We start from the raw sequence: 144,179 nt of genomic DNA on the forward strand, positions 1-144,179 counted from the left end.
CTAATGCAGTGCAGAATTAAGCAGGCATCTCTGCTTTAGCTTGGGTTTGAAGTATGTTACTAGGTGTAACTCTAGTATGCGAAAAGATGCCTCTGGTCTAAAGACTCACCTTACCTAAAAATTTCTCTTCAAGTTAGACAGAAGCACAGCATGACATAAAATCATGTCTAAATGAATTTAGTATTTATTTGTAACTTTTAAATTGGTACTATTTACAATAAGTCTTGGAGTACAGATCACATTCAGTAATTAAGCTCTGGCAGTACCGAAGTTAGATTACTAACTTATTTGCAAATTACATTTTTAAGTCATAAAAAAGGAAAGAAAAATGACTGTAAAATAAATGTTTATCTTTAGTTATAAGTATCACAGGACAAGTTTGCAGAGTGCTGTAAAATCCAGTCAAGGAATGCTCCCCGGAAAGCATCCTGCTATGTGTGCCTGGAGTGGTGAGATGAAGAATGTTTCAGAAACACAAGCAATGGAATTCCATGTTAAGTATGGAAAGTTTAGCAGTTCAGTTATTCACAATAACCTTTCTTATACAAGCCCAATGCTAATTAATGGTCCCATTCTTCTTCTCTTTCATTGACACCCTCTTCTTCCTCTGGGAATGCTGAGTCGTTCTGACTTTTCAGATGTTTAACCCCTGCAAATACAAAGATTGTATTTAAAGACACATTTATTGAAATCAGACTGACTGTTTAAATCAAAAATCCCACAAAACAATGGAAAGGTTTTTTTTTAAGTGACCTCATTGGTGCTGTCTTTCATAACCTTTCCATTCATACAAGCATTACATATTAGACTTTTTGTGATAGAACAGTATTTTCTTCTATTCCAGGATTCCTGACAGCACTCCTGGATTGGACTAGCAATATCACACTCCCTCAAGTTAAGTACCTGAAAAGCTAAAATAATGGCAGATGGCCATCAGAATTTAGAACGTCTGTCTAATTGCGAGCTCTGAAACGCATCTCTTGGAGAAGAGATGCAGTGCAGACACAGGGCCCAAATCTTTGTACACTTGGTCTCAGCCGCTCCTGATCCCTCTCCTAAATGAATTCACCTTTTGTGTAAATTAATTAGAAGATTGTACAGGTTACTCATCCCTTGCAACATCCATAAAACTGGAAAGTAACTACTCTGGGAACTGCATTTTGCCATTGCTACAAATGTGTCACTTCCAGGCAAGTCAATAGGAGTTTTGCAAAGGACTTTTGGATGCTATGTCCATCCTAGCACATGTTCATTTGGTGTAAGGAGCTCCTGGCCCTCAAAGACTGAGTATGGGCTTTGGAGGCCATGATGGTGGAACTGGAGGAGCTAAGGGAGGCAGAGAGGTTATGTTGATGAGGCTTTCTGGGACACTGTAGAATTGTCCCACCTCCAGTCAGACAACCCCTGTGCTGTTGAGGAGGATGAAAGGCCCAGGGAAGCAGAGCAGTCAACAGGAGCAGAGAGAAACCTTTCCATATTTGGGACCCTCCTTCCAGATGGTGTTAGGGTATCCTCTCGCACTGAGGTTACCTCTCTGGGGGAGGGAACTCCAGTCACTAGGAAAAGGCAGATGTTAGTAATGGGAGATTTGATCATTACAAACATAGATAGCTGGGTTTGTGATGACCAGGAGAACCATATGGTGATTTGCCTGCCTGGTGCGAAGGTTGAGGATTCCTCAAGGCATCTGGATAGACACATGTGTCGTGCTGGGGAGGAGCCGGTGGTTGTGGTACATGTAGGTACCAATGACATAGAGAAGGGTAGGATAGACATCCTGGAGGCCAAAGTTAGGCTGTTAGGGAAGAGACTGAAATCCAGGACCTCTCTGGTGGCATTCTCAGAAATGCTCCCAGTTCCACGCTCAGGGCCATTGTTTTAGTCAAAGGGGGAAAATGTGACCTCAAATTTCATGCCTATTATTCATGTCTGAAATTACTCCTGGTCCAAAACAAACATAAAAGACCTCTATGACCAGGTCTCAGCACCACCTCCACAGCCCACAATGTGTAGTCACTAAATGTCTGGGCCTGTATTTAGTTTCTGACTAACTCACTTGCCAGGCAGACATGTAACCAATAATCAAAGCTGACATGACTGGCAGGGATTCAAAAAATAAAATGTTTGCTTAAACAAAATTTTCTTCAGCAGTTGTTCCAAGAGCACAAATGTGTTTTTCCGCACAAGTCATGCATACTTTCATTTGCCACCTCAGCCTCCCAAAATAACCATGTCTGATTTGTACCCATCCCATTATTATAAGCCTTAGGCCTTGTCTACACTTGCAGCAGCATGTAGGAGATGTGTAGCTATACACTGGACTGCATAGCTTCAGGTGGCAGTGAAAGGAGCTGATAGGGGCAAGGCAGCAAGGTGTTACACTGCTAAAAATAGCACTGCAGATGCGGGAGGCACTGCTTGGGCATGTAGGGTATATACCCTAAGGTTCTGGTGTGTCTGTACACTACTTGGCTAAGCACTGCCTCAGTCTATGCTGCTATTTATAACCCATGCAGGGTCTGTACTCCACACACCATCATAAGTATAGATATAGCCTTAGAGGCCAAGATTTTCTGAAAAGCTCACAAGATTTTCCTCAATTTTTTGGCACCCAAGCTTGAGACACCTAAAAGGGGCCACTTTTCAGAAAGTGTTAAAGACCTGCCCTCTGAAAATCAATGGTTCAAGCTGGACACTCAAAAATGGAAATGTCCCCCTCCCACAAAAAACAGAACAAAACCAAAAAAAGCCCCCAAATGCCTAGTCACTTCTGAAAATCTTGGCTATTGTCATATAAAAACTTGATGGAACATAATGAACGTTATCAAAGGGATGTATTAAGCCTATAACAGGCTCAGATCAATATTTGTGTCACAATGGAAAAGCTTCATACTGAGACCCTTTGATAATAGGAGGTGCAGAAAGGCTAGCTCCAGTGCTTTACCCTTAATCTGTTACTGCTTCTGTTCCAAGATGGGACTTGATTTCCCTTTCATAGCATGTGGCAATCCAGAGTGTGCCCCGTCACACGTGCCAGAGATACCAAAGTGAAAGAGAGCAGCTCACAGAAATCTAGTAGTATTGTCAGTGCCAGAGAGCTGGTTGGAAAGTTTCTGAAGGAATGTTTTTTCCCCAAGGGAAAATTCTGATTTGTCAGAAGCAAAATGTTCTGCAGTAACATGTCAGTTTCAATGAAAGTTTTGTTTAAAAGGAAAACTTATTTTTTTTTAATGTTTTCATAAGGTCAGATTGGAACATTTAGATTTTTTTTTCAAAATGACTTTTCATTTCAATCTTATTTTATATTGCATACTAGAATATATATATATTTTTAAAAAAATCAAAATCAGAATGAAATGGTTCGCTATTATCAAAACAAATGTTTCAATTGACCCCAAATGATTTTTTCCCCAGAAGTTCATTTGGCAGGAAACTTAATTTTTTACTTTTGTTCTGTTTCATAACAGAAAATGTTTGGACATTGTGGTATTCCCTGAGAAATGAAACATCCAGTTCCTGCCATCAACAACGGCAGACAATGTCATGGTAATTCTCTTAGCATGTGGTACTGTATGAAACCAGCCAGTTCTAGTCTATTACTACACTAGAATTGTTGTTTTTCTGAAGCGTAAGGGTTAAATTGTATGGATTGCATGAAGAGCAGGCAATTACAGTCCATGGCACTTATTCGGTTTCAATAACCTAATGTGTTCTATGAGAAACGCAGGTTAGGCAATTTGCCATCTTAAAAAACATGAGGACAGATACTTGTCACACTTCCACTGATAGAAATCTGGAGTAACTTTATTAATTTCAGTGGACTATGCCGGGCATACCTGAGCTCAGAATCTAGCCCATGGTTCTGAACCTGAGGCTACGTCTTCACTACCCGCCTTATCGGCGGGTAGCAATCAATTGCTCGGGGATTGATATATCGCGTCTCATCTAGACGCGATATATCGATCTCCAAACGCACTTATATCGATTCCGGAACTCCACCAAACCGAACAGAGTTGCAGAGTCGACAGGAGTAGCTGCAAACATCGATCCCGCACCGTGAGGACGGTGAGTAATTCGATCTTAGATACTTCGACTTCAGCTACGTTATTCACGTAGCTGAAGTTGCATATCTGAGATCGATTTTCCCCCGTAGTGTAGACTAGCCCTGATAGTCATGTACACTCAATCCTGTATAGGTAAACATTCAGATTTCACAGGCACCCTTAATTCTGGCATTTCCTAATTTTTTTAGTGATTGACTTTGCAATCTAAATGTTTTTAATGTAATTTTTGAGGGTAATTTCCTATTTTTTTTTAAAAAGCCAGAAAAAAATAAATATAATGTGGCATCAAATTAACCACCTACGTTCATCAGCAGCGTTGGAACTATTAGATCTACCACATCGACCTCTGTCACTTGAGCTCAAATAGTTACCAATAGCAATAATATGTTCTTGTCCTCTGTGTGGACCATCACTGGAGATAGATGGGACACAAAATTTGGCAGTGAGTTACACAGATATTTGCTGACAATTGAGGAAGGGTGAGACTCAGAAGTCTTGAGTTCAGTTGCAGGCTCTGGCATGGAGTGTTCTCTAATGTCCTCTGCCTGTTCCTTCCAAGTTTGATCCCTTCTGCTTCATCCATTCCAGCCTGTCCCTGTCCTGCCTCTTCCCCACCTGACTCCTAGCCCCAGTCCCATTCTCCTTATCTACCCAGTCCCAATCTCCGCTCTTTAGGCTTCTCATCCCAGTCTCCTTGCACAGCCAGTCCTAGTTTCCTTCTCCAAGCTCCCCATCTGAGTTCCACTCTCTCCTCAGTCCCAGTCTCCATGCCTGGGCATTCCAGTCTCCCTGCCCAACCAGGCCCAGCCTCCCTTCCTGGTTCCCACTTCTCCCCACCAACTCCCCATCACAGTTTCTCTCTTGCCCCACACCAGTCCCAGTCTCACCAGACCCTCCTCTTGTAATACATAGCAACTGTGAGGTGATAGCACATGCTCAGTGGAATCTCTGAAGATATTAACTATTAAACTGTAAAATGTCTCTACTGAGCATGTGCAAAAAGATTTTTTCAAAGAGATTATAAATTGGCCAAGTGTGGGCTTTATTTCACAGGAAAAGCAAAAGGCATACCCCTGACACAAAGGCCACCCCCTTGTCAAATTTCAAGCCCTTGCACTAACACATGGATTCAAACAGCCTCCCAAAAAGAAGAATTTTCTAGCCTTGCAAAACAATACATTTACTCCCAGCATCATTCTAAGAAACAGCTGAACCTTTTTAGTTGAATTTTTTCCAAAATGATCAGCTTGAGGCAGACACCTGACATGAAAAAAAAAAAAGTTAAAGTTTGGCAAAGTTGTAAACAACTTAAAACAGGGTCTTGTAAGGAGTGTCAGGCAACCTCAATAGGCAGTGCTACCAGCCCTGTCTCTAATATTGTCAATCAGTTCTCCATACTGTGTTGTCATCTTTCCTGTTACTTTCAAGAATTACAGCACCCAAATCACTGGCAAACAGTTATTCAGACTTAAATCAAGCAGGCAAATTATGGGACTCTTCACTGGCTTAGCAGCATCATAGCCCTTCTAAAAGTGCCCAAAATTAACCCAACTCCTTCAACGCAGTTCTGCTTTATCTAGCATGTTTTAAACCACTTGCATCAGACTGCGTAACTGTGAAAAGTGAAAAAAAAAACAATATTTTGGGTGCCCACATACAACAAGGACAATTGCTTTAGGTAATGCCTTTAAAGAAGAGAAATACTTGTGTTCTACTTCCCCACAAATGTAGATTTATGAGCATTCAACTCAAACCAATGTGATGGCTCTGCAAATTAATCTCTTGTTGTTTCTCACTGGAGATGCTATATATTGCACATTTGCTGTACCTGTTTAATGAACACAAAATAAAAAGATCAAACAGAAATTGCTAGGAGGTAGAATGGTTAGTACTGCAGGTTGGGTTTTTTTTTAGGAGATGAAACAAGAGCTACGCCTAAAGGGGAGGACACAGGACATAAGACCAGTATGATGTAGTTCCGTGGAATGAAATTTTGGTAAGAGTGAAGTTTATTTTTTAGGATGCAATTACAAAGTGGGAGTTACACTATTGAGTGAGCATTGCACACTGAACTTTGTGTCTCATGTAAACTTGTGTTTTTCATAAGGAAACAATCAGTGGTAAGTACAGATCTCCCCGACCTACAGCCCACCATCACCTTTGTCACAAGACTCATTATATTACACAATAAGCTCCAAACTATTGCACTGCAGTTTTCCAAAATGAAGGCAGGCCCATATGATCAGTGGTCTTACAGAATGTGTCACCTAGCTACACAGTAAAACAAATTAGAGTGCAACCATGTGCAGATGGCGAAACATGTGATAACATCTAACCATGTTTAATAAACAGCTGCTTTCCTCTTCCATGCCCCAAGTTATACTCTAGGCACTGGGTGTCAAGTTTTCTTGCTGCAATACAGAAACAACCAGTGTCCAGCAGCTAACTGGCCCACTGCTTACTCACAACAATTCTGACACTGGCAAAAGTAGGCAAAAGTCCTACTGACATTGTCAGCATTAACTTACATGAACGATCCAGATATTGTTGGGAAATGTTTGGGACTATTGCACCCCCATAAATGTTTACAAATGTTTAAAGAAACAAATTCACTTAACTGGGACTTTTTGCTTTCATGTTGTTGTGTATTCTCAGACGTGAAAGCTTTTGTTGTTGTTGTTCAGCCTTGATGGAGGTTGCATGACTTCCTTACTGTCCTAGGATGCTTCTAAAGCACCACATGGTGGAGCCGCTTAATCCACCAGGACAAAATTCTAGCTTTTCCACCTATCTGCAGTGAACAACCGTGACTGCAAAAATGCAGGAAGTCACAAAGCTGTGCCTACACTAGATCGCTAAGATTTCCCAGCATTCTCCATAGCAGCAGCAATGGTACAAAATATTATGACAAGGCCAAAGAGATACTATAACAGACAGTCATTCAGAGGCTATGGGAAGAGGCCTTTAAAGCCTTACCAAATTCACTTTCTAGGGCTTTTTAGATTATGTGGTTTGAACTACCTGACTCAGCAATAAGACAGCGATAAGCAGATAATAAAATAATATCCTACATCGCCAGAGATAATGGACTTTAAGTTTTCTGAACTAGTTGGGCCAATCTCTGAGTTGTGCCCATAGCTGTACCCAGTATCCTTTTATTTAGAAGTATCTAAATTGTTTACTAAACAATCATCCATCCGGTGATACTAGGGTAAAAGTTTTGTAACCTTGGTCACCATCATAGTCTTCACAACCGATTCCACAGCTGTGTTAATTAAGTAGAAAACAAAACTGGAAAGACAAAACTAAATTCTTCTTATCCTCTCTCATTCTGATCCTAATGCATGTTACATTAGCAATGTACTCCGTACCCTCTGCCCTTTTTTAATAGTAAGAAAGAGGTACCAGAGCAGCTGCTGTTCAGGGGTTATCTATATCCATCAAAACAAGAGTTTACCAAGGTCAAACCACAAATATAGACTCTAAAATATCACTCAGAAAAAAACAATACAATATTAACGTAATGGGCAAAATTCTAGGCAGCAGATGTTGCTCTGTACATGTGAGAGTGCTAAGATCAACATATACAGTTTTAGATTTCATAATAATAATTGTAACGGGATATGTCTGAGTGCTGATCCATAAATGAGTCTCCCTTGCCCCCAAATATCTGTTTTTTCAGACTGTAAATAATCCTGTGAGTTCATCTTTACACTCATGCTCTCGATCAGTTCTGCTTATATTCTGCCCTAAGGTTATTTTGCTTTCACAATATGCTCTGCCCTGAGCCACTTCTCATTTTGCTTCACCACTCTCACTCTTTGCTCTGTTGACACTCTGCCCTGAGGTTGCTCGCTCAGAGGATGTTCTGTTCTGCTTCTACTCTGGCTGCCCTAAGGTCACTCTGTTCACACTCTTCTTGCTCCATTACATTTGCTCTGTTCATTTGCTGGTCCGCAGTCCCTGTGCTCAGGTTTTAAATTCTACTCTGAAACGTCATTTCTTGTAGGTGGTTTTGCTCTTCTACCATCAGTTCTACAGCACTATCACTCATAATGCCATTCTGATTTCCCTTGCCCCTTATTTATCTCCTGCTTCCCCAGCCCAACAATCAGTTGGTGCCTTTAGGCTGCTGTGCTTTAAAATTACTTTGCTCAAAGTCATTCTCTAGCCCACGCCAAAAGAAAGACTGCATAAGTGCTGCTTTTTATTTTACCTTAGCCTTCCGTTTTTCTTGTCTTGCTTTCTTAACCCTATCAGGCCAAGAAGTGTTTTAATTAAAGGCTCAGATTTCACTGCAGTTAATTTAATCCAATTAATGCTGATGAAAAAAGCCTGAATGCCAAACCATTTGCAGCAGGCGTGCACTAATACACTTTGAACTGGTAATGCATTTTAGATGAAATCACTGCCTCAAAGCATATTTGAAGCAGTGAAGCAACTTTATGACATTTCCATGGTCACATCATAAAATCTGCGATGGTTAACCAACAGCTTGACTTTTGCTTTTATCCACCTGATCAAAGAACTAGATTAGAAGGTTAATCAGTAGCACAAGATGTGAAATTACCAAATGTTACTGTAATTACATCTGTTCTTAAAATTGGAGATAAGATCTGGGACTGATTTAATAGTGTGAGCCTGAATTAACATTGTGTACCCTGCCTCCTCCCCAGTCCCCACCCACAAAGCCCAAGACATGTTTGGATTACACTGTGGCACATTAGAAATATAATGGCTATTTGCAAAACTCAGATTTAGATCTGTTTTGAACACCCTAGTGTATAGAGCAGTGTTTGGATACAAAGTTTTGGGTCTAGGCCCATCTCTATGAGAAACACGCAGGCCAAGATTTTCAGAAAAGACTACTGATTTGAATCCCCAACATGAGACATTTTGAAGTGGCCAAATTTTCAGAGGGCAGATGCTCAGTCCTGTGAAAAATCAGGTTTCTTTAAATTGTTTCTAGTTGGACATTCAAAAATGGAGGTACCCCCCAAATCACTTTTGAATATGTTAGTTCATTTATTTTTGACAAAAAACAATGGTTATTTGAGGCAAATGGAGCACACATGTCACAATTCATTAATGCCTTTGAAGGATGTGGAATTCATTTTCTTATTTTACTTTGCTTAAAAAAATGGTCCCATGTCTCCACAGCTGAGGTTTGCTCTGACCCCTAAAATCAAATAGCTTACAATTAAGGCAGGCACTTCCGTACAGCACAGTGAACAATACGGGAAGAAAACTAAGGCACACACAGGTTAAATGACTTGGTCCAATGTCACATAGGACTAGGTGGAGCCTCAGCTCTGAGCATGAGGTGGTGTGTAGCTGTGCCATGTCAAGGGGGACACTGAAAGAGAGTCACAACTCCTTGCTTCCGCTCTTGAAAATAACTTTTCTCCACGTGGAAACAATGTGCTGCTTGCAATGAGGCTACTCCCCTGGCATGTCCTGCCACTTTTCTCCCCAACCTTCTGTGCCCAGGGTTGTAATCCAAGACAGTTCTGCATGGACACCCAAAGACTGTTGGAATTACATCCCTTTGTTCCACTACATGATTTCACAGGACACAACTGATGCCAGTAGTACAATAGAATTTCTAGTGTTCCAAAAGGAATTAGATTTCTAGTATCTGAATAGAAGACACTTCTGTTTTATGGAAAATAATTCAGAGATAGAAAAACAAGTGTTCTAGAAATATCATCTTGATCTTTTTGATTTTCAGTGTTTTAGTACATCTTCAGAGGGCTAGTTACCAATATGGTCAAAGAATATACACACACACACACACAAATCAAGTCCCTTATTAGCAATAAATTCAGTTGTATAGATCATTATATTGGCTGGAGCATGCTCATTCACATGGTGCCACTTTGTGTCTCAGAAGTGGAGGGTTTTGTATGTGTGTGTGCATGTGTTTTTTAAAAACAGTTTATAAAAGCAAATTAAAATAGGTACCACATGGCCAAGGAATGAGTCTTGAGATCACAGTGGACACCAAGTGCCTCATAGTGGTGATGTACTTGGTCTCTGGGTTCACTCCACCCCTCTGAATACCTGTCTAGAGAAAGAACGGGCCAGGTCCTCCGCTGCCATAAATTGGCATCACGCTACTGACTTCAGTGAAACTATGCCAATTTACACCAGCTAAGGATCTGGCTCCTCATGCCTTGCCAAAGATTTGTATCCCACACTTCTACCCCACAAGTACCAGGCAGTATCCACAAAAAGGAGAACACAGATGGTTTACATTGGGAGAGGAGGGGAGGGACGGGCGGGAGCACTGCAACACCCAAATGCCAACGTGGCACATCCCTCATTCATCTCAGAAAGGCCCAGCAACAGAAACTCCCACAAAAGTCCCATTACATTCTTCGTCTTCATTTTGCAGTGCCTAGTCTAACTCCCATAAAAGTCAAAAGAAAAAGTCAAAAGTCATTGGCATCAATGTCAATGAGAAATTGGATAAGGCTTTAGCTATCTAAAAGTCTATTGTGCATCTTGAAGCACCCTACCTGGAACAAACGGTGCTTGGTGCTGAAATGGTGTATCTTTCCGCCTTGGTTTCATAAGCTGATCATCTGCCTCAGTTACTCTCTGCTGCTGTATGGTGCCTGAGGAGTGGTGATTACCATTACATTTAATAGAATCTGCCTGTTCACTGCCTGCAGATGTAACAGATTTAAAAACATAGTAATAAAAACAAAAACCTAAGCACTCCTGTTATGAAAGAAATTACTTTTTCCTCGGTTATGTGTATATACACAATAAAAGTGACAAACCTTCAGGACTTGACAAAATGTCTCAACCTAAGTATTTCAAAATGGCTGATTTTTGCTGCCTTCCCTGAATCCCCTTATAGGCCTGATTTTCAGAGGGTCAGTGTGCTGCACTTTCTGAAAATTGGGCCCCTTTGTGGTGTTTGAGGTAGAGCACTGAGAAATTAATGGTCCCAAAAGCACTTGCGCCTTTGGGAAATGTTGCCATCTCTATACAAAGATCTGTTCTGAACCCTTAATGCACAACCTGCATGGATATTTAAACAAAATTATATTGGAAAATGAAAAATATCAGAAATAGTTGGGTTTTATTAAAGGCTGTGAAAGTTGACTTAGGGCTTGATCTGCTAAGAGCTCCACATACCCACAATGCCCTCCTACTTTAATGAGTGAACTGCACTGGGAGTTCCTGTAGGATCAGACCATTAGTTCCCTTATTTGTATTTTTTAACTGTTTTCTATTCATGAGATGACACCTGAAGCAGCATGTCAGGCTGTTTACATGCTCAGCTTTTAGACCCAAGCATATATTAACCCAGCAGCAAACTCAGTCTCTTAGGTCTCTGTCGTGCCTGGCATCAGATGAGGGGGAACAATGCTGAGGGCTGCTAAACTTGATGCTTTGAAAGCTGTGATCCAGCAAGTTGAGAGGAGCGGGTGCTGCAGAGTGGTGGGGGCCTGCAGGAACTGTACCCAGCATAGGGCAGGAGACACTGAGCCTCTCACTAGGAGAGATAGTGCTTTCTTATAATCATCAAGTGCATTTCTGGGCTATGGTCAGGACCAAGTCCCTCACAGCTTCCCTTGTTTTCAGGTTCTACTAAGTGCACCTCTTAGGCACACATGAATGAGCCATTACTCCGGATTGGCAGGAGGAGTGACTGAAACTCCTAAAAAATGGTGGCTAAGCATAGCAGCGCTGTCACTGGACTGTGCTCAAGCATCTCTGCCCTGGCTACACCTTCTTAGGTACAGAGATTAGTCACATTGCTCAGCCTGCTGCACATTTCTGTACACCAGGCCCAATTGTGCAAGGTGTTAAACACCTTCCTCTGTTGTTGACGTCAGTGAAAGTTGATGGCACTCAGCATTTTACAGGATCAGGCCCACTAAATACAAGCCTCCTTTCACAGGCACAAAGCATGTGGCAAGCATGCTCCTTCTCCACATTTTTCAGCAGCTCAGCAGCCTGTAGGCTCCAGCTCTTGCTGCTAAACTATCTTCCATTCTCCCTGCTCCAGTAAGAATTCAGGAAGAGATAATGTGTGGATTACTGCCTTCAGCTACCTGGTGGTTCAGTTCATTTCCACTACTCCGCTAAAGGTCAGCAAGCATATACGGGCAGATGCTCAGCTGGTGTATATTGGCATAGCTCCATTGAACTCAGCTTCAGTGAAATCAATAGACCTATGACAGTGACACCAGACAAGATGCTGTCCCATAATGTCAATGCTACTGGCCAAACAGTTGGCACTGTTTAGTTTAATTTTTCAGAGCGTGGAACATTTTCAGCATGATGTACATCATTGAATTATTTTTTAAACAAAGATTCACATGTTCTGTATAGAAATGTAAAACATACATGATGTGCAAAGAAGTCCCAGTTTCACATTTCAATAAAATCCCTATAACACATTGGAAATCATTTTAATTCCACACACATACAATTCATAATAGTTCCATATACTTTTCTGCTCTTCCAAATATTTTACATACATACATACTCTGTAGGCTATATTGCACTGTATATATTGGCCAGGTTCTACATAACGTAGATGCCAAATATGCATTATTGTACTTAATTTTTTTCATATGACAAAGATTTAAGAAGCACAACTCTCATCTCATTATGGTTCACGGAAAATGTTTAGCTAATTTCCCACACACCACAGTGGAAAAATATACCCTAAGCCCTTTAACCTTATTAATCAAAACTCCTCTGACTAAACAGTTTAAGTTTTATCCTAGCTATATTAAGTCCTTAAATAGTTTAAGATGTACTGAAGAAAGAGATCCAGGCAGTTGTAAAACAGTAAATCAGGCAGCAAGAAGGGAAGTGATAGAGTTTCCCAAGTGCCTATTTTGGGCTTTCTTCTTTTCCCTTTGCATAAGTGACTTGCAATCTGTATCAAGGGGTTGTTCTGCAAGGTTTATTCATTTTCACTTAATTGCCTTGTTCAGGCAAACGGCCACTGCAGTCAGAGCTCAGTTGAGGGAAGCATAGTTAATGGGAGATTGACACAGTGCTGAGTGCCAGGTTATAACTGGGTGACTGTGCAGGTGTGTAGGGAGGACGCTAAAGGAAATTCCCCTTGTGCCCTCCCTTCCATCTCTGAGTACAAGGATGACTTGAGTCTACTGCCACTGCTAGCATTTGATGTCTCACAGGTTGTGTGCTTATGCCCCTACTCACTTTTTGTGCGAGGCAGAGTTGGCCCCATTCAGGGGAAGCACACATGGGCCCTTCTTCAAGGCAGGCACAGCAGATGTGCTCCCCAGATGCTCCTGAAGGCAGCATATCTGTCTAAAGCACAATGCTTCTAGGAGCTCTCCTAGATGCAGGGCAAATATCACATCATCTCCTACCCTCTGCTCTATGGTGGTATCACAATTGAACCCTAAATAAGATATATCCCTCCTGCTAGCTTTGGCCCGCTGAATCATTGGGAGTTTTGCCTGAGAAAGAACAAAGTAATAATCAAGAACTTCAGGTTTTGGTCCATGATGCAGACCTTACTTATGCCACCCTTACTCAAGTGAGTCAGTGGTCTGCCTGAATACAACCAGGGTTCTTACACTGTTTAAAATACAGGGCTTGAGCCAGTTCCTATGGAGGTCAATGGGAGTTTTGTCATTTTCTTCACTGGAAAGAGGATGAAGCCTATACAATACTTGATTTTAAATTTTCAGTTACAATTAGAAATCGATTTCAAACAGCAGCAGTTTACTCACAATAATTGTGTGTAAAATATCAAAGACAATGCTAACAATGCATCGGGCCCCAAATTTAGAGTTAAAAGGCACAACTGTGTGGTTTGTTGACATACAAAACCTTCATTATGGTCATTCTGATTTAAAGTAACTAAGGAAATGCAAACTTAAGGCTCATTTCTTAACAGGTGTTGGAGTGCCTACAGATTACAGCACGCACTATGGATTCCGTGGTATTATCACCAACCAGATTTTACAACAATGGATAAGGAAAAAGTGCCAGCTTTAAACATGTTAATGTTTTAGTGCATTTTAATTCAGTGACAAAAAATGTACGGTTAGTATAATATGGGGTGGTTGTTCCCTAGCTCTACACAGGCGCATGGGGAGGAAATGAAGGCATGCAAGCAAAAGAAATTATTCAGTAACACAATCTAATCTTTCTATAGCGTTCACGATTGTGTCATATACAAAAACAAATAAAACGAACTACTGGCAAACATGACGGTTTTATGTGGGTCACAGCTGGAGTAGCATCTCTAGAATATCATCACCATACCCAGCAGAGCACCATAACCATCACAAATGGTCATTCAGCAATCATGCAACAGGAATGAACTCATTTGCTAAATGCCTGTTAAGTGTCACCAAACTGCCCACTTAGCTCCTGTTAAGTCTTAAATTACAAAAATCAGGCTTAATCCTCCCCACACTAAAATCAATATGCCCCTCGTCACTGCTGCCATAACCAGCACTATAAGTGGCCAATAAATGCACATTACACGTGTTTGACTGTTATTCATTTTATTAGCTCAAGTTGCACTTTCCATTCCCTTTCCCCTCCCTGCATTTAAATGTTTCTTTAAGCAGCATTAGTGTGATACAATTAGCACAAAGCAGCAGCCTCAACACAAAAATGCTGTTGTAAATCCTCCACAGATCGAATAAAGCATGTACTAGAGATTGAGGTCAGTTTACCTTGTTACTGACTAGTATACATCTCTCACTGACAGTCTCTAAAAGTGTAAACAGTTAAGGCTTTCATAGCTCCAAGCAACTCTTACTAGTATGTAAACATCTCATTTTGCTGATTCCCTAACACCCTCACTAGCCTTCCCAGTGCACAAGTCAGCCAGTCTTTAGACGTCAGATAATAAGCAGAAGCCCCTGCAGTCAGCAAAATAGATGTTTCAGCTTATAATAGTCTCCACTTGCCTTCAATTTAGCCTACTGAAAGCAAGACCCATTTCTCAACTGATCTTTCGTAGGAGGGTTCTCGGGCTACTATTCCAACAACTTCAACTAGATCTTGCACATAATGATAGTGTCTCATATATGTGCAAAGCTCATCTCTTTACTCTCCACAGGCACTGGCTTGAGGGGTCGGCAGTAGAGGTTGGATGTCTGCATTTGCATGTGAGTTGGAGTTTTCTGGCTGACATTTTGTCATCTCAGTTACCGATAAACACATAATAGCTGGCAGCTAGTGCGCTTAAATTAAATCAGTAGAGACAGCTTCTCAAAGGTGCTGTGCCCACAGGGATGCTGAAAATCATGCTAAGCACATAAGCAGAATTGCACCTATGAGCTGAGATTTCTAAGACCAATTGTTCACTTTGTGACTTGTTAACATTTAAGAATAAGAAAATCAAGGGACTAAATCCACAGAGGGAACATAGGGCTTGTCCACCCAGCAAGCCAGGGGTGTGACTGTACAGTGCCCTAGCCTGCTGCATACTAACTGGCCATCTAGCTTCTGCTACAGACCTTTTAGTGCAGGATTCAGTTAATACATGGCAGGCTAAGGTACTATACATTTACATCCTGGTTACCGCACACTATCTGACCATGCAGACAAGCCTTTCAGTTCGGCATTTCAATGTTTAACTTTAGGTATCCTGTTGCCCAGTGAAATCCTCTGCCATTCGTTAGGTACCCAGGCTCCCTACGCACTGCCTGGGGCATAAATGGAATTCAATAAAGCCAGCACACTTAGGGAGCACCTAAGCTAGCCACTAAGCTCCACCTCTCAAAGGAAGTTCAGTGCCTAACTCCAGAAGGAGGGAAGTATTTATCTCCACTTCGGGCTGACAGCTGGGAAACCTCTCCTTCTGTTCAAGTTTTGGATTATGCAGCTAATCCTTTCTGAATCTACCCAAGGTCTTTTAAAGACAAGACTATTTACAATCCCGTATAGAGCTAGCTGTCAGTCTCACGACTGTCAAAAAAACCCACCATAAAGTATTTGTCCAGGGGGTTTCATCATACGTTTTTTAGATTCCTTGTGCATTTCTGGATGTAAACGTTGAATATGTGACTGGGCCAGTAACAGGGCTCCTTTCTCCGCCCTTGGAACCACTTCCACCAGATGCTTCTGAGTTTGTAAGCACCAGTGTGTTATTTATTAAGTCCAGTTCCCCAGTACAGCCGTGTGCAGCAATATATAATCGGAAGCAAACTTCCCCCTTAGCCCCCTCAACAGGGAGGGAGAAGGCAAGAGCTCACCAGTCTAGAGTCTTCCATCACACCTGGACTCCTTGTCAGTCCTGTTTTGTTTCTCTGCCCCTTCCTGCTGGGGCACAGCCTTGCTTTTCACAACAGGAACCCCCATGGCACCACTGCTGGGAGCCTCTCTTGGTTTCTCTGAGGCCCAGCTCTCTGGCAAGGAGCTGCTAGGTGGTAAGCCCCGCCACTGCCTCTCCTTTCTTCAGTCCTCTCTGGCCCTTGGTTCCAGCTCTCCCATATAGAGCTAGCGGGACTCACCTTCTGCTGCTGCTCCTCCTACCTTCCGCCCTCTGGCTTGGGGACACCAGCCAGCAAACCCCTCTTGCTACTGTCCTGCCTTCAGACCTTTTCCAGGAACCACTTTCTCTCTCTGGCCATACTCACCTCCTGCTCTTCCTGACTGACCCAGTGGGCTCTGACTCGCATCTTTTATAGCCCCCCTTGCCCTCTTAATTGACCCCATTGGGAGCATCTGGACTGGCGCAGGAGAGCTGAGCCAGTTTCTTTTAATGGGCCAGCCACCCTGTTACAGGGTCTCTCTCCTGATAGCTATGTTTGCACTCAGGCAAATCTTTTATTCTCAGGGAGACAAATATTGTGTAGATTTTCACCCCATGCAACCCCACTAGCTTCAATAAGGTTACACTGGAGGCAGAATTTGGCCCAGGCTATGTAGGAAAAGGAAAGACTGGGAATATGGAGGAGTTTAAATTTTACGCTAAAACTATTAACAACTATTCTGCAGAGGGACAGTTTTTGCACTGATTTACATGCTGAGAAACTCTGGTGAAGTTGCAGAGATGGACTTACACTGCAAAGTCCAGATCCAAATTCAAACTCTCTCTAAATTAAAGACTACTTATAAACTGAGGTTTGGTTCAGCTCATTAAATGGGGCAGTTGTTAAGTTCTGATCTGGATCAGAATCCGGATCCAAATTTCGCCAAACATTTTGGCTGGGGCCCTTTGCTATACAGATGTTTTGCTGAAACATACAATGTGCTGAATGCCCACTGGAGTCCCATTGACTTCAATGGGGTCACATGGCTGTAATTCAGTGCAGAATTATTTAAGAGCTCTGAATGCGAAATCTTTGTTTCATTCTGAAGTGAAAAAAAAACTCAAATGTTCCCCTAATTCTAATAATAACAGACTTTGTATAAAAATAACACTAGGTGTCTATTCTTTTGCTCTCCCCATGGAGGTGACATCTGTTGCAATGCACAACACTGTTAGTGTACCGTATCAGACGGGGCATCTGGATTTTACAAGTGCACACAGTGCACATAAAAAATGATATGGCAGTCCAAGGACTCCGTTTTGTGTGGCTGCACAGAGCTCCACTTTTCCAGGGACTTCATACCACATGCAAAAACTGGCCCAACAATCCATGTGTCCTTCTCAATTCTAGAGCTGGTCAGGAACTGGAATTTCCATTCTACAGGATAGTCAGAAAAAACCCTTCTATTCGAGAATGAAAACAAAATTTTAAAATTCCCTGTGAAATCAAAATTAAAAAAAAAAGTCAGTTCAGGACCACTGAAGTGTTCAGTTTTGATAGTATCAAAACATTTCATTTCAATGTTATGTTGACTCATTACATTTAGACTTCTATAAAATGTATGGTATATGTTACATATAATACAGGGGTGGCCAAACCACAGCTCACGAGCCTTTTACAGTATAGTGTGGCTCGCGGAGCCCCCCCCACCACCATTATCCAACTACTAGACTTGGAGGGGTGGGGGGAGCTTGGGTCTTCTGCCCTACAGTAAGGTGGTGGGGCTAGGGGCTTCTGCCCTGCGGGAATGGGAGGCTCGTGGCTTCTACCCTGCAAGGCATGCCTGGTCGGGGCTCTCAAACTTCTGAAAATTATCATACATGGCTCAGAAGGTCAGTAAGTTTGGCCACGTCTGACATAATATATTAAAATTAATACTTTAATATAAACATCAAAATGAAATTAACTGAAGGGATTTGACCTTTTCCTGCTGAAATTGTCACAGTCCCACAAAACATTGCGCTTTATGTATAACTTGCATTTTTAATGGAAAACTGTTCCACTGAAATTTTTTTTGATGAGCTCTTCTCAATCCCCCTTTGGCGGACAAATCTGATTCCAGTGTCTGTGGGTCACAGTACAGCTGGAATTCCCCAACTGCTGTCCTCTGCTTGAAAAGTTGCACTGTGACGCTACCATCTCACTTCCTGGCATATGCCAGAGACTGAAACCTCAAACAGGGGAGGTAAAGAACTGGCACATCTTGAGTTCAGAAAGTATTTGACAGGAAGGCAAGAGGCAGCTGAGGACTGAGGAGAAGGACAAAGAGAGAGATACATGGAGGCAGAGAATAATCGAAGATGAGACCCATTCTTCCTGAATTCAGCAGGAGTAGTCAGAAAGCACTTTGGTAAGGTGGACTTTTTAAACCCAAAGTGGCACCAAAATCTTTCCTAGAAAAATTCAAATATGTGTTCAGTCAATAAGCTAACTGCTTTCACCTTCTGCAAATCCCATGCACGGAGAGTTTCAGATTAATTGATCCAGTTTACTTGTCAAAAATCTGAATTGTATGTGCTTATCTGTTAAATTTGCTGCTCAGTCCTTCACTGAGCAAGGATGATTATCTTCATTATAATGTTCCTATCAAGGATGTGATGGCAATGGAGAAACACCATTCTTGGTCCTCACACAATCAGACATTGATAAATCAGTAACGGGAGGATGCACTCTTTTCTACACACATAACAAATGAGGCAATCAATGTGGCAATTAGAAACAAAATTGATGGGCCAGCTTGCAAATATATCTGCAGTTAAACGATCCACATTACACCTGTGGTTTGGGTGGTCTTCAAGTAGCAGGCGAATGCCATTTTCTTTACAATATACCTACTCTAATTGTATTTTTTGTACCTAAGCAGAAATCTGTCAGGAAGAGCAAGTCTTTTCATTTTCACCACTTACTTGTCTGGGGTTTGTTGAGATCATCTAAACAGCTGGGATCCATTTCAAAAGAGTCTGACTCCAGATGAACATATGCCTGAATGTTTCTCCTCTCCTCTCTGTAACTAGTATTCTACTTAACCAAACCACAGTTTACAACTCGATTTAACCAGGTCTACCGAACTATTCTAGGTACTCTAGGTTATCATTACAAGGACAAAGCCAGCCATCATGGTTTTATTAACCTTTCAGTACAGAGGATAAGGATTTCTTCGTGCTAAGTGCTAACACATCCTGGATTTGCATTAGAGAAATCCTAATCACTGTCAGCTAAAGATGCTGCATCACCCAGCTACTGACTGACGTATGCCTACAATGCAAAGAAAGAGCACGTTCTTAACTTGGGTTAGCTATGACACACTAGCTAACTGGGGTTAAAATCACAGTGAAGATACAGGAACCTGGGGTTAACTCAAGCTGATAACCTGAATTGCTGCATCTTCACTACTATTTAAACCTATGTTAACTAAGAGGGTTTCCTATGTGGGATAATTTAGTTGGGGATTGGTGCTGCTTTGAGCAAGGGTTTGGACTAGATGACCTCCTGAGGTCCCTTCCAACCCTGATATTCTGTGATTCTATGTCAGGATCCTGGGCAAAGGTAGGCAGGACTAGTGGTAGGCTCTGAAGGCAGGGGTCAGAGTCAATGTCAGGGTTAAACAGTCAAGCTGAGGGTCAAGTTGGAGTCAAGAATCAGGCTGAAGGTCAATACCAGGTACCTGGAGCTGTGTTGGGGTCCTGAGGGTCCACTGGGAGTTAGAATCCTAGTCAGAGTCTCTGAGTCAATTTCAGAAGCACAGCAATCATGACAGCTAAATAGGAATCCACACTGTTGCCTGGCCACTTCCTGTTATGCCCCATGGTTATATTTAGGATCAAGGAGCCAATCAGGGATCACAAAGGCAATTGTCAGTCAGATATCTTGAGGTGGAATTTCCCATGGTGGACAGGCTCTGAGGTCACTATGGTCACAGGGAACAGACAAGTTACAGCTGCTGCTGGCTGGGGATGTCGGTTGCTTGATAGCCCTATAGGCCCGCGTTCAAGTCCTGCTAATCCTTACAATGGTCTCATGTTAAGAACACACCTTTTTGTGAGTGTGTGTGGAGCTGCTGCTCTTATATAAGGCTGTGGGTCTGGTGGCAGAAACGGGAGGTCATCCTCCATTTCGAAAGGCAGAATTCCAGACAGCAGGGGGCATAACAGACTATATTAGTGGCTGCACTATCTCCATCTGTGTGAACATGTTTAAATACAAACAATGTAATTGTTTAATGCAAGCTCCTCATGTCTTAACCAGGCCTGAGATCATTCATATTTATAAGGAAGTTGCTGTATTTAAAGTTAAATTGCAAATCTTTTTGCCTGTCTTGCTAGGTAGTAATTTCCTCCATCACCAGTAATAAAGGTTCTGTAGGCCAAATTGAACTCTCCCTAACACCTGCGCAATCCTATTGTCTTCAGATGAGTTCCTCAGAGACACCTCTGCAACCCCATTGTTTTCAAATTCAGTCCTCATTACAGGCAGGTACAGTCCTATTGCCTAACAGATTCTCATATGAATGATCATTGGATATACTGATCATGTTCAGTAACATAAAAATCTTAGAAACAGCATTGAAAGGCTATGCTGTGTACGCATCAGGTTTGAATTATCCTGACTGCCTGAAAGCATGGAGTCAAATCTCAGACAGGCCAAGCCTTCAACCCCATGACATAGATAAATTGGGTATTATAGCACTTACTAGTGGATGTGAGGGAGGGGAAAGCAAGCAATATCCTGCTTCCCATGAAAATTGAAAACCTCATGATATTTTTTCTTTTTTAAAACAGCAGCAGTTAGCCACAATAGCCTTGACTAAAATTTTCCCTTCCTGTCAGCTCAGCACCCCCATTTGTGTGCCAAATGGCCTCTTTGCTGCTGCCCTCCTTGCCAGTGTTAGATTTATTTATGTACACAATTTGTGATGGTGTCATAAACAGATAGCTAAGGGTTAATGTCTCTTTCACCTGAAGCACCTGACCAGAGGACCAATCAGGAAACCGGATTTTTTCAACTTTGGGTGGAGGGAATTTTGTGTCTGAGTCTTTTGTCTGTCTGCCTGCTTTCTCTGAGCTTTGGAGAAGTAGTTTTACTTTCTAATCTTCTGTTTCTAAGTGTAAGGACAAAGAGATCAGATAGTAAGTTATATGGTTTCTTTTCTTTGGTATTTGCATGAATATAAGTGCTGGAGTGCTTTGATTTGTATTCTTTTTGAATAAGGCTGTTTATTCATATTTCTTTTAAGCAATTAACCCTGTATTTTGTCACCTTAATACAGAGAGACCATTTGTATGTATTTTTTCTTTCTTTTTTATATAAAGCTTTCTTTTAAGACCTGTTGGAGTTTTCTTTTCTGGGAAATTTCAGGGAAATTGAGTCTGTACTCACCAGGGAATTGGTGGGAGGAAGAAATCAGGGGGAGATCTGTGTGTGTTGGATTTGCTAGCCTGATTTTGCATTCCCTCTGGATGAAGAGGAAAGTGCTTTTGTTTCCAGGACTGGGAACGGAGAGGGGGAGTCACTCTGTTTGGATTCACAGAGCTTGTGTCTGTGTATCTCTCCAGGAGCACCTGGAGGGGGGGAAGGGAAAAAGGATTATTTCCCTTTGTTGTGAGACTCAAGGGATTTGGGTCTTGGGGTCCCCAGGGAAGGTTTTTCAGGGGGACCAGAGTGCCCCAAAACACTCTAATTTTTTGGGTGGTGGCAGCAAGTACCAGGTCCAAGCTGGTAGCTAAGCTTGGAGGTTTTCATGCTAACCCCCATATTTTGGACGCTAAGGTCCAAATCTGGGACTAAGGTTATGATAGATGGGCTTTGGTATCCTTCAGAGTGAGGTGCTATTATTATTATTAATGATGATAATGAGTATATCAGAAAAGGAAGGCTCAATTGTGAGTCCAAACAGGGAAATAGGATACAAGGAACTTCCTCCTTATTTGCTGCAGAGAGGCTGGCCACAATCTGAGACTTAGAACTCCCTCAATAGACAAGCTAGTGTCCTGTGGGAACAAAGCTTCTCAAAAGGATAGAGATGAGGCAGTCCAGTGACTGGCTGGCCACAGGGGGAGCTTACTCTAGCAAAACAGTAATCTACGAAGCTTCTGTGATTCCCTGATGAGCTTCTGCGCAGAAAATTCCATATATCCCCATCTGCATGGCTTCCTGCTACAGATTTAAAGAAACAGTACAGATTATCCTTACACACAGAATGCTTCTAAACTCCACAAGAGCTCTTTTTAAGGGATACCGCTTCCCAAAGCTTCCCTGAGGCTAGTGTGGTTCTGCACCAAGGCTTTGTATAAGTATCATGAGTCTTGGAATATATATCACATAAGAAACAAGCCTCCCATCATCTGTGTAAAAATACTTTCTGTTTCCATGATGATTCACCTGCCCAGCTGTGAAAACTGGGTTTATGTTCTCTTTTAGAGCTCTGCAGAGGCCAAGTAGCCCAGAAACCCTGTCAGGTGGGAACCAGAGCTGCCCAGGAAGCTGCAAAGCCAATCAGCCAGAGACCCAGCCAGACCAGGGAGCCCACTATCTTCCACGTAAGCTGCCAGGGACCTAGGCAGCACTGGGAGCTGCAAATCCCAGGGAGGTGGAAAGCACAGTAGCCCAAGGACCAGGCCAGCCTGCCAGTTGGGCTGTCTGGGAGCCCACAAAGCGAGGGAGTTGGGAGGCCCTGCTGCCTGGCAGGCAGGCAGGTGTGTACCTGTCTGGCTTCTGCTGAGAGTTTTGATGGAATAGGCATGTTCCCGTGGAATGCTTTGATTTTGTCAAGTCAGCATTTTAACCAGCCCTATTTTCTTCCTCCTATATTTACAGAGTTAGCAATTGAAGTGTTTACCTAAATTTAGCTAGGGCACAGGACCACTTTGCTATAAGATACAGGTGTTCCAGAAGTGTACTAAGAAAGTAAAATTAATGCATACTTCAATTAAATGAAAATATATCAAACAAAAACATGCTGGGTTGGTGCTATTGTTTTAATATCAGTGGTTTCACTTACCTGAAACAGACATCCAAGTCAATTTTTCTTAAAGCCTATCACCTTACTATTCAAGCATCAGAAAATACCATAGCTACAAAGTGTTTGAACTGCACTGGATACAGCCAGGTCCCACTCTACTGTACAGATTGAGCAGGCAAGTTGCCAAGGGCAGCAAACCATTAGGGGGCACAAAATCTTTAATGACTCTTTATAGTGTGGGTGACTGAATGCTGTGAGAGACATACATTTTCCACTTGGCCTAAGGTAGCAAAATACCCTACATCCAGCACTCAGAACAACAAGAATTTAATTGTGGAAGCACATTATTTGGCACTTACATTAATAGCCAGAGCCTGAAAGAAACCACTGTGGATTACATTGAATTTTTCAGGTAAAAACAAATAGTAACCTGTGTGAGCAAATACCACTTTACTAGTTTTCTCTGCAAAGCACAAAAACAAAAATTCAGTGCACTTGCACCTAGGTTTTTCAGACCCTGAACATATTGGTATGAGAACTATGCTATCTGCAGCTGGGTTTGAACTCTGTTATACTTAACAAGGTTCTAACTAGAAATGAGCTTGACCCATATCCCAGGATCCAAATATCCCTAGGACCTGGGGAAATAGTTATCTGTAAATGATTAGTAATTGCTGTCAAACTAGACAAGACAATGTTGAGGTATCAGACAAAGCAGTTCTGTAATCTTTAAAATCACTTCTCTCTTTTCTGTTATAACCCTTCTTTTCTATACCTTAAAATAGTTATTATGATTCCTTTACAAATTGAATTTAGTAACTGATCAGAAATAATAATAATAAAAACCACGTAAGAGCCACTAGGGGGAGCATTAGTGCCAAAAAACATTTTGGTAACTTAAGCATTCCATGTTTATACTTCAGCTTTTCATATTCATAACAATTAACCATAGGCCGGTCTCCACCCCAGAGGGCTTCAGACGTGGTGTCAGAGAGAAGGGAAATGGTTAGGGTGCTGACCTGGCATCTGGGAAACCCAGATTTAAGTCCCTGCTGTACTACAGACTTCCTGTGTGAACGTGAACAAGTTACGTAGGGTAGGCCTACATTACCGCTTAAATCAATCTAATTTACATTACTCATAGGTGTGAAAAATACCACACTCCCCCCGAGCAACACAAGTTACAGCAACCTAAGCGCTGTCCACACCACACTCTCATGCCAACATAGCTTCTGCCTCTTGCTGAGGTAGAGTAATTATGCTGACAGGAGACACTCTCCCATTGGCATAGATCATCTTCACCAGATGTGCTGCAGATGCCCCAGTGTAACTCTTCTAGTGTAGACCTGCCCAAAGTTTGTCAATGCATCGGTCCCCCATCTGTAAAGTGGGGATAATTCTGCCCTCTTTCACAGAGGTGGTGTGATGATAAATACTAGGGCTAGCTGGAAAACAACATTTCTGTTTTGCAAAAAATGTACAAGTTTCAAAACGTGGTTTTGTTCTAGTGCAGAATGAAAACGATGCTTTTCAAAAAAGTTCAGAGTGAGACAGAGACACCTCCTAGAAGAGCCTGATGGTGAGGGCTGGGCTCTTGGAGGCCCAGGTTCAAGTCCCTGGTATGCCTGATTCACAGCAGGGACTTAAACCTAGCTCTCACCCATCCCTGATGAGTGCTCTAATCCCAAAACTATTGGTTAATCTGAGAGGTGTCTCAATTCCAGTCTGGACTGTTGAAATCAATACATTTCCTTAGAACATTTAGGTTTTCACTAAACTGCATTTTTCAGCAGAAAGAGGTTTTATTGACGTTTCCAACCAGCTCTAATAAATATATTACAATGATTATGAGGCTCAGATCCAAGTACCTTAGAGACAGTTAGGTGTCTCATATAGTCAAGAAGTTGCTATTCTTATCAATTGGAATAACCCTGGTGAAACCTTCTCATATCAATTGCACAGGGTCCTGTATCTTGGCCTTGGGCTAGATTTCACCTCTTTAGCCTCAGCACTCCGCTTGCATAGATTTCTTCCTGTGCCCACAGTACCTAGCAAAGGTGAATATTAGAGGTGAGTGAAGTATTCACAGCAAACAATCTAGCCTCTTTTTCTGCTTCTGGATAATTATGAGTTCACAACTTCCTTGAAATTAGTCATTACCCAACTTTCTGAAAAAAATATTTACTCAGCTGCTTGATCAGAAACAGGTCACTTTCAATATTCATTGTCAAGCTGCACTGGTTCATCGTGACTGGCCATATAATTCACATGGTATTCTGATGTTTCACTGGGAAAAACCACAGGCATTTAGACTCTCTCAGGAAAAAAGGGGCAGGTTAGAGAATTGTAGATGATAAATAGGATTAGGGAAATTTAGAAGAATTTAAACCTTTTTTTAATGGGCCTTGCTTTGCTCAATTTGTCATTACTGGAAAAATTAAGGTACTGTAGCGTTCACAGAGTTCATAGCTATTAAGTTACTGTAGGGTTCATAGGGTTCCTGGACAATCACACCTTCCTGGACAATGTAGACGCAGCCTGCTTTTCACTGCTGCATAGAGCTACACTGCTCTGCGCAACCAGTGGTATGTAGCGTAGACGTAGCCCTCGAAAGCTAGAGCTATCACAAGCGTGGTATTTAACTTGGACACTTGCTCAGGTCAGAGAAAACCCAGATGGGAGAAATCAAGATAAATAATCTTGAGGCATCGTTCCAGAAAGAACAATATAATTGAAATCAACTCCTCTCTGGAATCCTGCTTGGTTTTATTCAAGTTGCACAGAAGAACCCCATCACTGTCTTCTGCTGTACCTACTCACATGAATATTTACATGAAGTCATGGCAGTTTCTTATGTGAAACACACTTTTTCAAAAGCCCTCAAAATCATTGTTTTTTTTTAAGGACCTAATCCTGATCCCAAATGAAGTTAATGGGACACAGCCCACTGACATTAAAAGTTGAAGGACTGGGTTTAAAGGTATGTTTTCTTAAAAGAGAGAGAGAGGGAGAGAGAGAGCGAGAGAGAGAGAGAAAGATAGTTAAAAGCCTTACTAAGATTACACTCTTAACTGGGGCAATTTTGCTCTGTCACTCACTGCACACGTGCACTCAACAAAAGCTGATGTAACTGGGAGCATGCAAAGCTCAATATGGTGCTTAGACAGTACTCGCGATTTTCAAGTTGTCTTTACACAGCTTTACTTTTGAAAACTGGAGATTTTCACAATTAAAATAAAACTCTATATAGATGTGGAAATATCTCTCTATATACACATAGCTGTTCTTGATATAGATCTAGGGGGGATTTTAAAAAACAGCTAAGAGACTAGGAATTATTTTAAATGAGATAAGCAACAAAGAGTCCTGTGGCACCTTAAAGACTAACAGATGTATTGGAGCATAAACTTTCGTGGGTGAATACCCACTTCATCAGACGCATGTGGGTATTCACCCACGAAAGCTTATGCTCCAATACATCTGTTCGTCTATAAGGTGCCACAGGACTCTTTGTTGCTTTTTACAGATCCAGACTAACACAGTTACCCCTCTGATACTTTACATGAGATGAACTCCTAAATCACTGAAAAGCTTACCCATATATTGCTTGTAAAACAAGTTATCACTGGAGTCAGGGGATACTGGCATCTGTCATGTAATATGGATATTAACCTTTAATTAACCTTAGTCAGATGATTGATGACAGGAAATAAAGATTAATAATCTTGCCAAATGAGTGGCTGCAGTGGAGTCTGTTATATCTTCTTATATGGAATGATCACCTTTTGTTAAAGTGCTGTTTTATTTCAGCTCTTGTAAAAAAATTTAATTAATTAATTTGGTAACATTGCAAAAGTTATTGGATTTTGTAAATACTGTACATTTCACGACCAAGTAACTAGAACAACACAGCCAGTTCTTCCTGCACTTTCTAGTTTATATATTAAATAAAACACTGACTCTCGCACATTTTAATTCTGATGCCATTACCTCCGAAAAAAGTTACTTTTTTAATGTTGCTGTTTACTGCTTACAAGCAAATAATGTCACAGCGGTGTTTACATTGTTTCTCTATGTCTCAGATAACGAATACTCAATAATGTTAATTATTCACAAGCTGTAAATGCTGATGTGTAGACAAACATTTTTTTAAAAAAAACTTCTCCTCCTCCTAGCAAAAGAGTAAAGTTACACAGTTGAAAATAAACCACATTAGCCATTATTATCTGCGAAAGTACCAGCCTTGTGGATTTCAGGCTGAGCTGCAGATTCCCATCGACTACAGTGTGCATTGGATTAGGCTTTTAAACTACCTATGGAAGTTTAGGGACTGATAGTAGTAAACTGTGCAATCTTTTTTATATCCACATGCTAGCTAATAGAGGCAGATAGCAGGCTAACACAAACATCTCCATTTTGCTGTATCACAGATATCAAGCTTAATCTCAACTGAGCACCTCGTTCTAACAGTAACTTGGTATTTATTGCCACCAAGGTCGGAGCCATTTTGAAGCAGAAGCTGCCAGCTGTGTGAAATGAAATGTGCTCAAGGCTGCCAATGGTCGGAAATTAAATAGAGACTACAGCAGTGTCTGCCAATTTTGCAGCCAGAAGCAGAGTGGTGGCTGCCAATTGAACTTGAGGTGGCAGTGTGGTAATGTAGCCCATTCATTCATTCAGTGACTCACTAATTAATTTAACTCAAATTATTTTTTAATTGTATCTTTGAGTCATTCTTCTGCATGTTGGGGCAGGGGGAGGGGGAGAACAAGGGCACCGGAGATGTAGCATCTTTACAAAGAATACACAGGAACATCCTGTCATTTGCTATAATAGCATTAGAGGAAGCTCCGTTGCTTGTTCCAGTACATTAGATGGGGTTTCTCAGGGAAGCGTGGACAAGGCCGTGGCGCAGTGAGAAATGTGCAGCATGATTCTTGTGCATTCTGAGTGAAACATTGATGATGAACATAAACAAACCCAAAGCAGGTATGGGGGTCTGAGCCAAAGCAGGTATGGAGGTGTGAGCCAAAATAACATCAGACTCACTGAAACTAAAGCTGAATATACATTTTGTGATATACTTAAGCTGCTCACTTAGCGAAAGAAAACCCCAAGAAGGTATAAGACTACAGGGTAAATTCTCCTCTCTCAGTGCTTCAGGATTTACATATGTAACTCACACTGGCATCACAGGAAGTTACACACATGAAGAAACACAGCATGCTGATGGTGCAGTGCCACAGTGCATTAATATTAAGTGAGTGAGCCACATCAATCCCAGGACAGCAAGGCAAATCCTTTCCCCCCTTCTGTTGCCATGGAGAGCCCCAGAGCTGAATCAGGGTAATGCGGTTGCACAAAGGGAGGGGACTGGGTGTGGAAGGCAATGCAAGTGGTACAGCAGCAGCAGCAGCATGCAGGAAGTGAGAGGTCAGTGAGCTAAGCCCACGTCCACACTACAGGGTAAAATCGATGTTATTAAAATCGATTTTATAAAGCAAGCTTTATAAAATCGATTTTGCGCGTCCACACTAGGGCTACTTATATCGATGTTGAGCGTCCATGTTCCCTGGCGTCCATCTTTTCCCTGAGCGTTGCACTCTGGGTACCTATCCCACAGTTCCTGCACGGGTCCCTGCCCTTTGGAATTATGGGTTACTAGCCCAGTGCATGATGGGATCAAAGTCCCCGTCCTGGGTGGTTCTGGGTACAGCCCCCCCCCTTCCTGTAAACGGCACACAGTCAGTTCGCGCTGTTTTTACTGGCTGCAGTGAGGGAAACGCCATTTTGCAGCAAGCTTGGATCCAGGTCTGCTCTTGTCCTTGATCGCGAATGCTGTAAATAATTCACGCATTCTCGTTCTATCACTGCTGAGCCATGATGCAGAAATGCAAGAGAGAATGCTTGAATGCGGGGACGACAGCGATGACGAACTGGAGAACGAGTTTTCTGACTCCCCGGACCCCTGCACGTTGGAGCTCCTGACGGTTATGGGTGAGGTTCTACCCGTTCCGCGCCGCTTTTGGGCACGGGAAACAAGCACTGACTGGTGGGACCGCATAGTCCTGCAGGTGTGGGACGATTCGCAGTGGCTGCGGAACTTTCGCATGCGTAAGAGCACTTTCTTTGAACTTTGTGACTCGCTTTCTCCTGTCCTGAAGCGGCATAATACCAGGATGAGAGCAGCCCTCACAGTGGAAAAGCGAGTGGCAATAGCCATATGGAAGCTTGCAACGCCAGACAGCTACCGGTCAGTCGGTAATCAATTTGGAGTGGGCAAATCTGCTGTGGGGGCTGCTGTGCTGGAAGTATCCAAAGCAATCATTAAGCTGCTGCTTCGAAAGGTTGTGACTCTGGGAAACGTGCAGGCCATTGTGGATGGCTTTGCTGCAATGGGATTCCCTAACTGTGGGGGGGCCATAGATGGAACCCACATCCCTATTTTGGCACCGGAACACCAGGGTGCCCAGTACATTAACCGCAAGGGGTACTTTTCGATGGTTCTGCAAGCCCTGGTGGATCACAAGGGACGTTTCACCAACATCCACGTGGGATGGCCAGGAAGGGTTCACGACGCACGTGTCTTCAGGAGCACTACACTGTTTAAACGGCTGCAGCAAGGGACCTACTTCCCTGATCAGAGAATAACAGTTGGAGATGTCCAAATGCCAATTGTTATCCTTGGGGACCCAGCCTACCCCTTGATGCCCTGGCTAATGAAGCCATACACAGGCAGCCTTGACAGTGCTCAGGAGTTGTTTAATTACAGGCTGAGCAAGTGCAGAATGGTGGTAGAATGTGCATTTGGCAGGCTTAAGGCGAGATGGCGAACGCTTCTTACTCGCTCAGATCTTAGCCAAACCAATATCCCCTTTGTCATTGCTGCTTGCTGTGTGCTCCACAATCTCTGTGAGAGCAAAGGGGAGGCCTTTATAGCGGGGTGGGAGACTGAGGTAAACCACCTGGCCGCTGATTATGCGCAGCCGGACACCAGGGCAATTAGAAGATCTCACCAGGATGCTGTGCGCATCAGAGAAGCACTGAAAAGTAGCTTCCTCATGGGCCAGGGTACAGTTTGAATGCTGATTTTCCTTTCAATTGATTGCTGCCCTCCCCGTCTATGCGGTGTTGCTGCTGCAAGATACTTTGCCTGCAGCATTCCTCAATTGCTTGCTTAGGTTACTTGTAAGAGCTGTCCATTGGAAAACATATAATTCTGTATTTCCCAATTATTACCTACCTCCACCATTAGCTGCTTCTGTCTGCTGCTAGGCACAGTACCTGCAACCTTCCTTAACTGCTTTTTTATTGAAAATAAAGTTACTACTATTTGTTACAAGAACTGTGTTCTTTATTTAAAATCAGACCCTTTCATCAATCAAGCATAATGCTTGTTGTTACAATACTGTGCATGAAATTTCATAACTCATTGTTCTATGGGGGACGGAGCGAGGGAGGTTTGGAGGAAGGGGGAGGGAGGTTTGAAAGAAGAAAGTGCATCAGAGAAGACAGAACAAGAATTCTCATGGACCAGGTTACGGTATGGCTGCTTTCTTTGTTTTCCCTGTATTGCCCATATCCCCAATTGTCAAATCCTGATGCTGATAACTAGCTTCCGTGCAGCTTTCCAAAGCTGCTTGCTTTAGTTCATTACCAATCTACAGTCACACTGCCTTAATAGCATGACCTGAGAGTAAAAAATAGGCAAAGGTGCCATGGTAGAAGTTTGGATCATTAGAGGAGGGAAAAAACAGGACACAAAGGGCTTTTCAATCTAATGAAAGCCTTCTGGTTGGAGTGTCCGCAGCGGTGGAGGGGGCTGGTGCAGAGAGCCTTCCCCCACGCGTTCTTACACGCCTGGTTCTGGAAGGTGTGGGACAGGGTGAGTACTGAGGGAGGTTATACACGGGCTGTAGGGGCATTCTGAAACCACGGAGCTCTTGCAGCATATCGCGGAGGATGTCAGTCTGATCACAAAGAAGATCCAGAGTTGCTGCTCGCCAGCGCTGATCTTCCTGCCACCTGACATCATTTTTGGCGTCCCTCCTGTCTTCGCGTTGACTGGCAGCCTCCCTGTACTTTGCGACCAATTGCTTCCAGTCTCCCTGCTGAGCTCTCTCTGTACGGGTTACTGCCATAATTTCGGTGAACATGTCCTCACGCGTCCTCCTTTTCCTCAGTCTTCTTATGATACCCCCCCCACGTAGATGAGAAGCGAGAGGGAGGCTGGAGAAATGTGCAGCTGTGTGTGGGGGGGTGGGGTTTGGAAAGAGTGATAAAAGAATCATAAGAGACACATTTCACACAACCATGCATACAGTCTCTCCCCTCACTGACCTGTGCCTGTTACCGAACCTTGAACATTTTACTTTACCACAAGGTCACCTTAGGATTCCTTTAATACTTATTGCTTGTGGCTGAGGACAGAGAGTTCTGCTCAGACGCAGGTCAGGGGAGCACACAGACCATGTCCGGAGAAAATGGTAAGTTAATAATGGCTAGTAATCCCTGTAGTAGATTGTACTGGTAATCAAGCTACTCTCCTTCCCTGGTTTGCTCTCGCGTTCCCCGAACAAGCAGGTCTCCTTGCCTGCGGTTTGCTGGGTGGTTCGGGGAACGCGAGAGCAAAGCAGGGAAGGAGAGTAGCTTCCCGCGGTTTGCTCTCGCGTTCCCCAAACCACCCAGCAAACCGCAGGCAAGGAGCCCTGCTTGTTCGGGGAACGCGAGAGCAAAGCAGGGAAGGAGAGTAGCTTCCCGCGGTTTGCTCTCGCGTTCCCCGAACAAGCAGGATGAATCCGCCCTGTAACAATGGAGACTTTTCTAAAAACCACCTCATGGGTCACTGTTTTAGGAAAGGTTTTTAATCTACTTGGTCAGTGACTCTAAGTACAGGTAGTGATTTGAAGCACCCAGTAAAAAAGGCTTACATTAAACCGAAGCTTTTAGTAAAAAAAGATTACACTCACCAGAGGACGGTCCCTCAGCTTCATTTTCTGGAGTACTGCCTTGAGATGGCTAGCAGGGAACCTCAGTAAGGGTGAGGAAAAGATCCTGGCTGTTTGGGGGGATAAAATGCTCTGTGCTCTCTGCTGGAGCCTCCTCCTCTTGGTCCTCATCATACTGATCATCGCCATCAAATAAATCTTCCGTAGTTGCAGGAATCACGACGCCCACCTCTGAATCAACAGACAAGGGGGGGTTCGTCGTTGCGCTGTTCCCCAATATTGCGTTAAGCTCGTCGTAGAACCGGCATGTTTTGGGGGCAGAGCCTGACCTGCCCTTTGCTGCTTTGGTCTTCTGATACGCCTGTCTGAGCTCTTTCACTTTCACTCGGCACTGTAACGAGTCCCTGGTATGTCCCCTCTCCCGCATGGCATTAGAAATTTTTTCAAAGGTTTTCTCATTTCGTCTGCTCGAGCGCAGTTCTGAAAGCACTGACTCTTCTCCCCATACAGCTATCAGATCGAGTAACTCCTGTGTGCTCCATGCTGGAGCTCTTTTCCTATTTTCAGGAGACTGCATTCTTCTCTCTGCTGCTGAGAGCTCCACGCTGTGCAAGCAGGAAATGGAATTTCAAACTTCCCGGGGCTTTTCCTGTTTACCTGGCCAGCAGAAGAGTACCTTTACCTGTGTAGAGCGGCCACTAGAGCACTGTGGGATACGTCCCGGAGGCCATTAACTTCGATGGCCGTCCACACTATCATAAAATCGATTTTAAAAAATCGATTTTGGGGTTACTCCTCTCGTTTTGATGGAGTTCCAAAATCGATTTTAGGGACCCTTAAAATCGATTTTATGCACTCTGTAGTGTGGACGGTTACAGCTTTAAATCGATTTAGAGCTCTTAAAATCGATTTAAAGCTCTAGTCTGGACCTGGCCTAAGAGAGAGATGCTGCTACTGTAATATGGCTCTTCCCATTCACCACCTGCTCCATAAGAGGGTTAGATAAGGGCCGGTGGACACTACTTAGGCCACTGAAGCCTTTGCAGAGCAATCCCAACCATCTAGCCAGTCAGTGCTCCGCTCCTAAGGCCTGTTTCATTTGCAAAGAGTAGGAATGCAGGTTAAGTTGAACAAGTGGAACTTGATTAAGCCCTGAGCACTGCTCTGTCCATGGGGCTGAATTGCTTCCAGTCTCACTGTCCACATTCCCTCTTTCCCCCATGTCCTGTCCATAACAGACCCTCCTGGGAACATGGGCCCTCTGACTCCAATTCATAGATCTCCAAGGCCAAGCACTGCCCACTGAGAAGCTAATAGATCAGTATGTGTGTGCTCGGAAAGTGCTGCACAGTCTCTCCTTGACCTGTCCTCCTGCTGGGCTACATTCACAACATCAATACTAATTATGGGTCATCAATCATTTCCATTTTAGAGATGGGGGAGAAAGGAGCTGCACAAACAGCACCAACCTAGATTTGTGCAGACTGATGGACCCTCGCTCATCTTCAGGAACATCCCAGAATTCAGCCCAAGTGCAGATGAGCTCTTTGTGGAATGTTTTCCCCCCACCCTTCAAGGCTCTTCAGTGACTGGAGCATCTCCTTCTCCCCAACTCTCTCTGAGGAAGTAGCACGGATGCTATTATCATCCTCGCCCTCTAATTAAACTTATTCTAGTATATAATGCAGAAATGTTGCCTCCAGGGAACTACAGGCTGTGATGACTTGGGCAATTGGTCTACGTACAATTAATGATATTATGAACTCTGCATATTTAAGCTCTTGTGATGATTTTTACTGTATTCTTACTTCATATTTCTTGTGCTAAGGAGCAAGGAGTGATGCTGGTGCATCTACCTTTGAAAAGACAGTTGTTAAGGGCTAATGATAAGTGACTAGACCTGGCCCATACAGAAAAATGGGATGGCTGAAGTCTAGGGGTAAAGACAGTTTTCTCCCAGGTCTCAGCACCAGGCTATGAGCTGTGGAATTTCCCAGAAGAGAAACAAAGAAACCAGGTGTTGGTACAGCCCTTTACAACACAAATGCTCAGAAGCTGAAGAGGGAACTCACAGACACATAGGAAGCTTGAGCAGGGGAGAGGAACAGAGAGTCAGGCTTTCACAGCAGAAGGGTCTTGTTAAACAGAGGACCATCTTAGGAAGAAGGGAACTGGCTGCACAGGAAGGAGAGACTCCATGATTTAGAAGACAAGATGTGCAGGAGTGGGTGATGCTATACTCCTAGAGGACACTGACCTAAGCCCAGAGAATGTTCCAAGTATAAGGAAACTGGGGTGGGGTAATACATAGTGGTGTTTTCTTGTTTTGTCTGCATCTGTTCATTTCTTGTGCTGCTAAAGAGAAAGTAAAAAGCAGCAAAGAGTTCTGTGGCACCTTAAAGACTAACAGATGTATTGGAGCATAAGCCTTCGTGGGTGAGTACCCACTTCGTCAGATGCATGTGAAGTGGATATTCACCCACAAAAACTTATGCTCCAATACATCGGTTAGTCTTTAAGGTGCCACAGGACTCTTTGTTGCTTTTTACAGATGCAGACTAATAAGGCTACCCCTCTGATACTAAAGAGAAAGTGTGATTGTTTTTTGGAACCCTTGCGAAGTCTGTGTATCTGTGATCAGTATTGTGCGTCGCTGAAGAGGTAAGTGTAAACCTGAGTATCCACAATGTTGATGTTGTGGGAAAGGGAGTGCTTAAGCAATTAGGGAGTCTAGGGGGTCAGTACTGGTCCTGGCCAGGGGTCTTGGCAGCTGGGGCACTGGACCCCATTTCCATCAAGAGGTGGCAGACAGGGGCCCTGGGCCCAGGAAACATGCATGAGAGGCCCAAGAAAGAACCAGTGTTGCAGCCTATTCAGTGCAAGGGAAGCTTAAGGGCACATGGACCCAGGATGGCTAGTGTGGGACCCCAATGCAGCAGCCTTCTGAGTGTGCAGCTGGGAGGACCTCTGCCAGGGCTGTATGACACTGGCAAAAACATTGTATTTTCCTTTGTAATATAATGCAATGTTTCTTGCTGTTGACCTAATTTATTTAACTAGGGTTGGACCTGTATAGTTCAGAGTGTTTGCTAGCATATGAAGCCTATACTTAAACAATATACAGTGTTCCATGGATATTGGCTGTTCCTCATGTCCTGAGGCATGTTTCATGCTTCTGACAGTCTGGCTAAGTCTAACCTGAGATTTATGTGACTGAAGCTGCAGGGAACCCTAAGCCTGGCGATTCTCAAGGGCTCCCTGAATTCAGTGTTCAACATGCTCGCAATAAGCATTAAAATCTCCAGGCCACATCCACATAACTTCTTAACCTGCAGTCACAAAGTAATGAGATGCATCAGACACCTTCCAGTTGGCCTAAGGGATTCCAGATTTGGCTCGTGGCCACATATTGTATTAATTGCTTCTAATAAATAACATATTTCAGGAGGGACATCATGCTTTTAATGATTTATGCTGCATGTTGTTTCCTTTAGAGGAAAGAGCAAGCAGGAATTTCACAAAATGAGCTCAATCAACCATCACTGTAAATGCCAGAGCTGTTCATGCATCAAATCCCTGTATCTGAACACTAGAACTTGATGGAAAACAGATTTTCTGTCCTCTGGAAAATTTCAAAATTTTTTTTAAAATCCTGATTCGGGACAAAAATCCTGAATCGGGACAAAGCCAAAATTTTGAAAAATTTTGCAGAGAAATTCAAAAGGGAAAATTGTTTCTAATCAGTAAATTCAAAATACTGTGTTTTAATTTCAACCCTTTTTAAAGTTTATATATAAGGTGAATTTTTTAACAAAGCCATTTTGAAATGGAGAAGTTTCCATTTCCAACTTGCTAAACAGTTGTGTTTTGACATGTTTCAGATTATTTTTTTCAAAATGAGATTTTGTCAAAAATCAGTACAATTTCACAGGTATTTTGGGTTTAATCAAAACTGCATTTTCTTATGGAGAATTGTTTACACTAAAAGTTTTCAACCAGCTCTGCTGAACACCGCTTGAACTGAGAGAGTTCAAATATGGCTCTCATACCAGACTTCACAAAGGGATCCTAGCTCTATAATAGGCCAAACCAAAATCCTATCTCTAAACATCCCAGGGCTTTGAGAAAGTTCAGAGTCAATCCAGTTCCAAACTTAGTCGCTTGGGTCCATCTCTAGAACATACCTTTATTCCTAAGCAGACCAAAAATACATTACAAGGGGTAATAAAATCAGCTATTTTCCTGGAGTTTTTAATGAAGCCATGAAAACCTTGTCACACTAACCAGTGCTGTGTATAGAGGAATAAAACCTGAGCTGCCATAAAATTCAAAGAGGGACAATGGAGCCAAAGTCACCTTCTGACTCTGAGTAAAGAGATTAATTTTGGGTTGTTGATGGCTAATGGCAATGCTGATTCAGCAAACAAAAAGAGCCACTCTACAGGCTTGAGCCAAAGCCCTCAGAAGTCAGTGGGAATTTTTGCATTGACTTCAATTGCTTTTGGATCAGATCCTATGGTAGCTTCCCGGGCAGGAGCATCAGAGCAAATGAAGAATTCCTATTGCTCTGCCCCGTTAGCATATCCACACAGGGTAGCCATAATTTGACCCATCGATGGTGAAGTCTGTAAAGTGCTTTGGGTTCTTGTAGAATGGAAGGGCTTCTTGGTGTTTAAACGGCTGGTAGTACTGATAATGATAAACTGTAGACAACGTAGAGATAGGTGAACTCCGGCAAGTCTGGGTTTTGCGAACACTTCACACAATGTTTCCTGGCATTTAAACCCAGGTTTCCTTTTGGGGGTGACTCGTACAAAGCCACACCCATTTCTCTCGATAAAGGGAAGCCTAGCTAGGTGCAGAGGCAGGTGTGGGGATGAGCAGTCACACATAGCAGCCCTAAGACTGTAGATGTGCTCTTTTCATTCTACATTGGTAAGATGCACCGAGGGAGCATTACTGCATGGGTAAGTGCAGTCTGCCATCTGCGCTGGCAGCTTAAAGTCTCTTCCCACAGAAGTCCCTACCCATATGGGAACACCATTACCACCTACGACTTCTCCTCTGTGGGATCAAGAGGAGGAGGAAGAATGTCCCATGTGGTTCCCAATGGCCCCCTTTCCTCTGCCCACAGGCAGAAGCATGAAGACACCCTAAAGACTCACATTCCCACTTGCTTCCCTTTCCTGGGAAGGGCAAATTTAGATCTCCCAATATAGCTCCTGGATCACTTTAGCTCTCCCTGATTTGGATTTAGAGAGGCAGGAAGGGGTGGAGAACAATACTTCTCCTCTCCCTTTGGACCCTGAGCCCATGATGAAGGGAAATGAAGATCCTTCCTTGCTTTGTTAGACTGTGAGATCCTACAGGGAAAAGGGTAGATTGGCAGATATGGGGAGCAGGACCCAAGTAATATTGGGTCATTCAGTGGGACCAACAAGACCCAAACAAGGACATTTCAATAGGAGCTAGGCCCCTAAATACTATTAAACATCTGGCCCATGGTTACTTGTAGTACAGTCATCATCTCCAGAGCACCACTCATGGCACGAGGTATCTCTGCAGGCACACTATCCTCATCACTCTCTTAGGTCTCCCAGAGACTATCTACAATCCAAAGTATTTAAACAAGATACCCAGGGTCTAATTTATTGAGTCATTACACACATTTCTGGTGGAAGACCCAATCCCTTCCTTCTTGGCTAAATAATTACACACAGCTTGCGCTCAATTTCTCCTTAATCCCTTTAAATTGCCCTCCACCAGTTCCAACCAGACTGGCAACACAGTCTTTTAAGAAACAAAACTCAGAACAAAACCTTCATAATAAAATCCATTGCTTGAGGGCTTCTCTGCTGGCATGTGATCTTCCAGCCTTCCTCCACAGGTTGGAGGTCAGGTCACCCCACCTCAATCCTCCCTTCCCTGACCTGTCTCCTCTAGTGTGTCCCTTGCCTTCCTACTTCCTGAAGCTCCTCCAGCTCTGTCCTCTGCTTCATCCAAAGTCTCTCCCAGGCATATCTATTATCTATCCCAGAGGCCTGATTGGGTCACATGACCATCTGCCTTTTCCTACCTGGCAAAGAAAGTTGGTGATGTCACAGGTGGGGCTGAGACTCATCTCTTCTTAAGGGCCAGCCACCCAGTGACTTTGCCATATTGGGTCAGACCTATGGTCCACTTAGTCCAGAATCCTCTCTCTGGCTGCCAGTATCCTGTTCGTCACAGGAAGATGAAAACCTGCGGATGTGAGCAGACAGGGTTCAAGAATGAAGGGAGTAGATGTGGGGGGAATCAGGACTGGTGTGTATGTGAGTGTAGAGAGTGGGAGCGGCGTGCAGAGTCAGGAGAAGAGGCCCCAGGAGTGTGTGTGGTGTGTGTGGGAGGGTGCTGGTTGGGGGAGATAGGCAGGACTGTAAGTGGAGTTGGGCAAATACATTTAATAAATAAATAAATCAGTAAATAATAATAATAATAAATAAAAAATCAGTGGACTTTTGAACACAGAGGACCAGATCCTTATCAGGTATAAATCCATACAGGTCTTATGAAGTCAAGGGAGCTATGTTGATTTACGTCAGCTGAGGATTTAGCTCATGCTATGAGTGGGTTTGAAATTAGAAAAAAAAAGACCCCTTCCCTGTTTGCAGTATATTATTCATTATTGGTAGTGTTATGAGCTAGGAAGGGGAAGTGGTGGATATATCAAAAGAATGATGTGATGAGATAAAGTAAAACTATAACAGGCTGAAAATATTCAGGTAAAACACAATTTGGTGCAACAGGAATATTAGCATTGAATTAGCAACCGTCAAGAGAGAGGCGAAAAAAAGAGAGACATTTTCGACAGTAAAATGGAAAATGACTCTTGACATCCATTAAGCACAGTAATATAATACTAACAAGAATAGTGTACGGAACTGTTATCTGGTCTGCTGTCTGATTCACTCTGCAGATATCTTCTTAAATCAATAGCACTCACATTAATTTTTCCATCATACTGCATTCCAGTAAAAAGCAAAAAACAAAGCCCGCAACCTAGGATGAGTCAGCTATTTCCTACCCTAGGAGCTCTTTGATGCTCTTTCATATAAGAAAAAATATCTAGAAGAAGCCAAAATATACACAAATATTTGCAAATAATGAACCTGTCAGTTGTACCATCATATGATTTTGGAATTTGTCACAACTCACAAACCGGCGTGTTGCAATTTACAAACTACAGTGGGTACAGTGGAGCCAATAACCAGACAGAGAAAAAATCCGTGGAAGCCATCCTGAAAAAGCTGTGTAGTCCAGTTTAGGTACCTGCTGCAGGGAGCAAATGAGGCCCCCACTTAACTGTCATCATCTGGATGTAGTTCATGATGATCCCAACATATCAACGCTGATAGGTGGGCCCTGTGGGCCCCTAAAACTTCTGCTATAGTTTAACCAGGGTGCTGCATGACCTATTGATCACAAGTTACTGCTGCCTGTGGTACCTATTGCTTCCCATCTTTTTAATCTAATAAATTAATAATATGTTTTAATTTGGTATCACAAAGGACAACTTAATTTACTGTATGCAGTGTACTTGTAGCCATGGCAGGCCCAGGATGTTAGAGAGACAAGGTAGGTGAGGTAATATCTTTTATTAGACCAATTTCTGTTGGTCTTTTCACAAAGCTATCACTCAGTGTCTGACCTATCAGTCCTTATCCTTAAAGGAAACCTGCCGAATACTTTCAAAAGACAAGCCTGGAAGCTTAAATTAATAACTCCACTAGACACTGACAATCATGGACTGAACAGAGACACTGGATTCAGGGCCAGCGCTACCATTTAGGCAGCCTAGGCAATCGCCTAGGTCGCCAGAACAATTGGTGGGTGCCATTTTGCCAGAGGGGGCGGCAGGCGGCTCCTGTGGAGCTGCCTCAGTGGTGCCTGTGGAGGGTCCGCTGGTCCGCGGGTCTGGTGGAGCTGCCGCAGTCGTGCCTGCGGACAGTCGGCTGCTCACGCGGCTCCGGTGGACCTCCCGCAGGCACGACTGCGGCAGCTCCACTGGAGCCGCAGACCAGCGGACCCTCCACAGGCACCATTGCGGCAGCTCCACCGGAGCCGCGGGACCAGCGTGCAGCGCGGCGAAATTCCCGTCCGCCTAGGGCGCTCAAAACCCTAGTGCCGGTCCTGACTGGATTTATGGTTTATTACTACAATCTGTAACCCACTAACCCCACTTTTTGTCCTACAACTTCAGAGGTGTTAACAGGCAATTCTATCTTGAATGGTCTCTAAGAATATGTGCTAACTACGTCCGCTAAACAATCTTTTCCATTTTGCATTTAGCTGTGGCACTTGGAGTATCTTTCCCAGACCTGAAGAAGAGCTATATGTGGTTTGAAAACTTGTCTCTCCCTCACCAACTGATGTGGGTCCAGTAAAAGATACTACCTCATCCATCTTGTCTCAGCTTACTTTACTCTTGTTTTCTCTCCCTTCAACTGCAGCCCTAAATGCCCACTCCATTAAATTTCATGAAATCAGTACATCAGTAATCGCTCTCTGTCTTGGAATTTCATATTCATTTCAAGAAACTTGCTAGCGATACAATGAGGGGTTTGCAAAATAAAAATAGCCCAAGGAAACAAGTTAGAGGTCTTGAGTCAGACATAAGTGTAAATCTTCTTGGGTTCTCTCTGTTGTTTCTTTAGGACACTTTTCTATTGAAGACACAAGATAAATCGTACCCTCCATTACAATATGTCTTTCCCACAGTGCCTCAGTGTCTACGGCTGCTCTGTGCTTCCAGGCTTTGCACTCATATGGTTGCATAATTATTGTGGGCTTGGGGTTATCTGAGAAGTCAATGTTAAAACTCCAGTGCAATATAGCAAATGGTAGCGTTTATTGCTCTTTTCCAGTAGTAGTGCTATTTTAAGGCTTGGGGACAGGAACTGAGATTTATTACTCATCTCGGAAGTGAAGGGACAGAATGTATTCCTGTCCCATCTCCCAAGATTATTCATTAATAATAGCAATAGAAGATATAGAGCAGACAGTGTCCAGAGGCCTTTTGTGGGTAGTCCGGCATCCAAAAATCTCATTCTCTTTTGCATTGTGAAGTAGACTTTCTAAGCCAATTGGAGAACAAATTAATAAACTGGGCCCAGTGGAAAGCAAAACGTGCAAATGTTTTGAGAGTAATTTATAGTTATGGGCCCTATTATCAACACATTGCTAAAAAGGATCTTTAACAGCTACTAAAACAGAACGATTTAATTATTCCTAGCTCTTTACAGAATTCTGCCTTTTGTAGACCTATGTATTTCAATGTCTATTTTTATTATACTTTGCTTTTTAGTCCCTTTGCCTATACTAAATAACATGCAAGTTATCATAACAAATGAACAGAGGAAGACATCAATGGATTTGTGTCATATGAGTTTTCCTATTAGTGGCAAATATTAAGCCAGTTGGGTCATATTTTGTCATCAAATACACCATTGTAAATCTTGAGTAATCTGGGCTACATGGGCTTTGAGTGGTTGACTAAAGTGTGAAACAGGGGACGCTTTGAGCGGGGGCAACTGCTTTGAGCCAGCAGCCTTATAAAAAGGCAGCCAGTGGTGAACCTACTGAGCAGCCAACAGAGAAGAAGTAAACAGAGAGAGTTTGCCTGGGAGGTCACGTAGGGAGAGTGCTCAGAGAGTTTTTGCCTTCAGGCTTCTGGGAACAGTAAATATATTGTCTGATCAGGCTCTTGATACATTATAAGGAAGAAAATATGGATAGTGAGGGCTTAGCTGTTGTGACCTGCACAAGATGTGCCATGTTTGTCTTTCTCCTGGAGAACAGAAGTGACTGGGTCTGTACAAAGTGCAAGCTGGTCTCTGTACTGGAAGAAAGGTTAAAGGACTGGAGGTTCAAGTCTTGACTGTGCATTGCATGAGAGAAAATGAAGACTTCCTGGGCAGATGTCAGGATTTGGTACTCTGGGTAGAGCGTGCCAAAAAATCAGAGAGGGCAGTGCAGAGGGAACTGAAGAACAAGGAATAAAATTGGCAGCGCATGACCTCCAGGAGAAGGAAGAAGAGAATCAGTATACCTCCAACACAGATAGAGGTAAGCACCTGCATTCAGGCTCTCTGCACAGGTACTACTGCTGAGAGTGCCTTGGAAGAGTCATCTGAGGCTAGGGATCAGAAGGAGACTGTCAACCGGATGGCATAGGATGCGTTGTCCTAGGAATGGGAGTTCCACGACCACCACTCCCAAGAGGGTGTCCCCTAAAGGGGACAGAGTCATCAATCTGCCATCTGGACCAGGAATTCTGCGAAGTGTGCTGCTTGCTTGGAGCTAGAATTCAGAATGTGATGGAGAGTCTGCCAAGACTCATCAAGCCCTCATGCCACTACCACTTCCTACTTATCCCCAGGAGCACCAACAATACTGCCAAGAATGACCTTGAGCGGATCACTATAGATTACATGGTTCTGAAAAGAAGGAGAATTTGGGGCACAAGTGGTATTCTCATCCATGCTCCGTGTTGAAGGAAAAGGCCTGGGTAGGGACTATTAAATCATGAAAGTAAAAGTATGACTACACAGGTGGCATTGGCGAGAGGGCTTTGGTGTCTTCAACAATGAGCTGATGTTCCAGGAAAGAGGATTACTGTGCTGGGATGGGCTCCATCTATCAAATACTGGGAATGGCATCTTTGGACATCATCTAGCTAACGTGAAGAGCTATAAACTAGGTCTTATGGATGATGGTGACAAAAATTCATCCAATGTGCATCTAGGCTCAAGTAATGAAGTCAAAGGGAAGGGGCTAAATTCTGGAAAAGGAACTAGAAACCACAACTGCATTAAAGAGGCAAGAAGACAAGCAACAAGACATTAAAATAGTCGTGGTATATGAAGACAATTATGACTTAATATGACTCCTTCCATGATTGAAGTACCAGCACTGAGGGATATAGTTTGTTCCAGAAGGATGTCTGGAGGAAAAGGAGGAGGCATCATGCTGTATGTCAAGAATGCATACACTTGCTCTCAAATCCAAGAGGAAGTGACTGGCCGACCTACTGAGAGCTTTAAGGTGAGGATAAAAAGAGAAAATAGTAGTAGCGATGTTATGGTGGGGGTCTATTATAGACCACCAAATCAAGAAAAAGAAGTGAATGGGGCATTCACAAGCAGGTAACAAGATTAGCTAACACACATAAGCTAGTATTAATGGGGAAATTTAACTTCTCTGATATCTGTTGGAAGTCTATTAAAGCAAAACATAATTTGTGCTGCAAGTTCTCAGTTTGTGTAGGGGACAATTTTCTGATTCAGAAAGTTGAGGAAACAACTGAGGGTCATCCATTTTGGACCTGGTGTTGACCAACAGAGATGAATTAGTTGCAGATCTGAAGGTGGTCAGGAACTTGGGAGGAAGTGATCATGATCTGATGGAATTCAAGATCCTATGGAAAAGAGGACATGAAACAGCAGAACAAGGACACTAGACTTCAGAAAGGTGCATTTCAACCAACTCAGAGAAATAGTAGGCATGGAAAGACCAGTTAGGAAGAAAAGGAGTCAAGGGGGCTGGCAGTTCCTAAAAGATGTAATATTAGAGGCGCAGCATCAAGCTATTCCTATGCAGAGGAAAGATAAGAGCCACAGGAGGCCAATGTGGCTGCATAAGGAGCTTTTTAGCTATCTAAAAACCTAAAGGGATATATACTGGAAATGGAAGGAGGGGCATGTCACCAAGGAAGTATACACGGGAATAGCGCAAGCGTGTAGGGATAAAATCCGGAAAGCCAAGACAAAGAATGAGTTACAGATGGCAATAAATGTTGGAGACAACAAGAAGGGATTCTACAAATATGTCAGACAAAACAAAAGATCATTGATGGTGTTGGACTGCTGCTCAATGGAGAAGATGAGCTGGTAACAGAAGATGATATGAAGGCAGAGCTGCTCAATGCCTACTTTGCTTCAGTCTTCTCACAAGAAATAATACGTGACCGGATCACTAGCGAAGTTACCATAGGCAATAAAGAGGAAGGGATGCAGATCAGGATAAGTAAAACAATACATCAGAGATTATATGACTAATTTGAACAAATTCAAGTCAACAGGGCCTGATACTATTCACCTGAGTGCTGAAGGAATTAGCTGAAGAAATCTCAGAGCCACCGGCAATAATATTTGTAAACTCATGGATGACAGGAGAAGTCCTGGAAGGAGAAGGGCTAATGGAGTGCCCATTTTTCAAAAGGGGGGAAAGGAGGAGTTGGGGAAGTAAAGACCAGTCAGCATGACCTCAATAGCTGGGAAGCTATTAGAGCAATGTATAAAACATTCTATTTGGAAATATCTGGAGGATGAAAGGGTAATCATTAGCAGCCAGCATGGATTTACAAATCATGGCAAATCAGCTTGGTTTCCATCTTTGACAGAGTAACTGCCTTGGTGGGTGGGGGGAATGCAGTGGACCTAATATACTTGGACCTTAGCAAGGCTTTTGAAACACATGACATTCTGATAAGTAAGCTGGAGAAATGCAGGCTCTGTGGAACTACCATTATGTGGATACATAATTGGTTAAACAACCACAAACAAATAACTATCAATGGAATGCTATCAGACTGGAGGGAGGTCTCAAGTGGGGTTGCACCGGGATCTGTTTTGGGTCTGGTGTTATTTAACATCTTTATTAATGACCTTGATATAGGAATAGAGAGATATTGATCAAATTTGCAAATGACACAAAGCTCTGAGGGGCGAGGGGAGGAGGACGGGATGGGGGGAGGGGAAAGGAGGTTGCAAACACTTTGGACGATTGAGCTAAAATTCAAAGGGATCTTGATAAATTGGAGAGCTGGGCTGTAGACAATAAAATGAAATTCAATAAAGACAAATGTAAAATGCTTCACTTAGGGGAAAAAACCCAAATGCACAAATACAGAATGGGGGATAACTGGCTCGGCAGCAGCACTGCTGAGAAGGATCTGGGAGTTGTGGTGGATCACAACCTCAACAAGAGTCAACAGTGCAATGCTCTTGAAAAAAAAAAGTAAATGCAATTTTAGGTTGCATTAATAGAGGCAGGCATAGCATGCAAGTCATGGGAGGTGTTAGTACCACTCTACTTGGCGCTGGTTAGGCCGCAGCTAATTTTGGTCACCAATATATAGAAAGGATGTGAAGAAACTGAAAAGAATGCAGAGGCAAGCAGCAAAGATGCTTTGCCATATGAGCAAAGGCTGAAGAACTTGAAAAGAGGAGTTTGGAAAAGAAGAGGTTAAGGGGGAACATGATAGTAGTATTCAAATACTTGAAAGGTTGCCATAAAAAAGATGGAGAAAAGTTGTTCACTGTTGCCACAGAGGGCAGGACAAGAGGCAGTGGGTTCAAAGTACAGCACAGCAGATGTTGAATAAATCTCAGGAAAAAGTTTCTAACTGTACGAACAATAGGACAATGGAACAGGAAAGTCATGGAAGTGCCTTCACCAGAGGTTTTCAAAAGGAGGCTGGATAACCATCTGTCTTTGGATGGTTCAGACACAACAAATCCTGCATCTTGGGAGGAGGTTAGACTAGATGACCCTTGCAGTCCCTTCTATCCCCAGGGTTCTATGATTCTATGCTGCCCCACAGTTTGGACTATTCAGGAATAAAGAGCAGTGCACACCAAAGTGCTGCACTGTAACTCCCCTGTGTGGACATTGGGTGCATAAACTAAAAGGTTCCTGGTTCACATTAAAGTGATTCATTTACCTGATAAGTTGTTCAGGTTCACGGTGCTGTACCTGGGAGCAGAATCTGCCTGTAGTATTCAGGGATAACTTTGTGGCAGTACGGTGTTTTGCTTTGTTTTATTTACAAACCATTTAAGCCCAGCTGTGAGCTCTTCTACCTCAGAGAAAATCATATAATTTTTAACTAGAAAATCTGTCACTCTGCAGTGAGGATCTCAATAGAAATTAGCCATTCCTATATCTATCCTAAAGAATGAGTAAGCAACTCTAGTTTCTAAACATACCTGATACCCCAAGATGATATTAAAGCTGTGGGCCCATGACAACCAAGATCATCATAAGGAAATACAGAAACTGAATTTTTGCATACACCCAGAACATTTTTACACAGTATTTAGTTTGAATTTAGTGTACAGCAATACAATATGTGAGGTTAATAGACATTATTCCCATACCAAGGCTGTTTCTTTTAGAAAATCAATATAATTGGATAGAGCAATATATTTCTAATATCCAGTAAATGAAATTTTAACCTAGAGCAGTAAATAATTACCCCCGACGTGGTACATAATTCCCATGCACATGGGTAATATCATTATAGCTACTACTGTGAGCAGAGCTGGAGATTTCAAATTAGGTAACAAGTTATATGTACCTGGGTTATAGGTTAAACTACCATACTATAGTATGAGGTATTTCATAAATATTTAGCAAAGAGTCCTGTGGCACCTTACAGACTAACAGACGTTTTGAAGCATGAGCTTTCATGGGTGAATACCCACTTTGTTGGATGCATGAAACGAAGCATGTGTCATGCATCCGACGAAGTGGGTATTCACCCACAAAAGCTCATGCTTCAAAACATCTGTTAGTCTATAAGGTGCCACAGGACTCTTTGCTGCTTTTACAGATCCAGACTAACACGGCTACCCCTCTGATATTTGACATAATTATTTAGTAGCTTTATAGGAAATAGTGCTAACTTACACTAATTCTACTTCTTTACTATGTGATCACTTACATTTATTAGAAGCAATAGTAGCTGAGGACACTCAGCAGTTGGCAGGAGACACTTTCTACCTTGCAAGAATGGACCCTTGCCTGCACTATGAAAATGACCCAGTGCTGACAATAAGTGTCAGTCAAAGGTGAAAGTGAGCCTGTTCTGAACATACTTAGCTGCAAATGTGGCCAAGGACAAACACTGTTCAGCATCGTTTCAGAAACTATGGCTAAGTTCACTAGTCCTGATCACTACTTCCACTCCTGTTGCTCATATTCAGGTCCAAATTCTGAAAATCTCTAAGGACCAGATCCTTAAAGGTTTTTAGGGTTAACTTCATTTGAAATCAATGGGAGTTAGGCACCTAAATACGTTAAAGGATCTGGGCCAAACCCTTCCCAGGAGATGCTGAGAATTCTCAGTGCCTCATGATATCAGCCTAAGAGCTGTATACCTCATAGGATCAGATCATCGGAATGCAGCTTTGGCCTTCCATCCTTTTAGCAACTGCCCAATAGGCAGGATACAACACCAAGGAATGCTCTAAATAAGAATGAGTGAGCTATATGAGCCAGATCCTGTGAACACTTACTCATGCAAGTGGTTCTATTCAAAGCAATGGGACTAACTGCATAAGTACTGGTCTGAACGATTTGGATCTAAGCATGTGTTACCACAGGCTGGTGATAGCATTTAGAAGTTGAGAAGCAATGACTGTTTTATACCAGTGCCGCTAGGATACTTCAAGATGAAAAAGTGGCGAGAAATTAATTCAAAGTATGAAAATGCATAGATAAGATGCACAGGTAGATAAGAATTAAATCAACCAATCATTCCTGGGTTGAGTTATCCATGGGCAAATGTACTCATTGTTTATCTAGTTGTTGATTTTTATTTTAGTGAGATGGTGGAAAACCAGTGGGCAGAAACAAAACATGCATTAGCATAACGAGAAACAGTACCTGAACAGTACCTTTGATGGCAGGAGGAGTGTACACACTCTGCTTTCTCTGCTTAGGGGAGGCATTCTGTGACTAGGAATAAGAGAAAGAGGTTAAAAAAACATGGAAGGAAAGTGTCAAACCATGTCAGACCATTTCTTGGGTGTGTGTGTGGAGGGAAACAAGTCTGCTGGTTATCAGTTATGCAGTCTTTCTACATTGCCTCTTTTACCAACATGGCTTGTATTGTTCACATAGCCCTGTTTTCCCTCTGAGTTCCTGTTAGTTCTGCTCCAGTCAGTGGTAGACAATCCAGACAATTATTATCTAATATGGTGGTGTGTTATTCTGGATATGCTTCCTGTATGTTACAGTAATATTTCATGTAGCATGCCCTCTTGAATAAGGCATTTGCACTTCTGATAGAGAAATATCCATGTTACTTGGAAAACAAACTGGGAGATTTGCAATTCCAGGAACACTTTTCTTGCCTTGTGGCATATATATTGTTCCCCTTTCACCTGATTGCAGCCAACCCTATAGTCTATATGGGTCTGAAGTAACCCCCAGAAACTGAATATATACCCATCTACATCTACAGACTTTGTAGCCTGTGTTGATATCCCAAACTAGAGCACCTTTACACCGTATAATTGCTCAGAATTCACAAGGGTAACTGTATCAATGGCAAGGGTTCTTCATAAAGAAGGTATGTTGTATGAATCAGATCCCAGTTCCTGGGATGCCACCTACCTATATGAAAAGCCATGATTTGATACAAAGAGTTGTGTCTAAGGCCTTGTCTACACTTACCAGTAGATTGGCACTGCTGCAATCAATGCAGCGGATGTCAATTTAGCAGGTCTAGTGAAGACCCACTAAATCAATGGCAGAGCACTCTCTGGTCAACTCCAGTACTCCATCTCTGCGAGAAGAGTAAGGGAAGTCAATGGCAGAGCACCTTTGGTGTAGACACTGCAGTAAGTCGGCCTAAGCCACATAACTTGGGTCAACTTACTGCAGTAGTATAAACAAGGCCTCAGGTGCAGTTCTTTTGGTTCCTGAGCAAAATAGGCCTAACTTTGTTTTAAAACAAGCCTGGATATAAAGAAGTGTTTTTCAGCATTAAAATAAAGTAGCTTATACAACTTACATTCCATATAAAATTGATACCCATATGGGAAATATATCTTTACATGAACTGAAAGAATGAAAGCTTTATTTTCATCATAATTCAATAAAAGACATAGTACAACCACATAAATAAGTAAATAAATAAATAGTAGAAGTGATAATCCAAAAGAAAAAAGCCTCCAAAAAAGTAACGTTCACATGTTCAATTCTAGAATAATTAAAGAAATACTGACATTCATAAAAGTGCACATACAAACTGATGAGACACCTTTTTTTCCAATAGATTGTGACTGGGCAACAAAATGCAGATGAAATTCTGTGTTGAGAAATGCAAAGTAACGCACATTGGAAAATATAATCCCAATTATACATACAAAATGATGGGGTCCAAATTAGCTGTTACCACTCAAAAAATATCTTGGAGTCATTTTGGATAGTTCTCTGAAAACATCCACTCAATGTGCAGCGGCCATCAAAAAAGTGAACACAATGTTGGGAATCATTAAGAAAGGGATAGATAATAAAACAGAAAATATGATAATACCACCATATAAATGCATGGTATGCCCACATCTTGAATACTGTGTGCAATTCTGGTTGTCTCATCTCAAAAAAGATATATTAGAATTGGAAAAGGTACAGAGAAGGGCAACAAAAATGATTAGGGGTATGGAAGAACTTCCGTATGAGGAGAGATTTAAAAGATTGGGACTCTTCATCTTGGAAAAGAGACGACTAAGGGGCAATCTGAAAGAAGTCTCTAAAATCATGAATGGTGTGAAGAAAATGCATAAGGAATTATTATTTACCCCTTCACATAACACAAGAATCAGAGGTCATTCAATGAAATTATTAGGCAGCAGGTTTAAAACAAACAAAAGGAGGTATTTCTTCACACAATGCACAGTCAAACTCATTGCCAGGGGATGTTGTGAAGGATAAAAGTATAAATGGATTAAAAAAATAATTAGATAAGTTAATGGAGGATAGGTCTCGCAATGGCTATCAGCCAAGATAATCAGGGATGCAACCCCATGCTTTGGATTTCATTAAGCCTCTGACTGCTAGAAGCTGGGACTGGACAACAGGGGATGGATCACTCAACAATTGCCCTGTTCTGTTCATTCCCTCTGAATCATCTGGCATTGGCCACTGTTGGAAGACAGGATACTGGGCTAGAAGGACCATTGGTGTGACCCAGTATGGCCGGTCTTAAGTTCTTATTGAAACTCTCCTAAAACAATAAATAGTTTAAACATTCAAATTACATGCTTTTAGTGAGGCTTGATGTAAGGGAATTCTGCTGACACATTTAAGTTTGGTACAACACTCAGGCCTTGTCTACACTCAAAGTTGTACTATACCAGTATCTAACTAATGCGTAACTATACCTGAATAGCTAAAGCTATTGTGTGGATGTAATTATACTGGTATAAAAGTGTCTATAACCATCTATGGAAAGGGACTAAGCTATACTGGTATAAGCCCCCTTTAAATGGCATAACTACATCTATATTGGGAGTTGTGCAATGTATATCTAGTTTCATAAAATGTCACATCACTGACCAAAACAATTATGGAGGTACAAAAACTGGGTAGACAATGCCTAAGAGAACTATTCTTTCATCTTATCAATTTCCTATTGTATTTTATTATAGTGATGCAATGGAAATTCATCTTTTTCTCAAGTAGTCACTTGAAAGGCCTCTTTATATTTCTCTGTGTGTTTGAGATTAGTACACTGTCAGTGTATTTTCTAACAGATCTAGTCTTTCAACAGACATCAATTTAAGTTGGTGCTTAGGAAAAACACTTTCACATAAATATGGCCAATGCTATTATCCTATTATATCATAATGGATGGAAAGATGCTGTTTATGAATAAAACATTTGTTGTATTCAAAGAGTGCTCTTGATGCTCTGCGTGTGACATGCCATTGCTCCTCACCACAGCAAGGCTTCAGGAGTCTGTATTTGGATCTATGTCTGAAACAATACTGCCTATTGCTATTTAAAGCAGCGCTTGCCTCCTTAAAACACCAGAACAAGAGAAAGAGATCGAAGGGAGGTGGGAGAATTTGGGGGAGAAAGAGATGGGACTGGAGGAGCTAACCTTAGACTTCATTGCAAACTTAATACTTGAGCTAACGTCCACTGAAGTCAATGGAAAGATTAATTGATTTCAATGAGCACTAGTTCTGGCCCTGATACAGAATTAGAAAGGAAGCTTGCAATCCCTAATCTCCCCTGCACTACTGAATGGCATTTGCTGTGCTCATTAACCTGAATAGAGACTAATCGAGAAATTGACCAGAACTAAAGGAGCAACAGGTATTTGTACAAAGCCATTTATCTAGAACAGGGGTCGGCAACCTTTCAGAAGTGGTGTGCCGAGTCTTCATTTATTCACTCTAATTTAAGTGCCAATAATACATTTTAACCTTTTTAGAAGATCTCTCTCTATTAGTCTATATTATACAACTAAACTATTGTTGTATATAAAGTAAATAAGGTTTTTAAAATGTTTAAGAAGCTTCATTTAAAATTAAATTAAAATGCAGAGCCCCCCGGACCGGTGGCCAGGACCCGGGCAGTGTGAGTGCCACTGAAAATCAACTCGCGTGCTGCCTTTGGCACACGTGCCATAGGTTGCCTACCCCTGATCTAGAAGCTTCATCCATTAAAAGCTGTGTCAGTTATGGAAGCCTGATAATATAAACAATTGTATAAACCAGCAAAACAAGAATTAAAATATTTCAAAATGGTGGTTAAACAATAGCCCACAATTTAAAAAATGTAACTAACTTACTTCTCCTTGTGAGTTGTTCTTTCTCTTCTCATCTATTTCTATAAAAGGGAAAAGATTCAATTAGAGAAAAGGGAGTACCAAAAACTTGTTTTTTCCAGGGTAAATATTGTGAACCGTATTCTGATCTCAAAAGTATTTCCACTGTAAATAAGGAATAACTCCACTGATTTACAAGTTTCTCTAGCCTTTGTCTGTCCTGTAGGCCAAAGAGATCAACACTCTCTAAACATAAAAGGGCTTTAGTCAGATTTCCAGAAGTGCTCAGCACTCAACAGCTCCTGTTCAGAACAACAGGTGATAATGGGCTCTTTTGAAAATCTGTCCCTTAGATTGCAAGCCTTTGGGACAGGAACTTCACCTTCTTTTATGTTTGCAAAACACCTCGTAGTTTATGGGTACAACTAGAAATTAATTAATAATCATTCATACCAACTACAAGTTGTTAAATTATTAATATAACAGCAAAATGACATCACTGAGGAGTACCTTATAATTATACATAAAATTGGCAATTCTAGATATAATTATTTCTAAATTTAAAATTTAAAAGTTTCATGATAGCACACTGGTTTAGGGTCAGAAGTGATGATGGAGTGTTTCTTGTTATTACATAGTGCTGTTGGTTAATTTACATGGTATACGCTGTCTCCATCAATGACCTAAATTTAGTACTTCTAAAGAAAGTAAATACCTCCTATAATTTATGTTAGACTATGCAATGCTGTGCATGGGATAGGAGGTCAATTGCATCCTAACACCTAGTTGCAATCGGTTTAGGCCCTGTTGCATAAGATTTAATTACCTTTCTATTGTCACAACTTGCATGTTGTTAGTGGTCAAAAAGTAAGTTGTCAATCCTCAAGCATGATTTGCCAATGACTGCACTATCTATTGGGCGAGACCTTTGATGCCACATAATTATAGAGCTCTAAAATAAAGTGACATTAAAATATAGTGCAACAAATCTCTCACCATCAAGACACATGGGCCCCACCCTAAGATCTTCCATCCTAAAATGCCCCTGTGCACTTCCCACTAAAGTCTGGTGAATTTGTGCATGTGTACCTGCAGAGAAAATAGGGCCCAGTGTGTGTGTGTGTGTGTGTGTGTGTGTGTGTGTGTGTGTGTGTGTGTGTGTGTGTGTGTGTGTGTGTGTGAGAGAGAGAGAGAGAGAGAGAGAGAGACTATTGAATCAGAGCCAGGAAGAATTTATTTAATTAATTTATTTATAGTGTTTTCTATGGCACTCATCTCTTTGGTATCTGAGAACCGCACAAACATTAACTGATTAATTGCAATTCCTTCACATATGACTGCATAAGACATGCATTAAAAGTACTGATATTCCACTGTATAAAGGGTGAATTGAAACAGGCCCTAAATATTAGAGTTCATTCCTAAAGAAGGGGGCAGCCTTGGGCCAGCAGATAGGGTGCTAGGCTCTGAGTGATGGGGCCTGTTCCTGCCACTGGCCTGTTGTGTGACCTGGGGTAAGTTATTTTTCAGTTACCTGTCTATAAAATGGGGATAGAGATACTTACCCTTCTTCTTAGAGCTCTTTGAGAGCTAAAGATTGAAATCACCAAATAGGAAATCATTAATGTGGGTAAGAGAGACATTTGATTTCAATGGGAATTGAGTGGGTCAAGGATTTTCATGATCAGGACCCTGTGTTTCATTTTGAGCTGGAGTTTGAATTAATCCAAAGCTCAGAACAAAGGCTAGTGAAAGCTGAGTTTGGTGACATTCCATCTTAAATCTGCTCAGGATTGTGAATCTCGCAACAAAACTTGAGCTGAACCTTGGGCTGGGAACAAAACCTGCAACCAGTAACATTTTGTCTGGTTTCAAGTTTCATTACTTAAGGCTTGCACAGCTCTACTCAACAGAGCCTGCACTTTTGCCGTTCTTTTCAGCAGGATCACATTACACTTCTAAGCAATGGACATTGCTGCTAAACTAACCTGTTCACCTTATTCACAGCTGCACATACACTGAAGTCAGTAATACGAACAGGATTTGACCATGTGTGGGTTTAGAAAAAGCCACTTAGTTGCTCTAATGCAATCAGCACCAAATATCCAGCATAGCACCTCTGTGAAAATCTGGGAATGAAGAAAAGCCATTCGATTATTTTTTAATTAAGTCCCTGAAATCATATGACCTGATTGTGTTTGCAATTTCAGTAGACTGGGGAGATCAGGAAACAGAAAGGAGGGGATCCAGCTTAGAGCTAAAGGAGACAGGCTTGGGGGAGCAGCCACAAACAGTGCCTTCAATGAGTTGACAGGTGAAGGGAAGAAAGAAGAGGGAGCCATGGTTGGAGAGGCAGTGGTGATGGAGTTGAGTGGGTAGCTTGATATCATTACTAAATTGCTCTTTGGGTACTATCTCCCCTTGAGAGAGTTCAAAGAATGGTTTAAAACAAGTCGTAAATATTGGAGCTGATTAATAATGAAAAGTGAAATCCTGGCCTCACAGAGGTTAATGACAAAACTACAGTGGGGCCAGGATTTCACCCAAGGTCTGTTATGATTATACAGAAAAAAACACATTTATTTGGACTCACATTTAATATGCTGACAATTACCTCATTAAGAATGAAAATTATTTTGGTCAGGCTTTTATGAATTGAAATTTCAGGCTATTTACACCTGATATAATTTCCCTTACAGATTTCATCACACTCTGTTATTTGTAAGTATTTTTTGTGTTCTTCCATCATACAACTATACATCATTTTATTACATTTTAAAACTGAACATATGGCATTTTTCCAAACTGGATTTTAATGTGGCATATTAGAAACGGATTTGGATAGCTGGGAACAGACTTGTATGTACCTAAGATATTTTAAACAGATGCACTCGAAATTAGTGGTGAAGGTTTGAGTTGATTTTACCACACCTTTGCTGAAGAAAGGTGGAAAGACTTTGTTGACTCTTAATAACATTTGAAGCTCAAGGGATTCTAAAGTCATGTGAATTAAGTAAAGCTCAGTCTCTGGCAGAGTAAACAAAGACTTCAAATATAGAGCTTCACTTTGCTCAATGGTTTCAGAAAGAGCAGGGTTCCATTTTTATAAATCCAGGGCTCAAAGCTGAAGCCCTGAGATGAGCACTTTTATCAGTCTATCTACATAAGTAACAGTCTTGCATAAGGCCTGATCCTGAAGTGAGATTCATGGAGGTAGATCTTCACACTTTTGTGGAGCTCCATTGAAATCAAAGGGGGTCCAGACAGATGCAGGAGTCTGGCTGCCCAGATCTCATTTCAGGATCAGAGTCTTGCTCATTGCAAACTCCCACTCACTTTCACTGGCATTTGAGGGAAAGGTGCAAGATTTGGCCCAGTGACATTTCTGCAAAATGGAGAGAGACACATTGGGGAATTCTTTTACTGAAAGTCTTCAGTGCAGATCAATTTCTAATGCTTGTTAGCACAGACATATCCTCATACCCACATCAGCATGCAGTTAGTTGAGTTGCACCAGAGTCAGCCTGTTATAAAAGAGGTTAGAAGCTGGCCATGCTCTGAGTGGCAGTCAGAATGACCACAGCTATATTTGATTATCAGTTTCCAAGCAAATCCCCATTAGTTTTGCAAAGAAACATGACCATCCTGTGCAGAGAGCAATGTGGTCTCTTTAGAATGAGAATGGAGACAGGAAACATGAGCATTACACATCTGCCTCCCTTCCCTCTTCTCCCATCGGATAGACTTAATGCACTCATGGCAACTGTGCAAAGCACAAGGTGACATATTGTAAATGACTTGGCCTCTGATCTCACCGGCGGGCTCCCCAGTGGAGTCATCCTGCAAAATCATATCTCATCAGACTAAGTAATCTGCTTCCTCCTCCACTCGTAAGAACAAATAAAAACCTTTGCTGCAGTTTTCCGTTGGGCACAGGGAAGGCAGAGCAGGTTGCAGAGAGCAGCTGCCAGCACAGAAAAAGCTCAGTGAGTGGCAGGTATAATTGCTGAGAAATGTGTGTGCGTGCCTGCAGTTCACTCTACTCCACTAGGAGGCACAATTGGGTCACACTAGACTCTCCCAGCAACCCTGCCCCTTGCAATATTCCTGTACAACAAAGGATCAATTTCTGCCCTGGGTTCAGCCTGGGCAGCCCAACTGTTTATAAAATAGCAGAGAGGAAGGATGAATTTGCTGTTATGATGCTGGACTGGGACTCAGGAGTTGAGCTGGTTGAAACTGTTGGGTCCCGCCCTCCCAGTGAAAAATCTCTTTGGTATCAAAATTTTCATTTAATTTTGGTTGGGTTCATTTGTTTTACTTTGGAGATTAAAATCATACTCTCTTACTTTTTTAATTTCAATGTGCTTTTCCCATTGGAAAAAGGAAAGGCATGGAAGAGTGAAACGAAGTGGAAAATAAAGCACTTACGGTCATTTTCTAATTTTTTTTCCCCCAGAGGAAAAAAGCAAGTGTCACTTGGTGCTTCTTTCTCTCATTTAAAGAGACAGACCAGTCAAAATTAGAGAAAGTGCTACTTTGAAAAGGGAAAGTGCTACTTCCACTCATTTTTACCTTGTTAAAACATTTTCCCTCCAATTTTCTAGTGGAAACAGGTAGAGGCCATGTTAATGGCAGTCAGAAACTTAATCCCCAGAGGCCAGGCTGACATTTTTTACTCCAAAATAAATTAGTTATTTCATCAGTTTAGTCAGTAAGACTTGTTGAAAAAATTCTGTTGAAACTGTTTTTTGATGGAAAATTGGATTTTGGCCCCCAAAAAGTTCATTAAAAGTTTCTGCTTTATTTGGAAAAGTTAATTTTGTTATTGAAAAACCATAAACTGAAAAATAGTTTTAGGCTGAAAAATAAAACTTTTCACTTTTTGGCTGAATATTTTTTGTGTTTTGTTTTTTGTTTTCACTAAAAGGTCAAAATTTTCCACTTTCTGAGCAGCTCCAATCATCTGTCTGTTTCTGAAACAGCTGCATTCCGATTTCACTACTCCTTCATTTGGGCTTGGCTTTTCCCATGCAGTGAGAAGTGCCTGCATACATTACTACTGCAAGAGAAGACACAGTGGAGCTAAATGAAGTGATGGAGCCCCAAGGAAATGGGTCTGGATAGCTGATGGCTGGTTTGGGTGCACAGTGGATATGGTGCTAATGGCCTGGAGCATCCCTCAAGCCCTTTTTACATGCACATCCCTCCATTGCCACATGGAGAAGAGGCTCAGCCACCAGTCTGTGGTGCCATCCTTCAATCCTCCTCCAGATATGCCAGCTTTTCAATGGGGCTGGGGGAATCATCAGCTGGAGGGTTTCTGGCTTCTTTGCAGTGCGGGTGCTAGCCTATTGAGGGCACTAAGCAGAAATACCCCCTCCCCCATACACACAGAACACATACTAATAATTAATAGGAGGCCCCCTTGAGCTGCTCAGAGCACTAAGCAACTGTATAGTCGGCTAATGCCTAGTGCCAGCTCTGCTACTTTGTGACACTGGAACAAGCAAAGCAGGTGGAACAGAGCCAGGAATCTGGCTTATTATGTGAAATGTTACATTGGAAGGGATTTTAAATCTTAAACTAGAACGAATCAAAGGTTACCGCTCCTAGAAACTCGTTCACCAGTTTTTGTTTCATTAGTATTCACTTGTCAAAATTTCTTTCTGGCAAAATAATGCCATGTCTCTCAGCAAATATGAATTGGTTATTTTTATGTGAAATAAATGGACCAAATGCTGATGTTTGTGAATTTGACTTGTGCTGAAATTTTATCATTTTCTTAGGTGGAAGAAAAAAAAAAGATTCACTTCTTCTTAGTTCTTTATGTCAACATGACCATCTTGGAGTGTGAATGAGGCAAAGGAAGCCTTTCTCACTAGGGGACATGGAAGGCCTTAATGCAGGCACTCAGTGGACATGGTCTGTTTGGATTTTCTGTGTAACTTTATGAAAGTCCCTTAGGCCCATGTTTTCAGAAAACTGCATCTGCAATAGTACACCTAAATTGTACAGACAATAACTGCAGTTAAACATACAATCTCAGTAACTGCATGAGCAAATGACTAGTTTCTGACATAACTGGTAATTTCTCGTGCCACCTATGGGAGCAGATGAATGTTCAATTTTCTGAAAATGTTGGCTTTCCTTTGTGTGCCTCAGTTTTCCCCTCAATAAAATGAGTGATAGCTACCTACCTGTTTCGAGGGGATATTATGCAGCTACATTAACTGGTGTTCAGAAAGCATTTCAGATGGAATGTAACTTAGAAATTCAATGTCTTAGTATTATTTATTTTCTACCTCCAAAACGGCCTTTATTTTCCACACAACCAAAAAATCAAGCCAATTTCAAAAACGTTACATTCTCTGCTCTTAACCTGCAGTGAGGATTTTCCATGCTGCTCTAACCACTTTTCAAGTTATCTTGTTGCATGACTGAGCTAAGAAATTGAAAAATATCTAGTCAGGCAAACATGTGAAACACTTTCATAAAGTGAATTGTCTGGTTTCCTTTTGTCCATGTCTCTTCAGGAAAACTCTACTGCCGAGGCATATGTAATTTCATTTAATTACTAAGAAATACGGCAAATCCTGCTGAGCATTAGTGTGTGCCTCTGTAAACCTCTGCACTGAACAAGTGCCTCATTAAACTACAATATCCCAGCTGCCAGGGTAAGTGTAGCTGGAGGCAGTTTTTTCCTCCTTTGTTCTAGGGCTGATAAGAGAGTAAGTATTCTACAGTTCCACTGCATTTCATACTCTATTCAGCATATAAATTATTGCTTGGTCTTACAGGGAACCCTAATAACACGATTTGTTCAGGAAATATTAATAAAAATATAGGGTAGAAGCACCAGCCCACGCCATTCTTCCCTTGCTTCTTCTACAATGTACTGGTGGTAGGTTGGTAGCATATGAAACCTACTGTAGTGTGTTGAGTCAGGCACCTTCACCAATGGAGCTTCCTGGAGTTTAGGCTAGGAGAGACTGTATGGATCAATGCCTTGTGTGCACAGGGGATTTCTAGAGCATAATGGTGTTAATCTGAGAAAACAGAGTAAGTAACACAGTGGCACAGTTGGCTAATGAATGCTAAGAACCTGTAGGAGTCAGTCACCCAAGTTGCCTGTCATTTTTAGGCCTTTATCCTGCAAAGAGCTTGACTTGTGTGAACACTTACGCCTGCCCTGAGCCCCACTGAGACCAATGAGATTCTGCAAGGATTGATCACTCTCCAGGGTCAGGGCCTTAATCAGTATTGCTTTAATAAATTGAATAAAGTATATCACTGTTGGTGCCCTTTACAAAAGTCATGACAGTAGAATCTAATACAAAGTTACATGCCATGGATTTTCTAAGCTAGTGACTAGGCTGCCTGTCCTAAAAGAAATAATAATAAATATTCTGTATGTATTAGGTACCAAAGCCTCTGAATGCCTTACTTAAAATAAAAATAGTTAAAACATACTTAATGACTCAAATTAAATCCAGGCACTGCTGTAAAGTAATGTATTCAATCTAGACCCCTACTCCTGAACCCACAGACATCTACCTATGTTTTACAGAATTTACTACTTGTAGGAGAGGATTCTCCAGCTTTATGTCAATGTAACTTCAATGGGGTTGATTTCAGCATAAAACTGAAATACCACAGTTACCTACCCACAGAGAATTAAACTCTTTCTACACAGTTTTTACCATACTATAGAATGCTATGCCAAGGATAGAATTCTCTCTTCAATAATTTAGGATGGTCCAAAAGCCGACTGAAAAAATATACAATTTTCTATTAATTTATATAAGACTTTTCCATAAGGCAAAAACTGTTGGGACCTGCAGGAAGAGCTGCAATGTAATGGTGCCAGCACACTCCTTGAACACTGAGGAAGGGATCTCCATTGAAAGTCTGGCATAAGCTACTGTGGAGAGCTGCACAGGGGCGGGCCAGGGGATGGACCGTTGGATCTGAGTTGGCACAGATCAAGTGGCATGGAGGAGCTCTGCATTGCAATCTCATGCTCTAATCCCAGGCAGGAGACTAGATTTAATCTCCCTAGCCTACCTGCACTCCTCCATCATATAGCCTGATGACTCAGGCTGTATGTGAGAGAAATGCATGTGCCCTGGTGTATTGTTAATTTAGCTCTAATATTTACATATTACTCTGCACAACAGACACCAGCCCAAACACCGTTGGCTGAAGTGTCCCCATACCTAATCAACCTCAACACAGCCCCACTTTGTACAGCATATAACTCCAGAACCTCCTGGCTCTTTATCCCTGCCAGATGGTTTCTAAGACCCATTAACACCAGGAATGCCACAGGTCAGATGGACCAGCTGGTTGCCCATTTAAAAGCTTTGCCTCCAGATAAATTAGCCTGATCATGTTTGCCTAGTTCTGCATTTCCGGCATCAGTCATTAAGGAGTAAACTTTAGCAATGCCGACCAGGAGCAACCATGCTCTTTGTTAGAATAAAGCCCATCTAATAGCAATTTTTAAAATTAACTTTAAAACAAAAAAAATACAATAGAGCCATTTCCTCTAGACATGCTAGTGTCTGCTGCAAAGACAGCCCCATCGGAGCAAGTCTCTCTACAAAATCTGGTATGAGTGCTGGCTGCACAAGAGGGGCAGCAATACCTAGTGACCCAGGGATGACTGCATAATAATTCTAGATGTGAAACAAAACCCTCTTTCATAATTTACAAGGATCAACATTCCCCTAAGACGTACATACTGAGACTCAAGGGAATATGGAGCCATCTTAAATCTCAAAAGTAAATCTCGATGCATTTGTTTATAACACTACACCCTCAGAAAGAAGTCATAGTGCCTAGTTCACCACTATGATATTCCAGCTTTATTCTAGTGTAGCTCATGGAAATCAATGGAGGTACACTGGCATAAAACTGGAATATCACAGTGGTGAATCAGGCCCACAGTTTTACCCCCACCACACACCCACAGATGACTTATTATAATAGGTACAAAAATGTCACCTTCTTTTTGTCGTCATCTTCTAATTCTTCCCCAGATGGGCCAAACTTTGATCTGTTACACTGGAGTAAATCCAAGATAATTCCCATAATCAGTGGAATTACCCCAGATTTCTGTTGGCGTAACTAAAATGAGCATTTGAGCCTGGGCTTTTTCACTCTCCTCTCCACTTCTTTGTGTTTTGCCTTCTACTTAATGCCACCCCAAGAGTCTACCTGCCATCCTGGACACTCTAGATTGCACTCTACAGCATAGGCACAACTTCTATGTTTCACCCATCTTACTAACCACTTTGTAAATTAAGAGTTTTTTTAAAATGCACAGTCAGGAAGCACGCACTCATACATGCATGGGTATAGGAAAGACCTTGCTTTGCACTGAATTTATGTTGAGCAATTCCTACTGGCATTGGCGAGCATTTACTCATGCAAGTAGTCCCAGTGATATACCTCATCAGCTGTCTCTCTACAGGTGGGAGGCTTGGAGTCCTAAACATGGAGAGAAATGGTGATATAATGATGAGAATCTTCTGGTGGTCTCTTTTGCCTGCTTTGCCACCCCCTTTGCTGTTAATCCAACTCTTCCCTTGTTGATCTCTTTAAAGTGATAGAGACATTTGGTAAAAGGCTGGCCTATGTGGTAGGATCAAGGTTTCACCCCCTCTATCTGCTCATTGTTTTAAATATAAGTTTTTTAAATTTACTTTAGATCAGAGGGGGAAGGGCTAGATTTTGGCTCTGAAGTAGAGGAAAGCAAGGGGCAACATTTTTTAGTTTCTGCCCAAAACAGCAGAAAGTTTGTATTAAGGATTATTAAGACTATGAACACTGGGGTCTTAGAGTCCTCTAGGATGCTTAGCAGATGTGCATCAGAATTGGAGCTAGTCAAAAAAAATTGAAATGGCAACAAAAATTGTAATAAAATTTTTTCACAAAAAATGGCAAAAACAACTGATGGAATGTTTTCAGTTGTATTTTTTTTGCCAATTTTTGGTCAGCTCTAATTACAATAGAATGAGCCTCAGAAAGACTGTTGGCAAAGCTTGTATCTTTAGAAGATTTTTCAAATGTAAGAGCAGTCTCCTGACATATAGTCACTAATCAGTCATATGGGAGCAATTACAGGCTTAGTATTTCTTATGTGAGGAAGAGATCAACTCAGGGGGTTAGGGGGGCACTATTTTAAAATAAATCTCCTGTTGTAATAATTGATATAGAGATTGGCTTTAAATCACAATGTAAACATTGCTAATTTGAACTTAAGGCCTCTTAGCAGTTCTCAAAGCAGCACCATCTCCCTTTGTGTGAAATAAAGGGAATTGCCTTTCAGTTAGGGCGTGATAAAGGAGTGAAACTGGAATAAGTGAAAGTGTTTTTCTTTTCATGTCTCTAACATGTCACGTTGTGTGCAGGATATAGTTTAAAATGTCTTACTAGCAGAGATAAATTATCAAGACTAAACGATTCATTGAAACATCAGGCATAATTTAGAGAGAAACTTCCTCATACAGAATTTGCAATTGATCAAGTGAAGAGAATTCTTCAGATTTACAGAAGGGAGAAGTCCCTGAGAAAGCCACAAGGTGTCACTGTTTACAGAAGGTGCATTTCAATGTCTAACGGAGAGTTGCTTTATAGCTGTGTCTAATTATTTCATTCTGAAAGAATATCAATTTAGAGACAAACACATTTTTCCTGTTTCCAACACAACAAAAGTTAAATTTAATCATAGACCCTCAATGTTTCACATATGCCAACTCCGTACCAACATCTATTGCATCTTGAATACCTAGAAAAGCTTAAGAAAATATTTGAGAGACTGGCACTTAAGGGCCTGCATCAGCAAAACAAAAACAAACAAACAAGAATTCTCTGCTCCCTGCCCATGTGAGGGGAGCAAGAAATATAAACATATAAATATAAATGAAATCTTGGCTTCCCCCAAGTCAATGGAAGCTTTGCTATTGACTTCAATAGTCAGGATTTCATCCAGTGTAAGGAAGTGTTTTGTGTCCCATGTGCTGGATAATAACACATAAAGACTTCATGCTTGTAAAATGAAACTAGCTCTTAAGAGAACTATTTACAGTGATGCTTCAATTGCAGTTATATGCTCACAGAATGACTTCCTGCCTCCTTCCCTAGACCCTTCCATTCTGCAGCCTGTGCTGCTCCCTCCAAGTTCCATGAAGGTTGCTACAGAAAAGTCCCTAAACCTACAGAAGTGCAAGGATTCCATTTCCCTAGCTTCATCCATATAAGCTTTATATGTGTTGAATTTAAAATGTTTCTTTAAGGAGCATTGTAGCATTTAGTTAATCAAGCTAGCTCATTGGGAGAACACCTTGTAGAGATATAATAGGTGCTTATTTAAAAAAAAAAATTATCCCCTAGATTAAATCATGTTGTTGTAAGAAGTTCTGTCCAACTCTTCATATACAATATTAAGGTTCAGCTCTGATTAAAAACATTGAGCATACCACAACATTTATATCTGAAGATGGAATATAGCCAGCAACTGTTACTGTTAATTTCCTTCTAACTTTGTGTTGGACTGAAAATCCCTTTGATGTTTTAATGGTTTTTTTTTTTTTACAGAGTTCTGATCTCTCCACCCTGGACACACTGTTCTGAATGCTAGATAAACCTTAAAGATACCTAAACTTTGCACTAAATTAATGGATTAGCAGATGTGTGGACTTGTCATTTCAAGTTTTTCCTCTGGGATATATTTATTATCTGGTTTTGTACATGCCTTTTTAGAAGAAGGATTTATTCCTAACCTTTTATTTATCTATTATTCTCGTTCACTGAATCATTTCATTACTGATCTTTGTAAAGCATAATGTATATGGTACTAAACATACAGTAAAACACATTGGAGCTATAGCTCCATAAATTAAATTATGTTTCTTCCTATCTATAGCTAATCTAAACATTTAGGGACAGATTTTTTCACCTTTACTCACATTGATTAGTGCTTTATTCTACAACTAGTCCTACTGATTTCACTGCTTGGACCTGATGCAGTACTTACTAAATGAAATCTTATAGCTAATCACAGTGTTCATAGAAATCTATGAATCTTCGACTCAGTGAGAGTAAAAGTGACAGAATCTGGCCCTTGGGTGGTATTTTACTAGTCAAATAAGTATATTCTAATCACAGCAAATGCAGGAAAGGATCTTCATTCAGGAAAGTATTTGCGCATATACTTAAATTTAAGCAGGTGCTTAAGTGCTTTGGCAAATTAAGGACATGCACTTTACTGAAATTTCAGTATGAAATCTAAGCAAAATGCATGTTTCTTTGGCAACCTTTACTGTTAAAACCATGTTTAAGAAAACTGTTTAAATGTTTCTGATAACAGATTTGTCTTGTGGTTTTGACTTATCATCAGAGGAATAGATTTCTTTACCACCAAACTACTCTGCAGAAAACCAACAAGAAGAAACTCGACTTCAGTATCAGGGAAGCTGTCACTGAGAATGCTGGCATGGAATGATAGCTGGGTGTCTACCAAATGACAGATGTTCATCAGTTCTGTGTAATAAAGCACTCTGAGAGGTCAAGGTATTCAAGCTGTACCTAGGTCTACATTGTTGAATTCTACTAATTATGGATTAGATTCTAATTTTCTGAATATTACATTACTGCACAAGTAGGCCCGTTTCAATGAATGGAATCACATCTGGTGGAATGCGCACCCTATCTGAGTATTAATGTGGCGCTAAACCTCTAAGGAGAGAGACATTACCGTGCCATGAATGCTCATTAATCTATAATTAGTGTCTTGGCCAAGATTTAGGCGCCTAAATTCAGGCTACTATGTCTGAAGATCTTGGCCTACATATCCAACTGTAATTGAAGCAGGAATAGATCATTCATCTTTTCAATGAAGTAAGATTTTGGCTTTTCTCTGACCACTCTCTTAGCAGCTTGAAACTGAGTGTTTAATCAGCAAAACTTCTACTGAGCTTGAGTAAGGCTGACTAAATAATGACGTAACACAGAGGTGAAAGTAAGGCAGTCTGGCCTCTCCAGGCTGGTGATTTAAAGGGCCTGGGGCTCCCTGCAGTGGCCAGAGTAGAAAACAACCACACGCGCAACAAGCATAATTTCACCTGCATATGACAGATGCCCTAGCCTGAACTTGAGGGAAATGGGGTGTGAGCTGCACGGTGATCATCCAGGCTGATATTCTATAATCTGTGCTGGGACCATTGCCAGTGTAAGGACATTGTAACTAAAAACTCACAACTGACCTTAGGCTGCAGGACTGTTTCATTGCAGAGTAGACTTCCAGCCTTGGGCTCTAGGACCCTGCATGGTGGGAGGGTCCCAGAGCATGGACTGCAACCCAAGCCTGGGAGTCTACCCTGCAATGAAACAACCCCACAAACCCGAGTCCACTGGCATGGGTTAGCCACAGGTTTTTAATTGCAGTGAAGACATACCCTAAGTGACTACTAGAGACTATTCACAGAAACAGATTTTAATCTTTAAAAAAATCACACTGGATTCTTGATTCTAAGAGTTATATTCAGGGACCAGAAACACCACCATGAGATCAATGTGACCAGTCAAAACATTGACACAGCCTGACCTTCAAATTTTGCTTATTAAACATTTGCAACTAGTGGCTTGTGAATCATGCAATAGTTGTAAATAAATGAATCCATTGCAACAAATAATTTTGAATAATGAACCCATTCGAGAAAACTGTAACATATTATTGATAATTTTCAATATTTTTTTCAACAGAAAAAGAGGCTGAACTAACTGAAAAATTATTCCCTCAGAGTTATGTGCTCAGTTATAATAATGAAATAATAATAATAGTTAATCCTTTCCACACTGCTTACTTTAAAGAAAAAGATCTTCTGTTGGATCTAATTTAAATGTCTTATAGGCAGTTTGAAAATATAAATACCAGTGAGGCAACACAAGAAAAATGAATTGCTAATATAAATACCATACCAGCTGGACCCCATGATGTACGTTTTGAACCATTTCCTAGTAGCATAGTGTACAAGAATCAATTATGATGAAAAATAGCTTGCAATTGGCACAGGGCTGGCAATCTTTGCATTGGAGTTACAGCTGTAATAACCATCATTTTGAGCTATTTCATTCTTTTCTCTGAACTGTATGAGTATTCCAACCTCTAAACTAAAAAGAGTCAAAATTGTTCACATCATACTATGGTTCATAGAACCATCAAAAATACATTTGAAGCTGAATAACAGAACATTACATATTTTGGAGAGAGATGACAATTTGCTGTGGAAAAAGAAACAAACAAATACATATCATAACAATAGCCAGTGGTTTGAGCTTTACCCATTATTGGAACCTTTGTACCTTTCCTTCTTTTTAAATAATACCGCAAGGATTCCAGTAACAACTCATTTTATAGCTAGCTCTTGTCAGCTACTCTCTCAGTTCTTACCATCATAAATTTTGCACATTAAGCTCCTCAAATGCCTGTATCAACAATGCACCAAGCAAGTTCTTACTAGTAAAACTCTTTGGCTTTGAGGTTCCTGCTACAGAAAGAGGAGAGAAATATAGGTTACTTAAATTAATTTCTCATTTCTGTATATAGGTGTGTTCAGAGTCAACAAGTTGAGGCTCCATAATCCCGTAGGCAAGATGAACGTGATCAAACTGGATGGATTTAGGAAATGACAAGACAATAATCTGTTAATTTAAACTAAAACAGTCTGTGATTTCCTAAAATTGAATCTTGACTAATCTCACTAATACCAGAGATTGGAAAGGTTATGCTTCAGAAATGACCCTGTATTTCTTTATGCCGGCATCTGTAACAATATGATCAGGAACATGTCGCTGTGATTCACATGGAATTAGTTGTCCCACCCCCCAAACATGATATGCTATATTTATTAGTTCCTAAATCACACACTGACATTGACATTTCTGGGTTCTTGACAGTGGGTTATCTAAGCACATATATCTCATATATCTCTGCGACCTACTGTGTGTTACATGAAGATGTTCAAAATTAATGTTTGATGAACCTCAGAATGTCTGGGTCAAGATTTTTAAGATTTGGGTTGAGATTCAGGATGGTTTATAGGTTACAGAGTGGTAGCCATGTTAATCTGTATCAGCAAAAACAATAAGGAGTCCTTGTGGCACCATAGAGACTAATAAATTTATTTGGGCATAAGCTTTTGTGGGCCACAGCCCACTTCATCGAATGCATGGAGTGGAAAATACAGTAGGGTATAAATAGACAGCATATGAAAAGATGGGAGTTGCCTTCCCAAGTGGGGGGTCAGTGCTAACGAGCCAATTCAATTAAGGTGGAAGTGGGCTATTCTCAACAGTTGACAAGAAGGAAGGAAAAATCACTTTTGTAGTGCTAATGAGTTTGATGTAATCAAGGTGGCCCATGGTTTATGTTTTCCTAGATCAATTTCCAGATCATCAAGATGTAGCTCCCACCATTCCAATAATGAAGAGATTTAAAAATATTTAGTGACATCAATAGATGGCTTCAAGACAAACCCTATGGAAATTGTACAATATATATTTTTGCAAGATATAACCAGCAAAAGATTCTAGTGTCCTGTGATGGGGTTTACAGACCCCGCATTAAGGCTGAGATGGGGAAGGGTTGGAGCAGTACTGGGCAAGGAAAGTTCCTCCCCTCAGACGCTGCCAAGCATGTTCCTGGGGAAAAGGTCAATATAACAAGAACTCCAGCAGTACAGGCAAGATGGGGAAAGAGAAGCCATTTCCTTTAGTAGCGCTGCAGCAGGAGGGGAAGAAGAACCGTGTAAGGAACACCAAAAGGACACCTGCATCAGCCCCTAGATTGTGGGAATGTGAAGCAGAAGACTCTACCCAATGGCAGGCATGCCCCACATGGACGCATCAGGTGTGGTAGACAGTGGCCCAGGGGAAGGTGAGCAGGAGGTGGGCTGAACCCAGGCTATCACATGCTGTTTCACTTTCAGAGCCCTGGACTGTGACCCGGTGGAGCAGGAGGACCTGGTCCCCCTACCCATCCCAGATTCTCCTACTCCTAGCCCTGGGACAGGCAGGACTATGAGTTACTGGCAAGGAAGCCAACCCAGATAGACTCCGTCCAGTAGTTCTAGAACACATTGAACTGAAAGAGAGACTAGAGTCGGAGGCCCAGACCACTAGGCCTACTGACTAGACAAACAACCTCCTTACAAGCCTTTTCCTAAAAGTATTCAACAAATCCTTTCTCCATGGCCTTCCCAGGGATTCAGAAAGTGCCAACAGACAACAGGATTGGTATAGATCTCTTGCTCATTGGATCCTCATCCCCAGAATGCTATTGAACTACACCCACGAGAGCTCCATCTGCACTCCCAAAAAGATGTATCTACAGGCTGGGCTTAGCCAGGCCTAGAGAAAGGTTGGATCAATAGTGCTGTGACTCCATCAGCCAATCTCTTCACACAAAAACAGCAGAAAAGATGCAGCAGCACAAACTTCAGCGCAGGCTAACAGCTGTGTGAGTATGTATCCAGTGTCCTTGGCGTGCTTGTACAGTCCTAACTGAAGCCCATGCTATCACATCTTCACTGCTATTTTTATCCACATTAGTTAGATTAAGGCTAACGTGGGTTTACCTACCCAAAGCTGCAATAATACCTCTGTGGCAGCGCAGACATATACTAAGTGACAGGACCTCAGCAAGGTTCACAAGCAATGCTTGCAACATGCTGAAGCAGTCTTTCTTATGTCACTGAACGGTTCCTACTGGGAGGCTTCCACAGGATCAGGGTAAGAGTGGAATGTATCATGGAGCTCCCTGCCTTATTTGACTCTTCCCCTTACTAGGTCCTCCCTAGAAGGCTCTGTTGAGCCTACCTCTTCTCTGCTTGTAATAACAGAGTGGGGAATATGGCCCTCAATAACGTGTCTTCCTGAAAGCACATTAAGCTTCCTAGCACCACTTACAGCCTGTCAAAAATACATTTTGGTAAGGTAAGCTCTAGAATAGTGAGGCACTTGTTGATTAGTTATAGTATGGGTGCATTCCAAACATTAATGAAAACACAAAAGAAGGGAAATCACAGAACCTTTGGGCAGTCTTCGTCACATTTCTGTTCTATTGTTTCCAATTCTGAAGCTATTTGCAGTAAAAGAATACTGGAGTAGATGTGCGAACAGCTGGGGGTGGAAATCGGAGCAGTATCTAACCCTAACCTTGCTCCAAAGCAGCCCTGAACATGGCAGATAGAGGTTTGACTGGCATAGTGTTGTGTCCTAGCATCCAGGCTGCTCAAATTTGCACTGGGAGACCAGACCAGGTTACAGCCAGTGCAGGATCAGGGTGTGCAAAGGTCAATAATACACCATCTTTGCATATGCACCCCATCATCTCCTGAGTTGCACTCTGCATTCCTCAGTCACAGTCAAGCATCTGGACCTGTATAGCTGATGGCAAGTTTTATCATCACACAATTTTACATTTTTGTCCAGAGTCTCCGAATTTAATTCAGCTGTATTATATTTCTACTCTCCATTTATTTCAAAGCCTAGCTTCAAGTACTGTTAATGTATATAGAAACACAAGCTTTCTCTCAGGAAGCTCCACAAATGGATCTGTCATGACTGATGCCTAAAGTACAAAATAGGTGTCTTCTGAATACAACGAGGTTAATGCTAAAAGCTGGTCATTTATCCACATTATCTACCTATCTCTGGTTTTATTCTGTACTTGTCAGCATGGTATCTGTGGTGCCTAGTTACGCACTAAATATAATACAAATACTTTGATTAGAAAAGCTAGCTAGTTACAGGTAGGCCATATTGTACCTTCCCCTTTTTTTTTAGTAGAAGTCCCCTTTGAAATCAATTAGGAGTTCCACCTAGAAACTGATGACACAGTCCAGCTGAGGGTATATCTCCTAGGATCTTGGGACAAAATATTAAACTCTCTGAGGATAAAGAGGTGAATGGTTGTTATCAAAGTAACTTTCTCACCCTTACACTGTTCTGTCACTGTGCATGCTACTGTTATCTCTCTGAAATGACACTGCTATTAGTCATGTTAATAATGCACCCAGATGATAACAGAAATAAATAGTCAAAGATCATCAGTCCCTGACAGTAAATTATAAAGCAGCTGGAGATTTGTAATATGAAGCCATATATATTAAAAAATGGCATGCAAATAATCCCCTAGGATTGAAGAAGGCTGTTTCTATGGTGCTGTTGTATAAGATTGAGGAAAATAAACGAAGGGTACAAGGTTCATTTCTAAAATTATTTCCTTTACTTGCCGATAGTTCCATTTGCGTTGAAGCCAATCAAAGTGTGAACAGACAGCGTCACGGCACTTACCAGAAACAGAAATTTCAGATCTGCACGATAGCACCCAAAAGTGTATATTGTATCTGAGGGTTTGGGTCAGCCCTTTACATAGTTTGCAATTTGGATTCAGAAATAGTCTTGGATTCCAGACTTCCCCTCCCCATTGACTGCAAACATTTTTCAGAGCTGGGGGCTGGTTTGAGTTCATGTCTACTTTTGTTATAGTTTTTGGTTTCGGGGTGGGAGTGTTGGACTACACAGTTAATGACTACATCCAACTACCACTGTCAAGAAGCAGGTTAAAAAGTGTCACGTGTCATGAAAACTGTGCCCATGACAAAATTTTGATTGCTAGTATAAGCTTTAGTTAATCATTACAAGTAAGCAAATAGTGATAAAAATGTCCATGGATGCTCATCTAGATTAAGAAGTGAATTCTGATTGGCCCATGCTCCCCATCTTTTTGTGTTCATCCCCAATCAGCCCAGCTTTAACAACATAAACACTTTCAAAAAGTATTTGAGCTCAAATATTCACTGAAAGTATATTGTATATTTCACAATTTGCAAATTCAGAGTGTAAGCTACTTGCCTATGTCATGAGATATTGTTTCCTTTCTCATATCCGGTGAGTTATAAAACTAACAATGAGATTCCAAACTGCATATAACAATTGAATATCCACCTTCAGCTTTGTCCAGTGTTTGTTAGTCACATTAGTTATAACTGCTTTAGGGTCCAAACTTGCTTTCTGTTACTCAAACTTGGGGTACAGCAGTTGAGCTCCTTGATTTCAATGTATCACATGGGCTTTGGCCCCCCACAAAGATCTGTCCTCCTTTCTATCTCCAATAGTCTTTGAACTATTGCTGAGATCCCATATTTCATGGCTTTGTGAGGTTGAGATGACTTAACTGATGGGGACTCATTAAAAATAAACAGAAAAATAAATCACATGCTTTCTTCTTGAAGTTACAAGACACACAGAGATCTGTATTACGGTTGTGAGAACAAATTAGGTCACACTTTGTAGCATGATTTTGCATATGGGAAGGGTCTGAATCAGCCAGGAGAGGTCACTCGATATAGGAGTGTGAATAGCTCTAATATTTAATACTTTCTTTTTCAGTGACACATGAAGGGATCAATCCTGGGAGGTGCTAGGTACTTGCACACTCACTGCAGTTGGTGGGAGTTGCAGGTGTTCAGCAGCTCTCAGGGTTTGGCCTTTAGATTGTATTCAAGAAGAGCTGGTGTTCAAAGGGTGTTCAAGGCCTGGTTGAGGGGGATGAGAGCTACGGAGGAGTGTGCATGCTCGGCGCAAGGAGCATGTGTTTGGTTTTCTACTGGAGCATCCTTCGCTGTTGTTGGAGGATCCTCCTCTGAACGTCTGTACTCAAGGGAAGGGCCTCCACAGATATTCTGTCAGAGTTCAGTGCTACAGTATTTGAAAGTAGAAGGAAGCTTGGGTGAAAGTGATCATGAAATCATAGAGTTTGCAATTCTAAGGAAGGGTAGAAGGGAGTACAGCAAAATAGAGACAATGGATGTCAGGAAGGTGGATTCTGGTAAACTCAGAGAGCTGATAGGTAAGGTCCCATGGGAATCAAGACTGAGGGGAAAAACAACTGAGGAGAGTTGGCAGTTTTTCAAAGGGACGCTATTAAGGGCCCAAAAGCAAGCTATTCCGATGGTTAGGAAAAATAGAAAATGTGGCAAAAGACCACCTTGGCTTAACCACGAGATCTTGCGTGACCTACAAAATAAAAAGGCGTCATATAAAAGATGGAAACTAGGTCAGATTACAAAGGAAGAATATAGACAAATAACACAGGAATGCAGAGGCAAGATTAGAAAGGCAAAGGCACAAAATGAGCTCAACTAGCTATGGGAATAAAGGGAAACAAGAAGACTTTTTATCAATACATTAGAAGCAAGAGGAAGACCAAGGACAGGGTAGGCCCACTGCTCAGTAAGGAGGGGGAAACAGTAACGGGAGACTTGGAAATGGCAGAGATGCTTAATAACTTCTTTGTTTCGGTCTTCACTGAGAAGTCTGAAGGAATGTCTAATATAGTGAATGCCTACAGGAAGAGGGTAGGTTTAGAAGATAAAATAAAAAAAAAGCAAGTAAAAAATCACTTAGAAAAGATAGATGCCTGCAAGTCACCAGGGCCTGATGAAATGCATCCTAGAATACTCAAGGAGTTAATAGAGGAGGTATCTGAGCCTCTAGCTATTATCTTTGGGAAATCATGGGAGACGGGGGAGATTCCAGAAGACTGGAAGGGGGCAAATATAGTGCCCATCTATAAAAAGGGAAATAAAAACAACCCAGGAAACTACAGACCAATTAGTTTAACTTCTGTGCCAGGGAAGATAATGGAGCAGGTAATTAAAGAAATCATCTGCAAACACTTGGAAGGTGGTAAGGTGATAGGGAATAGCCAGCATGGATTTGTAAAGAACAAATCGTGCCAAACTAATCTGATAGCATTCTTTGATAGGATAACGAGCCTTGTGGATAAGGGAGAAGCGGTGGATGTGATATACCTAGACTTTAGTAAGGCATTTGATACGGTCTCGCATGATATTCTTATAGATAAACTAGGAAAGTACAATTTAGATGGGGCTACTATAAGGTGGGTGCATAACTGGCTGGATAACCGTACTCAGAGAGTAGTTATTAATGGCTCCCAACCTTGCTGGAAAGGTATAACAAGTGGGGTTCCGCAGGGGTCTGTTTTGGGACCGACTCTGTTCAATATCTTCATCAACGATTTAGATGTTGGCATAGAAAGTACGCTTATTAAGTTTGCGGACGATACCAAACTGGGAGGGATTGCAACTGCTTTGGAGGACAGGGTCAAAATTCAAAATGATCTGGACAAATTGGAGAAATGGTCTGAGGTAAACAGGATGAAGTTCAATAAAGATAAATGCAAAGTGCTCCACTTAGGAAGGAACAATCAGTTTCACACATACAGAATGGGAAGAGACTGTCTAGGAAGGAGTATGGCAGAAAGAGATCTAGGGGTCATAGTAGACCACAAGCTTAATATGAGTCAACAGTGTGATACTGTTGCAAAAAAAGCAAACATGATTCTGGGATGCATTAACAGGTGTGTTGTAAACAAGACACGAGAAGTCATTCTTCCGCTTTACTCTGCGCTGGTTAGGCCTCAACTGGAGTATTGTGTCCAGTTCTGGGCACCGCATTTCAAGAAAGATGTGGAGAAATTGGAGAGGGTCCAGAGAAGAGCAACAAGAATGATTAAAGGTCTTGAGAACATGACCTATGAAGGAAGGCTGAAGGAATTGGGTTTGTTTAGTTTGGAAAAGAGAAGACTGAGAGGGGACATGATAGCAGTTTTCAGGTATCTAAAAGGGTGTCATCAGGAGGAGGGAGAAAACTTGTTCACCTTAGCCTCCAATGATAGAACAAGAAGCAATGGGCTTAAACTGCAGCAAGGGAGATTTAGGTTGGACATTAGGAAAAAGTTCCTAACTGTCAGGGTCGTTAAACACTGGAATAGATTGCCTAGGGAAGTTGTGGAATCTCCATCTCTGGAGATATTTAAGAGTAGGTTAGATAAATGTCTATTAGATATGGTCTAGACAGTATTTGGTCCTGCCATGAGGGCAGGGGACTGGACTCGATGACCTCTCGAGGTCCCTTCCAGTCCTAGAGTCTATGAGTCTATGAGTAAGGCATCCCTGTACCCTGGGACATGGCATGGAATGGACACCAGCATTATAGAACTGATAAGAAATATGGCCTCTAGTTACCATCAGATGATGTTGTGCAGTAGGAGTTACATGAAGCAGTAAGGTCTACCATAATCTTTTGCATGTATGCATCATTTGTTTCACTCTCTCCTATCAATGCCCCACTTTTATACAGGCCCAGTGATGACTTGAGGGCATGTCACTTCTCAGCAGAGATATTGTGTTGTATACCCAGCAAGGTTCAGGAACTTAGACTAGAACCTCTTTTAGGTTAAGATCTGGGCCCTAAGCCTCAGCTCGGCAGAGGCACACACAGTGCATCTCAGGAGAGGAGTGAAAAGGCAGCATTAAGCTATCTCTGGGCTATATGCTGAGCCAGCCCCCCATGCAAGTTAGAGAAAGCTGAAGGCTGCTTTCCTGTATACTGGTTACCTGTGACTGCAAAGGCAAAGGCTACCTGTGACTGTTACAGCAGCTACCCGCCATGCCCTGTACATCAGCTTCAAGGAGGGTTGTGGCATAGGAGGCATTAAACTGGCTCTATGCCCTCCAAGGATCCCTCTACACAGGGCTCCTTCCTGGGCCAGTTAAGCTGCTAGTTGTGGCGCTGGAGTTGTGCAAAGTGGCTGTGATGCAGCTGAGGATCTGAGGCCCCGGTCTCCTTTTCACCTTCAGCACAAACAGCAGACTTTGAGGACTATATAAATAATGAACCCAATGATACATGTTCCGTGAAGGCTAAAAAGCCATGTTTCTGGTGAATGTTTACATTCCAAACTAATCCATTTGTGATCTCAAGGAATAATATGGAGGTATTGGAGTTTCCCTCACCCAATTACTAAGAAAGATAAGTAAATTACAGGCTAAAAATTTAAATTGAGGATAAGTCAGTAAGAGGCACTAAAGCTTCCACAAGCAGCCAGCCAGCCAGCCATTGGGTAATTACATTTGACAAAACTCTATAAAAATATTGAAGGGTGAGGGGGACCCACTTACTTTTGATTTCAGAGAGGTAGCCCTGCTGAGATGTCAAACTTCACTTCTACAGAAGCCACCACTGAAGCATTAGAGCTCAGCTAGCCCCTGTCTTTATTTCAACTTGTCATTGCATATACTTCCTGGCAAACACCCAGGCAATGCTTTGAGGGTCAGACTCAAATTCCATTGAGCTCAATAGGAGTTGGGTCAGGCCCTGTGACTGCAAAATTCTTGAAGGTTAAATCCACTCCTGAGATCAGCAAAGGGGGACATTAAAAATATCTTCTGTAATATCTTACTTAACTAGCAGCTACTTACACTGCACCCAGCACCATGGTATCTGAGCCCCTCTAAGATGGTCCAAAATTCAACTGCTGCCGTGGCTCACTCATCCCAAATGCAAATCGCCTCCCTGTGTTTGCCACGGAGCAGAAAATGTGCCAGAAGTATAAAATCCTCACTCTCATCAAAAGGTTGAATGTACTTCCTGCACATGTAACAAGTGTCTGCTTTTGCACAAGTACTCAGCAAAGAGAAAGCTTTTCATGCCTGCACTTTGTCACTAATGTTTGGAGCATGTTAGCTGTTTAGAAATATTTCCTTTCTGGGCTGTACTAAACCCAGCTCAAATGCAGCTTTCCTGAATTTGTTGGAAAGCATTGCTGAGCTGTTTTGTAAGAGCCAGATTCTGTCACCCTTACATTGAATTGGGTCTTCATCTATGAGTTATCCCACTGATTACTTGCTTAACAAAGCCTAGCATAGTATAAGGGTCAGGTAAGTAATCTGAACATAAGCTGTCATCTAGTACATAGATGGAGAAATGGGATGTTTTACCACTGTGAACATTTTGATCCTATTAGAAGTAGCTATACAAGTGCACTAACGGTAGGATATTTATCTCAACTGTAGGATTTTGCTTCTTGATTCTGAAAATCCCTTTGACATACATTTGTTCTTCTCTTGTTTTCATCAATGTCACTGTGCCATCCAGCCCTGCTAAAACAGTGGCTGCCAATGCCGTATCTGTACCAGTGCTCCTAGTATTGCTAACATGATTGGAGCTGCACCACTATTAGCAGGGGAGGGGAGGACTGTTCATTTTCATTGCTCTTTTCATCTGTTCCTCAAGTCACAGAGTTAAACTGAAAGCAGAGCCAACTTAAATGGTATTCATACATAGCATGGAGCAAAGCCAATTGCTCTGACTTAAAAAAATTAGGTAAACAGTAGTTGTGAATGTCAGTTTTTAGTGATTTACTGCTTTTCTGCGTATTTTATAACCAAGTTAGAAGCTCAGATTTGCAATTGAAAACAGCTGTTATTGGCTTACTCACTTTCAGCTTCCTGAACAGTGAGCAGTTAGGGCCTAGGCAGCCAGAAGTCTAATGCTGGGTAAGCTCAAAAGCTTCTCTCTCTCACCAACAGAAGTTGGTCCAATACAAGATATTCCCTCACCCACCTCCCACTTCAATATCCTGGGACCCACACGGCTACAGCAACATTGCATACATTTGAAAAATATCTCAGAGCACAAATTGTGGGCCCTAGATTTCAGTCTTTATTTAGGTTTCAGTGAGAGTTTTACCTGAATAAGGACTGTAGGACTGGCCTTATAACTGCATACAAATATACATGATGTCTCCCACAGGGCACCTGATCCAGTTCTTATTTACTGCTATATATTTGTCCAAGGTGAAATTTAAGCTGAATTAGACAAACTAAATCCACTTATTAAAATGTGTAATCCAATATATATTAGTCCATTTCTTGTAATAGGTAGGTGTGATGGGGTAGTCTGTCCCTTAAGTCCCTTGGGATCAGCCCACCCCGTCATGTGGTACGGCCCTTTAAGATTTTGAAAGATCTGATATATATACATGGACCTAGGAGATATTGGTAGAGATAAAGTTGTTCAGGAATGAACAGTGCTGGGAGGAAAGCTGATCACTATGTCTTTAAGAGCCTAGGGCCAGAAGCCTTGCAGAATGGGTGAGGCAAGGTTCCTCTCTCACTCAGCCAATTGGGGATGATCTGAGAGAAGGGGACCATCATATATGCTGCCTCCTTCCTCAGAGCAGGGCAGACACCAGCAGGGGAAGGCTGGCCTGCTTAGTGTGATCAACTTGAGAATTAATTGAGGGAAAGGGGCCATCTGACAGAGAAGCTGGCTAAGGCCCGACAGACGTTAACTCACAAAACCACCACCACTACCACGCACAAATTCAGACAAAAATAAAAAAAAATTGTCACAAGGGAAAAAATTCACTTCCCTACCCACTCTGGTAGCTAGCTTCTATTCTGAAAAGTTCTTAGCAGATGGAACATGCAGAGCTACTCTAGAGGGACAGGGAACTCAGCCCTTTGCAGATCACACTCTTATCTCTTTTCTTAGGAGAAGCCAGAGGAGTCACAACAGCTATAATGTTACACCATTAACCAGCATTTTCAGTGTGAGGGAGAGATGGGCCTGGACTGAGGCTCCCATGGTTATGGAGTAGAGGGTGATCCCTTTATAGGAGTGGGGGACTGGTTACTTTACACACAGTTCTCAGAATGTGACCTAATTTAGCCCAGCAGACCAATTATTTTTGCTGGGACATTTGGGATATAGTGCATATTTTTAGTGACTCATCAGATAGCAGTTCCCAGACTTCTGTATGTGACAAATGGGACTTTGCCAGAGAAACTGGATTGAGGTCTGTCCATTCCTAGGAATTAGCATCAGGGGTCATATTGGAAAAAAAGGAATAATGTAGAAGTATTCTTGCAAGCTCCACCCACAAAATTAACGCCACCTATTTTGGAAGCAAAAGTGAGACATCTCTATCAGTAGATTGCGCAGATGTTCATAATATAATAACAGGCCCTCAGCTGGACTCTGCTAGCCTCCTAGGCTTTCAGACCCCCTGTGAGAAGTTAAAATATACCCAAGAGCTCTGCTTGGCTCCTCAGGTGTGGTTTCCTTTTGCTGGGGCTCAGATGTCTTGTTGGGCTCTGCTTGGCTCCTTCTTGATTGAGCCAATAAGTTCTAGTGTTTTCCCAAACCCAAGTCACTCCTGATGCCAAAATGAGTTGAGTTGTCACTCAGAGTAAATGACATGCATCTTCAGAGAAGTACAGTACACTCCTCCACTTTCTTAGACACTTTGATGAGCAGTGAAATAGTTACCAATGTTGACATGTAAAGTATCATCACTGGCCTCTGATTTAACATCTACTGAGATGAATGGGTTTTTTCCCCCACACCTCAGAGCTATTGTTTCAGACTCTCCAAAAACTCAGGCAGACACAGTTACATGGGTTTGCTCTTGGTTCACATTTCTGAAGTTATCTTTGCAACAATCAGAAACACAGACTTCTGTTTGCTTTTAAATGAAAACAAAGGTTCTGGAGAACAAGATGACAGGTTACAGGAGGTGCTGGCATGTTGTGGTACTACATACTCCCTCATTTCGAGCCCTGAGTACCATTCATATGCAGGGCTAAGAAGCCCAGAAGTGCAGCAGAGGAAAAAAGATTTAGAAACAGGAAACAAAAACAGAGTTTAGAAAGGGAGATTTTTACCCAAATATTCAGAGTTATGTTGAAGGCTTTAGGATCCAGTAGGATTCCCAATTCCTAGCATGGCTTCAAACTCCCTATACACTTGTGACACAAGCTGGGCGGATTGTACCAGCAGATCATTTGATGTTATAGTGACTCAGAGACAAAGCCAGTTCATACAAAGAAATAGGCGGCATATTCTGATCAAAGTGAATCTCAATATATTTAAATCTGAGCTGTGATCTGAAATGGTTTTGCCATGAAAAGCCATTTTTTCCCCCCTAGTTATCAGTTTTTTCCTGAGCCATTGCAACATGAGACTCTGCTAGTATGCAGCTTTGGTATATTTTCATTTCAAATGGCAGTGATTTATTCTGCATTGTAGCAGCCCGGGCATGATAAGGAGAGAATAGTTCATGATTATGCCCTGGTTGTTAAAGCAGATTGTATACAGGGAAGGTAGGTTCTGGTTTCTGTTGCTTTCAGCAACACTGTCACAAGATACCCAAAGAAGAATCGAGAGAGCTGTGCCTAATCTCAGCTGAGGCCCTAATTTAGCAAAGTACTTGAGTGTGTGTTTAACTGTAAACACGTACTAAAATCCCTATCCCTTCAGTGAAGCACTTAGGCACCTCCTGAAGAGTTTAGCTGAATCAGGGCCTGAATTGCTTAGACACTATCATTTTATTTTCAGTGCAGCATACTCCATAGCTCCCTTTTTCTCTTTAATTAATTTTATGCTAAAAATGTATTTCAAAGAAAGAATACAATGTTTAGTAATAAAATAATAAGGTAAATAATTAATACTAAGAATCAATAAAAGATTGTCAGCCTGGGCTCTTAAATGTGCATTGAACCTAAGCTGATGTGATTCTCATAGCGCTCCAGCCCCCTTCCGGGAGCCCCTCACTAGCAAGGAAAGAGCAGGATTGAGGGAAGACACTAATGGGGATAGCTTGCAAGGAAGCCAAGCTGTCCGCAGAGACACTCTCTGAAGTGGGGAAAGGAGGGGAGGAAGTGGATCTGAGGACAGAGCCAGTTGTGACAGGGTGGTTATTTCCCATGTACTACAAACATAGGGACCCTGCTCCTGTGTAGACTGTGGAACATCTAAACAGAGTTTCAAAATTATGGAGAGAGGCAACCAAAAGAATAATTATAATACTGACATTCAAAGTATATTGTGCAAAAAAACCCAACACTTTGTTATCAGCTGTAAACATCTAACTACAACCATACACAATAAACAATATACAACAAAGGAGAAATCTTTGAAGGCTAAAATTCTGATTGCAGCAAAGGAAACTTTGCATAGGAATGGCCTACATTGTGCATAGCTCTCTCCAGTTTCATTAGTCCTTTGCTTTCATAAACATCACATTTATCCCAAAATTGAAAATAAAAATACATTAAAATGCATATTAAATACAATAATGTGCCAGATCCTCAACTGGTGTCAATGAAAAACATAACTCCTTTGAAGCTATAGGTCAATTTGGATTTATTATTGGTAACTTCCTACCACAGTCATAATATTGGCAGAATGCCCTCCATCAAAAAGATGTCTCCAGGATGGATGTAGATGATGCTGAGTGGGTTTTTTTAACTTTCATTTTGTTTTAAAGTGATGTTTTGTCCTCTACAGGAAGTTCTGTAGCTATTGAGAATTTAAATCCTCTCCTTTGCAAATTATTAACACTGTTATATGTGGCCATCTGATGGCTCCTACACTGTGTGCAGGGGAAAATACACCAATCAATGTTCCCCTATGCTGTGTGTATCTCTTGAAGCCAGATCCACAAACAGCCTTTAAATCATTTAGTGTGGTCTGGTGTTCACAGTCTCCTTTGATGTAAATGTTGAGGAAGCCAAACAGACTTGTCTTATAGTTTCTGAGAAACTTACCATTAGTTCAAAATTATTTATCCTGAAAGCAGGATGACCTCTACTTACGTCAGTGCAGATAGACTCCTGGTTTTGTACTGGAGTTTGTAGGAGACATGAGGTATGGATGAAATGGCTCAGGAAAGGAAAAAGCCATTCTGACCTTGAACCATTTGTACAGCACAACTCAGATTGAATTTATTATAAAGTTGGTCAAGGTTCAAATAAGTTTTGTTTGTCTCTGGTTTCCAGAAGGGGCTGCAGCCAGATATGCCAAAATATCATAAAAGCTGTGCTCTAATCAGCTGCCTCTGGGAGCAGATACACCAGAAATCGTGCAGAAGAGCCCATTCTTACAAGATTTCTACTTCATTTTTTTCAAGGGGTTGAAAGTCTGAATAAACTTTGTTGAGGCATCTCAATCTTTAAAAGCACATCCAAATCTGAACTCCTAACCCTTAGAAACACCTTTCCTCCAAACCAAATAGTGAGGCTTCTATATACAAATAAAGAGGGAGGGGATGTACAATTGCACATATACACACTCACATCCGTATATATAGGAACTCTTTCCCTCTCTCTCTCTCTCTCTCTCTCTCTATATATATATATATATATACACACACACATAAACCATACATGTATGCACACACACCACTATACACATGCACATATCAAGCATTCACATGTAAATACACTCACACACACAATTTTACCAAGACATACCGTTTCTGGGAAAGCTTTAAGACTTCATTTTTGAAAATAGTTCTAACTTTGCAAAAAATTCAGAAATAAATAAGATACTTGCCTACTTTAACCAAAGACTGAGCCAAGTGTACCAATGATTTGCATGTGTCAATGTTCTTTCCATGGCATGGTTAAAATTTCACTGATACTTGCTGCAGTACTAAATAGTAATAAAAAATGATTTATTTGGAGTTGTATTGTAAGCATTGTATGAAAAGAGATGACAGGCACGCACCAATTTGTTTACAGTAAAAATTTCTGTAAATCAGAGAGGTGTCTTTATTCTCTGTTTTTGATTTAGTGCTGCAACAGGGCTCTGTTTACAAAAGGAAATGTGAGTCTATTTAGAAAGAACTGCAATATGGAACAGCAGTCAAGGTGAGTTTGTTTTAAATTAAGGCCTAGCAACCCTGATGTGGTGTGTGCCACTGAGTCAGGAAAAGGTTAGAGACTGAGAGCCAGATCCTTCTCTGTCATGTGGCTACTATGAGCTGTGCAGCCAACATATTCTGGCTTTAATCCCTATGAGTACAGCTGTGGAAGGATCATCCCTCAACTATCATTGATGTTAATGGGAACGGAAGGTGCTCAGAACCTTGAAAGATTGAACCCTAAAAGAACTGAGATAGAACTAGTCTCTAAGGAAAAAAATTCTAAGTATAGAAACCAAACAACCTATTAGGGCAATGAGAACAAATCCGAATTATTTTTAAAACGTGCTCAAGGCAATTTCCCTCCATTTAAAACAGGAAATAATATTAAAGGGGACTGGTAACACAAAAAGGGAAAATAGATCCAGCATTTTTTTTCCTAGACTCTTATGATTCCATGTTTACTAATGCACCTAGAAATTTGTCTAACAAACCCTTCCCACCAATTCATTTGTGTGTTTCCAGAGAGGCGAATACCCATTGATCTTTGGTTAGGTTCTTATTTGCTCCCCTACCCTGTGGATCGTAGAACCAGTGACCAAAACTATGGCCTTTATGATCCCAGTTGGTATAAAGGATCTGTTATTATCTTTATTTATATTGGGACTAATTTGCTACTTAATCATAAAGTGTTATCTCCAGAAATGGCATTTCAGGAGGTGGAATTATAGCTCACTAGAAGCAAGGTATCACTTTTAGGAGAACCATTCCTTTTTCTTGTATATGTGTTACTCATGGGCCCAGTTCTGCTACCCTTATTCATGTCAGGTAGTTCCAGACCACTCAGATAGTTCTATTGAGATCAGTGGGATTTCTCACAGGGTAAAGATCTACTCATTGTTCACAAAGATGGTAACTGGGCCCTCTGTCATTAAATGGAAAATTAAACACACTCCTATATAAAACTAATCTGTAAATTGCAGCATAAAATTTGTCAGCAGGAATAATGCAAAGTTACATTTATAGAAAATTGGAAATGAACCTTTGTAAATGTACTGGAGCCTTTCAAAAAAGCTTTTAAAAGTAGTAGTGAAAACTGATTGGGAAATTTGTCAACTGCATTATATTAATGGCACAGTAACAGTAAACTGAGCTAATCTTAGATCATTCACTCTATTGACAGGCCTTTATTATGAAGTGGTACTAATCTCTCCGTAGTTAGGCAGATCTCCCTTATAAGCTTGATTTTCAATCCCCACCTCGGAGGAGAAAAGAAACTAATCATCCTGAAATTGTGCATGCTGCTTCTCATCCCAAGGCCATTTTTCAGGGAAGTTTGGTTAAATAAAAACAGATAAAGAGTTTTAAATTATGATATTTCAAAGATTTTGCTGAGATTTACTCTTTAAAAATAATTCTAGTGCTTTCTTTAGCTCATTGTGTCTCCAAAATGGATTGGTCTAGAAACTCCAGTTTTGCTTTAGCAACCTTGTGGAGGCATAGGTATGTAATTAAGCATGTCCTGGCCCCAAATCATCAACTCTCCCAAGAAAACTTCTGAGGGGAGTCTTTGGTGAGAGGACAAGCTCCACGAAGATTTTTTTGTCAGAGCAGAGAGAGAACAGACACTATATACTTCAGCAGAGAACTAGAGAATGGCCCTCCTACCTGGAAGTACCTAGTTTTATTAAGTTCTGCACTGCAACTGACCTGGTTCCCTCTAGGAACTGGAGAACCAAGAACTCTGTTAGTTTAACTTAACTCCACAGATTCCCCCCAACATCCCATTGGTGAAGGGGAGGGCGTGTGGAAGGGGCAGCTGGGACCACTCCCAACCCACAGAGACAACTGAGCTCTCATTCCATGTGCAACAAGGAGAGTCACATGTAGGGTGGATTGCTGGCCCTACTGAAGTCAAGGGGAGTTATGCTATTGACTCCAGTGGGACCAGGATTTGTATAGATTCATAGGTCTTTACTGTGAACAGATGTATGGCCCATGATCTGGCATTTAGCGCCATGAACATAGTGCTGATTTTCTTTTTTTTGAATATACTTATTTCCTAAACCCATATTGCAAAAGACAGGCCTTTTGTTCCCCTACATCAGTCTTGTAATTTAGAAGATACATTTTTACTTACCTGAGGGTGAGTGTTCATTCATAATAACTAGTGATGCTGGTGTGGGCCTTCTTTTCCTGATCTGTGAAAAACACAGGCCCAAGCAGAGTCATTAAACATACCTGCTACCCTACATCCAAAACAAAGAATACGTTGTCAGGAGTCTTACTGAACAATGTAAATGGCAAAAGTAAGCACATGGAAAACAGCTTTAAAAATTTTGTCTTAATAGCTGTGAGTGTAATAATGATCAGAATCAATTCAGGTACAACATACTGCAGGATCAGTGTCACTGGCTAGGATTTTCAAAAATCCCTATGTGATTTAGGACTAAGTCACCTGAGTCACTTAAAGTATGTCCATGCTGCACACTCCTTTCAGCAGCATGTAGAGTACAGGCACTACATACCCCACTGGCATGGCTATGAGTAGAGTGTAGATGGTGAGGCATTGCTTAGGCAAGTAGAGTAAAGATATACCAGGCCTGACCCCTGTGGGTAAGTACCCAGCACGACTCTCTACTCTCCAAACAGTAACTCTCCCATCCACACAGTTATTTGGAGCAGCGTAGTGTCCTGCTGCATCCCTTCTGCTGGAGTTTTTGCATGCCACAAGGAAAGGCTCTGGCAGTAGGGAAAAGCTTCAGCATGGGGGAAGCAGTGGGGAAAAGCTCTGGTAGCACTGTTCTGCTGGAGCTTTTCCCCGCTGCAGGGAAAGGTTCCAGCAGTGGGGAAAGGCTCTGGCAGGGGGAAGGCAGCAGGGACAGGCTCCAGCAGCTGCCAAGCCTTTCCCCACTGCCTTCCCCATCAGAGCTTTTCACTGACGCATGTAGTTACACACTGCAACGTGGACAAAGCCTGCTTTTCACTGTGTTATGCAGCTGCACCTACCCTGCCACCACAAGTGTAGACATAGTCTGAGGTCCTTTTGAAAATATAACCCCTTATCTCTACTTCTGGGTAAGAACCTAAGTTGCTATGTGAACATGGATTTCTAGCACTACCGCAGTTATCACCAACAATGATTAACTGAAATCTCTTTTTTAAATCTCTCTTTCTATCATTGACGTTGCTCTGACTGTGAAGCATATAAGCAGAGCAAAGAAATAACAACTAGATAAATGATGTCAGTGAATACAGGAACATTAAAAAAAATCCTATCAATCTATTTCCAAGCAACTAAAAAAAACCAAAAAACTAATATTAATATTTCCAAAAGGAAATTTCTTAAGTATACTGCATATTGCAGCTGTTTATATAGTTAAATCTGAATTGCCATAATATGGGTTCCTTTTTAGTTAAAATCTTCACAAGTTCGCTTGTGGTTTTATGGTTCCATTAACATCCAGTAGAAATGTTAGACAATTAACTAACATGATGTTGGAATAGTCTCTAATAATGGACGTATCTGGGAAGAAAGCTTTTCTAAACTTTATATCACAGCCCCCAGGCTCCTGGCACTTATGCAGCAGAATATAATAGTGTGCTCAAGAATATTTAACCCAGACACCATTTTGAGACAATCTCTCTGTCGATGTGTTGGCCCTTTTTTAAGTGCTTAGGCAACATCTGCACCTAGCCAGGGCCCAATTCTACTCTTAGTGGAGGAAATCCACAGTTACTCAATAAGGTTTAGACAGTTACTCCAGATTGTATTGATGTAATTTCTTCAAATATCTAAAATAAAACTATAGGGCACCTAGCCCATAAATAAAAAGTACAACATGATCAAAAGGGCTTCCCATAAATGTGGGGCAGAACTTGGTTCATAATATTTTACAGCCCAGAGGAATTTAATTACTAGCCCAATTCTGCAGTCCTTGAAGGCAATAACTTTCATTGGTTTCAAAAGGTGGTGGACCAGGTCTTGCTCAAGTTAATAGAAGGATCATTCTCAAAATTATAAATATATTTTAGTAAAACCATCTCTGGACAGGTTGAAGGCTGCAGGAAGTTCTTTGCCTGTACCCCCCTCCCTCCTCTCCCCTTCCTCCATGGCCGCCAACAACAACTCATCTCTTCCTGGCAAAGCCCGCCTCTTCTTAGGAGACATTACATCAGAAGATAAGGAAAAAGATGTCTGTCCTCCAGATGTAAACGATTACACTGCCATCACTCTACAATGGAATTGTCAAAGCCCTATTACGTCTTTGGTATCATTTAAAACTAGATGTATCAAAACAACAGTAAATTTACAACAGGGAACAATGATATAGTAACACTGAAGGACTAGACCAACTAACAGGTATTATCCACCTCTGCCTTCTAAGATTTTATGGTTATCATTCCTTAAATATAGAAGTAGCTCTACACATCTCTATATATATGTGTGTGTGTGTATAACTAAAGAGAGGTCAGCCTGTAAGAAATGCAGGATTGGACAGTATATAAATTTACAGGTGAGTCAGATTCAGCTGTCATATATACATACAGTATATCTATATTTCTGAATGTGTGTATGTATATATAGTCACACATATAGCCACATAGATACGCATGAAATACTTAGCAAACAGTAACAGTGATGTAAAGAATTCAGTATTAGAAGTATTAAAATGTGGGGGAATAACTCAATAAGTTACTATCTTGCAGCATTTAAATGAGTTGCTCCAACACCAAAATAAATTGCAAGCAGGCAATCTCTTAACCAGGATCTGCGATATTTCCCTTCAACACAAATTATAAAATGTATATTTTGGTGTATATGTAACAATACATTTCAGCTACTTTTCCCATATTGATTCAGCTTGATATTATGTCTTCAGATAAAGTGTGCTTATCTCTTGTGCAAAACATGTTAAAAGAATAAAGTCAGACAGCTAATATATACTTAGAAAAACCTGTGCGAGTTAAAATGTGCATTCTCACAACAGAACAAATGCTGCCCCGTGTTACATTGGCTATCCCAGCATAACTACATTGATTTCCATGGATTTAATCTAAATTTACACAAGCGTAAACTGGAGAAGAATTTAGGCCATGAATATTACCTATTCTCATCCCACACCCAGTCCCCCAGGTAGTGAAAGATACCTGTCTTCCTTACCTGTTCAGCTGCTTCAGGATCTATTTGACTCTGAAATAATGGCACAGCAAATTGGATCTTTTTAGGACTGTTTGGCTCCATAATAATGATGAGGAGACTCAGAAGAGAAAAGAGCCCAGATTACAAGAAATCAAAGAGTCGACTCAGTGATTATCCCCTGGCACACTCCCTAAAGCCACACTGAATGCCTCCTAATAACAGCTGTAACTCCCGAGTTAGCAAGTGAATCTGCAGGAGCTGAGCAATCCCTTATTCCATATCCACAGTGATGCCTCTGGCTGGCTCTTCCGCCCCCCCCCCACTTCCAATCCTTCAGATCCTCTCTGCACAAAGCTGAAAGGAACAATAAGCTAATTGTGTACCAGGTCACTTCTACATATGCCAAGCATTCACTCAGAAGCTAATTGAAAATGCAATACTAGCCTTGCATGGCCTGGTGCCCTGGGATTTGAAAAAGAGGATCTATCCATGGTACATTACTGCTCAAAAGTGCAACGTAAGCTCCCTCTGAGTATTGCTGATGGGCCCTTAATTATTGATGAATAGAAATCGGGAAGTTTTGCAATTTTAGGGGTGGAGGTAGCAATAGAGCTGGGTAGGAAGCAATAATTTCATCTCTTCTATAGTAGTTACAGAATGCCTCCCTCTTCTTGTGCATCACTCTTTAAAACATGCTTCTCCCAGGAAGCTTTTCAGTGATAATTCTACATAGACAGCTCCACTTCTTTGTTCCTGAACCTTTAGCTGATGGATTATGTGGGCCAGCCCCATATTGTCAGTCTCAGCTTTCAGACTGTATGCACTTTGGAGCAACGACTGTGCTTTCCTCTAAGCTTACAGAGCATCTTGCATCTAGCAGAAGCTTGATAAATAATAGCAATAATAATTCCTTGTGAATCTAATTTGTTTTTACTCTGCATTTCACCGGCATACAAAAATAGTAGAGGAGGAGCATATTCGGAAATCAGTGACCAGAGCTATCCGCTTTGCTTGGATTACGTGACCTCTGAATGGAGGTGTGCTGTAGCTGTTGCAATGTTTCCTGGACTAAAAACTGCAGCTATGGCCAGAGCCTCTCACTGACAGTTCATGGAGCAAAGGAGGGGGGGGTGAGCCTGCAGCTGAAAATGATGCAGTCCATCTCCTGTAGCATGTAGCCACCAACTAGGGAGAAAGAGCGAGTGAGATGAGGAATGAACAACAGTTTAAAGAAGACAGACAGGCACAGAGATATACTGGAACAACTTTAGCTAGGATGAAGCTTAATGTAGTTTAGGGCTTGAGAATGAATGAAGAACAGTTAGATTAGGTACATGGAGTGACTGTGAATGATTTGAATAAGGAAGGAGAGTGACTGTGCAAGATGAAGGGAGGAAACAATTTAGTTCAAGTCAAGGATTAAAGGAATTTCATTTTTAACCAGAGGTAGGTCTGTACTGCAAACTTTTCCCTAGTTTAACAGCATTCAGATCTGAAATAGAGATGGGGGAAGCTGTAGGGTTCAACTTCATTTGAAGATCATCAAAATGTAGAGGTAGTTGGAGCTGTGACAGCGGGTTTTATCACCAGGGCTGGAATTTTCAAAAGCTTGCTTCATTAGCCTAACTCTATTCTCGTGTAAGTCAATGGACATGTCACTATTGATTTCACTGGGGCAGGGTTAGAACATAAAGAAAATACGAACAGAACTAGAAATAACCGAAAACCATACTATCCTTAAACACAGTCGTAAATCAGAAAGTCAGGAATGGACCATCTGTTTGGCTTAGATGTATATAAGTGACAATGCAGTAACTGCATACTGTGGCCATGTATTTGGATTTTTACCTCAAGCAGGAAAGTAATGATGGAGGGCCCAGTGGTTAGGGCATTAATTTATATCTGGGTTCAATTCCCTGCTCTGCCACAGTCTTCTTGCATGACCTTGGGCAAGTCACTTAGTCTCTCCGTGCCTCAGTTTTCCATCTTAAAAAATGGGGATAACAGTACTTCCCTTCCTCACAGTGTTGTTGTGAGGATACATACATTAAAGATTGTGAAGTATTTTGAGATTTACTGATGAAAAGTGCTATATAAGTGCTAGCTATTATTATATAGACAAATACCCACATTTGTTAGGTAGGAAGGCATGTGTTCCTTAGAAACAATATAGGGGCGAGACTATATGTGATTGATTTGAAGGTTAACGAAATCAAGGCAATTCACAGTGACAGCAGAAACTCCACTCAGAGCTCTGGTCCTCCCCATCTAGTGTCCCCATCTCCATCTGTGGCCATCTCTTGATGCTTCATAGGAAGGAGAAAAAAAAACCCAGAATACATTGGGGGGGAAAACTTCCTCACTAACCCCTGAAGCCAACCCCTGAAGCCCTGAATCATAAGGTTTTAGGAATATCAGACATGAACGAGAAGGGGTTCCCAGGGCTGCCCAGCCCTTCCCCTATCATCACAAGCAACCCCATCAAATAATCCCACTCATAAGTTTGTCCATTTCTTTCTTAAAACTAAATACATTGTTTGCTCCCAAAACTTGTATAGGGAGACTGTTCTATTCTGGGAAGTTCTATGACGTGTGTTATACAGGAGGCCAAACCAGATGATCACAATGGTCCCATTTGGCCTTGGAATCTATTAAGCCTCACTCCTCTGGTGGCTAGAAACCTTCTTCTAATTTCCAGCCTGAATTTATTGATGACCAGTTTGTACCCATGTGGTTTTGGGCCAACATTGTCCTTTATTATTTGTGTCCATTTATCCTTTTCCGTAGAGACTGTCCAGTTTGGCCGATGTACATAGCAGAGGGGCATTGCTGGCATATGATGGCGTATATTACATTGGTGGACATGCAGGTGAATGAACCGGTGATGGTGTGGCTGATCTGGTTAGATCACATTCACCATGCAGGTGAATGAACCGGTGATGGTGTGGCTGATCTGGACAGTCTCTACGGAAAAGGATAAATGGACACAAATCAGATATTAGGAATAGCAATATACAAAAACCTGTAGGAGAACACTTCAACCTCCCTGGCCACACTATAGCAGACCTTAAGGTGGCCATCCTGCAACAGAAAAACTTCAGGACCAGACTTCAAAGAGAAACTGCTGAGCTTCAGTTCATCTGCAAATTTGACACCATCAGCTCAGGATTAAACAAAGACTGTGAATGGCTTGCCAACTACAAAACCAGTTTCTCTTCCCTTGTTTTTCACACCTCAACTGCCAAAACAGGGCCTCAGCCTCCCTGATTGAACTAATCTCATTATCTCTAGCTTGCTTGCATATATATACTTGCCCCTGGAAATTTCCACTACATGCATCTGACGAGGTGGGTATTCACCCACGAAAGCTCATGCTCCAAAATGTCTGTTAATCTATAAAGTGCCACAGGATTCTTTGCTGCTTTTAACATTTGATAGGGGCCACTGCTGGAGACCAGTCTGATTCAGTATGGCAATTTCTCTGTTCACTTTAAAAAAAGACCAATCGGTCACATATGTGAGACTGAAGGAGAAGTGAGCAACAGAGCCTGAGGTCTGTGTTCGTCTCTCCTGGTGAAGTAAATTTGTCCAGTACATTTTAGGGGTTTTGACCACATCTCAAAATTATTAGTATCTAAATGACTCATACCTCTTACCTAAATATGATATAGCCATTTTCCCTATCACATCCCTTCTGTAATTTTCCAGTGTAGTGCTCCCTCTCTCTGAGCCTATTCTTAGTATCTAGGTTTATCGCATGTTGTAGCATAATGTGTTTGTTATAAATTAGGAGTTTAAATGGACCTTAGTGGGGTTTTCAAGAAGTAGAACATAAAATAATAGCCCTAAGCCAGTTAGCAGAGTTTATCAAAAGGAAACATTCATATCAACATGCAAAAGGGTAGGAAAACCTGACTCTGAGCTCTTATATACCTGTGTAACCCCTTGGCTTCATCAGTGTTCCCCGTAATTTATAGCACTGTCAGGGAGATCACAGGCAGTCTCCACACAGAGAGAACTTGCATTTTCTATGGTCTGCATAGTACACTTTCAGCTATAATCCAGGATATGTAAGCACTGTCCAATCTTTTAGCTCATCAGCTGACTGCTGTTTTTAGTACTCAAGCTGCACTTTACCATTTACTGTTTTAGTTTCCTTCATGATTCAGCTAAAACTGCCAGGAAAAGAAAAAACAAATTTGCAATAATCAAACATCATCATTTAGTTTAAGGATATTTCCCGGTCTGTACCATCCCTTATACTGAGGCTGTGAACCTGCCGGTGAACTGGATGTGACTTTTTTGTGCCCTTTGCTGCAATTATCAGCTATCAAAGTATGGATCTTTATGGACTTTTGTTTGACATGTTTTTATTCTTTTGGGAGATACATTTGCATTAGCCATAGATTTAGGCCACTCCATGTTATTAAAAATGAAACTCTGCAAAAATTAACTTTAAACACTACAACCCTAAAAGGGTTTGTCCTCTGTTCTCTTTTCAGACCCTTCCTCTGGCCTTTGTCCTATCTTCTCAGCCTGAGCCTTCTCTGACTTGAGATTTTTAAGCATTAGATTGATAAAGTGGAAGAGCAAGGACTACTTTGAAAATTACCGTCCTCAAGGCTTCACCTCCAGGGAGCACGATCCAATTTCTCTGAAACCGATGCAGGGAAATGTAAGTTACACTTCTATGAACCTCCAAGGTCTTTTGTGCTGCAGGGAGGACTCAGATTGAGGAAGGGTGGGTGTTGTTTGCACTGTACCTTCTCTCGGGGGTCCTGTCGAAGGACAGCTTTGTAGCTTGGTAGCAGCTCCATTAGTGGGAACCCTTGCAAAGAGGTGGTGAATCAGTTTCCTAGTCAAGTACTCTGACCACGCTCTCGTCATACCTAGAACTATCCACTAATGCAGCTCCCCAGTGCATGGAAAGCTGAAGCCATTTTGCACAGCTGCAAGCTCCCACAATAGGAGGTTTGGGGACATTTGGGTAGGGCCTATGCTGGCTTTGTAAAGCCTTATGCTTTCTCTCCCCTTGTGTCCTATTCTAATGACCCATCCAAACATTGTATTAACAAATAAGGAAATATTCTTGTGATATGAGTCTGGAGTCTTACTTTAATGCCCAGTGCATGGATGGCCACAACACAACCCCTCCTTTGTTAGCTATGGACTGAACATGGAGAATAAATTACGTATTCACCCCCATAGATGATCCCTCTAGGAGTGTGGACGTGTTGGCAGCATGGTGCAGGAAAGCCTGCTGTACTGCTACCTATGTTGTACCTGGCTGGTGAATAAACAGATTTCATACTCCAGAGCTCTCAATCTGGCATTTTCATAATTATATCTAAAAAAATAAAAGCTAAGCTCTCAGGCTTGTTCCCAATCACACTTTGGAAACACAGTGGAAAAAACAAAGCCTTTAAACTCTGAAGAAGTGAGAATGTAGAGCAGATGGTGTCTGTTTTGGCAGCAATACATGCTGCAGCAGGCCGGCAAAGTTGTAGGACAGAAATCTGTATTGAGCATAGACAGAGGCCAGTGTTACATGCCAAGATGCTTTTGTTTGTCCAGTAGCAGCTTGGTTGGGTCTCTCCTGAAACATGTCTTTCCTTCTCCAGTATTTCTCCATTATATCCAGTGTTCACACATACCTATGTGCCACATGAATACATGGATTCATGTGTTAGCCTAATAGAAATTTCATTTCATAAACTACTATTTCTACTTATTAAATGTCTTTGGGTGAGGGTGAATAATACCTAGGAGAGTACAAATAATAATGAGCTTTACTGTTATGGTAATTTGATAGCTAAGAATTGATACTATGTCTTTAATTTAAGTAATTTTATTGGGCTTAACAGCTCTCCAGGCTGTCAGGTAATATACAAACGTTTACTGATAGATGCTTTCTGCTGTTGTCTGTAGAATCAGCAAGGCCAGGTTATAGGAAATGAGCTAGATAAACGAGACGCAGACTCTTTAGGCAGCCAATGTCTACTATGGACTATATTTCAACATCGCAGAGATTAACATATTGGTAATTTAGTTTTGTATATTTATTTCAGCAGGAAATCATGATAGATTTTGGTCCATTAGTGAGAAAATAGTAAACCTAATGTATTTTCCAATAAACAAAACCCACGTTGCCAGTTAGTGCAGACTTAAAATGAAGTCATTACCTCCAGTCCATACTAAATCATTAATAGACCATTTTATATCGTATCTTTGTGTTAAACATGAAGATATAAAACTGAGCTCCCATTGTTATTTTTAATATTTTTTTTAGGATATTAAGGTTAAAATGCAACGTGCAAATAAATATTACAAGGCAGAAACTACCACAATTTCAGAGTTTAAACTGGAATATACAGTCTACAGACAATAGGGTACCAAATTCTGAAGCCATTTAAAAATCATTGGAACTTCTGAGATCTCAGTTCCATTTGACTCTGACAAGACATCACTTCCAGGCTGTTGTATTGTTTTTTGTATTCATGCTCCTAAGCTACAAAGTGTAGGATCAAGCCCCAAGCTGTGGGCCTGTACAGTTTGGAAAAAATTTGAAGAATGGAGGCCTAAATCTCAAACTCTTAGCAATATTACTCACCAGTTTTTAATAGCCTACATTCCTATTAACTGTAATGAATAGCTTGTACTACAATCAACCCAGCTCTTCTCCCCAGTTCAAATTCAAAAGCTTTATAAAATTCAAACCCCAAGAGTTTTAAACACTGCTATGAAAACCACATCTCCTTGCTCTGCTTCTCATGGTACGGGTCTTTGTTTATGAATGGGTGCAGTTTTACAAACACTTGCTGCACTCTCTAAGAAAAATAAATCAGCTCCATTGTTTGCATTTTTGTCATGATCATAGTGTAGCTTGTGCAGGTGTGCATTTGTCAAGCCTTTTGTTAATTACACATATTTAAAACATGTTTTTCTTAAACTAGAATTAGCCTAATCATTGTCTATTCTTCAGCACAAGATATTTCCCTCCCAAACCATTTTCCGTTTCTCTGCTATGTCCAAATAAAAGCATGGAAATGACTATGTGTATTTTTTTAGAAAAATAAAACAGAATAAATGCAGAATATACAAATGAGTCATAGCAAGACACATAGGAATAGCAGGAACATTTTGAAAAATAAACTCATTTTTAGGGAAGCAGCAAATAATTACTTAACCTTCATTGTTTTAGAAATAATGATAGACTGGCATCCACTGCGAAACGCTTCATACTCAGCAAAGCAGCTACTCCCATGCCTAGACAATGCTTAGCTTTCAATATGCTGTCCTCTTACTACAGTAATACACTGTACTGTGTATAGATAAATTCACTGAGCTGGTCCTCCCCCTTTAAGCTGATGGGGAGCATAGGTAAATCTACTGCATGGTGCTTTACCCCCAGGAAAAACCTACCTCAGAGGTGTGCTATATATAAGTTACTTTCAGACTGCCAACTCCTTGCTCCTTCTCTTTTTAAAATGATGCCATGGTGCTTACCATTACACTACTGTGGTTGGGTTTATTTTACACAGTTAACTGGATCGAGTTACATTCTAAGGGCCAGATTCTGAATTCCGTTATACCAATGTCAAACTGGAGTAAAACCTGGTTGTCAGGTTTCACTGGGCATCAAATATGCTATCATTTTGTTTGTTAGTTATGCTTGCTTAGAGTGCTGAAGACAATAGACAAAACTATACATGTTATATTGTACTGTAGGTGGTTGGAGGATGACAGTGCCATTTTGTGACAACTTTTGCAGTTTCAAAATTTGTTCTTATTCCACACTGGAATGAAATAAAAGCTTTCAAAAGTTTTCTCCAAACAGAGTCGTGTTGAAATGTATGATTTTAGCCTGAAAAGCCTAGTTTTTTTTTTATTGGAATTGGTCAGCAGTGATCAAAGAGCCCTGAATCTCAAATACCATCCCAATGGAAATTTCATTATGTTTCAATGAAATCACACATTTAGATTAAATTTCATTCAATCAAAAATGTTTTGACCAGCTGTAGATTTTTGAGCAGTAGCCATTTGATTGGCAGTTCACAAAAGCCATAGGAAGACACAAACCGTGCCCCAGAAGGCTAGACTGATTACGCTTGTCAATGGCTGAACTAGGTCACGGATGATCCAAGTTAATTTCTCTTGTCAGAAGAGACACCAACCAGGATTGGCTTAAAGCAGTCCAGGCTTCTAGACACATCATGACATGGGGCACCTCTTTTGACCCTGCCTCTCATTGTGTCCAACTCTACAGTATTACGAGCCAACCCATAAAAGAACCTACCACTAAGCTGCTGAGGAAGCTGCCACCACTCCTCTTTGGGCATAGTGGGGTGCAACAAGATGGCACGGTTTTCCCACTATGAGCAATGGCAGAAACAGCAGCAGAGTCCTCTTCCCCCCCCTTAGCAGCATCAGGGGCACCTCCCTTCCCTCACAGAGAGGCACCAGAAATGTCTGTGGAGAGCCATCCACAGTGTTTACCTCAGATATATCTACTTGTGGGGTGGTGGTGGTTAGGTCCAGCTTCCTCTTCCTCCTCTGGCTGAACACAGAGTCCTCTGCTGGGTTGGTGTTGGCAGTACTCCCCGAAGCCTGGGTCTTGGTGTTAACATCCCAGGGAAGACAGGCCTGGGACAGTTCACATCTTTTTGAGCTATTGTTTCTGGATGTTTGAATACTCAGACATACGTCTTTGCATCAATTGATCTCTGGTCATGTCTTGAAGCTTTTGCAGCCAAGAGGGCTAGAAACATACTTTATTAAAATGGAAGACAAGATTCGGATGTAACTCTGACTCCAGGAGCTGGGGCCCTAACCTGTCATGGCTATGCCTTAAGATAGTCTTTTCACTAGCACTCGCCAGTTTGTAGCAGTTGCTGTGCTCTAAAGTTCTTGGCCAAGATTTGCAGTCACCTTAGAAATTCAACCGCCCAGTTGCCATCCAAATTCCTACGGCGATTTTGCAAAAATCAGCCCTTGGTTTTATTTCTTTGCTGACTAGCAGTCATTACTTCACTGTAACAGGGAAGCTTTGGAAATGATCTCTGGTAGTTATTACAAATTTATTCACAGTGAATTTAACTGGTGAAAATTCACTAACCATGAATATAATTGTGTCACCCAGCACATGATTCATATCAGATTGTGAGACTGGCAGGATAAGACAACATTGATTTGTGATGAATGGGAGCTATTTCAATCATTTAAACAAAATAAAATGCATCCTCCCTCATAAAGTCAGGGTTTTTCATTATATTTGAAGTGGCATTACCAATGGGTAATGCACCAAAGCAAAGGATGTTTCCTGTAATAAATGACAACTATTTTTAAGACATAAGCAGAAGTTGTCAGAAGAAAATTGAGATACAAGTTAGGATTAATTTGCATGACAGCAGTGGTGAGTTTTATGAATAAATATTAAAAAAAGCCATTGAACTGGAAAACATTAAACGATCAATAGCCCTAAAAAAGGGTGAAGTTCATAGAATCATAAAATCGGCCATACTGGGTCAGACCAAAGGTCTATCTAGCCCAGTATCCTGTCTTCTGACAGTGGACAATGCCAGGTGCCCCAAAGGGAACGAACAGAACAGGTAATCATCAAGTGATCCTTTCCTGTTGCTCATTCCCAGCTTCTGGCAAACAGAGGCCAAGGACACCATCCCTGCCCATCCTGGCCAATCGCCATTGATGGATCTATCCTCCATGAATTTATCTAGGTTTTTTGTGTGTTTGTTTGTTTTTAACATAGGACTGGAAGGGACCTCAAGAGGTCTTCTAGTCCAGTCCCCTGCACTCAAGACAGTACCATCAGGATTACAGGCAGCTGAGCACTTTAATTGTCTCTTGGTTTTTGTGTAGATTAGCATAGTATATCTATTTTAAATTGCACCAGAACCTCACTAATCTGGCTTGTGTCAACAGAATGAAAAATTGGCACTGTCTCCACCTTCCAGCAAATATTAAACAGCACATTCTGTACGAGTAAGATCCCACGTTCATATAGGTTCTGACATACAAACCCTAAGTAATCTGGGTTCTTCATACTTGAAGGACCAGCACTCTCTCCCTGACCTGCTCCTACAGCAGAGATCATGCTGTCCTACCAAGCCAGGGGGCTGCTGGCAGAATGTTTTCTCTGAAAGCCCCTTCCTTTGGAGTACTCTCCTCCACCCTGGTCTGAAACTTGTTGACATTCCAGGCATGCTGCCATTAAGCAGCACTGGAAAGAGATTAATGCAGCTGAGGGTGGGAATTTGGTTTGGGGGAAGAGTGTGATGTGGGAATTTTAATTTATATTGGGTCTACTGAATAGTCAGATGTAGTGGAGTGATGCAGGGGAGGGGAAGAAGGTGGTCCACTGCTATTCCGATTGCTTGGCTAAATTTACTTTCTTGTGTTTTTAAATTGACATCAAGGGTGCACAAAGCTCTGTCTGGATGTTCTTTGAGGTGGAGTTTTGAAATGTAAATAGAGTATTTGGGCATGCAGGTTATGAATTAAAGCAGAGCCCCCTTACTGCAAGTTACATTCTTACGCTAACTCCCTCTGACAGCATTTATGCACTGCCATTTATATTTCAACATGTAACATCTAGAGTGGCTTTTCAAGAATGCTCTGCATCCATAAGTGGGGCCAAATTTCAAAAGTGCTTAGCCCCCAGCAGTTTCCACTGAGAGAAAATGGGAATTGCAGGGTGAGGAATTTCTTTTAAAATCTGGTTCTTGGTGCACTTAAAGATTTAAAATTTAAATTTAAATATCTTAAGTGTCTGATAACTTAAGTCTGGGGGCTGCAGAAGGCTGCTGAATTTATCTATCGTTATGCTACTCTTCTGGTCCACATGTCCTCATTTTCTAAGGAGGACTGTCATTTGATCTAAAATCGATGTTTTTAAGCAAAAAAGTAGAATGCACAAAATGACATCAAAAACATACCCGACTGCATCAATGTAAAAAAACACTGGCAAAGACTGTATGTAGGCAAAATAAATACTTTATTGGTTTAATATTCCTGTTTTTAGAAATCAGCCCTTAGGTGTGTCTTCCAAACACATTTATAAATCTTTCAGATAAGCCTTTTTATAGAATATTGTTATACCTTTAACTATTCTTTGATTGAGACTTTGACACAATATAAACATTTTTGATACCTGGAAATGACAAAGGCACAAAGGAGAATCCCAGCAACATTCAGACGTTGTGTTACACATCCACTAAACGTCTGTCTGACCACACATACAAAACATCCCCCACATTTGAACCCCATTTACTTTCAGTTTTATCCATTAGAACAAATACATTTTCATTGGCCTAAGCTACAATACAACCAGTGAGGGGTGGTGGTGTGTGTGGGGGGGTTAATTTACTTTAATCTCCCCATAATACAACCAAGGTCACCCACCCACTCCAAGTCACACATCCCCAATACTTTTCCAAGAGCAGTCTTTTTATTGTATTTTGCTTAATAAAAGACAGAAAAGAACTTCTCTTGATATAACCGAGAAGTAGTGAACACATACAGTGTTTAACATAAGGCACATTTCCAAGGAGTGGGAGGACTAGTAGGGAAGCAAAATAAAATTAAAGTTATCTTCTGCACAAAGATAAAGCTTTCAGTGTAAGAACTTTAAGTAGTTTTAGGTAACCTCATATCATTCTACCACTCTGCTAATAGTAACCTCCCCAACAGTTAACAGAAATTTTTACAACAGAATTTTTTTTCTTTTGAAGTGGCACTAAGTAACAGCAGTGGAAACAAATATTGGTTGTTTCAAGCTCTCAAAGTGAATCAGTTATTGCACAGTAAATACCTCATAGAGGTCAGTGTTTTTTATTTAAAAAAAAAGTTAGGCTGAATATGTATGTTATTTATAAATTGGTTAGATCAAGTTTCATGACACACCTCTCCACAAAGAAATAAACTACACACAAATTAACAATAGGGACGTACAAATAAATATTAGGTCTTCCAAAAGGGCCATACTTTTCTTGATGGTTTATGGAAAGTAGTAAACTAAGCAAAGTGTCTAAATCACTAGATATGGACTCAAGAAGAAATAATAAGGAATGCATCATAGAACTAGGCATTGTATACAGTAGCCCATCTCAGCAGCTGTAGTGATCCCAAGTACATAATTTGATGCCTTCACCAGTGTACATCATCCAAGAGCAGAATTCCAGAGCTTTGCTGGTCCACACGCCTACCCTTTGGAGAAAGAAAAGGCAATGAAACATCTGCCATTTAAGAGCAAGACTAGATTCATGAAGGAGCGTGACACAGTGTTGTCCCTTTAAAACTTGCCAATTGCTTAGATAACTAAACATGTATTTTTATTTAAATAGCCTTGATATTCGCAGTAGTCAAGATATGGTCTATAGTGAATACACAGCTGCATAAGGGAGCACTGTAGACACTGAAGTAAGGATGTTACATATTAAGTAAAACTGGCAGGTTTAAGGGCCATCACTGTCAGGTGGCTGGAGCTTCCAAAGCCATCTAACAGATTTAGGCATACATCTTTCATTAATTTTAATTAAACTTCAACTGAGCTGATGTAGTTTAGGTTTCAGGGGAGAAGAGCAATGTAAGACTTGACTGTCTTGTGGCTGTATAAAAGGCTTTTCTATTTTAACTGTGCAAGAATCCTTAAAAGTGAATCTAACACTTTCAAATACAAATATTCTATATAATGAAAAATTCTTCTGCAGCCAGTTGTTCTGTTTCAGTAAGTTAAATTAATCAATCCAGCAAAATTCATAATAATTACCTGTAGTACCTGTTTCATGGCTGCGTATCTTGCTTTGCATTAGCAGATCTACCTGGGGATGATACAGCTGCTAACAATCCACTTACTATTTCCCGTCTGATTTCACCAACAATAGATTCTTTGATCTAAAAAAAGATTATATGGAGTTATAAGGTCATTAAGTTATACACAACTCCGCAAAGGGTAAAATTGCACAGTACAGTAGACATATTAGATATTAGCTGCATGTCCTAGGAGTCATAGTAGCAACTAATGTTTTAAAAAATACAGGTGGAAAAGAGTCTCTATTGCAAAATAAGACTATCTGAATTTCAAGATTCTGAAAAAAATCATGGCATTGTAAACTAAGTAACTTTCCAGACTGTTTACATTTATATTTGTTTATATCTAGGTTACCAGTTTTAGGTTAAAAACTGAAAATGCTGACCACCTACAATTGTGAGAATAGAATTTTAGCAAAGATGCATTGAAAACACCCTAAATGGAGCAATCTTTACACTGTGAATAGATCTCTGGATAAGGTCCACAGGACTAACGAAACCTCTGTCCCCTATCCCCACTCCAATTTATTAAGCAGTTCATCTAAATGGTGGGTCGGGTTTTGGATAGGACGACGATTTAACAAATCAAGGAAACAAATTTACAATATTCATGAGGGTTTATTTTTAGCAGAAAAACACCTGCCCACTCACGTTACCAGTTTGCCTTTGGAATACTACTTATGCTGGCAAAGGCTATTTCACATAGTTTCTAATAAAATCTGTTAATTAGGCTTACATATAAAAATGTAAAGGTGATTGAATTCTAGTAATATCCTAGTCGGAGATGGGGAGGAGCAGAGAATGAACAGATCGCTACAGGCTTCAGTAAAGAAGAAGCAGGAGACAATGATGAGCAGACAAGGTGGCACTACAGCAGTGTATTGCACTGATCTGACATGAAGAAAAAAAAATGATGAGCTACTAGCAAGTCTGGGAGATCTTCATGAGCCAAGGCAGATTTAGATGCTCTTTGCCTTTGTTACACTTAACAGGTTTGATGCATGGCACAAGTATAACATAGGAGAGGACCATCAAATCCAGGTAGAGGAATGAAGGCTATTAGAAATCAAAGGATATCACCTGTCAGTGTCAGTAACATTAACAATATATTCTGTCTCAGTCAGAATAAAAGGAGGTTATTTCTTATTTTTTTTAAAATGCAAAACCACACCACTTCCTGACATGATTAGTAAATCCTAGACTTAAAAAAACTGTTCATATTGTACGTTGATAAACATTCTTTTCAATGTGGCAGAGTTTGTGTGGTTTCATTTTAATGAACATGAGTTAGAAGCCCAGAAAATCCCTAAACCTGACTTTGCCAATAGTTTCTTATGTGTCATGGGCTAGTCTCAGAATCTCTCCATGATCCTGCATCACTAAAGTGGGGGCAACATTTGCTTAAGCCAACATGCCAGGGGTGTTGTGATGTTTGTCTAACCCTTTCAACGTAAAGCTCACTATTACTATGAAAGGCTCACTATAAAATTCTTCTTCTCTCCCTTAAGGAGTACAGTGTCCTTTTTCCTTGCATGCCAGGGAGATTAAGTGACCAAGTCAGCAAGGCTACCCCAAGACTACTTATCTCTTATTCTTCCTGGCAAATAATTCAAGCCTTGAACTGTTAGTGGCAAAATCGTATAATTTTATTACCAAGCAGAAATGAAGGCCCTAAAAATATTATTCAGGAATAATTTTTCATCAGGACAGTTTGCTGACTTTTGTGCATTGTTAACTGGTAAGACAGAAAAACACTATTCATCGATCAGTAAAACGTTCACAGAGCAGTGGCACTAATAACCACAAACCTCACAGAGATATCTGCACACACACACACACGCACACCAGAATTTGGGGCAGCTGTTAATCTGATAGGCACCCATCTGGTTTTAGAGTTTCTCTTCCTTCAGATAATCAGATGCGCACCAGGTTAAACTTGGAGGGGACGGCACAGTAGGTAAATAGCTGTTTAGGGTCAGTAAGCAACTAACACGGAGGTTCCCTTGACCATATGGCAGTTATAGCTGTCAGAATAGGACACACTGCACTCTTAGCCATCTTTCTTCTATAGTAATATGGGTCCCAGAATCCATTCCAAAACATACATTCTGTGCCCTCTCTCCAATAGGGTAAATAAAAATAAAGGCTGATTTCTAAAATGAACTGATAAAGCCTGCCCAAATTAACACAGATAATGGGCTAGAAGGAAGGATGGTCTTGTGGTAAGGAATAGGACTGGGAGTCTGGCTTCTCCTGTTCTATCCTAACTCTGCCACAGGCTTCCTGTGTGACCTTGGCATATCACGCTAGTCCTATGTCTCCCCACTGGGATAGTAAAACATATTCACCTCCCAGGGGCTACATTTGCTAACATTTGTAAATCACTGAGATCCCCAGCTTAAAGCTCATCAATGTAGTGCTTGAGGATTGCACATCACCACACTTCCCTGATTGTGAGTGATTTCCTAAATTACTCCCGATTATGTCCCTGAAGGACATAAAAATAAAAAAAAAGCAGAAGCACTTGTTAGAAACAACATTTGACGTTCACTGGTAAGACATGGACACCTAACAAAGAGCAACTGCTACTCTTCTGAATCTCCTCTCAGCTTCTCTACCTTAGTTCCAATCTCGGATCCTGAGGTGTCTCTCCATCCCTATTTAACTAAATTCCCTCCCAATTACTGACCTTTCACCTTATGACTTTCCTCGACTTCCTGATGTCTGAGTGTCTCACAGTCATTAGCATATTTACCCTGTGAGAAAGGGCAATATTGTCACCATTTTACAGACGGGGAACAGAGGCATGGAGAGACTAAGTGTATGTCTACACTATGAAATTAGGTCGAAATTTTAGAAGTCGTTTTTTTAGAAATCGTTTTTATACAGTTGATTGTGTGTGTCCCCACAAAAAATGCTCTAAGTGCATTAAGTTGGTGAACTGCATCCACGGCACCGAGGCTAGCATCGACTTCTGGAGCATTGCACTGTGGGTAGAGGTGGGTAGTTATCCCACAGTTCCTGAAGTCTCCACTGCCCATTGGAATTCTGGGTTGAGATCCCAATGCCTGATGGGGCAAAAAACAGTGTCGCAGGTGGTTCTGGGTACATGTCGTCAGGCCCCCCTCTCCCTCCCTCCGTGAAAGCAATGGCAAACAATCGTTTCACACCTTTTTTCCTGGGTTACCTGAGCAGACGCCATACCATGGCAAGCATGGAGCCCGTTCAGCTCATCATCTCCTTGGGTGCTGGCAGACGTGGGACTGCACTGCTACACAGCAGCAGCTCATTGCCTTTTGGCAGCAGATGATGCATTATGATTGGTAGCCATCGTTGTCGTATTCCTGGGTGCTCTTTTAGCCGACTTCAGTGAGGTCAGTCAGGGGCACCTGGGCAGACATGGGAGTGACTCAGCCAGGTCATTCCCATCTTCTGCCAAGCACCCAGGAGATGATGATGGCTAGCAGTCGTACTGCACTGTCTTCTGCCAAAGACCCAGGAGATGATGATGGCTAGCAGTCGTACTGTACTGTCTTCTGGCAAGCACCCAGGAGATGACTACAGCTAGCAGTTGTACTGCATCAGCTGCTGCCAGCCTAACATGTAAAAGATAGATGGAGTGGATCAAAACAAGAAATTGACCCGATTTGTTTTGTGAAATCAGAGGCCTGCTAAACCCAGGGTTTTGAGTTCAGTCCTTGAGGGGGCCATTTTGTGTGACAGTTATTTGTGTTTCTCCTTGATGCAAAGCCAGCCCTTTTGTTGATTTTAATTCCCTGTAAGCCATGTCATCAGTAGCCCCTCCCTCCGTCAGAGCAATGGCAGACAATTGTTTTGCACAAAACTAGGCGAGGAGACGACAGCGCGGTCATAGACTTCTCATAAAATACGGGCTGGGCAACGTGCCCCGGCAATGTGCACATCATGCTGATGAGCTCTTCATGAGCTCTGCAAACTCGCTGGCCAAACAGAAAATTAAATTCAAAAGTTCGCAGCCTTTTCCTGTCTACTTGGCCAGTGCATCTGAGTTGAGAGCGCTGTCCAGAGCGGTCACAATGGAGCACTCTGGGATAGCTCCTGGAGGTCAATACTGTCAAATTGTGTCCACATTATCCCAAATTTGACCCAACTAGGCCGATTTCAGCGCTAATCTCCTCGGCGGAGGTGGAGTAAAGAAATCGATTTAAAGAGCCCTTTAAGTCAAAAAAAAGGGCTTCGCTGCGTGGACAGGTCCAGGGTTAAGTTGATGTAACGCTGCTAAATTCGACCTAAAGTTGTAGTGTAGACCAGTGTAGACAGTGTAGTCGTAGTGTAGACTAAGTGACTTGCCCAGAGTCTGTAGCACAGTGGAGAATTGAATCCAGAACTCCTCAGTCCCTAATCAGTGCCTCAACTATAAGACTAACCTCCATTCTCCTTCCTCTTCCCTTCTGCATCAACTTTAATCTCCTGATCCTCATCTTCAAGGACCTGTAGAACCCTGTTTCAGCTTCCATCAATATTTATTTCCTTCACTGTAACCCAATATTCCTTTTGTATTTATCCCCTACCCCCTTCCACAGGCCCTTCTTCCAGGCTGCCAGGGATGCCATTTCAATCCCAGTGTTTTCAAGCAATCAAACTTCTCTTCTTTCAGACCCGCAGGGGTATGTCAACATGGCACACTAACCCCAATCCCTGACTCGGGTCTGGGCCATAGTCCCCTTTCCATCCATAGAGAAATCTGTCTGATTTGGGTCAGCCAGCATTCAGCACCCATGTCCTAGGATCCTGCCAGGGAGGTGGGTCATTTATAAAGCATTAATTCCCCTTCACCTCAAAAAGCAACCACCACCACAGTGCTGCACAGTTAACAATGAATTTCTTGCTGGTGTGAAAGTGCCAGACTGACAACCCTGGCATACTGAAGTCCTCTATTTATCTACCGAAGATGTAGGATATGAATAGAAGCTTCCCTCCACTGCCCTGTAACCTGTCCTGGAAGAACATACTTTAAAGACTGAAAGGCTTAGTCTCCACGCCAGGTAATCTCTTGGTGCCTCTTCTGAGATTACTCACTAGTGCCAATAGTAGTGGCAGTTTTATATGATATAATATGCAAGCATGTAGGGACAGAATCAGACAGGCTATAGCACAAAATGAGTTACATAAGTTATGAAGGACATGAATGGCAATAAGAAGATACTCTATAAATTCATTAGGAATAAAAGAAAGATGAAGGAAAGTGTAGGTTCCTCCTAGCCTTGCATTTCTATGATTCTAAGTACTGAGGTAACTATATTTGTCTCTCACAAGCCACTGAAGAGCCAAAAGATTGCAACACTTTTTGGTCACTACCAAACTGAGCTCGATTTGAACAGGAGATACAAAAGGGAAAGAATCCATCTCACATAATCAGTCAATTCCCTGAGCCAGCTAATGTACTAATACTCCATTCATTCAAACAGGGTGCTTACAGGATGCCCAACTTCATTAAAGTACAATTTCATTAAAATTCTTCCACACCAGGGTAGGGTCGAATAATCATCATCCTCAAAACCAGATTCTTTAATTTTGTTAAACATGCAGAATAATAAAGGACCCAGCTGCACTTCTTGCAATGCTGTGATCTAAGAGACAAGAAGTAAGCACTGTATGTGATATTTAAATGGAGGCAAGAGTGTACTTTCATCAAACAAGACGAGCAGTGTTCAGTACTTTGACATTTATTATTGCTGAATTCCCTTCTGTGGGAGTGAGTTCATTTACTCTGAGAGCTAGCAGTTAAAAGGGTTGTTTTTTTTTAAACCAGTAAATAGTTATTGGTCAAAGCTCCCATACACCACAGTCCACCCAAGCATATTTTGAAGCACTACATACTTTCTCCTTCCCCAACATGAGATCATGTGGCTATACAGAAGGGGAGGCATTATTTAATATGCAATGGGGTTTAGAATTTGTGAAGGCATATATCAAGAATGCATACTAATAGATTTCCTTTCCTTCTCCAACAAAAAAAGAATTCCAGTGCTAACAATGGAGTTACACAAGCATAACACGCTTCAGTTTGTGGTAATTTTAATACTTATGAAATGGAAAGATTCTTATGAATAGTATTCAGTAGCATTTGCAGACTCTGCAAAAAACTTCCAGACACCCCTATGCCAATTCACCTAAATCCTGACCTTCAAAAAACAGTTCCTGTTTTGGGCCTGAATCTCTCCTGAGCAGGCTGCTAGAACAGTTAAACTGTGTGGCAACTTTGTTGTGTATTCAAACATCACCTGTGGAGTGAGTCCAGGTCAACTAAGTCAACATATTTGAATCCCAGTCTTTGGGGCTAAAAGCCTATTGCACTGATTGTACAGAAGCCTCAGAAAATGCAGACAAATGCCATGAATCTCTCTTCAGAGTGTACATCTTTTTTATTTGCTATCACCTAAAAGGTTTAAAAAGAGAAACTTTCACACTGAAGTAAAATTTGAAAAGAAAATTTCCTGAAATAACAGCATACTTTGACTCCATTTTTCTCTGTTCCCTGGGCTACTCTTACATAGTTTGAATTATAACTTTCTCCTTCCTCTCTCAGCTTCTTCTTCGGCAACATCTGGCAATGATATCATAATCCCACATATGACATTACAGTCTGTTGCCAAAAGAACCATAAAAATGTCACAAATGCAACATTTAGGGCTTCTTTGGAAGACTAATGCAGAACGGTAAAATGGGCTGCAAGAGAGAGATCTCTTGAGCATGTCATGAAATGGCCTCAGCACATAGCACAAGTAGCAAGAGGCTCTTCCAAAGGGATTAAAAGGAAACAGATTAGAGAATAGGAGAATTTGGGATGTCTTGGTCTACCTGGTCCTGTCACCTGAATCAAGTAGGCAATTTCCAGAACTTCTCTCACCTTTCCTTGAGCGACTCTACTGATCGCCATTAAAAGAACAAAACAAACCATTTACCACACAGTCACTTCAGTTACTTTCTATTCTATGTAGAGGGGTAAATGGTGGAATCTCAACGCCCCCTAGTGCAATGGCAGGTAGCGAATGTCTACTTAGTGGTGATCACAGAAACAATGATGCACTCGCTCCAGGCATGTGTGCCTCACTAACAGCCACGTTGGGAAACCCTTACTCACATTGCATAGGGCCACACTTTACAAATAGTCCCAGTTACTTCAGTGGAGCTACTCATGGTGTAAGGTACTATTTAAGGTGAGCGAGGGTATTGAAAGCTGGACCCGTCTGTTTGACCACCCTGCCAAGTGTTTTCCATAATAGCCAAGCTAGATGTATCCTGTTGTAACATTAGTACGTCAATCAGTTTTAACATTGGTGTCCAGTCATCGTACTGTAGTTTTCTCTCTCTTTTCTTTGTCTAGTTAGGCAGTTACCCAGATCTAAACAGATTAAATTCCTTCAGTCTCTTCTCGGACTAGAGGTCATGCTCTCAAGAACTCGTAGCATATTATTTACCATTCTGTGCTCCATTTTACAGTGTAAGCATTCCTGCTTATCTAAGTTTAATGGCACAGAAAAATTCTGGGTGTTTGAAAACTTCAAGGATTTTTTATTTTCATTGTTTAATTTTTCTACCAGAGCACAATGTTTCAGTTCTTTCATGGAGTTCAGTGCTTTTGTGGAGAACTGACGGAGCTCAGAACTTAGCAGTGTTAGATCACTTTACATCTTCAAAGCACTGTGCAAATATTAAATATCCTTCACCCCACCACTGTGAAGCAGGCAAGTAAATAATATTCCCACTTTACAGGTGGAGAAACAGACAGAGAGGTGGGGTCACACTGCAATACAAGCTATGCTACTAGACTTTGGGAGGGAGTAGGGAGGGTAAAGGAGCAGGAGGCCCCCCTTATTCCTACTTATATAGGCTATCTGCACTGCGGGTGGTAACACAGGGGAAGGAGGGTGGTGGAAGGCAATTTCCCTAGGGCTGCTACTTTTCCTTCCACACAGACAGATGGAGCTAAACTGCCCTGCCTGAGGAAGTAATTTGTACAACTGTACTATGTATAGAGCTGGATCAGACTACTTCCCCACGCCCAACATCCTGGAACAACTGGGGGCCAAGTATTAGACTGAGGCTCAGGGAGTCACAATTTGGTCATGGTGCACTCCTGGCACAGCACAACTGCATGCTGCCCTTTCCCAGGGTTCACAACAAAGCCACAATTGAGCCTTAAGTGACCTGCTGAAGCCAGTGAGTCATTTTCAAAGCTGGGATTAAAACTTTCTGGTTCTCATTCCTATGCTCAGTGCACAGAGCGAAAAGTCCACATTCCCACAGGAGAACTTCCGGGAGAAAAATCTTTGATTTCCTTTTCCCTGGTATTTTGGATGTTATGAAGTTTAAATTATCATGACCAGTTGCATGCAATTAAGAAAATGTGTCACTGTCCTATTTTAAACCTGCAGAAGAAGAATGTGGCAACCAACCTCCTTTTCTTTCACAGACAGCAGATAACGGGTCCAAATACATACACACAGATAGGGATCACTATAATGGTTCAGAAGAGCTGGAGTCATTTCTGTTCTGACCATGGCTCACTCCAGTCACACTTCTAGAATCAGCAATGATTTGGGTGGAGAGGCAGGGAAAGAGGTGGAGTAGAGTAATCTACTTAAAATTTACTGTTGAGACTTTTTGGATACAATGTTTCATCAATAAATTAACCTCAAATAGCCCTTACTGCCAGATGAACTTCAGAGAGAAACACCTTCCAGAATAATTTTAGTTTGAAGTCTGATATGCTTTCAATGCTACCAAGCAGAGGCGCTGGAGGGCTCTTCCCTACCATCCCCATGGTACTAATAGTCATCCTTCATGTGCTGTTAACTGTTTTGCTGAGATATAACAAACAATTATGGTTCAAACCATTGATGGCTGACAGCAGGTCCACTGCTGCAGGCTCCAGTGAGTTTGCAGGGAGGGCGGGGAGAGAGGATCCTGCTTCCCTGTGTCAAAGAGTTCAGTGCAGTACAACTACAACCTCAACTAAGCCACATTTTAAAAACCCAGGACCCCAGTAGACTGACCATCTTTACTCACCTCCTGTATGACTTGCTGCAGCTCCTCGTTCTCCACACTTCTGTGAATGTCATCAACTGAAGGCACAAGAGGGACTTTATCAAGTTTTTGTTCCACCTCTGATTTGGAGTCTCCAGACTCCTCAGAGCACTCAGCTTGGTGCTCAATGCCTGCTCTTGCCGGCGGGGTTGGTGTTAAGGCAACAGATGCTCGGTATAACCTCTTGCTTTGAGTCTTGGATTGTCCAGTCAGCTCAGATGAGTTTACAGCAGCTTTTCTACTTGTGTGACTGGAGCACACTGAAGAAGAATCCGAGTTTCCATGAGAGAACATTGACTCTGATCCCTCTGCTGGAAGAGTTTCCAAACCAAACTCTCCCAGTCCCAACTCTGACTTCAGAAACGACTGCTCTCGAATAAGTTCAGAGACCTAGGAGAGCAGAGAAACCAGTTTATTTCCCCTTGTATTTTCTATAATGACTTAAGATGACAACAACTAGAAAAATGGTACTCAGTGGTGCTTTGCCTGTGCACCTCACAGACAAAGCCGATTCACACTGTTCTGCAGAACCACGTAAGTCATGTGCAGACAGGACTCTCCCTATTTTTCTTATGTATTCAATCACTTAGTCATTCCATGATATGTATATGCTTTGCCTTTGTGACTGCAACCAAGGATCATAAGGAATAATCTTTTATTAAAAGCCAAATTAAATAAAAATGACTGTAGTGCTGCAAACCACTGACTTTTGTAAAAATGGAGGCACCCAGTCAAAGCTGATGAAAACTATTCCTAAGTCTTGAATTGTTTCTCCCCCTAGTAAAGCAACTGAAAGATGCCTATGTTTCTGCAAATTCTGGACAGCTTTTTTTATGAAGTCTGTTATAGTTCTCTTTGTCTAAATCTAAATAAATTTATGACAAAAAGGTACTTATCCAAGGCTCCTGGCACTGCAAATAACTGACCAGAACTGAGAAGTACCACAACTACCTCACCACTTACCAGAAATAGCCAACCAGTCTCAAGCTACACCTGCCCTCCATACATTTCTCCTAAAACGTAAGCTAGATCAGGCAAATACTTACGGACATGGGTTTCTTTGATCAGGTGAGCAGTGCCACTGTTTTCAACAGGGCTACTTATGTGGGTAAGTGCTTGCGGGATCAGGCCTCTAATGAATACTAAACCTGTCCTGCCTTTCCTAAGGAAGCCTTTTCTAACAATGTTTAAAACAAAATTACTTACTGGTTCCATTACGTTCAGTGGAGAAAGGCATGATAGATTATCAGTGCTTCTGCTGCTATACATTCCCTGGAATATTAAGCAAAATTAGGATATTGAGGTTTGGTTTTTTAAGCTGTCAAATATTAAAAAATAATATATTGTGTAGTAGGAAACATTCTGAAAAAGTAAAAACATGGAAATCAGGACACATATAAAGCTCATCAAAGAGGGTCTATTTCAGTCATTTTAAAAGCAGGCCTTTTTCTATGAGAGGTTTTAAAATATATCTATATTTATAATACTCCAAGACTTTAAATTTGGCTTTGGATCACAGCAAACTCAGATTTTTCTGTTTTTCCTGTGCTTCAAAAATTTCTCTGAGACAAGAGTCCTACAGAGGAGGATCTGGTCTGTGTCCCTGCTGCTCCTGCACACAGAACTTCTATAACAACATTGGCTGGGAGAGATAAGAGAAATGATCAGAGACTATGTCATTCTCATCAGTGCCCAGTGCCATGGTCTGAGATGGAGCAGCAGAAGCAGATATACAAGAGCAGTATTTAGTTGAGATGGTGGTGGAAGAAGGAGAGGGGGGGAAAAAAAAAAGAAAAGAGGAGAGTTTCTCTCCTACTCCACTGTCATACACATGTGTATGACTCTCCTACAGCTTCTCTTCTACTCCACTGACATACACGTGTATGTCTCTTCTCTTTCCTAAGGGAATGTTTGTGTTACTAGTGCTTCCTTAATTGTTTAGCAGGGGCACATACATAATTTGTAGGATGGTGGCAAAAGAGAAGCAATAAAAGGAAGCAAAGCAGAGACAGAAAAGGGGAAAGAAACCTGTAGAAAGATGGCACAATGAAAAGTAGAGAAAAAATTGGGTTTATGCCCAGTCCTTCATTCACTGGGTGGGCAACACTGAAGGTAGCACATTCGACCTCTTTGAAGTATATGCATCTCCTGTTGCTCTCCACAATGACCTTTGGCTAGCAAAACAAGCAGCATGGATGATCTCCTGAGGGAACAGCTCCAGGCCCTGATGCATGATGGTTAAGGTTGTGGGAGTCTAGGTAGATTTCTTGGGTGGAGATTGAAGAAAACAGGAGAAATAGGAGAAGAATGGCAGAAGCAAAGAGGTGCGAAATCCCAGGGTGGGAGAACAAGATCTGCACAGCTCGGTGTTAATAGTTTAGCCTCAAAGTGGGGGAACACTGTATTTTAGTTTGTTTTTCCTGAGCTTAGACTTCCTCTTCACATTTGAAAGACCCCTTGACAGAAAACAATAAAGTGTCACTTCTGAACTAAATTAAAAACTCATCTCCAAGATTCAGAAGATTATTTTCCCAACTAGTTAAGACTTTGGTTGGAGACTATCCAAGCTGGTGTTTTCTGCACTGTAAGGGAGACCTTGTGTCTTACTTCAGTATGCAATTAAAGTAAACAAGCTGCTAAGATATCTGAATACTTATTGCAGAGCAACACGCACTGTAAGTGTCTGAGGTCTGTAAGGTGAAGACATATGTAAAGTTCTAAGCTGTTCCTCCAGAGCAAGCAGACGTTCCTCTAACTGCATTTCTAGCTCCTGTAGCTCCATGCGGACCGATTTTCTCAAACTCTGGAGTTGATCAGCTTCATATCTATATGCAAGTAAATTATAAAGAACAACAGCATTCTGTTAGCAAAGAGCCATAATCCATCACATCCTATGAAGCACAGTGATAGCAAGAACAACAGAATCCATGGTGTACCTCAGGACTGAATGATGCTCCTTCACAAGAAACCTGCTGCCACCTAAGCATTACTGAAGGGGAAGGGAGCAAAAGGTCAACTCCATCTCTTTTTAAGAAGGTGGCGTAGGGTGGAGGGGATAAGTTCAAAGAGAAAACTTATGTCAGTGGCTGTCTTTAAAAGAAAAGGGGGTTGGATGCCGCATTCCTTTTCTGCATAACAGGGAACGTGTTCAACAAGTTTAAAATTAAATTCAATATAGTCAAGCATACGGAGTTTAGAGATTTTTATATATTTTTTTAAATGGATTCATTTTAAAATTTAGAAATCAACAGCAACATCATGATCAAAATTTATTTCTCTTGCCTGGTTCTCTCTTCACAAGCAGTGGTAGCAACAGGGTCAAGAGGCCATTATCAACAGGCAAACTGTTCGTGAATTTAATTAGTTTTGAATTACGCAAGTCAAGAGCTGCTTTAAATGTAAGAAGTAGATTAGCAATATTTAACACTGTTCCAGATCATCTGGATGAAGCTCTTCCTGAAATTCACGGTCAGGACAGTTAAACATAGCCAAAATAATGAGTGCCATTTTTAAACTGCACGTGGGAGCAGGGGGCTGAAAGAACATCTGAACACTTTGCAATTTATTTATTTCTGTATAAAGGGGGGAGAGAAAAAGATCTAAACCAAAAACATTTAAACTAAAAAAGTTAAAAGTGGCATTTGATAAAAGCTCATTAAAACCCACAACTATCAAAAATATGCAGGGGAGTGAGATAAGGGTTCTGGTAACTGGTGCAAAAGGTAGACCAGAAAACAAGAAAAGAAGAATTACAGGCATGGGGATACGGAGACAGTAACCAAAATGTGAGAGAAAATTCAGGCCTTGTCCTGCTCAATGGCAAGTCAATGAGCAAATTGCCTTTAACGTCAGTGGGAACAGGAGCATGCCCCTTATTATATGATAATTTTTGTTTGACCAAATAAGTTTAGATATGTGCTTATTTTCTCCTTTTTTAAAAAAACAAACAAACCTATATACAATTATATTTACCTTTCTTCTTCACTCATGTGCTGATAAACTGTTGTTTGCTGACGTAACATAGTCAATTCCAAATCCATCATTTGTGTCCTAAACAAGTTTAGACTCCGCCTCACTACTTGTAGTTCCTGGAAAGTATTCTAGAAAGGTATGAACAAGAAGGTGTCAAACAGAATTTGGTTTATAGGCCCTGATCCTACAATTGGATCCACATAAGTGGACCTCCACCTGCATGCAGAGGTCCCTCCACTGACTTTCACATAAAGGCCCACCCACAGGTTACATGACTGGAGTTACAGGCTGAAGTAGTTTAGACACAGAAAAGCAGCCAGTTTAACAAACTTCTGAAAGATTTGGGCGTAGCTTTTAGTGTCTGACCCTGCAGATACTCACTCCCATGAATAATTTTCAACATGAAGTTAGTTCCACTCACTTCAATAAGACTACTCATATTTAAAAAATTACATACGTGAGTGTTTGTGAGATTGGGACCTTATCTGAAAACTGTTATGTCCCCTCTCAGTCTTCTCTTCTCCAGACTAAACAAACCCAATTTTTTCAATCTTCCGTCATAGGTCATGTTTGCTAGACCTTTAATGATTTTTGTTGCTCTTCTCTGGACTTTCTCCAATTTGTACGCATCTTCCTGAAACTTGGTGCCCAGAACTGGACACAATACTCCAGTTGAGGCCTAATCAAAGCCGTGCAGGGGGAAGAATTACTTCCTGTGTCTTGCTTACAATACGCCTGCTAAAACATCCCAGAATGTTGTTTGCTTTTTTTGCAACAGTGTTACACTGTTGACTTATATTTAGCTTGTGATCCATATGATCCCCAGATCCCTTTCCGCAGTACTCCTTCCTAGGCAGTCATTTCCCATTTTGTATGTGTACAACTGACTATTCCTTCCTAAGTGGAGTACTTTGCATTTGTCCTTACTGAATTTCATCCTGTTTACTTCAAACCATTTCACCAGTTTGTCCAGATCATTTTGAATTTTAATCCTATCCTTGAAGGCATTTGCAACCTCTCTCAGCTTGGAATTATCCACGAACTTTATGGCATTATCTAAATCATCGATGAAGATATTGAACAGAACCAGATCAAGGACCAATCCCTACAGGACCCCACCCGATAGCCCCCTCCAGCTTGATTGTGAACCACTAAAAACTTCCCTCTGGGAATGATTTTCCAACCAGCTTATAGTAGTCCCAGCTAGACTGTATTTCCCTACTTTGTTTATAAGGTCATGCAAGACAGTATCAAAAGCCTTGCTAAAGTCAAGCTATACCACATCTGTTACTTCCCCACTATCCACAAGGCTTGTTACCCTGTCAAAGAAAGTTATTAAGTTGGTTTGACACAATATGTTCTTGACATATCCATGCTGATTGTTACTTATCACCTTATTATCTTCTAGGTGTCTGCAAACTGATTGCTTAATTATTTGCTTGATTATCTTTCCAGGTTCTGAAGCTGAGCTGACTAGTCTATAACTACCCAGGGTTGTCCTTATTTGCCTTTTGACAGACTAGCACTGTATTTGTCCTTCTCCAGTCCTCTGGACTTTCATCCATCTTCCATGATTTTTATAGATAATCGCTAATGGCTCAGATATTTCTTCACTCAGCTCCTTGAGTATTCTAGGATGTATTTCATCAGGCCCTGGTGCCTTGTGTCTGTAAAGTACACAGCACATTCAAAAGGTATTAATGAAATATTACTAGTTACTAATAAAAACAAATGTACTGTCCCTTACTTCATACAGAGGTAGAATGGATGATCTGTGAGTACTGTAGGAGCCAACAGCAAGATCGTGTCCTCTCATCGCAGGGTACTAAAAAAAAAAACAAACCACTGTAACTGAAAATGCCAATAAGACCATTTTACAAATCAGTCCTCATGCCCTCAGACACTATGGTGACGGGCAGCAGTACAGAATCCTAAAAGAGACAGTCAGCTGTGCTGAGTTTGATAAGGAAACTAAAACATGCAGCACCAGTCAAACAACAATGCCTTTGTGGCAATATGTGCTCCAAAATTGATACAATTATTATGAAGGGGCGGGTTGATGTGAGGAGGAGCATGCAGAACAGCCTTGAAAGAGAAGGGAGACAGGACATCATTGAAGCATGCTTTCTAGTAGGCTCAGTACCAGCAAAGCACTGAATTAAAACTTGAGATAGAAAAATAACCATTTAGAAGTTATCATGTCGGCTAGAGGAAACAGGAAGGAAGGATATGTTTGAGTCTATACCATTTGTTTAACGTCTCTGACATTCCAGTAATTCTGACTACCCTGCTAATGCAACATAAAAATGGAATACAAGCAACCACCACCTGTAGGGGTCCTAAAAGGATTTGTATAAGCAAACAAAAACAGGGCACCATTTTCACATTATGATCACATACACCTTCACTGTGCAGATCTGCCCTTTTTTAATTTTATGTCAACCTGTTTCCTGCATCCAAAGGTCCCTGCCTTCATAATTTTTCAGAACACAGCTTCTCTTTGTTTTGCTGTATCCAGGAATGGTGCAGCAAGGCAGAATTTGCAAAGTGTTACATATACACACATGCTGCAGTTGAAAACAATTGCAGATAGCTGAAACATTTAAGAAAAATGTGGTTTGTCCAATGTAATCCTGAAAGAGTTCAAAGGGCAACTGATATGCCACAGAAAATCTGAAATACATTGTAAGAGGAGGTTTGCTTAAACATGAGTTTTATAAGGCTTTAGTCCCTCTCTTCCCCACTCTCTGGGAAATTATCTGTTCTTCTTTATCCCTGACCTGAAGCTGCAATCTAGTATTTGGAACTTTTCAGTCATCTTTGCAGCAATTGCTTGTAATATGACAGAGGACAACTTTGTACAAAGAATAAAGAGAAGCACATAAATTATCACGCAAACATCTCCGGTAAGAATACTGGTGGAGTGAAATACAGTAAACAGGATTGAGACTCTGGCCTGGCTGAGAATATGCTTGGTGTGGGATTGGGATGTGTGGGTGTCAAGCCCTGTCTACATTAGGATATTTTACAAAAATTATTCCCACCAATGCTCATTTCCAACAGCTGATCTGGTGTTTTCACCAGCAAGAATCCTAAGATGGAGAATGTACAGACATGTCTCCAGTGGCTTCTTCTTCACCAAGTTTAGTTAACATGATGGTGAAAAGACTGTAAAGCTTCCATAGCCTTGTCTATACATGCTTCCACCGGAATGAATTTCCCTGTAAAATTCTCAATCTAGACATGAGGTCACAGTCTGAAAACACTAACTACCAGCACAGTGCCTAGAGTCCTGAGCAGTCCCAGTGGTTTCAAAGTCAGTATAGTCAGCCTTGTGCCAAGACTGGATGCTAAATTTTGACAAGTGGCAAACACCACAAAAGGATCATTAACTTCATTATCATTCATCGATTCCACTGGCACCCACACATGTACTAGGCACTTTCGACAGACAGAACTCCTCATCCCTGTGCCAACGAGCATACAGACTGAGGTCCTGGACCTGCAACAGTGTGCGCGCAAGTTGATGCCCTGCCCCACATCAAACCCATCAAAATGAATGAGGGTCCACAAGGGCATAGGAATCCACCCACAAACATCACATGACAGGATTGGGGTCCAACACTCTGATCCTGCAACTGCTCTGATCATGTAGACCCCTATGCCCAGGCAGAGGAGCCTACAGGATCAGGGTCAAAGTTAGCCAGCTAAGAAGGTATCAAGCCAGAGAGACAGTGGAGAAGGAAGGATATCAATAAGACTATGAGATTAATCAGCAAGGGCTAGAGCCTGGCATAACTTGGTAAAGAGTGGGGTTTACATTTTAAAGTATTTATTCTGAGTAATCAGATGTCCAAGCTGGCTAGTTTCACATATGCGTTATGGCAAAAGTGGGTCTTAACCAGGGACTTGAATGGAAAGAGTGAAGCATCTTGTGGATCAGCTGGGGAGCAGAACAGTGTTCCATGTACAGGGATGGCACAAATGGACAGATAGAGATGTTTGTGGGATACAGGAACTAATAGGGTATTGAGGCTGGTGGAGCAGAAAAGATGGAGAATGTAAAAAAGAAAATGTTGGCTAACTGAAGTCATGGAGAGAAGATGGAATTAAGCAGATCCTTGAAGGTGAGGACAATGATGTGTTAAAAAAAAAAATCTGAGCAAGTCTCAGTTAGACAACACAGTTCATTTTTTCACGATTTCATGAAGTACAAATCATCACTGCGTCAATTGCATTAAGGAAAGCCAGTAAAAGGAAAGCCAGCTGGGGGCTGGAGAGATGATCTTATGCAGAAGCTCATAATTAACATCAAATTAACCCTGCACAAAATGTCATATTTTGGAGTCATCATGTTACAACTTGATTTATTTGACAGAAAACACACGGGATAAATCCAGGTCACATTTAAGACTAGATTAACATTTTGCATTGACTTCAACAGCAACAACCACCCAAAAAAAAACCCTTTTGACTGCAGCTCTGAATTTGGTTTCCTCTTACCTGAGAGAGATTCTGCAGAGAGTTGCGGATATCATGCAGGACTCTGCGCAACTGCATTTCAACAGTGGAGGGTGGGTTAATAGCATGAGGCCGATGAGGATATCCAGCATGCCTTGGAGAGTAGGGCCATCCAAAAACAGAAGCTAGTGCACTGCAGGAAGATCCTGAGACGCTTGGGATGCTATGGTTGCTCAGCGTTCTCATATGTTCACACAAAGGCCTGTCTTGCCAATCAGAAGGAACAGAGTGGAGAGAACATGTTGACTGAGATATGTGTGCTGGTATGGACAATGGGCAGCTCTGCAGTCTGCTGTGACTGGATTCATCCACCGATCTGTTCAGCCCACTCTGGGAAGTTTCTTTTTTCATGGATGAAGGGGCAATGAACAGTGTGGATTTACATGTAGGTGGACTGTCATTTGTCTCAGTCACTGATTTCTTGTCCTCATCCACCAGTTTCTCTTCCCCTTCGGGTGTATACTTGTAGGTGAAAGAAGGGGGACTGCACAAAGTCTCTTTTCCTGGAGATAACCGGACATTTACAGAAGACACAACTCTCACAGGATTCAGTAATGTAGTAGGGAGGGACTGGGACCGCCTTAGAGGATAACCTGATCTGGCAAACTGGTGCCTGTGCTTTAAGAGGAGGAGATCTTTTGACATGAGTAGAGTGCGCCCTACTCTGGACTCAGAAGTGCTGCTGATCTTTGTCTGGGCTCTTTGCAAAGCAACATTAACCTTATCCACAGCAGAAGAGGATGAACTGCTGCTTTCAATGGATGCCATTGATCTGAGAATATGGTGTGTTTGGTACTGAGGAAACTCGCATTCACTGCTTTTGTCCAGATCACTCTCACCACTGCCTTCCTCTAGTAATTCAGATTCCTTCTGCTGAATGGAAACCTCTTCACTTTCTGTACTGAAATCCCCTTGACCCGTATCTGATGTCTGAGTCTGCTTGCTTTTACTATGTTGGCTCTCATCAGATACATGTTCCACGATTTTCTCAACATCTCCTGTTCTGTTCTTAGAAGGTACTTCCACTTCTGTGAGGAGAAATTCCTCCTCTTCCTCAAACTTATTGAAGTTCGTCTGTTCTTTGTCTATTGGCGTCTTAATCTCCTCACCAAGCGACTTCACTGTTGTTTCACTGTCACAGCTGTCAGCGCTGCTTCCCATGCCATGAACCTGTGAAAGGCAAAGCAGAGATGGGAGAAATGCCAAAGGAAGTGAGAGAACACTAAGAATACAACTTCTACCTTAATAAAATTCAGGATAGCAACAGAGAAAGTCCATACTTCTGGGGGAAAATAATCCTAGGTATTCAATTGGAGAGAGAAATCTGAGAATCACTAATGCTGAAAGAAGTCTATTGGAGGGGAAGTTAAATAGGAATATGAAATGAGATGTGACACTGAAACAGGCCAAGACAAATACAGTAAAATACATGTTACAAAGCGTGTGATCCAGGGTCCTTTCTACATAACTTTATAATATTAGGTTCTTATTCAACACCGATACACTAAGGTGATAATTGTCTTGGAAATATCTAGGTATATAGAAGGGGTGGACACCAAGGAGTGAGAAGAATTATTAGATTAGTGCACTTGGTGTCTACGAGGTATGGGATGACATTAAGAATGGGAAAATTTAAGCTGAACACACATTTCATTTATTTAAAAAACACACACAAAATCCCAGTACTGTTACACGGCTTAGAACCACCAAGTTCCACATGTTACTAGCTCAGGGATGGGAAAACAATAGCCCACTGGCCGTGTCTGGCCCATCAGACCTTTTAATCCAGCCCTTGAACTCCCACCAGGAAGCAGGGTCAGGGGTTTACCCTGCTCCAGCTGGGGAGCAGGGTTGGGGGCTTGCCCAGCTCCATGCGTGCCATGGCTCCGCACAGCTCCTGGAAGTAGTGGCATGTCCCCCCTCTGGCTCCTACACATAAGGGCAGCCAGGGGGCTCTGCATGCTGCCCCCACCTCCAAGCGCCGGCTCTGCAGCTCCCATTGGCCAAGGTTCCTGGCCAATGGGAGCTGCATGAGTGGCACCTGCGCACAGGGTGGCGTGCAGAGCAGTCTGGCCGGTGCCACACCTCCGCATAGGAGCCAGAGGGGGGACATGCTGCTGCTGCTTCCGGTAACTGCTGCCAGGAGCCTGCACCCTGACCTCCTCCTGTGCCCCAACTCCCTGCCCCAGCCCTGATCCCCCTTCCGGCCTCCAAACTCCTCGGTCCCAGCCTGGAGCATCCTTCTGCACCCCAAACCCCTCATCCCCAGCCCTCACCCCCGCCACACATCCCAACACCATGCTCCAGCTCAAAGCCCCCTCCTGCACCCAGAACCCCTCATTTCTACCCACACCCCCAAGACAGAGCCTGTGCCCCCTGCCACTCCCCAACCCCCTGCCTCAGCCTGGAGCCCCCCTCTCCAACCCCTCTGCTCCACCCCAAACCCCTCATCCCTGCCCCACCCCAGAGCCCGCACCTCCAGCCGGAGCCCTCACCCCCTCGCACACCCCAACCCCCAATTTTGTGAGCATTCATGGCCCACCATACAATTTCCATACCCAGATGTGGCCCCACCCCTGTGCCACTCTTTGGAATTTACCATTGTTATCCTCCCTTCCTCTCCCTCCCACTGTTCAATCATGCTCACTTGTGAGTCCTGTCTTAAATTAGATTGTAGGCTTTTCATGGCAGGATCTGTGTCTGCATATGCATTTGAACAGAGCATAGGTACAATGAGGGCTCCCAATCCTAACTGGGACCTTTGGACACTACTGTAATATAAAAAAATAATAATAAAAAGGAATAGTAGGAAAAGTTTCCTGAGGGTGAGTTCTATTCGACTGTAGAATGGTTCCCCTGGGGAAGTGATACCAGATAATGGGGTTTCTACATTTAAAAGCTAGATTGGACAAGATACTAGGACAAATGTGCATAGGGTACAATCAGGGGCTTGCCATGGCAGTGGTATTAGAAGACCCAGGAAGTTTTTTCCATCTCTAATTTCTATTGCTCTGCACCACTGTAAAGATTCTATCAATTTGTTTACTCTTACTAGATCATTTATGGAGTATATCAGGCAATAATCTCCATCTCTACTTTGCCCTGAACAGAAATTTCAACCATGAGCTACTCATAGGTATTAATCTCTTTGTTGCTTCTGTTAACACTGCACAACTATCACAGATAAGTTTGGAAGGCAGAAGTAACGTAGAATGCCAAAGGAAATTAGCATGCCCAATGTTTTCTCACTGCCAATAGATGTTAGTATTTTAGTGAAATACCTCATGTAAACTAATGTAACTTACAAAGTTTGCAGAGCTGTCTGTGTACTGTTATACCTTATTCTTCCACAAGTCATCTCCACAATCTCAAAATTGTTGGAGGGAGAAATCTTCCAATTTCCCCTTGATAGAGGAAGTCCTTGATATACCCTTCAAAACAACCGAAAGGAATGCAACATCTGCCTCAGAAATCTTTATTTTAGAATTTAGAGGAGTGGGAGATGTATTGGCAGCTCCAACTTTTTCAGTTTCCTCTTGTATCTCAAAAGGAGCTGTTAGAGTAAGTTATTTAACAGTAGATGGCACTAATTTGCCATGATTTTAGAAAACAATCTATACTCATTTTTATTCCTTGAGATTTTTTCCCCAAGTCTTGTCCCCTAGCTGCCAAGCTCTCACTTTCTTTTTATATTACCCTAACCACTCACCCAGATTTTTTCATTCAACTATGTACTTGGTTGAAATGAAACCATGAAGGCAACAGTCTAAAAATTCCATAGCACAAACCAATACTGTCTTGTTCCCCATAATTTCTTGATGTACCCATTAAAACAAGTAAAACAGAAATCAAAATATAGTGCGTTTTTCTAATGAACACAGACAACCATCATTACTGGGGCCTATTTAGGCCACTGAGAACTTATGGTTTTATTTAGTAGAGTACATGGGACCTTAGACAGGTTTTATAACTAGTTTGAAGACCAGCACACACCAGGGAATGATTCTACTCTTACTCTAACATAAAAGCATTGACTTCAGTCAATTTACTCTTGATTTACCCCAGTGAGGGGGAAAAAATAGACATCAATATATGAAAACTGAATTATTAGCAGAAAAAACATATTGTCCTATTTATATTAATTTTTGCTCACTGGATATTATGAAAGAAGGGGAAGCAGTTTTAAAGGCTCAGCCAATGAGCAAAGGTTTACCAAAAGTCAGTGAGCAGGAAATATTGAACTTAAAGCTTATACTATGGTCTCAAGTCATTCAGGTCAAATCATCCATCTAGAAGACTTTAAAAAGTCAACGCAAAGCTACAAAAGAAAACCAGACAAGTCCAGTCCTGAAATGGAAAATCTTGTCAGGATCCAGGACTGACAAACAAAACAAAAACAGTATCACAATAATCAGCCACTTCTCCAACCACAACACATCTACACAGCTAGCGGCAGCCCATAGCAGTGAGCTTCCCAGCTTGGCTCAACAGACTTGGGCTCGAACTACAGCACTAAAAATAGCTGCAGAAGACATCCCCTTCCCTAGCCTTCAGACCCCAAGCCACAATGCATACACAGCTATTTTTAGCGAGCTCCACAAGTCCAAGTCTGCTGACCCAGGCGTGGAGGCTCACTGCTGTGGGCTGTGTAGATATACCCTCAAAGCCCTAGTCATGGGTCAGGAACTCATTGTGCTAGAATCAACGAGCACTTACCTGAAGCGAAAAGCAATCTGTAGACGAATCTTCAGCAAAGCCACTGCTATCAGAATGCTGACTAGCAGTTCGCAACAGATGGTCTGTAAAGGAAAACAACAAGGAGACTATAAGATGTTTGAGACAGATTTGGCAAATTTCCTGCAATATCCTTGGGAGATTTTATTGAATTAAATGTAAATATCTTTTGCGGTCCATTGTATTAAATGAATGGTTTATGTACCATTGTGGGCTGGGATTGTATTTAACCTCTCTAGGAGGGGGATGGGGTGTGAACCCTGGGAAGTGGTATAAATGTCAAAGGATATTGAACAATGTGCCAGACAAGAATGGGTTTTTGGAACAACAGGGTCAAGTTCTTTTCTTGGGAATTTCTAGAGGGAGGTGACTGCAAATTCCCCACTGTCCTCTGGTTATACAAAAACCCAGCCTTTTGAAGCTATGCCCTGAGGAGAGGATCATTGTCTGCTGATTATGGAATTTCAAGATCAAAGGCTCAAACTGTCTAAAGGAAACACTAACCTATTCATGGGTGTGCTTATTCTGAGCTCAAGTGGTTATGAGCTGGTAAGCCACAGAAAAAACCCTTTGTGGAGGCTGAAAGACTAACTCCTGCCAGAGCCCCTGTTGGAGTTGGGGAGCCTGGTCCATCTAGGCATTCTGGCTTGCGGGGAAAATTACAGAGTAGCCAGAGAACTGTGCAGCCTTCACACCCCAGTCAGGAGGAAGAAAGATGCGGGTCTCTCCCAAGAGAGGTGATGGCTCTGAGGAGCCAGGAGCCTAGAGCTGGTGTCCTTGCTGGACCACAGAGAAGGGAACTGTGTATATAAGTTTATATACAGAGACTTATAAATCAAAGCACATTAACTCTATGCTATGCTGAGATACCAAGACAATAGATGCCTTTGAAAGCTGGAAGCAGAATGGTCCCGTTTCCAAATCATGCATCACAATAAGCAAAATTTGGAGGCAACATGTGGGGTTTTTTGGGTCAGGGGTTGCTTTTAATCATGAGGGAGTACAAAAGACTCTCTCAAAATGTCCTGCTTGGGGAATGCCCTGGGATACTGGCCATCTTTTACATTTGTCTTGCCTGTGTTTGAGGGTGCAGAGAGAAAAATGCATTACGCTGCTGCTGCTGCTGCTAACAACCCCTTACTTCCCCCAAGGTTCGCTCCCCAAAGCTGAGCCAGTGGCCACTCAGATACTCATAGACTCATAGGTCAGAAGGGACCAATCTGATCATCTAGTCTGACCTCCTGCACAAGGCAGGCCACAGAACCCCACCCATCCAATTTTATAACAACCCCTATCCCAGGACCGAGTTATTGAAATCCTCAAAAATGGTTTGAAGACCTCAAGCTGCAGAGACACCACCAGCAAGCGACACGTGCCCCACGCTGCAGGGGAAGGCGAAAAACCTCCAGGGCACCTGCCAATCCGCCCTGGAGGAAAATTCCTTCCCGACCCCAAATATGGCGATCAGCTAAACCCTGAGCATGTGGGCAAGAGTCACCAGCCAGCACCCAAGAAGGAATTATCCGCAGCAACTCAGTACCCATCGCATGCAACATCTCCCCGCAGACCATTGAGCAGACCTGTCTGGTGGTAATTCAAGATCAATTGCCCAAATTAACGATCCTATCATAACATCCCCTCCATATACTTATCAAGCTTTGTCTTAAAGCCAGGAAAGTCTTTTGCCCCTACTACTTCCCTCGGAAGGCTATTCCAGAACTTCACTCCCCTAATGGTCAGAAACCTTCGTCTAATTTCAAGTCTAAACTTCCTAATATCCAGTTTATACCCATTCGTCCTCGTGGCTACATTAGTACTAAACTTAAATAATTCCTCTCCCTCCCTAACGTTAACCCCCTTGATATATTTATATAGGGCGAGCATATCCCCCCTCAGCCTTCTTTTGGCCAGGCTAAACAAGCCAAGCTCTTTGAGTCTCCTTTCATAAGGCAGTTTTTCCATTCCTCGGATCATCCTCGTAGCCCGTCTCTGAACCTGTTCCAGTTTGAATTCATCCTTCTTGAACATGGGACACCAGAACTGCACACAGTATTCCAGATGGGGTCTCACCAACGCCGTATACAACGGTACTAACACATCCTTATCCTTGCAGGAAATACCCATGCAGTCAGTGCTCCAGTGGTTTGCTGCACTTCCCCCCTCCCACCCAACAGCTGCAGTAGATGGCAGGTCTATTCCTTCCTCCAGTGAGGGGGGAAGGGGGACACCACATGAGATCACTAGCCTCTACCAGCCTATCTCCCAGTCTAGACCAGATTGCAGGGAGCGGAGGGCAATAAGCAGTCATAACCTCACATTACAGCATGGCTCAGAAAAGGCCGCACACACACTGGGCCTTTGCAAGTGGTTGTCAGGCCTCCGAAAAAAACAAGAGACATTAGATTTTGTTTTTATCCCTGACAGGCTCAGAGTGCACATGCAAAATGTAGTCTGAGAAAATGCCCCTGAAAAACACGACAATCAGGAGATCAGTCTAAGCACAAAGGGCAAGATCCTCATTCCTGTTCCCTTGCCTCATCCCCATTTCCTCTGCTCTAGGTAAGAGTGCCTCTTAGGGTATATCTACACAGCAATAAAACACCTGTGGCTGGCCTGGATCAGCTGCCTCAGGGTATGGCTACACTCGAAACTTCAAAGCGCTGCCGCGGGAGCACTGCCGCAACAGCGCTTTGAAGTGTGAGTGTAGTCGCAGCACCAGCACTGGGAGAGAGCTCTCCCAGCGCTGTACGTACTCCACCTCCTCATGGGGTTTAGCTTGCAGCGCTGGGAGCCTTGCTCCCAGCACTGCGGCACTGTTTACACTGGCGTTTTACAGCGCTGTATCTTGCAGCGATCAGGGGGGTGTTTTTTTCACACCCCTGAGTGAGAAAGTTGCAGCACTGTAAAGCACCAGCGTAGCCATGGCCTCAGGCTTGTGGGACTTGGGCTGCGTAAATATTTGTGCGTGAACTCTCCGACCCCATGAGGGGCTGGATTCCAGAGCCTGGGCTCCAGCCCAAGCCCAAACATCTACACCGCAATTTTTAACCCCACAGTCCAAGCCCAAGTCAGCTGACCTGAGCCAGCCAGGATCATTCCATGAGTCTTTTATTCCAGCATAGATGAACCCTTAGAGGTAGAGAACAGAATCTCACCCCGTGACTTCAACTGTTCGACTGCCATCACAGAACAAATCCCAGTTCAAAACAACACTAAAACACATTATGAAGCAGCTTCTAAACTGCTAGATGCCCAAACAAGCATAATATTTTATATTAATTTTAACGAAAATTTTACTAATGCAAAATTAAATAGCTAAACACAACAGCACGTGCACAGAAGTGCCATTAACTAGAAAACAGGCAAAATGCCCTTTTAACTTTTGTATCAAATGTTTCTCGCAGTTCCCTACAACATCTGCACAACCCAAAGGCACTCCCTGTTAACTTGATAACAACCGTACCCAGGAATGATGAACTGCTTTCCACCTCAGGACAGAAAACCCAACCCAACTTCCAAAGACAACAGTAAAGCTCTCAGTTGACTTTGTTTAGAATTGGACTGGGCTCTTTTTGAGTCCAGCATACAGTTAATACTTTCTTTTAAAGTTTCCTCAAGTTACCATCTAATTACACTTTTTTAAAGCTAGAAAAGACACAATACAAAATCTGTCTTTTATTGTTGCATGGAATCACGCTATCTAATCTTAAAATGTAAGATTACAATGAAGTCTTCCGGGTTCAGATAAGGTGTATACAAAGTGGGGAGTAGTAACTTATAACTGCAAGTTTTGCAGCAGACAGCCATTGTACATTTCACAATAACACTTCTATAGTACAGAACTTTATACACCTATGAAGTCATGCTTCCTAAGATGTAGACATATATATTACATATGTAGTAAAAACTTTTTGCAGGACCAAACAGCAGTATCACTAATGGACATATTTTCCCCAAAACATTCAGTAAGGAATGAATGCTCTTGCATTCTTCAATCTGTAAAACAGTGTTCAAAAGATGCTAAAACATAATTACACATGATAGTTAGCTAACAATAACTATTATTCATGATTGCCTACAAGAGAAAATATACTGAAGTGAGGAAAATGTTAATCAAATCAGACTTCATATGCAAATAAAGCATCCTAATTGACTATAGTCAAGATAGTTAAATCCAAAGCAGACTACGAAGAGTTACAAAGGGCTCTCACAAAACTGGGTGACTGGGCAACAAAATGGCAGATGAAATACAATGTCAATAAATGCAAAGCAATGCACACTGGAAAACATAAGCCCAAGTATATAGATAAAATGATGGGGTCAAAATTAGCTGTGACCACTTAAGAAGGAGATCTTGGAGCCATTGTGGGTAGTTCTCTGAAAACATCATTGAAATGTGCAGCAACAGGCAAAAAAGCTAACAATGTTGGGAATCATTATGAAAGGCATAGTTAAGAAAGAAAACATCATATTGCCTCTATATAAATCCATGGTATGCCCACATCTTGAATACTGCATGCAGTTCTGTTTGCCCCATATCAAAAAAGATATACTGGAATTGGAAAAGGTTCAGAAAATTATTAGGGGTATTAGGGGTATTGAACAACTTCCATATGAGGAGAGAGTAATAAAACTGGGACCTTTCAGCTTGGAAAAGAGATGACTAAGGAGGGGATATGATGTAGGTGGAGAAAGTAAATAAGGGAGTGTTATTTACTCCTACTCGTAACACAAGAACTAGGGGTCACCAAATCAAATTAATAGGCAGCAGGATTAAAACAAACAAAAGGAAGTATTTCTTCACATAATGCACAGTTAACCTGTGGAACTCTTTGCCAGGGGATGCTGTGAGGGCCAAGAAATAACATGGTGCAAAAATTAACTAGATACATTCACAGAGGATAGGTCCATCAATGGCTATTAGCCAGGATGGGGAAGGGGTATGAAACCATGCTCTGAAGTGTCCCTAGCCTCTGTTTGCCAGAAGCTGGGAATGGGCGACAAGGGATGGATCATTTGATGATTATCGGTTTTGTTTATTCCCTCTGAAGCACCTGGCATTGGCCACTGTCAGGAGACAGGATTCTGGGCTAGATGGACCATTGGTCTGACCCAGTATGGCCGTTCTTATGTTCTCATAAAGCTGTTTATGAACTTCAGAGCTATTGTGCATTGATTCCTAATATTTCAGATAAAAACATTCACCAATGTGGGTACTGGTTTCTTGTTTCATGAAGTTTTATTGCCACATTGCTAAAGCCAGTTAGTAAGTTAAATCACTTTCTGTTGCGTCACATTTTTGCATCTGCCTCAAGGTCCCTCAGCAACTACTTCTTTGGGGTGGGGGGGGGACACACCTCTTTCCACATTTCACCTATGTTGACAATTTCACAGATGTATTTAATTTTGGGAGGACATTTTGAGGTTAATCAGGCAAGGCATTTTTAATAGACAGGATAACTTTTATCCAAGTGTGAATCAGTATTCCTACCTTACTTTTCCTTACACCAACACACCACACCTTATCTATATTCCCTTTATGTACCAAAAACACCCATTTGCCATACTGTGCAGATATTAAGAAAGAGTGCTGTTGATATTCCTTTATTATTGGAGTTGCATTATTTTGGCTCTGGTCCATAATAGAAATATTATCAGCTACTATGCTGGGCTATGCAGACATACAATAGTACCCTCCTCACAAGTGCATATGGGTTTCAGATACAGATTCAGAGACTCTCCTCCCTTTCCACCATTTTGGAGCACATATTTGACTCTTACAAGTTAGACAAAGGTATAAAGGACACACTGAGCTAGATAGCTTATGGATAAAATGGCACAGACTCCAGGCAACAGTGAGTTTTCCTGGAAGAGGGACAATCGTACAAGTTGCCTGCAACCCACATTCCACAATCGGACTGCAGGTGTCCAACTCAGCCCCCCCCCAAAAGGTCAGTGCCAGCTTATGAAGGGCATGCCTGGATGTGGAAAATGTGCACTACTTCTGTTATAAAGCTTAATTTAAAGCTACCTTCCAACACAGAACACCAGGGAGCATGGCAGTTCACCCGGTATTCAGTGACCTCTGGGTTCAGTGACCTCCCATACATTTAGATTGGTGTAATTTGTACCAGCCAGAGGAAGTCAGTCAAGCTCATTGCATCTCCACTGTTTGCACTGTACCATAAGCACTATCTCTTCAGAAAGTCTGACAAGGACCTCTTCCCCAGCAGATTGCAAGAGGCCATAAGGGGATTATGAAAGAGAAACTGGGAAGAGGAGCAGCCAACCAAGATGAACAGATAAAGTGGAACAGTTAACACAAGTGCCAACTAAACTAGAAAAGGAATGAAAGCACCCTCCCTGCGCTGCATGGCTGGTGTAATACTAAAAAACAAAACCAATTAAACCATTAAAATATTCAAAATATGCCAGTGACATTTATGCATTCAAAAACATTTAGGCCGACAAAACTCTTAAGAAAAGAGAATACATGAGTCCCTGATTTATAAGCATGTCTGCATTTGATAGGTGCATGGCACGGTAATTAACAAACAGTGGAATAACTAACTATGCTCTACTTTACCCTACTTGGCTCTCAACCAACTAGGATTCTCATCATTCCAACAGTCCAGTCAGCTAAAGGCAGCTTACCTAAACATCAGAATAGTGTTTCTGCTATCATCTGCCTGAGTTTGTGCTTCTGGTAAAGAAAAGAGAAAGAAGTGCACTGAATCTGTTCATTAACATCTAGCAATATTTGGGTTATTTGCTGTAATGCTTTGCATTATTGATACTAATGAACCCAAATGCAATAAGCTTTTACATCAATATTCCAGATTTGGGTGGGAGATGCCTAGTTATGGGGACCTAAGAGTACTCTCACCTCAGTACAGGGCTGGCCTTACCATAAGGCGAACTGAGGTGACCGCTTCAGGTGGCTGACTGTGAGGGGGAGGAGGGGGCGCCACTAGGACCTAGAGTGTAGAAAATTGTGTCTGCTGCTGGTGCATATGTATTCTCTCTGCTCTAGGTGCACAGAGATGGTGGAGTGCTGTGCTGGAGGAAGGAGGGCACAAGAGACATAACAGGCAGGCAGGAGTAAAGGTGAGAGGGAATAACAGAAAGCAGCAGGAGCTGCAGGGAGAGAGAGGAGGAAGAGCCTCTTATGTACCTCTCTAGCACCTCCAGGAGCCTGGACTGATTAACACCTTCTTTTCAGGGAGCTTCCTGTTTCCTGCTGCTTCCCTGCACCCACTTGAGGAGAACAGGCAGTCAACTGAAGTAGCAGAAGCCAGTTAGGCCCTTAAGACGCTGATATCTTCCCTCACTCAGGCCCTGCTACCAGCCTGCTTATTTGTCCCCTTCAATTGAGTGTTGAGAGCCTCGGGGGGAGGGATAGCTCAGGGGTTTGAGCATTGGCCTACTAAACCCAGGGTTGTGAGTTCAATCCCTGAGGGGGCCATTAAGGGAACTGGGGTAAAAATCTGGGGATTGGTCCTGCTTGGAGCAGGGGGTTGGACTAGATGACCTCCTGAGGTCCCTTCCAACCCTAATAGTCTATGATTCTATGATTCTATGAATATAGCTGGCTAGGGTGACCAGATGTCCTGAATTTATAGGGACAGTCCTGATTTTAGGGTCTTTTTCTTATATAGGCTACTAATACCCCCCAGCCCCTTTTTTCACATTTGCTGTCTGGCACAGAACAGTCATGAGTGAAAGAAGAAAACGCCCCTCTGGGGCAGCATTCAGAAAAAAGAAAAGAAAGCAAGCAAAGAAAGCTTTTCTGTCTAAGCAGGAAGGAGCTCTCCTGAGATACACAGACACAAATGTTCACAGTGAGCCTTCCACAGTGAGGATGTGAGTGGTGAGGAGATGCCTGATCTTCCAGTTAGTCAGAGTGCAGGTGACCTGGCAGCTACTACAGCAGAAAAGTGTAGATCAGAGAAGAGTGTGGTGGAGGTGCAAGAAACAGCTGGTGCAGAGTTTAGTTCCTTAAGTCTAGATCAGTGGTTCTCAAATTCGGGCTGCCGCTTGTTCAGGGAAAGCCCCTGAAGAGCCAAGCCTGTTTGTTTACCCGCTCCCAGCGGCTGTCGTTTGCCACTCCAGGCCAAAGGGAGCTGCAGGAAGCTGCACAGCCAAGGGACATACTGGCCACCGCTTCCTGCAGCCTCCATTGCCCTGGAGCAGCGAACCGCGGCTACTGGGAGCTGCGACTGGCCGAACCTGTGGACACGGCATTTAAACAAACCAGCCCGGCCTGCCAGGGGCATTCCCTGAACAAGCAGCGGCCCTAGTTTGAGACCCACCGGTCTAGATGATCCAGGACTGTGGACCCACTTGAGCAGTAGCCTGAGGGACTTCCTTGTACTGCATGGGCCACAGCAAGTGAAAAACTTCATGTTCCCCAAAAGACAATGAAAATAGAAGTTTCCATCCAACACATTACTGTCATGAAAATCCCAATGGTGACAAAGTGGAGAGGCCATGGCTTATGTACTAAAAAACCCAGAATGCTGCAAACTGTTTTTGTTGCAAACTCTTCCAGTCTAATGTTCCAGCCACATTGGGTTCTACAGGAACAAGGACTGGAACAATCTGGCTAGAAATCTGTCATGCCATGAGAAGGCAGCAAATCACCAGAGAGCATTCCATAAGTGGAAAGAGCTTGAGATGAGACTAAGGTTAAAGGTCACCATAGATTATCAGCATTAAGAGAAGATTGCATCAGAGTCTCTTTACTGGCAAAATGTTCTGAAAAGGCTCATTGCCATTGTGAGAATGCTCGCTACCCAAAACCTAGCACTGCGTGGCACTTCAGATCAGCTGTATGTTCCAAACAATGGAAACTTCCTTAAAATTGTGGAGCTGATGGCTGAGTTTGATGCTGTACTCCAGGAGCATCTAAGAAGAGTCACCACCCAAGAAATGTATACACACCACTACCTTGGAAAAACAATTCAAAATGAGATCATACAGTTACTGGTAACAAAAGTCAAACAGAAGATTGTGGCAGATCTGAAGTCAGCAAGATATTACTCTGTTATTCTGGACTGCACACTGGACATCAGCCATACGGAATAAATGACTTTAATGACGCATTTTGTAACAACAACAGAACCTAGTGAAAATGTCCCTGCAATGGTGACTGTCAGAGAGCATTTTCTAGAATTTATTGACATTGATGATACTACAGGAGCTGGTAATAGGGGAATTGTGATAGTTGACATGGGAGGTCAGGGCTACGATACTGGTGCCAACATGAGAGGAAAGAACAGAGGAGTGCAGACATGGATCTGAGATTTAAACCCTTGAGCTTTTTTTGTCCAATGCAGTTCTCATTCATTGAACTTGGTGGTCAGTGATGCAGCATCAACTTCTAGTGAGGCTGCTAAATTTTTTAATGTAATTCAAAGCATCTATGTATTTTTCTCTGCATCAACTCATCGATGGCAAATTTTGACACAACATCTGGGAACATCCTCTCTGACACTGAAACCACTAAGTGCCAGATGATGGGTAAGTTGAGTGGAGGCGATAAAGTCTATCAAACACCAAATTGGGAAGATAGATGATGCCATAGTTGCCATTATGGAGGATAATGCTATGACAGGAACTGTTCGTGGCCCAGACTGTGGACTTTCAGAAAGCAGTTCAAATCTTTGCAGCCAAGGCCGCACGGAAAGCACCACTTTGATTATTCAAACAGATAAAAATGCCAGTGTTTACTATGCAGATAAGAAAAGTTACATTTGCTGTTCAGGCATTTGAAAGTTAAGCGTTACTTAACATTTTTGAAAAGGCATTTTAAGTTGTTAGTTCTCCTTTATTGGGGTAGGTAGCAGAGCAGTACCATGAGAAAGTTTTGGCCCAAGTGAGGGACATGGGGGCATCATTTGAGCTCCCCGCCTCAGGTGCCAAAATGTTGTGGGCTGGTCCTGTCTCAGTGCCTCCTTTTTCCTACTTGGTACTCTGCTGACTCTGCCTGGGACAGGAGCTCAGATCACTGTCTGCAACCAAACATGCACTAAACCGTGACAGCAGGAGACACTGCTATAATAAGCCCTGGCATGTCTTCCCTCAAGAAAAGAGAAGGGGCATCACAGCACCTGGAGGGCATGAACGTGAACTCCCCCAAATATCTGGCAAATTTCAGGCCTCTCTTTCTGTAGATATGTATGTGTGTGTACACTCCCACACACCCTACCTAGAGCAGTAAATATCAACTGGAATTAACGGTGGCATTGCCCTTAATGTGTACTACTAGTCCATTACTATGGCCTTCATTTTCAAGAGTGACTCTTGATTTTGCCTGCCAAACTTGAGACATCTTGAAGGGGTCTGATTTTTGACAGTTGGCTGATCAGCTTTTAAAAGTCAGGCACTCCTAAGGAACCACAGGCTGGGTATTCAAAAATCACCAGATACTGAAAACGTAGTGATATGTCTTTTACATCCCAGATGTACAGCCTGTATTTGTGAAGCTCTATTCAGAAGGTGCCGGAAAGAAGTCGCTGTTGCATAAATGCAAGTCATCGTTAAATAAGAACTTTGTTTTCCAGCTAACAAAAGCTTCCTTCCATCTAACTTTGTAATAACTTTTTATACTGGACATTTAGCAGCACTTTATGTTTACAGCACAAAGCAACTGAAGCTCTCCATTTCTCTCTACCGTCTCCCTACAAAAACCCCACAAGCAAAACATAGCTACATTTGAGTTATGTAATAACAAAAGCCAGTTCTGAGCATATTGGATAAACTAGTTCACTGCCATTTACAAGACATGACTTAAAAAGTACAGCAAGCTGGTCTTACCATGTTAAGGGATATTTAGCATTCTCAATGCAGTGTTTGACAAACTACAACACTAATCACAAAACAATGCAATACAACACAATAGCACTCAGGATAGTTAAGTCCCAGGCAGACTGTGAAGAGCTACAAAAGGATCTCTCAAAACTGGGTGACTGGGCAACAAAATGGCAGATGAAATTAAATGCTGATAAATGCTGATAAATGCAAAGTAAAAGCAGCAAAGAATCCTGTGGCACCTTATAGACTAACAGACGTTTTGGAGCATGAGCTTTCGTGGGTGAATACCCACTTCCTCAGATGCATCTGAGGAAGTGGGTATTCACCCACGAAAGCTCATGCTCCAAAACGTCTGTTAGTCTATAAGGTGCCACAGGATTCTTTGCTGCTTTTACAGATCCAGACTAACACGGCTACCCTCTGATAAATGCAAAGTAGTGCACATTGGACAACATAATCCCAACTATACATATAAAATGATGGGGTCTAAATTAGCTGTTACCACTCAAGAGAGAGATCTTGGAGTCATTGAGGATAGTTCTCTGAAAACATCCACTCAATGTGCAGCAGCCATCAAAAAAGCTCACAGAATGTTGGGAATCATTAAGAAAGGGACAGATAATAAGACAGAAAATATCATATTGCCTCTACATAAATCCAGGGTACGCCCACATCTTGAATTCTGTTTGCAGATGTGATTGCCACATCTCTAAAAAGATATATTGGAATTGGAAAAGGTTCAGAAAAAGGGCAACAAAAATTATTAGGGGTATGGAATGGTTGCCATATGAGGAGAGATTAATAAGACAGACTTTTCAGCTTGAAAAAGAGAAGACTAAGGGGGGAATATGATAGAGGTCTATAAAATCATGATTGATGTGGAGAAAGTAAATAAGGAAGTGTTATTTACTCCTTCTCATAACACAAGAACTAGGGGTCACCAAATTAAATTAATAGGCAGCAGATTTAAAATAAACAAAAGGAAGTATTTTTTCACACAACGCACAGTCAACCTGTGGAACTCCTTGCCAGAAGATGTTGTGAAGGCCAAGGCTACAACAGGGTTCAAAAAAGAACTAGATAAATTCATGAAGGATAGGTCCATCAATGGCTACAAGCCAGGGGGGATGGGGGGGGAATAGTGTCCCAAGTCTCTGTTTGCCAGAAGCTGGGAATGTGCAACAAGGAATGGATCACCTGATGATTACCTGTTCTGTTCATTCCCTCTGGGGCACCTGGCATTGGCCACTGTCGGAAGACAGGCTACTGGGCTAGATGGACCTTAGGTATGACCCAGTATGGCCGTTCTCATGTTTTTATGTTCTTAATAATTTGCAAGCCACTTTAAAAAATAAGCTTGCCCTTTATAATAAAAAACAGTCATTTAAAAATGAAAAATGTGTGCTAATGGGTGACACTCGCTGCTGTAGAATTCAGTACTGCTTAGGCATGTTTTAATAATCTTCTGCCTATTTCAATGGAGAGAAGAATAACCACCCATTTTTAATTTAAATATTGTACATTTTACTGCACACCCTCTTAAAAATGCCTTGCAAAGTACAATAAACAAATGAGAGAAAGCAGCCACAGTCCTCCTTTTAGAAGTACAATGTCATAATAAGTATCTTCTCCTTTTATATCCCATAAATTCATAACATTCTGTTCTGAACAGCACCACTCTGGTATAGATAGAGAAATATCCTTCCAAAAAACAGATACAGGCCTGCGTCTGTGAAGAGTACATGTGAAATATGTATTTTTGGTTTGGGTGCTTACGTACAATAGAACCATGCAACTGAAACAGATTAGTGTATGTTAAAATACTTAACAGCAAATACGTTGTAACAAAGAACTAGGGTTTCCACTCAGAGCGAACTGAGCTAAGGGATCCCTAGCAAGGCTACGACTCTTGTTCGGAGACAGTGGCCAAGATTTTTTCCAACGCAACTATGCCTCCATATTTATTGAGCACTTGCCCTCTGAAATCAGACCCCTTGTCTCAATTAGAGTACCCAAAAATCACTAGTCACCTAAAATGCTTCTCTTCTTGGAGCTTCACTAAATTGGTATGGCCTCGTAAGACTCTTACACTAAGAAACTAATGTTTGTGAATAGTCTCAACTTTTATGTTAAGGTGACAGTTTTGCTAACATTATAATAGAGAAGACAAATAGAACTGACCCAACAATCAATAAAGGTAAATATTTAACAAAACAGGGAAGTAGATGGCTCGCAGTATGATAATGACACAAAGTCTGCTGAGGTTTGGCAGTTATTTTGTTTCCTATGTGAAACAAATATTTGGGCTCAGACTACTTTCTAGCAGATAGTAGCTGTCCCCATCACAATTAGCACCCTTCTTGGTAGATTCAGCCAATAACATGCATAGGCATGGAAAATTCACTGTTTTTTCACTTCTATGAAGGTGTTCCCAGAACTGAGTTGAAGCACAGTGGAGGGGCAATATGGGAAAGCACGTACTGCTGTTGCCAATTATACCAGTTCTGTGGCTATACAGAAGTTTTCCGCTGCCAGGGCTGTCTGGCACCTTTCATGAGCACCAAGTTTATGCAGGGCTTTGGGCACATTTTTTTTTTCCTGAGGTGGGTGGAGGTCTATATAACACACCTTTAGTTAGAAATAGAAGACTTTGTTTTGGGTGGAAAAAGTGCAGCTACCCAAGGCTTTGAACTTCCTTCAATGTCGGTGAAGACCTGACAAACAGGAAACCTTTTCAAAAAAATCAGATCTTTACCATATAAACTGCATAGAGCTTTTTACCTGGGGACAAATATCAAATGTACCTAAAGACAGGTATACCATGTGTGTGTACAATCCTGAGGAAAAATAAATCACGATGGGGATGCTGTGAAAGAGGTTGGTTACTGACAGAACTTGTCACCTTCTCTCTTCCTGTCCTACCTTTCACAACAGAGGAGTAGTCGTCAATGCAACTGTATATGTATTCTGGGAAATACTGCAGTACCTATACAGGAAACTATCCTTATTAGGCAGTTTTCAATCTTCAGAGTTCACTTCAAGGTACCATCAACCACGCCAAATGCAAGTCTACGGCTCTTGTTGGAAGACCACTTCGTTTTATACAATTTAAATTTGTTAATCTCTTAAATTGTTGCTTTGAACAGATTTCTCTCTCTTTAGTTTTTGCTAGGGTGTGATCAGGTGTCCATGCACACATTCCCTAAAAGAACCATTCACTTAGTCTTTCATTAGATACACACGCATGAGCTGAAGATTAACTTCATTTGCCAGCTTTGCATGAGAAGCAATAACAATGACAAAATGAATTTAAACCTCTGCCTTGCCCCTCTCCCTGCCCAAAATATAAAAGAACGTCATTCAAGATGAAAGCGTGCAACAAATGTGCTATAATAACTCCCTGAACTGGGTTGCCACCTGAAGAACTAGGATTTCCACCTAGTGCATTCATATTGGCCCTTTGTGTAGCCAAAATGCAGCTGTAGTATAACAAATAGTAAAAAGCCGGATATACTATACAATTTAGGTTTAAAACAAAATAATTTTAGTTTAAATGGGAATCTTAAATTACAAGATATGGATAAGAAAAAAACCTACAACCTCAATTATCATTTCAGTTTCACTATGCCATCATCAATGGTACAAAAGTCATAACATTAATTGAGGTTATAGAGCTGCATCATCTCCTGTAATTTAGGGTGCCACTTTGCAATTACCTTCTGTGATTGTAAACATAATTAAAAAGCAGCCCCTCCCCTCCCTTTTTTTTGGAGGATTACTACTTAATTAGTTTTAAATCCCAGAGTCAGCACTTCAAGATTCAGAGAAACTCAGGATTGCACTGGCTTCGAGGACTGGAAGTCTACTCACCTCTTCTTGATTTGTTCAAGTGTAACTGGTAAGAAGTTGGAACAGGTGGTCCTTCTCCCTCTGTGCTTTGAATCTAGAGGAGAGGAGATTTGTATATTTAGTTATACCAGTGGAACGTGTTCCTGCACCTCAGATTGTGTACAGTTTCAGGCAATCTTTTTTTATCCACCAGGTCTGCAATGACAGGTAGAAACAGTTATTCTAATGCATCTTAACTCGCAAATTAAAATAATGCTCAATGTAGCATTTAAAATAACTGTAAAAGAATATCGATCCCTGCAACAATGCCTCCAGTTTTGCAAAAGAATGCTTCTGCCTCACCTTACATTAATTCCCATAAACACTAAGTCACCATCCTGTTACAATATTCTGTTAATATTTAGAATCTTATTACTCATTGACATAAGACTAAAATAGTAATGTAATTCTATCTTTACTATGGTACATTGCTCTTTCCATTCACATTATTTCATACCCATTGGGAAATGCAGTTATTTTTAGCCCCCTGCATGAATAAGATGATGATGTGTGAATAAAATACATTTAGTGTAGTGAAACATGTGGCCATCTTGAAGTAGATACACTCCCTAGTGTCATCTTGCAAGGTGCTGAGTATTTCACTGCAACATGAGTTTAATTAGGAGGAGCTCAGCTCCTGCCGGGATTGCATCCATACTTAGTTACATTATTATTTGTAGAAATGCATCTTGTGTTTCCCAGTACATAAAATGGAAGATAGCATGTTGTAAGCCATGAAGATTCCAAATGGGAAACTTCAAATTACATACCATGGAAAATTAATCCTACCGCTTAGTCCTTTTGCAAAACAGTAAAACTTATTGTTAAGTAAACAGTTCTCAGATGACCGTTCAAACAATGAAAAGAATATGTTTAAAATCTCAACAGAAAGGCCTTTGTTTGGTTTGAAAGCCGTAATACATTTTCTTTTTGGTATGTAACAAAAGATCCATTAGTTCGCATGCAAGGCTAGACTGTAAAAATAAAAACCTACAGTAATGTACTAGTCTAACTAAATTCAAAATTAACAAGGAGAGAAACTTCAAACTGCATCTGTAGCTAGATTCAGCTAAATATACATACATATATATATATATATACACACACACACACACACACACGATATTTCACACAAAAATTGGCATTTTGCTCATTTTTGAAATGTGTTTGTCAAAAGCAAAAAATATATTTACACTGACATGATCTTTGCTGCAAGAATAAAGCAAAATGCTAAACACATTTTCTCAATTACAGGAGATTCAGGAAGTATTCAACAGTCTATGGGTCTGCCCTTGACTTCAGTGGGGAAAAGACAGCAGCTCCTACTGACTTCAAATGGGATTAAAAACTCTACATTAAGAATAGCATCAGATCTGTTCTTCTTGACTGTGCAGACTGTCTCAAGAGGTAAAACAATCACCTTCTCAAAATGAACGCTACTGAAAAAGAAGTTCCGGCTGTAACTGCGTAATATGAAAATCGATATAAAATATTTAAAATTACCACACAAACTATTTCACAAAAGATTAGAGTAAAGCAGCGACTCCAAAGGAACTCATCCTTGAGAGAAATTTTCAAATCCTCTAGTTGTCCTTAAATGAAGAATTGGGATTGCATTCTCCTCTTATAATCAATTCCTCAAAGAACAACTTTCCTCTATTTGTTAATTAAGTTGGTTGGCTAGAATCCATGACCACATCACTAAGACAATTTATGGCTGTCTAAAGTACATCCAGCTGCAATGTCTAGAGGAAAAAAATAAAACATAGAATGAAAAATATAATCACAGAAGCTACTATATATTCTTCTGTAACTAAAATAGTTACATTTTAATGTATTCAAGCTATAATCTCTGCTATCACTGTTGCACCATGTTGGAATAACCATGACGGAAATAAGAGTGCCAAGAAGAGAAAACAATTTTTTTTGAAGAGCATTTGATTCCTTTATAGTTTCACAGATTACTTTAACTCGTGATATTCCACACTGAAATATTTATATTATATTTTACTAGGGGAAAAAAGTCAGCCACTGAAGTGTCTTTTTAAATAAACAGATCTTTGTTTGCACTTGACCTGAGTTCACCCACTTCTCAACTTTCTCTGTTTGACGCGGAGGCTTAAGATGTTAAGTACTGATAAAATTGCCTTGTTTCTGTTTTCTATTAAAATCAGAGCATGTGTTATGAAACTCCAATGTATTAAAATGGAAACTTCCAGTGTCAAAAGGACGTCTTAAAAGGAACATGAAGATTTCTCAAAACACGAGGTGAAAAACTGCTCTTTGCTTATTATAGCATTTAAAATGACACAGAATATAAATTAAACAAGCAGGAGCAGTTTGAGCTTTACTTATGAGAAAACAGAGACTGATAAATTATATCAAAGATAAAATGTGCTTGTGAGGGGGGGAATTCTAAAACACTTTGTCAAAGATCTTAAGATCTGAAGGCTGCTGAGCATCTTCAATGCAGCACAGGACCTAAAATACTTTATTCAGCTCACAAAGTGACTTCTTGACTGAGGACTGCAGGTCCAAGTCCTGTGCGTTTAATATTTTTTCTCAGCAAAATCTTAGGCCACTTTAACCCCAATGCAAGCAAGTTCAACTCCACTTACTTTAACCTGAGCAATGCCATTACTAAAATTTAGATATGAAGTGCTTTGAAGAGTGCCTTGTAGGAAAAAATGAATGCAACGCAACTTGCACAATAGCTGATGTTTTCATCTGCTGGAAAGGCAGTTTGTAAAATTCCAGTTTTATAAGACCACGAGAATGGGATACAAGAAAAGCTATTCCTTCAAAACTCATTGGGCTCCATTAGTTCACAATCAGCCACCAGTTACTAATTATCAGTAACTGGTCATTTGTACTCTCTTTCTTGGCAGCTTTGGCAATGAGAAGTGATTCACTGAAGTTGAGCTCAGCAATCCTTTCGAACATTCTAACCTCTATGGAGGGAACATTCAGAAAGATCTGAGCGAGGGGCACTGCAGTAATGCATGTAAGGCATGGCTGCTGTTTACTGCATCAATCATAACCAACCTCACTCTTACTCATCTCTTGGTTTTATCCACGTTACCTCTCATTTTATACTTCGATTAGGTATAATCTGTACTTAGATAATAACTTCTTTGTGGCAGGGACTTTGTTGCACATGCCCCTAGCACAGTAGAAGCCTAAATCTAGCATCACAGGCCCCGATTCCACCCCCTCAAAGAAAGAGTAAGACTGATTCAACACAATTCCTGGTATTTTGCAAAATACAGCTACTTGTTTAAGACAAATTACATATCAGGAAATAAATATTTTAATTAAATTAGTTTTCTTTTTAAAAAAAATTTGAGAAAAGTCAGTCTTACAGACCCTTTGATTGCACTGGTCTTCCAGGAAGGACACCTTGGTTCTCTTCCCCTTTCTTTGTTTCTGATGGCTAGGCTCTGCCTTTTAACTGCCAATCTCCTTTTCATCTTAAATGCCTTCCACCACCTGACACTGGCTGAGCTACTGGATCAGAGTTGTGTTTGCAATCCAAGTGTGCTGTCTCGCAACACAGGCCCATTCTTCAGCCAATACTGAAGCTCGAGACAGACCTTAGTGAATCTAATTGGCTAACTGAAGAGAGGTTGCTTGAGGGAAATCCTGCTCTGACAAACTCCCACACTGGCTAGCTTTACAGCCTTCCTAATGCAGCTGACCAACTAAGCATTAGAAAGCATGGGAAGAGCTTCCTTAATAGATTCGTCATCTTTCTTAATGTGTAGGTATACATTCCAAACAAAGCTTAGGAAAGAGTGGGTGGAGAGTTATTTTCATTGCTTCTAATATTGTTTATTGTTCATTGTACCCTCTTTAAAATGCAGGAAAATAAAATTAAAACTACCAGATAACGTTCAGTTTTGCTGAAGAAAAGTAAGAATCCCTCCTGGGGATTAGAAAGCAGTTGAAATGTGTATAAAAAAAAAAACCACCACAACTCCATCCTACATTGTACTTCATCATGCTAAAACAGCTGTGTTTATGCACTGATAGCACTGCAAACTATGTCAACTAGAGCTGCACAAACTCATCAGTTTTGGGTTGCAGAGGTTTCAGCAGTCCCTTTTTCAGTTTTGGGTCATGTTTTCCTTCAAATCCAACTCAAAGGAAAATTCAGTGAAAGACACCAAGTTTTGTGTCATTTCAACTTATCCTCCTATATTAGCCCAGAATTGCAAAAGATAAAAAGAATCTCAGGTTTGTGAATACAATCTGATCCTCATGTGTGTAACAAAACCTAACAAGGTCAAGTTTTCCTTGGTTGCGTTAGAAAAGCTTCATGCTTTTCCAGTGCCAACATAGCAGCAGACACAGAATTTGTTAAATCCTGATTGAAAAGAAGACACGCAATCCTTGTTATCTGCTGTTTGTGTTTTTTCAATCAAAATGGTGGGAGATTTTGTTTGTTTTGTTTAAATCACAAAGATATTACATTTAAATTCTGAAGGATTTTTATCATCACTGGAAATGACAACTTAAAATAGGTCAAATTTGGAGACTAAGCTACTTGACAGTGTCCATTTAAAAGCTCTCACAAAACATCTGTTAATCCATAGAAGAGTGGTTTTCAACCTGTGGTGCGCAGACCCCTGGGGGACCACAGACTATGTCTAACATTTCCAAAAGAGTCTGCTCTGCATCTCTATTCAAAATTGTTAGGGGTCCGCAAATGAAAAAAGGTTGAGAACCACTGAGTTAGATTACCTTATGGGATTCTGCAACCTCTAATTACTGTGAGCAGTTCTCACTTTCCAAAAAGTAAAAAAACAAATCATTTCACTAACACAGAGGTGAAAGGTTTTATCATCTGTTAAGATGTAAGCTAATGTTCCTAACTCTCCTAGAACAAGTGATATCACTAACACTCAGCAGAGCAGGGAGCTAGGCTGCTTACACTGCTAGTAGAGCCAAGGACATCATTGGTTGCTGTAGAGCAAACTCAGAACCACTAACTCAAATCACAGCAGGCAAATAAATGGAGGAACTAGACTAAAACCAGGCCTGCTGTAAGTCAGTCTAGTTTCATTGACATCAATGAAGCTATGTCAGTTTACACCAGCTGAGGTTTTTGCCCTACTGTTTCTGACCATTTTTCTAACCTATGTATTCGGTTGAAGGGTATAATCTCTAACAATTTTTAGGGTTTTTTTTAATATCTATTTCAGTTCAGATTTAAACTGATACTACTAGTCAATTGTAAGTAGTTACTAAATAGAGAGAAAATTAGATTTTTTTAATGAAGTTAGCCTTTTTAAAAGAAAAACAGTAATTAAAATGATAGAGGAAAAACTAGAAGCTTAAATAAAATACCCACAAAAACACTTCATGCAAAATCCAAAATCAGTTTAAAAGAATATCTTTTCCTGGCATGGAGCTGCACATCACACAACCTTCTGTTTTACCAGCCTTTTGGGTTGTTTGGTTTAAAGACTGTCTTGTCTCAATGTTTCCTGTGGCAGTGTAGGGAACAAAAAAGGCTATGTCAACTCGGTGCAAAATAAGGCATTTCTTTCCACCTACCTCTTCCATCTCAAAGGAGTCCTTCTGCGGTAGCTTTAGAATAGTTATGGATGGAGATGCTATGGGAGCATAAGGTTCTTTATCTGGAGTTGATGTAGGTGGATTTTGCAGCTCAGTGCTATTTTCAAGCTCATTATTCGTAGATATATTAGCATCACTACTGAAATTGGAGGAGTCCACAATACCAGATTCTTCAAACAATCTATTCTGGTGACTTGGTGAGTCATTCTTTTGCTCGTCCATATGAGGCACATTATCATCCTGAGTTCCTTGTTTGTCACTAATTCCAGCAGAAAGAGTTGTGTCATTAAGTATGTCTATGACATTGGGCTGATTACTAGATATCTCCTCTTTTACTGTAGCCAAAGATGGAGAATCTTTCTTTTTTAAGTGTTTTGGTAATTTTGATTCATTTTTTACATCATTTTCTTCAGTCTCTTGGCCAGGTAGCATTTTCTCTTTTTCAACAGCTGGGGGAGTAATGCAGCTGCTACTTTCTCCTGCCTGCTGGGGTATACACAGATTGAGTTTTGATAGGGTCTTCATTAAACGACTTGCAGTATTGCTTCGATTTAAAGGAGCAGGGTTGGAGGTCTCTTTGTTGGAAGACACTGAATTCATGCTGCCAATTTTCTGCAAAGGAGTCCCAGAAACTTGGGAATATAAGGAAGAAAAAGCATTGGCCACAGTAGTAAGCACTTCAATCTGACGAAAACGACCTGAAGCACAGGAACAAAGCACAAGTTAAATTTTTAAGAGAACAATTGATGGTATTGTGTCTAATATTTGTACAGTCTAGCTAAGAATGTTGTAGGACTTGCAACTAATTCTTCTCTCTGGAATGACTATACAAAACCACCACAACTTACAGTGCACAGGTAAAACCATATTTCTGAACCCCAAATATCTCTCTCCCTTGTCTAAAATTAACATCAAAATTCACTTTGGATGTTATGAACCCTCATCTTTATGGTCATCCATTTTAATTCAGGTCTATGTTCTGAGATTTTTGTAAAAGTGAGATCACCTGTCCTTATATAGGATTTCAAGAGTATATTAGCAACATGTTAGGAATGTATTGTAATACACACTTATATCGAAGCTGATGTCTAAGGTCAAAATTTTAAAAATGTATAGATAATATTTTATTTATGTAGAAACTTAGCCTCGATACCTACAATTTAGAGTCTTGGGGTATAAAGAAGTATTGATTCTTTGTATGACACAGTATATAAATACTAGTTTAAGAACATTAAGAGTTATCTAGAAATATAGGCTGTCTTCGTGATATTTTAAAAGGGCAACCCCAACACGTCTCTTTCTGAAATTATCAAGGGCTCTCAAGAGCTGTTATAATGCTGCCTAGTACTGAAAACTACAAGTGATCCCTTGACCTTTACAAACTTCTAATTGTTAAGAGCACTCTATAACTTCAGAAAGAGAAAGGTAGGGAGAGCTCTTATAGATACATTAAGTACAGAAACACAGGTAAAGTAAAATTGTGAGTACTGACAACACTTAGTCAGCTTTTCCCACTCCAAGTACTCCTGTAATGAAATGCCTCAATTACTCTATTTCCCCCTGCCCCTCCTCTTTCAATACTATTTTGATGCTCTGAACACCGATGGTGGAGTTCTCAGAAGACTCAGCTTTGGCCTAACTGTGCTTCCAGTGAAGTCAATACGAGTTTTGCCACATGGGAACAGAATTAGGTCAACACTGAGCACTTTTTAAAATCTCACCCTAAGTGTCTACAGGACAAGAAAAGGCTCTGGAGTATTTTTGTTGTAGCTTGTTTCAGTGCTTTAAAATTGAAATGAAAGATGGCTTAGCAGAAACTCTCAAAAAGGCCAACATAAAACTCAGAAGATGAAGGATAATGATGGGGCACCTTACTTCCCCACCCCAAAAACCTGCCCAAATATGTACACATCACCTCTTGGAAGGCTTACAATTAAACTGGAGTTTTACTGCTGAGTCTTGATAGGACCAAAATTTGGCTCTGAGACTATAAAAGCTTTACAGATTACTGGTCTACAGGATCCATTTTCTGGTTGTTCACAAAATTTTAAAAGCTTAAATTAACCTTCACTTTAAAAGTATACTTACTTGTTAAAGCAAAATTTGGATTTTCCACTTCCATACGCTGCATTTGGGCATTCAAAAACACTTTGATATCAATCCCTCTGGCAAATGATGATGAATTAAA

General features: G+C 41.4%; 2 protein-coding genes across 10 annotated transcripts in view; both read right to left on the reverse strand.

Annotated features, from left to right (window-relative positions):
* Window positions 1-216: 216 nt before the first annotated feature.
* Window positions 217-86,844, reverse strand: PPP1R1C (protein phosphatase 1 regulatory inhibitor subunit 1C). 4 transcript variants are annotated; one of them, XM_050916450.1, is made up of 6 exons: window positions 86,609-86,844; window positions 83,585-83,645; window positions 51,882-51,919; window positions 47,971-48,031; window positions 10,586-10,735; window positions 217-649 (listed from the first exon to the last, which is right to left on the reverse strand). In XM_050916450.1, exons 1-6 carry the CDS (start codon window positions 86,687-86,689, stop codon window positions 561-563), a joined length of 480 nt encoding a protein of 159 aa, XP_050772407.1. In that variant the 5' UTR covers window positions 86,690-86,844; the 3' UTR covers window positions 217-560. The 4 variants fall into 4 exon arrangements, 3 of the variants coding, with proteins under 3 accessions (XP_050772407.1, XP_050772408.1, XP_050772409.1); XR_007768340.1 differs by having other exon boundaries at window positions 567-649; window positions 47,960-48,031; XM_050916451.1 differs by lacking the exon at window positions 10,586-10,735.
* A 10,735-nt stretch (window positions 86,845-97,579) lies between these two features.
* ITPRID2 (ITPR interacting domain containing 2) overlaps window positions 97,580-144,179 on the reverse strand; it is a 62,405-nt gene continuing 15,805 nt past the window's right edge. For 2 of the 6 annotated variants that reach the window (XM_050916394.1, XM_050916389.1), the window contains 12 exons: window positions 144,080-144,179; window positions 141,971-142,689; window positions 136,394-136,466; window positions 121,691-121,773; window positions 116,957-118,144; window positions 114,201-114,278; window positions 112,454-112,581; window positions 111,156-111,306; window positions 109,688-109,753; window positions 108,464-108,871; window positions 99,372-99,496; window positions 97,580-98,809 (listed from right to left, as the gene is read on the reverse strand). The exon at window positions 144,080-144,179 is cut by the window's right edge and continues 109 nt beyond it. In XM_050916394.1, the coding sequence (XP_050772351.1) occupies window positions 99,386-99,496; window positions 108,464-108,871; window positions 109,688-109,753; window positions 111,156-111,306; window positions 112,454-112,581; window positions 114,201-114,278; window positions 116,957-118,144; window positions 121,691-121,773; window positions 136,394-136,466; window positions 141,971-142,689; window positions 144,080-144,179 (3,105 nt within the window). In that variant the 3' untranslated portion in view covers window positions 97,580-98,809; window positions 99,372-99,385. The remainder of the gene's footprint in view (window positions 98,810-99,371; window positions 99,497-108,463; window positions 108,872-109,687; window positions 109,754-111,155; window positions 111,307-112,453; window positions 112,582-114,200; window positions 114,279-116,956; window positions 118,145-121,690; window positions 121,774-136,393; window positions 136,467-141,970; window positions 142,690-144,079) is intronic. The other 4 variants (XM_050916392.1, XM_050916391.1, XM_050916390.1 and 1 more) reach the window with 4 other exon arrangements.

The sequence above is a fragment of the Gopherus flavomarginatus genome, chromosome 10 (assembly GCF_025201925.1).
Source record: "Gopherus flavomarginatus isolate rGopFla2 chromosome 10, rGopFla2.mat.asm, whole genome shotgun sequence".
NCBI classification, from domain to species: domain Eukaryota; kingdom Metazoa; phylum Chordata; order Testudines; family Testudinidae; genus Gopherus; species Gopherus flavomarginatus.

Excerpts from the sequence above, each read along its gene's own strand:
- PPP1R1C (XM_050916450.1), bottom strand. The coding sequence starts at position 86,689 with ATGGAGCCAAACAGTCCTAAAAAGATCCAATTTGCTGTGCCATTATTT. Across the intron at positions 51,920-83,584 it reads GAATGAACACTCACCCTCAG|AAATAGATGAGAAGAGAAAG; the intron begins GTAAGTAAAAAT and ends TCCCTTTTATAG. Across the intron at positions 10,736-47,970 it reads CACTCCTCCTGCCATCAAAG|GCAGTGAACAGGCAGATTCT; the intron begins GTACTGTTCAGG and ends TTACATCTGCAG.